This window comes from Schistocerca americana, chromosome 6 (genome assembly GCF_021461395.2).
Source record: "Schistocerca americana isolate TAMUIC-IGC-003095 chromosome 6, iqSchAmer2.1, whole genome shotgun sequence".
Lineage (NCBI taxonomy): Eukaryota > Metazoa > Arthropoda > Insecta > Orthoptera > Acrididae > Schistocerca > Schistocerca americana.
The window spans coordinates 410,498,765-410,642,943 of NC_060124.1; the positions used below are offsets into that span (position 1 = coordinate 410,498,765).

Genomic DNA, 144,179 nt, shown 5'->3' on the forward strand with positions numbered 1-144,179 from the left:
AATGTGTATCAACAGTTTGCAGGAAGTAACAATGAATGATCTCACAAATAATTTGATAACTTGTGAATTAAACTGTGGTTTATTAATCAATCACAGGCATGCATTTGTGCTGTCTTTTGTTCCCGATGACAAAAATAGTCAATAGACCTTAGTTCCTCATGATGAACATTTAGAGTGCCACTACCCTCTCATTCATACAGGTTGTTACAGTCTCTTTCTGCTGAAATTTATAAATGATAAATCAACAACTAGTAATGATGTGCACAGAGGCCACAGATCATTATTAAACGTCTTATTTCAACTGTAAGGATTGAATAAGTCAAGAAAAAAATGTAATGCTGGATGCAGATACATAGTCACCATATTACTCTCTGAACTTTGTATACTGAAAATCAAAATTTTAAGATTCTCCGAATGAGGTTCTCTCTCTCTTGAGATCATCTATTACATACTGAAGTTCTAAGGCACCTTCTCAGTACTTAAATAATTGACTTGTACCTCACTGAACACATGTCAAGGTTTGAAAAAAGAAACAATAATAATACTATAGGAATTTTTGAAATGTCTCGGCTGTCTGGACAGAAGTACTTTATCTCGGTCATAGTGAAGACAAGTTTAGATGAAATCTCAACATAAAAGTGGAGTAAGAAGAAACAGTTTCAGATTTACAAGATATGAAGGAAAGAGTAAATGAAGAGGTGAAATAAGTTTTTTTTTAAAAAATTCATTCTTACCTTTAACTTACTAATAGACCCTATAGCCTGAATGTATTGAAGTGAAATTTAGTTATCTCACATTACATTGCTAATTTATTTATACTAATGTATGTAGAGCCTAAGAAACGAGTGCAAATGTGTATTAGAAGCATGAATCACAGATTCCACGCTGCTCATCTGCAGTTTGCATAAATTGCTTTGACGCCTACCCAGTGAAGAGTAAAGCCTACCCTCTGTCCGTTGAGAGGAAAAATAAATCAGGAGTTGAATGTCTGCAAAATGAATACCTTTATGATGAAGTAAGAAATGTATTTACAGCCAAGTGCCTCCACTCTCCCCTAGTGTTAACTACATTGTTTGTCTGTAAGAGGAGGAAAGGGGGGGGGGGGGGGGGGGGGGAGAGGTAGGATGAGGATGGGTCAGGGTCAGAAAGGTACATAATGCAACACTGACACAAGGTTGCAAAAAATAGTATTTGCAGTTCCAAAGTATTACCTAAAGGTTAAGAGTGTTGATATTTTTAAAAATATCAGGAACCCAATATCTAAAAAAATATCATTCTTGGCTCTTGATATAACAAGAAGAAATATCGATATATCAATAAAACAAATATTGACATACGTGCCTATAGAAGTATTGACTGTACATTGTATAAATATACTGCTAGTTTTAGAGCTTCATATTGAAGTATCGATTTATTATTAGATATTCTGCACATCAACAAGCTACCAGCCTGCACATCCCCTTCATAGTAAAAATTGAAAGAAGAGAAATGCACATTCACACTTGGTGACAACCACTTTCCTAACAGTGGTAATTGCATGTAAGTGGTGCAATAAAAGGTATCTGATATGACAATTCGGTTTCACTGTCAGATTTGAGTGGAGCACTTCGACTTCACTCCCCCCCCCAACTCCATTGTGAAGCTAAACAACGCAGTTTCACTTGGTAGCTCCAATAATGTCAGCTTTTCCAGTCACACGTCTCCCCCCACTGTAATTTCCAATCCTAATCAATTTTTGTGAATTGTCATTTAGATTTTTGTTTCGTAATGCAACTGGTATGCTATTTCTTCACATTGGAAATCATCTTATTCCATTCACACTGCCACTGAGTGCAATCGGACTTCTTTTGTGCCACATATACTTGCCTCACACAGAGAGAGAGAGATTGGATGTAATGAAAACTGAAAAGTAGTAAGACTCCCTTCACACAGTGAAAGTAAAATTAAGTTCTACTACAATTTCAAAAGTACAACTTCTAATATTTACCAAAAACTGCAAAAAAAAAAAAAAAAAAAAAAAAAAAAAGTAAATAAATAAATTACAATACGAAGTAAAAATATCAGCACTTGATATTGCCATTTTGATATCAACATATCGGGAAATATCACCGATACATATCAATATTTTTTGGAAAAAATATCGATGTATGGATATTTTATCAACAGGCCCATATGATAAATATAAAAGACTACTGCCATTGAACCAAAGACAAACAAAAGACAATTTGGTTAAGAGCCCATCCCTCCTCCTCCCAGAAAAGAAATGAGTATAAGCAAAGTGAAGCCAGCATTTTAAAAATTTAAAAAAAAAGTTCAAAAATATGAGAGGAGAAAACGTCTAGATTAGACTGGCGCATGGTTTTGATGTGTAGCTTTATATGTACGAAGGCTTACAAAACAAAAAACAAGACTGTACACATTACACAACTCACCAATTTTGCCATCACAAAGGTAACTTGGAGAGGGACTAGTTAAGGCTTCAGTTCTTGCAAGAAGGAATTTTTCAGTTGTTCTCCATGGGGTATTAAAACTTGTTTAATGAAACAATTAGAATTTGTGTAATGAAACACAGCCATGACCAGACTCCCTCCTTGATATTTTTAATAAAATCTTGTCTGTAGCAAAAGGTTGTTATGATCCCTCCTCTAAAGCCAGGAAAGATTTTTGCACCTCCAAATAGTTATCACACCATTCATTTGACAAGCTAGTCTGGGAAAACCCTAACATGAAAGGATGATCTCAAAACTAAGAGACTCGGCAGCTGTTTTCACTGTAGGTTCACAATCTGCAATTTCTAGTAACTTAATGCTATTGAATGTTCACAGCTGGGATTTTCATTGCTGGTTGCCAGAATTTTTAAAATTATTCCGTTTCTCAGAGCAATAGACAGCATAATAACTATAATGAAGATCATGGTACATTTCTCATTGTTTGTGAATGACTTCACAGTTTTTTTCCACTCAGTGTAACCTGACAACTACCAATGGCAACCCCTATTGACTCCTCAGACAAGAAAAACATGGGAGAAGCATTGATCTTAACCATTTGTCTCTACAAAATGTGTAAGTTTTCATTCTTCACATCTAGCTTTAACTGTCACAGCTGATAAGAGATAACTACACTTTTGCTGTGTTACTCACTGTAAGTGTGTGGCATACGGTACTATTTTCTTCAAGTTGCATTCACAGATGGTGTGTGGGAAGAAAGAATGTCTTCACACCTTCATGTGAGCTGTTATGTGCCTACTTTTACCCACACAGTCTTCATAGTATAGATACGCATAGGGCTGGAGAACTTGATACTTTCTGCTCCAATAGATTATTCTTGGAAGTTTTCAAAAGACGTGCAGTGGCTTCCTTAGTATAGACCAAAAAATTTGCCAGAAATGGCGGTCCATGACAGGTACACTCACTTGAAGATGAAAACAAACACACTAGAAAAATGGGAATGTTCTACCTATGCTAGAGTTTTGGCTCCACCCTCAAAGAGGGCAGTGACCTGGAGCACCATCTCCTAATAACTACACTACCCTTCATATCAGCAAAGGCAAATCTTCCACCAGGGGAAGCAATGTCACCCACAGAAAGTACAGATAAGTCTTGCTTGTGAGGCGTTGTGAAATGACGACTTGTCTCATGTGGCAGTTGCCTATGATCCCTGTAAGCATGATAAGGCTGAACCAATAATGAAGGTTCGCTGCCTCCATACTATGGTGATTCTCCATAGCCCAAAGGTGGATGTTAAGGTTGATGATACCACCCCTCATGAAGATAGCCTCATCTGTGAGTGCTGTAGGATGGATGATAGAAATCCTAGCACTGGTGGCCTATATGACAAACCAGCAACAAAACTGTTTGCAGAGGCAAGTGCATAGATAATAAAGCCTGCACGTGTCGTAAGTGACACGTGTAGTGGCAATTGTCATGGAGCAAGTTACACATGGCTGCTTTGCCTACCCTAGCTGGCAGGCCACCCGCCTGATGCTGATACCAGCATCACTGGGACCACCTTTATCTCCATCTCCAAGTGGGTGTACCTCCCTTGTAAGATTTTTTTGCCAATGCCCTTTTCTGCCCCTTATCATCCTCTCCTCGTGGGATCTGTAGTGAATCATGTACAAAAATAGGGCTAATTCCCTTGCAAATTCTATAGAGAACATTAAAGGGGGTCCTTTACCCCAGGGGTTTATTCAGATTTAGCAATTTAAGATACTATTCACCACTGTTGGTACACACTACTATGTCACTCAGCTCCAGAATGGCTACTGAATGATTTCAAGGTTTCTCAACTTTCCTTTATGAAGAACTGTTTCAAGGCATACCTAAAATTTGATTTTGAATTTTTTTTATCCAGGTTTCTGTCTAGTTTACAATTGTCTGGATGCTGATTTTTGTGCAACAGATAGCCTGAACATTTCATGGGGTTTTAAAACAAGTTCTGTGATTACTTAATGTTTCACACATTCCTTTCCAAACATGTTTCTATCTGCCAGTGTATGCTTCATTCCATTTGTATTGTGCTGCAGATGTTGTTTCTTAAAAAAACTGCCTAATATTACATGTATGCCAATCTCTAATTATTCTGCTCGGTGCTCCTAGAGATTGGTTGATCACTCATTTGAGCTTGAACCATTTTCTCTGTGTGTTTACTACCTGAATCAAGTGATCATTAACTCCTGTATGAGAACATGTAAAATTTCCATTTTACTTTTACAGCCCTTTGGAAGTTTTTGCTCATTGTTGCTATGTCATGGTCTCTGTTCCTAATGTCCTTGTTGATGATGCACCAATTTGTTGCTCAGATTTAATACAGTTCCATCATTCATAACTTGTGCAGGAGTGATTAAAATCATTTTTTCAAGTTATTACAGGATGACTGGGATACATATGCATCAGGGGACGGAGGTTTCCTCTGCAGTTATCTTTTACTACTGCAGCAAAGTCATTAAACAGAGAGAAGTTTCCAACTAGGATTCATCCCACTTATGAACCATAAGCATGCAGCCTCAATTTGTACCGCAGTCGATTAAGATTTTTGTCTACGGATACAAATACACCATTGCCATCCCATGGAACCTGCATTTTTGTTAAATTTAGATTTGTTCCGAAAACCTCAGTATTACCAATTTCTGGCTTTAACTAACTCTCGAGGCCATCCTGAAAAGTTCATTTATAGGACCTATATTTGGAGTTACAAATCACGGTGGTACAGTTTAGGCTTGTCCTGAGCACCTACGCCACGCATTCTCTAATGGCCAATGAGTGTTCAGTAGTGTTCTGTGCACCACTCTGCTGTGAATTTCATGCTCAATGCAACCATTAAATGTAATCTTAGCAAGTTGTTTAATGAATTTTTATTCAATTTGTTAAGAGAATCATTGCTGATGGTGGTGGTAAGTGACAAATACTGAATAAGCAAGCAAGTCATAATTTGTAGGGCACATACTTTCTTCAAGTGCAAAGCACGTATATGCGTCTACAGTAACTGTCGGTTGGAACTGGCAACAATGTGTACCCTTTACAAATCGCCACCATTCATGAATCTGACTATAGAATACAATTTAGTCATGCTTACTGCATTTTTGTGAAGCTGCTTTTTTTTTTTTCTCCCCCAGCTAGACTATTGCTGTTAGGTTTCTGGACACTGTGCAAATGAAAAGATGCCTGTTTTCATTAGAAGGCAGCTAGCTATTCACAATACAACATTTGTATAGTATGCTGTCAACACCATTGTACTGTATATTTGACTGCCTTGTGAGATGATGTTCATGGATCAAAAATTGTAAGCAAAGAAGTAACTTTGGCAGATTTGAATACTTTATCATGTGATTAGGATAAGTTAAGTTCGAACAGGATTATACATTCAGTAATTGTGTTTCTGGTGCTGTCTACATTTCTCTTAAGGGAACTGTAGGAATCAAGGTGCATTTGTGAATGTTTTACAGTTATTGTGCAAATGTATGTGGCACAGAAAATTATCTAAGATTCACAGCTTCTAGGAAAGTTGGGTACCAGGGCAGGTGGCACTACAGGAGAACAATGATACAGGCATATGAGTCAGTCATTGTAGCTAAATATTTCGTAATCCCCGCATGTGCAATAACCTTAGTTTTCTGAATGAATGTTGTGTGGCAATGAGAAACAGCAGCTTGGGATACAAAACAAGTAATGGGTCATAAGTATTACTGTTCAGCAATGAAGAACATTGTCAACCATTCATCTAATGTTCTACTTTTTGTAATTAGAGTAATCAGTTCTATGCTGTAAAAGGGGCAGTACAAAAAATTTGAAGGAAACATTCCAGCAGTATCAGATGAGGGTGAGGCAAATGTGGATCATATTTCAAAGTTCTGTATGGTGTCTTTAATCTGATAGGGAAAATATTTGTGTGCACTGCAATGAGACCATATCTTGTCATTTCTAATCAGTCTGTTGCAAGAGACTTTAAGAACTGCTGAGTGCCCAAAAGCAGTAGCCCAACTAATGGGGATAAAGTTAGCCCTGTACTTTGGCCACAAAATACTTTCTTACAACCTTTGTTTTGTCCAATGATTTATAGATGCATTTCTACTTAATATGGTACGATGGTTATAATTGTGTGAAACACTTGTCGCTTCTCCTGATAATTATGTGAGCAAGTCCTCTTTAACACACATACAACAGCCATGGTTGCAAAAAAAAAAAAAAAAGTTATAACCTGAAAGGTTCTGTAGTCTGCTAAGATGTCTTATGGTCCACTATCTTTGTTAGCTTAACAAAGAGGGTTATCTGATGGCCCTTCAAAAATTTTATTCCTATATAATCAGCAGAGCAGGATCTGTTTAGCCTGTACTTCTATACTACAATACTTGTACTGGAGTCTAAAGTACAAGATTTTTTATTTTTTTTTTATATGTGAAAGTAGTGTGCAGTTATTTTAAAATCACACTGATATTTTTCATTCTCAGTTTCATCATTTTCCACTATGCAAGGGATGAGCACTGTGACTAATAAAACAGCAAAGTAAGATTTTATTATGTGTGTGTGACTATTTTAAGTAGGCTATAAAGTTGGTTTGGAAATAAGAATGCATCATACTATCTTATATTTTTTTTAAAAAAAAGGTTTAATAAGTAGAATGTTGTACAGACATAAAAATGTTTTAAAAATATATACATAACATATCAAAATTGTAATAAATAATTTCCATGTATAATACACAAGTTGTAAAAAAAAAAAGGAAAAGAAAAAAAATATATACACACACATTAAATAATTTTGTGCAGTGATGTTGATAAATACCACACCAGGAACACAGTTTTACACAGAAGAAAATTATGCAACAGAAAAATTACAACACAGCCATATGTTAAAATTAAGTACACGTTTACTAAAGCCAGTCTCGAGGACTGCTTTACTTTAAACCAACCAGTTGTGAATTTATAAACAGTACCCATAGGTTTGGTAGTATGCATTTAAATCGGATTTCATTGAAGCATTTCTCTATGTTTACACAAATCTTGTTTTTATAAGATCGTCAACCATAAATTCCCTCCTTCCCTTTTCCCTCTCACCACATACTCATACTCAGTAGAAACATGAAAACCTGAGCACTTTAAGCAAATAGTAAAAACTCTACTACGAAATATTTAAAGAACGAACAGTGTGCCACTAAAAAGCACACTACTATATGCTAAGATGCAATCACAAGGGAAAGGAAGTTTTGTCACACTATTTATCCGTTAAGAAAGTGAGACAATTAAAGGAAACTGTTTATAAATGGCATAACACAGCATGTTAAGAGAGCACAAGCCTATTTCGATAATTTCCCTGCTTTGCATTCACTGTATTGAAAGTTGAATGTTAATCACCGCACTCTTTGCTTGTGTTCAGACTGAAAGACAACTGTAAGAATCATTACTATAAATGGCAAATAAATAAAAACAGTTTACTGTCACATCACGTAATAGCCCCCCATATTTCTTATTTTGACTTTATTACATACTTCATTCTGAAGTATTGTAAAATGTATATCATAAATACCCATGACAGCACATAAAATGCTGTGCAATACACTTTACTTTCGAAATCTGGCTGTGGATGTGAGACAACAGCAAAGAAGAGATAACTTCCAAGAATTATTCTCATAGCAAAAAACGTCAGCATGAAGGTAATTTCTGTTAAGTAAAACACAACAGTACCTTTGTAACCAGAAGAACGAAGAAACCATCTTGCCTGAAGCAAAGGATTAGTAATTTCCAATCCACCAACCCCCGCCACAGCTTCAGTGCCAGACACACCTTTCATTAGTACTCGGCTAATTGCAATGATGCTTACTGCATGATGAATAAGCATGGTAGCACCTTCTGTCTGATGATAAAGGCACCATATGAAGTCAAATATAAAATAGCCAAGACTTGTAACAAGCACAACGCATTGTAAAGTTGTGTTGGGACCACCTGAAAATAAAGATGCCTGCGTATCATGACGTTCTTCATATTTAAATGCCTAACGAATCTACAACATCAGTCCTCACCAGGGTCCGTGAAGGGCCACGGTCCAAGGAAGCATGCCAGAACGGCAAGCACTGTCACAAGCGTAGCATGGAACGCTGTTAGTAACCTACATGACCATTCAGGGTCCAATTTAAACTGATATCTTATTCCGTGATATAGAGCTGTCCACACTGTTGCCGTAGCTAAGACTGTCCAGGAAGACAACATGTTTATTTACTCCAAAATGTAACTGGAAGAAAGACAACACTCGTAAATATTACGCGCTTGTGCAATTTCAAAACAAACTTGGAACTGCACTTACTTGCTAAGCTTTGTCAGATTACTGGTATAAAATTCATTGGTACTTGCCTTATTCTTAAGAATTATTTCAGTAAATACATTGATTTTTTCACGACTGATACGGTTTTGCTGAACAATTTGTAATTCTAGTAATTCCATTTCTCGTTTTGGCGACAACCATTTTTCGCGATAACCAAAGATTTCTACTGCAACATCGAGTCGCAACAAATCTTAAATGCCGTGTCTTGGTGCACGTGATATCAGAGATGTCAGTGATCAATAGTATGCAGTAATAAATAGAAATAGATTGGTCTGCGTTATTTCATATGCGTGTGGTAAGAGATACATTCGAATTATGGTAGAGAAAAAAATGGGGATTAAATTTAAAATTGCATCTTTCTTCTGCTTGTCTTTGACTCTAATATCATAAAAATCGCCATTTTACTGTCCTCGGCGCGAAAACGGTGAACTCCATGTAGCGGCCATGAGAGGTGGAGAAGCTATGCGGTTTGAAAGTGGAGTTACCGCTGTAATAGCTTCCAGACGTCGAAGTTTGCTTTAGAGGAGAAGTCGCTGTTGTGTACAATGTCCTTCGGTAAGACCTATAACACTAGTATTGTTAGTGAAACTGAAAATGAATAATGCCCGTAGGTATTTGCTAGATCTACTGCAATGTCCTAGAAATCGCGGCAGTCATTGTCTTGACAACCACGTGTTGGATTTGACAGTTGTACGTAGTTTAACTTGGTTTGACCGTAATGTTGTCACGATAGCCAAATTGATTTCTTTGTTATTATTCAGGGAAGTCCTGCAATTTCCGAAATTAACGAATTTTGTCTCTGTCGAAGAATACCTTTACAAGCTATCTTATTAGCTGCGTTGCTTAATATTTAATGTGAATTGGAAAATAATTGCCTATTTTACATGCATTTTAATAGTTACTGAAAATACACGATTATTGTAGTGGTATATAGTAATCTTCTGACTGCAGGTATTCGTCCTTAGCGGTCAGTATAAATAATGGTAACTGTTGTACCTGCCATAATTTTGCACGATGGTATCAGAATTTGTGGATGGATGGAGTATCGCCCAAACATTAGGAGAAGGTGCCTATGGCGAGTAAGTAATGAAATATTAGTATCTTAATGCTTGAAGTTATGACACTCTTCTGAAAACCCTTGCAATTAGTGGGCTAAGAAGTTTTAGTGAACTAATTTTTGTAAATCAGTGTTGTAAATTAGTTCGAAATGTTTATATATTACTTCACTAATTAGTTTTTTTATTCCATGCTCCACATACTACAGATTTATGATGTAGTTATGTAGTGTCAATCGAAAGCTTTTAATGTTCGATTGATGGAAATTAAGGAAACGAAAATTTAAATTAACCTTGCTAAATAAGATTTTCTTAGTATTAAGCTCTTCACCAGATATTGAACTTCTATGAAAACCATAATTAAGAGAAGAGGTCAGATTTAAAACAGTGTAGTTCAATGTGAAACAAAAGTTTCATATGTATGTTCCGTATTTTAACCTTAGGTCTTTGTGTAAATCACGCCAAACTCCAGAAAACATTTTAATAAACAAAGAGTTCTTGTTGTAGAAGGCTACCTAATGGTATTGTAAACGTTTGGATTATTTTGATAACACAGTACTGCTTTACCAAGTGCCATCATTTCTGTGCATCTCAATTCATGTGACAGAAACCACATCAGTAATTAGTTTTCATCCATTATTCAGTAAATGTTAATGTAATTTGCTTTCACAGTTAGTAAAATATTCTGGGCTATTATGCCATGGTCTAAGGGATTTCACTTCAAAACCCGACATCTCCCTTATACCATGGTATAATAGCCCACGATATTGTATTAATTGTGACAATTCCTGCTGTGAAAGTTTACATTTTAAAAGTAATTTGCTTTGTAAATTGTTATTGTTGATGGAAACATTGTCGCTGTTTTCTGATAACTGGCCATAAAGTAGAGCACAGATTTAATACAAATTGTGATATTTTTTTATTTTTTTTTTTATTTTTTTATTTTTTTTTTTTTTTTTCCCTCTCGGCTTTGTGTCAGCAGGCAGTGTACTGTCTTACAAGTTAAATAATTGATCATGGTGATACTTCATTGAAATAGCCCTTAATTTCCCAATCCATTTATCCTTGCAAAGGGTGAAGCTTCTGGTGAACCAAAGCACAGGCGAGGCAGTTGCTATGAAAGTAGTGGATGTTGATAAGCACCCAGATGCAAGATCAAACATAAAAAAAGAAATTTGCATACATCGAATGATGTCTGATCCACACATCATTAGATTTTTTGGACAGCGTCGAGAGGGAAATCTGGAATACCTGTTCCTTGAGTATGCTGCTGGAGGGGAGCTCTTTGACAGGATTGGTAAGTAAGAACATCTTAAACTGTATTCATTTGCTTTGCATATTTTTTTGTTTGGGGGATTAGAAATTGTGCAATTAAGTGTGTACTGTGAAATCTGTAATTATGCCTCTGCCTATACGTATGTCAGAGTAACAAAGTGAGTGGCACTTGTACACAGTATAAAATGATGGGAATGTTAATTGATACAGCTATGTGTTCGTTCTGAACATGTTGAACGGAAATCAGATTGCTGGACCATAATAGTGTTATCACTTCTCTGAACACTGTGGCTGCTGATTTCCAACACTTTCATAAAATAAATGTCATAGAGAAATATAACAGACCATCTTGAATGTTGACCATTACATTACGGCCTAAATGTTTAATTAGCAATTTATTCTGATAACTGTGACATCAAGTAGTATATCGGTGAGACAGTTGTTAAGAGAATAGGTGCTAGTGAGTGTTGTGGGGGTTGTTAAGTTAGGTGTCCTGTAAATAGGTACCTTGAGTTATTTTGATCAGGGTATAATGCTCTGCCCAAGTTTTACATGCCATATGGAATACGGTTTAATTTTTTTGCTCTGTTGCATTATTAATTTTATTGAGGGCTTTATAAAACTCTTTATTTAAAGACATGCCTTACGAAAGGTATAAAATAAATAAATATATATATATATATATATATATATATATATATATATATATATATATATATATATATATATATATATATGGGAACACAGAACAAACACTGTCCTGATTGGCTAATGCATCAATTGTTGAAGGCATTTTAGGTAGTCACAATAATGAATGTATATCAGTGGAAGCAAGTATGTCCAGTGGTTGTGATAGTGCTTGCAAGTGACTGCTTAGCTTAAACTGCAGCTCTGCAATCCTAAAATGTTTGCCATTGATCTACATTCCACTCGTGATCGACATTTTGCTCTCTTTGTATTACATAACGTCTTTTACTTGATGTCATTTATGCAACACCACATATTAAAAGTGCTGCTACAAGACATAAATAGTAGAGACTAGCTCTGTGTCACTCCAGACTGCCAGAGAGGAGTAGAGCAACTGTGCTGCGCCATGAGGAGAAACACGCAGTTTTTCCGGAGACTTTGTCATAGCTTCGAAAGTCCAGGGCTTAACAGTGAATGTATAGCACATGCAGTGTGTTAATTCGAACAAGGACTTTTACTACCGCCTTACCATATTATGATAAGAAAATGAAATACCTATAGTTACCCTTAAGATGCGATTTATTGTGTAGCTACCAGTTTCGGCTTTTCATGCACCATCTTCAGGCGTTAGTTGATGCTGAAGGGGTTATCACAATCCATATATACAATGTACCAGTGACCAATGTAACCGGTTTATGCAGACTACCTGTAACTGATGTAAACTCTCCAACAGTCAACTGTCAGCTGACTGGGGAAACACCTGTTACATTTGCCACTGATTCTGGAGAGCAAAAACAGATACCTCCCACCACCATCTTTCAGCTGAGATGTTCCTGTCTGATATCAGACGTGAGAAACTCATCATTTTTCTGTTAAAATGATAGTGCCCAAATGTTTCATTGGTGTAATTTTCTTAATGTTAGTGTACTGACTGTTCATATATTCTTCATACAGATTTTTAAAGTATTTGATTCATGCATCAGTTATCTTTATTTTGGGGAAACTGTATTTGACAGCATGTGAATGTACCCCAAAGCATTTATTATATTGCATAATCTGCTAAACTCTGTGGGAGTTTTCAAACTTCATATAATATTGTTGGATGCAACTGTCATTGTTGAACAAAGTAAAACTTTCTTAGTGGACTGCCTTGCATTTTTTGAAGTTTATGTAAGGTATTTTTACACACTGTGCAGAAAAATACTTGTCGGAGGCTTGTCCATTATACAGTTTCTGAATTTAGCGTGCTGTTTTAGTTTTTATGGTGAAAAGTGTGTTGAACGTGGTAAACTAGATTTAAATATGACGCAAATGTAAACAAGCATTAGACTACGCTAACGATCACACTATTTCACTGCACTGAATTAGAGTAATTGAAATTAAAGTAGGTTAGCAATATGATTGAATAGGCTTCTGTGGCAAATATCACTAGACACAATTGTCCTGCAACATCAACTACTGTATAATAGACTGGTACTTAAGCTGGGGTGATAAGGTATACTGTTAATAGATAATGTACCAGATAATGGCTTCCTGTTAGTTAAAGATACAAAACATATACGTTAAGAAGTAACTTAAGGCTTAGAGGAGCAGAAAAATAACTGTTGAAATATGTCTAGTGAAAGAAAAAATACCTTTCTAGGAACAGATAAAAAATAATTTTATTTATTTATATATTTTTTTGTGGTGTCGGTTTACTTGCAACAGTTATTAAACCAGTGTTATTGGCCAATTTTGAGTGAGAGGTTACATTGTAAGGTGCACATGTATACCTGCTTTTACATATAAAATCGTCCATAATGCCTTACTAAACAGCCAGTCGGATAATACTCGAATATAAACATCCCGTGTGCTAAATTGCCATTTGTGTTTCTCAAATATCTTGACTCATTCAGTTTCCAACTTCAGTGACTGCTTTGTGGTTTTGCATGAAGAGGCTTTAATTAGTCCCAAGTAATTAGGATTGGTGTCTGAATACTGCGTTCACTTTGAACTCACATGTCTCGTGTGCCTTTGTCATTGGTGCCCATGTCTTAAGATAGCGGCTTCCTGCCCACTGCTCAATGTTTGCAGCTGAGCTCTTCATCCTGTATTAGGCCGTGGAGTGCATCTGGTGACATAGACTTTTAAATTGTGTCCTCTGCCCCAGACACTCAGTGCCCTTCATAGTTAGTGCGCTATACCCTCACTGCCCATCCCTTAGTGCAACAGGTCCATGAAAACTGTCACTTGTGTACTCTTGCTGGAGCCTCTGTATTGTTTATTGTGGGTTCCTGGTCGTGTAAGTCTGCCAGGAAATGAGGCTGCTGCCAAGGTTGCAGTCCTTGTACCTCGGCTCACTAGTTCCTATATTCCCTCCAGTGACTTCTGTGTTGCCATCTGTCAGGTGGTGCTGACCCTTTGACATCGCCACTGATCCTCCCTTCATGGGAATAAGCTCCAGATTATTAAGCTTCTCCCAGCGGTTTGGATGACCTCTTGCCCCCTCCTGCTGGGAGGAAGTAATTTAAACTAGGTTGCGTATTGGGCACTGTCTTCTTGGGCACAGTGGCGCTCCCCCACCACTTTCTACACATTGCACCCAAGTTTTAACTGTCCGCCACTTCTGACGGAATGCCATTTTTTAACCTTTTACATTCCTGCTAGGGTTTGCCACCTGAGTTGTCAGCCGTTTTAGCAAATGACATGTGAGCTGCCGACCACATTTTACTTTTTATTCGTCACAGCAATATGGCAAAGGCCTTTTAATTTTGGACCTCCATTTCTGTATGGCGTCTTTGTCGCCCTTTCTGCATGTCTCTGTTTTTAGCTGTCTTCTCTTACTTCAATTGGGATTGATGTATAGTCATTTTTTTAATTCCTCTCTGTCTTCGTGATCTGTAGTTTTTGCACCACAAAACATAAAACAAAAACTTTACACTCATCAGCTGGAAAATAGTGCTCCAACAAAGCAGTTTCAATACATAAAGGTACGTTCTGAACAGGCCTTCTACTTCCTTGTAGAAGGTCTGCTCCAAAAATAATGTTGTGAAAATATTTAAGAACGTAGCTGTAGTGGAACCTGAAACGTCAACAGTACAGCCAGGAAGTCTAGTTACGTTCATAAGTGTAAATAGGAAAACAGTTGAGCAGCTGTGTGATTTGCCTGACATTATAGTGGATTGAGACCTGGTCAAAAGTCAGTCTCATAATTTCATTTGTAATTGCTAACTGACAAGATAGAAAGAAAAGGTTTGTTAGAGTAACAATCGCAGCCATTCATGACTATGTGGATATGTTCTGTCACCACATTCTCCCAATTTAAAGCTATTAGTGCAGGCCAGTGGATGGTCATGACTAGCCTGGACTGATCATTGGAAATTCTTCTGACAATTTCAGAGAGTTTAATAACCTTGCTCCTAAGAGATAAGTGTGCACATGCCCATAGCTTGTGGCTTATATTTTTCCAGCCCCCCCCCCCCCCCCCCCCCCCCCCCCCACACACACACACACACACACATACATTTCAAAGCTACAGTTCAGAGCCATTTTGAAATGTGGATCACGTTCATGAACTTGGTTGGTAGGAAATGTACTTCAAAAGTTTGTAGCCACTATAACTCCATTTATGAATCAGTTTTTCATTTTGGTGTTAATGGAAAGATGAAAGTATTAACTGCGATAGAATTTTATTGTTGTTAGATCTGAAACTTTGCTTCTGTCATTTTGCAATAAATGGTAGTAGCAGCAGCAGCAAGTGATGGTGCAGGTGGTAGGTAAGTTAGTACAGTAAACTCAGGAATTTGTGAACTTAACCCCATGAAAATATTAGTAAATTTGTGATTACATCATAATGTTCTTCCTGATTAAACATGTCAACTTAAGAGCCTAATTCTCGTCATTTGTGGGAAGTTTTAATTTTCTGATTTAACGTGAAGAAATTGGTGGCTGAGGTTCATAAAATACTAAGAAAGATATACATTGAGGCAGCTGTTAGTGGAAGAACTTTCAAAGAATGGTTTCAACAATTGAAGAACAAATTTTGGCGTCGAAGGCCAGCATGGTGGTGGAAGGGAGAAGGTTTTTGAAGCTACTGAAACATTCATACGATATTTTTATCGAAAGCAAATGATGCATTTGAGTCAAGCACTTGAAAGACAAATGAGCACAGTACAGTGACAGACGGTGATTTTCGTAGGATAACACTACTTGATCGCATGTTGCAAAACACACCAAAATGTATTTGTAAACATTGAAATGGGAAATCCTACCTCACCTGCCATATTCTCCATACGTTCATTTGACTAAAACCTTTTTCAATTAGTGGCATAGGGTGTGGCTGAATAGAACTTTGCCATAAAAAAAATGGCAAAATTTGGTAACTTGTCGGTCTCCCCAAAGGTGCCCATTTCTTCTGCTATGAGATTCATATGCTGTCTGAAAGATGTGAGGATGTAGTGGCCAGAGAGGTACAACGCTTTGTTGTAAAGTTTATATACTTTTTCACAATAAAGCCTAAAATATCAAGAGAAAACAGCTGAAGGAAAGTTTTAGACCTAATCATATGCTGAAATTATGCATACAAATATTCACAAATCCGTAATTAGTTGGTTTCTGATCCCTCCCTCTGAACTGCAGTGAACAACCTCCATCCCCACCATTGTAGCATTTGTTTCACATAATGCCTGTTCCCATATTTTTTCATATAAAAAAATCCTAAGAGTAGTGCTCTGTTTAGTGATTCAAAACTGCAAAAATAATGTAATAGCTAGTATATTTCTTTTATTTTGCGAGTCTTAGCTTCTGTAAAACGAAATATCTTAAACTGACATAAAATACATTCATGACAATCTAAAATGTTGATTCTTCCAAAAAATAGTTATAAATGGAGAATATTGTCTGATCTGAAAATGTATGTACGGTCAGTGTTTGCACTAGAAGTTAGTCATGAAAATATTTTAATAAAGGACACACTTTGGCATGAAATGGCCACAAATAAATTGAGGAAGAACCACTTCTCATAAATTTGACCCTTGAGCACACCTCCCACACCCCCCCCCCCCCCCCCCCCCCCCTTTCCTCTGTTCTCCAGAATTTTTCTAAGCCACCATTGTTGTAGATAGCTGTTATGAATATTGATAAGAGGCTGTGTTTTAAGCCAAAGATCAACTTTTATGTATTTAGTAAATGGTGAAAGATGATTTATCAGCAGCTTGCTTTCATTCGGCGATTTGAAAAACTTAGTCTTATCCCAAGGAATGGTAAAAACAATTTAAAGTTTTTTATATAATGTCTGTGAATTTTGTTGTTTCATCTTCCATAGTGTTAAATGTTGTATTCCTGGAACGTAAGTCCTGGCAAACAAGAGCAGATGTTTTGCACTTCAAATATTTGTCATATGGATGCTAAAAAATTGGTTTTGTTGCTAAATGTTCAGTAGTGCTACCAACTACGTCAGTCATTTTTGCAGTGACTAGTGATACATGAATCCCATTCTGTAGTAACTCAATCCTGCTTGTGTTTATAAACAGTTTTTATATTGTGCAGAACTGCCATCATTGAAATGATGACACATTGGATGTGTGACTTGTTTCTATCTTGCTGCAGTGAATCACTTTTACAACACAATAATAAAGCATTATCATAGGAACAAAGTTTTAAATTGTAAGACCAGGGTGTATACGATCCGGGAAAATCCCGGGAATTTTTTCATCTGGGAGAAAACCGGGAAAAACCCGGGATATTTTTAGAATTCCGGGAATTTTTCATTGTTTTAGTTTTCAGTTAAATTTTTGTAATTTTGGCTGGTAAGAACTGATACCCTAACAAAGGATATTACTGTATCCCGCCACTACAGAATAATACTTCAACAATAAAACATAAACGAGAGGAAAAAAATGAAAATAACTTAAACTGCAAAGGAAATGCATCATATACGACGACACACAGTGCTCATGCAGGCGTCTCCCAATTGAAAATGTGTCAAAGGCTTTAGGAAGACTAGGGATTGCTTCATAACAACAATTTGCTTCCAATGGGCGTGAAGTCGCAACGGTTTACATTTGATTTGTTTTAGCAGATACGTGCGGGCTCATGCACGTGCTCAGTTGAGTCATGTTTGAGTAGTACATTCTCCCGCTTCTGGCCACAGGAATGTGGCTGTTGGCTGTGCAAGCAATCGCAGAAAACAGCTAGATGGTACCGGGGAAAGGGGGCGCCAAATTCATGTTCTTGAGGAGAAAAGCTTGTTTCACAAAGTGCCTAGCATCCAGCGCACGTTTGTCCATCGATTATTCATATGATTTTGAAGCGCTTCCCTGTTCGTTTTTGAACTTTTTTGAACACATTTCGATTTCTGAAGGAATCATAAGTTGACTTTTGAATGATTGCTTGCATAATGTACGTGATGCCTCTGTCAGGAGAATCCTCGTCGCATTTAGAAATAAACTTTCCGCAGACTAAAGGAGACGGGGCTTGAGAGAGTAAAGCCGAACGGATGAATGCCAATCGCTGTCTGATTATTTGGTTGATTGGGTTTGCGAATGTCAGCATTGTTATAATTACTAGCGAAATCCGTAGATTCAGACTACCAGAATGGAAATAAACGACTGACAGGAATAACAGGTGAGAAAGATTACGTATTATCTTCTCGGTGTATCCAAGAAAATGAAATTTTGACAGAAAATTTCTGGCCAGATCGCTACACTAGTAAGGACCAGTAGTACAATCCCCGGCTAGCAGCCGCGTAAGTTCTATTCTGGAAGTAACGCTGAAAACGTGTCGTTGGAACACGTAATAACGCATAACCGGAAAAAAAATCGCGGGATAACTAAACCTGTGATTCTGGCAGGGTTAGTGAAGTTAATCGGCGAACAAATTTTGACAGTGGCAGCAATAGCTACAAAATTGGTGATAAGATTGTTAGAACGGGGAAGGAGAAGAAACGGGGACATCACACAGATTATGGAAGAATAAGACTATTCCAAATTTATATAAAAATTTCGTAATACTACTTTTCGATCTCTTGCTTGAGAAGCTGGTGCGTGGATTATATTCTGTCGTGTTATAAAAATGGCCATTTGTGCCAAAACAGTCTTGTTTATTTGGTGCGTTACAAAACTGCTGCCATATTAGAAAGGCCTATTTTGTTTTATCCAGCAGACAGTGATAAAAAAGACGTTATCAGATCGAGAAATCACACCAGTCTTGGGTATTATTTGTATTAACTGCTTTTTCAGTATTAGATAGGGACATTTCAATTTTTCATGTAGCATAATGTTTGACGAGCTTTGATGAGGTAATAGATTCTTTTGCAGAAAGGAAAGCACGCCATGTAAAACTGTAGCAAGATTAGAGTGTAAAAAATGCTAGGAGCTAAGGTTTGAAGAAATTTGTAATTTCATGCTTACCTCTTGTCAGTATTGGTTTTATATATCCTGTATTTAATTTTATGTCATGCAAAACAGAAGTTATTAACTAATAGGCAATAAAGAGTTAAGATTTTCTGAAGAATTCTTGTTCTCTTGATTACAAATAATCCCATCCGTTATTAATTGAGAGATTTTTTTTTAAGAGGGGCAGGCTGTCAAACTGGCCGACTGGGAGCAGGAGAAGCACCATAGGACATTTCAATTTCCACTCTCCTGAATATAGTTTGGACGTGCGGTAGAAAAATGCTTTATGAAGAGGCGTGGCACTGCACTTTGGCATACTTAAGACCAAATAATGTCCTACGTTTCCTCGCATACATATGTTTTATGTTTCAGACTTTTATGAAAGATGTGTGCTACAAGATGAACATATTTTGAAAATTCGATGTATTTTTTTTTATTTTAAGTATTGACCCGGTTCACAAATGTCGTAGATCCGAGGCTGATGCGCAGAGCAGTCTGAGTTATAGTGGGTAGTCTCCACGTGACCAGTGTTTACATTTAGTGATTTTGCTCTTTCCCCTTCGTTTACTCTCACATCAAATGAAAACAAAACAGATATCTGTGGCCAGGAGGTATCAAATGAATTAAAGCACATTCACATAATTACGGAAGGCTGAAATATGTCATTAGTTTCATATTTTATTTTATTTCCACCTTTCTGACAGTCAGGCATTAATCGCCTTGCGGAACAATGAAGTGCTTTTTGTCTGTTTGCTAAAGAAATTTAACTTTTGTTAACCTTTTCCGCAGAGGCAGCCAATGTATTTGAAACGAAATGTTTAATTCCACAATACTTGCTAGTTTCAACTGTTCGCTGCATTTCAAGTGCACGTATCCATTTTATAGCACGTATGGCATTATGCCACAATAAAGAACCAAACGTGATATAATACAGTACTGGTGCTCCAAGAAAATTTACATATCGAAAACCACATTGAAAAGCTTAATATCAGGTCGAGGTCTACTTCATTGGGAATCTGGACTTACGAATGAGCTCTTTAAAGTATGCACCTTAAATGTGCACATTTAATTACATGGTTCACGAAATTCCGATGCTCTTGCAGTATCCTCTGATGTCTTATTTCTTTTATGACATAATGTATGATCTTTCAATGTTTTCCCGTACGTACATACGGGCTTCCTACGTCATGATAGCTACCAAAGCGCGGTGTCGCCTGTTATCTGCGTTCTCTGGCAACTGCCGAAATGAACCTCTTTCTAACAGGTCGCGGGAAAATACTGCGAATAGTGGTTTGAAAAGCGTTACTTTCAAAGCAAGTATCCTTCTACGTAAGTTGAACTATGTACAAGAATGTAGCATGAATGTATTAAATCACAGAGCATTTGACTCTAGTTTAAAAATCAACTCTGTGATGATGAGCCATTTAGAATAATTTCGAACCTTGAAGATCAGACATTTATGTCATTATTAAAAATTTTACTGGCACATTAGTGTGATACATCTTAAAGTGTAACACGCGCAAAAAAAGACCAAGGTATATGCGAAAGCTTAGATTCTCTTGAAGCTTGAGACCAATATTTTATGTGAAAGCTTTTCTTTTCTTGTTGCAACACTATGTATATTAATTTAAACTATTAACTTTCCCTGTTTGTGTGTTCGTGCTACTTAAGTGATGTTGCTGTTGGCTGACTACATCACGTGCCCTATGCTTTGAATACCCGCTGTCATCAGCTGGCGAGATCACGTGACATGAGCTACGAATGGCTTACAAAGGCCCATTGAAATCTCGATTTCAATGCTTCGTAAAGTAACATGCGGTGTTTGATGGAATTCCAAAGTATACTTTCGTAATATGAAAATATGCAGCGTACATGTTGCTGCACATCAAAGATATTACCAAAACGTGTCTTTTTCCCTGCGTTTCGTTTTCTAAAGTGTCGGGAAATAGTACGCCCATGTATAAAACGCTAACCATTCAAAGGATTGATAAGAGAAAATATACTGTCACTCGGAAGAAAGTGTATTTTTAACTGCGAAAAATCCGGGGACTTTTTTTCCCTTGTCGACGTATACACCCTGAAAACATTTCCAGGGGCAGATGTGGACTCTGGCCACCATCTATTGTTTATGAACTGTAGATTAAAACTGAAGAAACTGCAGAAAGGTGGTATTTTAAGGAGATGGGACCTGGATAAACTGACTAAACCAGAGGTTGTACAGAGTTTCAGGGAGAGCATAAGGGAACAATAGATAGGAATGGGGAAATAAGTGCAGTAGAAGTAGAGTTGGTAGCTTTGAGGGATGAAGTAGTGAAGGCAGCAGAGGATAAAGTAGGTAAAGAGATGAGGGCTAGAAGAATTCAATTGATGAAAGGAGAAAATTTAGAAATGCAGTAAATGAAGCAGGCAAAAAGGAATACAAACGTCTCAAAAATGAGATCGACAGGAAATGCAAAATAGCTAAGCAGGGATGGCTAGAGGACAAATGTAAGGATGTGGAGGCTTATCTCACTAGGGGTAAGATAGATACTGCCTACAGGAAAATTAGAGAGACCTTTGGAGAAAAGAGAACCACTTGTATGAATATCAAGAGCTCAGATGGAAACCCAGTTGTAAGCAAAGAAGGGAAAGCAGAAAGGTGGAAGGAGTATATAGAGGGTCTATACAAGGGCGATGTAGGACACTATTATGGAAATAGAAGAGGATGTAGATGAAAGTGAAATCGGAGATATGATACTGCGTGAAGAGCACTGAAAGACCTAAGACGAAACAAGGTGCCGGGAGTAGACAACGTTCCATTAGAACTACTGACAGCCTTGGGAGAGCCAGTCCTAACAAAACTCTACCATCTGGTGAGCAAGATGTATGAGACAGGCGAAATCCCTCTGACTTCAAGAATAATTTAATATGCTACTGACCATTAAAATTGCTACACCACGAAGATAACATGCCACAGACACAAAATTTAACCGACAGGAAGAAGATGCTATGATATGCAAATGATTAGCTTTTCAGAGCATTCACACAAGATTGGCGCCGTTGGCGACACCTACGTGCTGACACGAGGAAAGTTTCCAACCGATTTCTCATACACAAACAGCAGTTGACCGGCGTTGCCTGGTGAAACATTGTTGTGATGCCTCGTGTAAGGAGGAGAAATGCGTACCATCATGTTTCCGACTTTGATAAAGGTCGGATTGTAGCCTATTGCGATTACGATTTATTGTATCGTGACATTGCTGCTCGCGTTGGTCGAGATCCAATGAATGTTAGCAGAATATGGAATCGGTGGGTTCAGGACGGTAATACAGAACGCCGTGCTGGATCCCAACGGCCTCGTATCACTATCAGTCGAGATCACAGGCATCTTATCCGCATGGCTGTAACGAATCTTGCAGCCACGTCTCGATCCCTAAGTCAACAGATGGGGACGTCTGTAAGACAACAACCATCTGCACGAACAGTTCGACTACGTTTGCAGCAGCATGGACTATCAGCTCGGAGACCATGGCTGCGGTTACCCTTGACGCTGCATCACAGACAGGAGCGCCTGCGATGGTGTACTCAACGACGAACCTGGGTGCACGAATGACAAAACTTCATTTTTTCAGATGAATCCAGATTCTGTTTACAGCATCAGGATGGTCACATCCGTGTTTGGCGAGATCGCAATGAACGCACATAGGAAGCGTGTATTCGTCATCGCCATACTGGCGTATCACCCGGCGTGATGTTATGGGGTCCCATTGGTTACACATCTGTCACCTCTTGTTCGCACTGACGGCACTTTGAACAGTGGACGTTACATTTCAGATGTGTTACGACCCGTGGCTCTACCCTTCATTCGATCCCTGCGAAACCGTACATTTCAGCAGGATAATGCATGACCACATGTTGCAGGTCCTGTACAGGCCTTTTTGGATACAGAAAATGTTCAACTGCTGCCCTGGCCAGCACATTCTCCAGATCTCACCAACTGAAAACGTCGGTCAATGGTGGCCGAGCAACTGGCTCTTCACAATACGCCAGTCACTACTCTTGATGAACTGTGGTATCGTGTTGAAGCTTGATGGGCATCTGTACCTGTACACGCCATCCAAGCTCTGTTTGACTCAGTACCCAGGCGTATCAAGGCCGTTATTATGGCCAGAGGCGGTTGTTCTGGGTACTGATTTCTCAGGATCTATGCACCCAAATTGCCTGAAAATGTAATCACATGTCAGTTCTAGTTTAATATACTTGTCCAATGAATACCCGTTTATCATCTGCATTTCTTCTTGGTGTAGCAATTTTAATGGCCAGTAGTGTAATTCCAGTTCCAAAGAAAGGAGGTGTTGACAGATGTGAATATTACTGAACTATCAGTTTAATAAGTCATGGCTGCAAAATACTAACACGAGTTCTTTACGGACGAATGGAAAACTGGTAGAAACCGACCTCAGGGGAGATCACTTTGGATTCCGTAGAAATATTGGAACACGTGAGGCAATACTGACTCCATGACTTATCTTAGAAGATAGATTAAGGAAAGGCAAACCTACGTTTCTAGCATTTGTAGACTTAGAGAAAGCTTTTGACAATGTTGACTGGAATACTCTCTTTCAAATTCTAAAGGTGGCTGGGGTAAAATACAAGGAGCAAAAGGCTATTTACAATTTGTACAGAAACCAGATGGCAGTTACAAGAGTCGAAGGACACGAAAGGGAAGCAGGGGTTGGGAAGGGAGTGAGACAGGGTTGTAGCTTCTCCACGATGTTATTCAATCTGTATATTGAGCAAACAGTAAAGGAAACAAAAGAAAAATTCTGACTAGGAATTAAAATCCATGTAGAAGAAATTGAAACTTTGAGGTTTCCTGTTGACACTGTAATTCTGTCAGAGACAGCGAAGGACTTCGAAGAGCAGTTGATGGGAATGGACAGTGTCTTGAAAGGAAGATATAAGATGAACATCAACAAAAGCAAAACTAAGATAATGGAATGTAGTCAAATTAAATCGGGTGATGCTGCGGGAATTAGTTAGGAGATGAGACACTTAAAGTGGTAAAGGAGTTTTGCTATTTGGGGAGCAAAATAACTGATGATGTTCGAAGTAGAGAGGATATAAAATGTAGACTGGCAATCGCAAGGAAAGCGTTTATGAAGAAGAGAAATTTGTTAATATGGAGTATAGATTTAAGTGTCAGGAAGTCATTTCTGAAAGTATTCGTATGGAGTGTAGCCATGTATGGAAGTGAAACATGGACGATAAATAGTTTGGACAAGAAGAGAATAGAAGCTTTCAAAATGTGGAGCTGCAGAAGAATGCTGAAGATTAGGTAGGTAGATCACTTAACTAATGAGAAGGTATTGAATAGAACTGGGGAGGAGAGGAGTTTGTGGCACAACTTGACTAGAAGAAGGGATCGCTTGGTAGGGCATCTTCTGAGCCATCAAGGTATCACCAATTTAGTACTGGAGGGCAGTGTGGAGGGTCAATATCATAGAGGGAGACCAAGAGATGAATACACTAAGCAGATTCAGAACGATGTAGGCTGCAGTAGGTACTGGGAGATGAAGAAGCTTGCACAGGATAGAGTAGCATGGAGAGCTGCATCAAACCAGTCTCAGGACTGATGACCACAACAACACTACGTTTCAAGTGCACATTTTCATCTTCTCGCACATACGGCATTATGCCATAATAAAGAACCATGTGAGAGATCATATAGTACTGGTACTCCAAGAAAATTTTTATCTTGAAAACCTCACTGAAAAGCATAATACCAGGTTGGGGCATATTTCATTGTGAACCTGGATATACGAATGTGCACTTAAAGCTGAATTATCCTTTTTAGTATGGTTTACAGTATTCTTATGCTCTGAGTATCCTCTGATGTCCTGTTTCTTTTATGACATACTGTAAGATCTTTTAACATTTGTCGTCATGGTCACCATAGCTGCACAAGCCCAGTAACACCTATTTTCTGGTGCCCTCTGGCAACTGCTGGAACAAATCTATTTGTAACAGGTTTGCCGGTAAATATTGTGAGTGGATATTTGAAAAGTGTTACTTTCAAAGTAAATTTCCTTGTACACAAAATGAATTACATTATGTGTGAGAATGTGCGATGAATTTTTTAAATTGCGGAGCATTTGACTCTCATTTAAAACGTAACACATTCAGGACCATGCATTTGTCATAAATTACAATTTTACTGGCATATTTGTGTGATGTATCTTAAAGTATAATACCCATAAAAGACCAATATTATGTGGGAAAGCTTAGCTTTTCTTATAGCTACACTATGGATATTAATTTAAACTATTAACTCTTCCTGTTTGTGTGTTCACGCTACATAAATCTGCTGTCATTGGCAGGTAAGATCGCATGACATGAGCTATGTTTGGTTTATAATGGTGCATTGCAATCTCAATTTCAATGCTTCGGAAACTAACATGCTGTGTTTGGTGGAATTTGAATTTATACTTTCGTTATGTGAAAATGTGCAGGATACATATTGCTGAACATCAAAGATCTTCCCAAAACGCATTCCCTACCACTTACCCCCACCTCTAAAGTAGTGGGAAATTCTAAGCCAGTGTATAAAACCTTAACCCATCAAATGATCGTCAGCTGCTGGTTCTTTGCAACCAATGAGAGAGCAGCAGACACACAGTGTTTGGCAGCAAGAGACAATGTAAAAAAAATTCTCAAATCATTACAGAAACGGAAACTGATATGTATTTAGAAAGAAAAAAAAAAAAGCTGTGGTGTCAGATCCCACTGTAACCACAACCCCAGAAATTGCAACATATTCAGAAGAAAAAGCCAAATATTTGTAACACCAGAGATAAAATTTTCACAGCTGTGCTATGGATGATTATTAATATGACGATATTATGATGATTGAAAATAGTGATACTACAGATGACTGGGTTAGTAAGCAAAAATGGTAGAAAAGAAAATGATCTACAAATTATTGTAAACCAGTTCTTTGTGTAAACGAAGTACCTTTAAATGTTCCCAAATAGAGCCTTAGATGAAAAGAACAAACACTGTCAGTATTTTCTTAGCTTCAGTCATGCAATGTCAGTTTGATTCAGACTTGACATGCCTAGTAAATCAATTTTTTGCTAGGATTACTTCCCTTACAACGTATCAATGCTGACACAAAACCTTTAGAACATTTTTTCTGTGATGATTTCTAAATCAACTGTATGTGTTGCATAAAAGAACTGAATGATTTAAACAATTTGACACTAATCAGTCAAATATGTATTATGAATAATTTGTAAGGTGCACAAGGAAGAGTTACTCAATACTTTGGGTGATCTCTGACACTTGGGAGCAAGTAAGTGTTACGTTGGCAGAGCAGGTATATCTTTCTAGCATGCTCAGAGTAAGAACAACTACAAAACTGTGGCCACTGCACCAGTCATATTTCTGTTACCAGCTAAAATTAGTATATTAATTTCAAATAGCTTACCAGACAGAAGAGGTGCTAAGAGGAACAGATGAGCATGTAAAATGCACCATGTCAAAACTCAAAATAGTCTTTCAGAGAACACAAAACTAACACAGGTCAAGTTGCAGACAAGCATGATTAAGACATTTTAATTGTGCCCGTCTGCTATTTGACATAGATTTGTAAATATTTGTATGTATAATTACAGAATTTTAATAATTTTGTATGATAATTCATTTATTTTTTCCAGTGACATCAAATTGGATTAAAATGATTCATTAAATAAAGAAGTTAGTGGTTACAAACTTAAAAGCCACCTCATCGCAACACCATCTGGTGAAAATTACCCACTGTTAAAAATAGTTTTAATGAAAATGGAAAAATCATTTTAACCCTGTTTCATTATGTATATTCTTATATAAAAATTTCAAATTTGCAATTAACGGGGAATGGCTGCTGGGTGGTTTCACAAGAAGTAGACATTTTTGCTTTCACTTTTGTAGCTTTCTCATTGAAGAAAACAATTTCTAGGTTCCTGCTAACCTTTTAAAAGGGTGGTATGTCTCAACCTTGTGAAAATTTATTAAATCCTAGTAAATTTATGGGAAAAACTTTATAACTACAATTTGTAAGGTAGGGATTTGAAATTCTACACATCCAAGGGAAAAAGAGCTGTATTTTAATGGAAAAATATAATAAGGCACCCAGGATTCATATTTCGCCACACTATAAATTTTTGAAAAATTGTCTTTCTAAAAGCCGTAATTGATGTTTTAGTCATACAGTCAGTCTGATAATTTTATTGTAGGGTCCAAAGAGGGGTGTATGATCACTGAACTGCTGTCATTAATTTGCATTAAAAATTTTGTTGCTTACAGAATTTTGAAGTTTGTATGACCAAATTTTTTTGCCAGCGTAAAATACTATAAATTATAATTTAGCTGCCGAGGTTATATTTCAATAGTTCCAATAGTGCAACAACATGTTTTGGACAGCTGAAAATTACGTATCATTAGCTCATATATTCTTTTCAGAAAAGGCTTCTAAAATGCGAAAAGCAGTTTCAAGATTCAGTTCCCTTATTTCAACATGTATTAGGCTTGCCTGTATTTTAAATGCTTGCGAATTGATCTCATCATCCACATTCCTCATCTCTCCCCTTCTAATCTGTTTGATCTGCCAGTAGTATCCTGCTTGTGCGAGGAGAACAGGACCAGGACAAACTAGGGCTATCGAAATTTTTGTGGGAAAAAGAAATAAACTGAAAGAATACTAACATCAAAATATCAGTTTTATTAAAGCAGTGTTTACATACCTGTTCACATTGGCAGAATTAAGATTGTTAACTTAAGACTGCTAATGATTTACTTCATGAAAGTACGGTGGAGGGTCTCGTTTGGTGAAGCTGCAACATTTAACTCAGCAGTATCGTGCTGTCTGAAGAGCATGGTATAGGTTGGTGTCATCTCGGGCTGATTGTTGGTCCACATAGCGCATGGCAGCCTCAAGTGCAGCGTAGGTGTTGGAGTGACTCCTCATCACTACAGCCTCATCCTCATCACTCTCTGTGGTGGAATGTTAAATATGTCAGTTATAGAAGAGTATACAACTTCCAACTGTTTGTATGATTTTAACCAAACAGGAATTTCCATATTTTCTGCATCTTCACAGCCTGGCAACATTAAATCTCACAATGGATGATCATTTTCATCATCAAAATCTTCAGTCGCTGTATTAGACCTTCTTTCTTGTAAAATTTTTCTCCATGACTTGGAAATTATAGCTGACTTTCAGCTCAAAGACTACATGTTCTTTAACTACTATCTTTAAAGCTTTCATTGTCTTCAGAATTTAAGATAGGCTATGCCAATCACCAACAATTCTCTTTCTTCGGGCATTCCAGAATGCCCTTATCCATTGGTTCAGTCAAATCTTTAACATTTAGTGGGAGAAACAAGTCATGGATTCTGTTGCACTGCACTTCATTTACACTTGGATATGAAGATGCATTATCCATTGTCAAAATGGCTTTACTTAGCTATCCCTTCCCTTTCAAAAACTTTTTGCACTCTGATACAAATTAGTTCAAAACAAATTTTTAGAGATTTACTTGTTCATCCAGAGATTATTTTGATGCGTGTAGATAATTCGAAGAGCTGACATAGTTAAATTTTTGAATGCTCTTGGCTTGGCGGACTTCCCAATCATAATCAGTTTTATAATTACTATTAAAAACAGTCCTGATCACGATTTATTTAACAAGGTGACCGGTTATTCTCCAACAGAAAGGGGTTCCTACTCAATGGTCTGAAGATGACCACAGTAGTGGTCGAAACCGGTCACCTTGTTAAATAAATCGTGATCAAGACTGTTTTTAATAGTAATTATTTACAAGACATTGATCACTGCTGTTCCCGTAATGCATTCAAAAGTAATAATCAGTTTTAGTTTGTGATTTCCAGTTGCATTTGAAGCTGCCATACCTCTGAACTGCTCTTTAATTTTTCATGACTGGGAGCAATGTTTTGAAGTGGTTTCTTCACAATTGTAAAATTCTTCATTAGATAAATTTTCTTTAGTTATAATTTTCAAACTTTATTATAAATTCCAAAACAGCTTCAGTCGTGAGAGATTTTTTTTCTCAGTGTAAATCTAGTTAATACACTCCTCCATACCTCTTCTTCCACTTGTCAAGCCAGACAACAGTAGTGACAAAACTGTCCTCTCTCCCTCTGACTTTTTAAAATATTCTCCTGCAAGTTGGGCCAGGAATTGGAGCCCCTTTGTCCACATGAACAGCAGCTCACTTTTTCCTTCTCCAAACTCTGTCTTCCATAAAATTTCTAGTTTAAGAGATTCTTCAGAGCATTTCTTTGATGAAGAAACGCTTAATGTAGAACAGTTTTCTTCTGTCTCCAACAGTTAATTTTGCCAATACTATATTCAAGAGCCAAGTTGTTGTTGCTGTTATTATTATTGGTTCTCCTTCATTTCAATGGTTCTTGCTTTAACTTTTCGAAAGCACAAATTTTCTTCATTTGTTGCCACTCTCATTTTTGTTAGTGTTCAAACAAAAGCAATCAACAAAGAAAACACAACACTGTACTGTACTGCTTTACTGCACTACTATTGTACTTGGCCTCCCATGGCCGTTACCGGAAACACTCGATGAGGACACAGCAAGGAAATAAAATGGTGACCAAAAAAATGCGTAACATTATTAATGTTTGCAAGACAGTTGTTCATATACTATCAAGTGGCTCAGTGTGTGCTCATGAAATATAAACAATAAAAACTCACAATAAGCCAATCAAAGCAGTGTCACTCACAGAGGCTATAATAGTGTTGTCAACAAACGGCTTACTTTCAGCAAAAGTATTGCTTGTCCTCTCCCCGCCCCTCGAGGACGAAGTGGTTTGACAGGCGGTATGCTCAATCAGACATCAGGCAAAGATATGCGTTGCTCCTTGTTTGGTGGATAGCTTGTGAAAGTAAATTGTCCATACAGCTTGTCTCATTGCCTCTATTTTGTTCATACTTTTCCTAATAGCTCTCCCTTATTACACTTCCAGCAAGCCTGCTTTTCCCTTCTAGTTGCTTTCCACCCTCAAGTGCTTCAGATTTCTTCTCATATAGTTAACGATGAAGGTACAACCGAGCTTCTTTTGGATGTGGCCAATGCATTTCAGCTTTCCTACTGGAGTACTGTACGGTTTTGAAAGGAAAGGCATCACCATTTCCAAATGTTTAAAGAGCTGCTAGTGGCAACAAGTGCAGAATTTAACATTTTAAAGGTTTCAAGGCATGTCTAATGCTGATGCCAAGATTGAAGTTATATGCAACATACTCCACAGATGAAAAAAAATAGTTTTTGCAAAATTACTTTTTAATGCAAATCTGTAGCATCCCCCCCCCCCCCTTAAGGAATTTTTCTGAGGAAATCCTGTGGGTATGGAAAGCAGAAAATCTCATTTTCCTGTGTTAACTACACTTTCAAATGAATAACTTTCCCTCTTCTGTACCAGCGTCGAATTGTTAGATCAGGCAGTTATGGGCCGTATAGTATAGTATGGTATGGTGTAGTAACACTTAGTACATACATACCTCATGCTCATATGACCTCCAACTCCTCCATCATGGGCCAAATGTTTCTGGCCCAAGAAGCTAGTGTTGGCAATCATGTGTTCATAAGGCGGGCTTGGTTTGTGTGTGTGTGTGTGTGTGTGTTTTTTTGCTGATGAAGGCTGTGGCCGAAAGCTTTATGTAAATGCCTTTAGATTGTGCATGTCTGCAACTGAATGTGTCATCTGTACAGTAAGTAGCAATCTTGTCTTTTTTTCCTACACTGTTGACATTGTTACCTGGAGTTTCCATTGCTTGAAGAATGACAGGGTGTTAGTCAGGAAATTGATAAGTGATAGTTTCATCAAGAAGTGCCAGCCACAAATGGATAGTACTCATGATCGTGGAGCTCTACACGTGCAGTAGACAGTTTGAAAACAGTCATGTTTGGTCACATGTTCACATGAACAAACTTAAAATTCCCCATCCAGTTGTGCTGCGTTTTTGTTTCTTCCAGTTGGACTGATAAATTTGTACACAAGTATAATGGCCTTGTAACTCAATTTCATCTTGGAGGAGGGTGAGGTTGACAAGTGCTCAACATATCTTGTTCACCATTATGGAAGTAGTAATTATCTTTTCCTTGTAAGTCATGGCATTAGTTGTCAGATTAGTAACTTTATTATTGAACTTATTAGGTATCCTGTCCTTTGCCTTTTCTGAGATTTCTCTCTTTTTAAGCCGTTGAAATGAAATACTAAATTTGTCATCCACCATCTGCTTCTGTGCTGTAATAAACTTTCCTTCTAAAATATTATGAAAAGGAAAGCTGTTACTCACCATGTAGCAGAGATTCTGAGTTACAGACAGGCAGAACAAAAAGACTGTCACAAGTAAAGCTTTTGGCCATTAAGGCCTTTGACACACACACACACACACACACACACACACACACACACACACACACACCACTGCGTGTGTGTGTGTGTGTGGGGGGGGGGGGGGGGATCTGTTGTTGATGATTGCCGAAAGCTTTGTGACGGTCTTTTTGTTCTGCTTATCTGTGACTCAGCGTCTCTGCTATATGGTGAGTAGCTACATTCCTTTCCATAATATTGTTACATCCATCCTGGATTTTTCATTGTTTGATTTCTTCTCCTACATATATTCGGCATCTAGTATTAAGTGTTTTGCATGTGCACACTAATAACCTCCTGAGTTTACCCAGCTACTGTCAATTCCACTGGCACATGAGATGTTACCAAATGCTTAGTAGAATGTTGGTAATGGTCTTCCTTGTGGCTGGAATTTTCCTTATACTTCTTTCTTTGCCTAACATTTGTGATAGCTCCACATCTATTATGGTCCTCAGAACAGAGCTGCAAAAAGTGGTTTTAGGCTATTGCAGTGACAAACATGGGTGGTTAATCTAATCACTTGTAGCTGTCACTATTTTCCATCTTAATAAATGCATAGCATGAATGTCAGTGTGCTGACTTTTTTTTCCTCTGAATGGAACTGTGCGCACACACACAACTTCTTTCAAATGACTTAATAACTCCCCTGTTTGTATGGTGCTGTGTGTGTCATTGAAAGAATCTTTAATATAGTGCACATTTATAGTAGAGACATGACGATTTCTAAATCAAACCCATAAGATAATGGTTGGTTATGTAAAATCACTGTGTGTGTGTGTGTGTGTGTGTGGGGGGGGGGGGGGGTGTCCTCTCCCCCCTCCCCCCCCAAAGTTCTCTTCTTCCTACACACAACAGTGATATGCTGATGATCCATGATCCATCTTCCATCTCATTTCATGATGTGAGTTTTGTTCAGTACTTGAAATGACTCCATTATGGAAAGACAACTCAATTCCTGCAGAGAAATAGGTTTGTCAGCTAACGTCAATAATGCTAAACAAATTTTCTTTCCCCGTTACAAATGTTACTAATGCCCATGGCCTTGCCACAGTGGATACACTATTTCTCGCACGGTCATCTAAGTTGAGAAACATTGGTTCAGGTTACACATAAATCGCCGAACTTACGTCCAATTGATACTTGGGTTGAGCCTGACATTTCTATTATTATTAACAAAATTATCTCAATGACTTGGTAAAAATTTTGCATGTACCTTAACTGTAAATTATACTGTAATACGGTGACTGATACTCTTTGCGTGGTACCTTAATGAACTGTTATATTACTTACGAAACTTAAAAAGAGTGAATTATATACACTAAAGACCACTACTTTGGACAACTGTTGCTAGTGCAAAGGAAGTTTCTACCTTTGGTGGATGAAAGCGCTAAACCATTTGTTAGGGACAATACTTGGGCTCAAAACACTTCTCCTGCTCATGTCCATTACCACATACATCTAAAAAATATATTTTGTTGGGTGTTAACTTCGTGTTATGGTCTACATAAGTGGGAAACGTTGTTGTGGTGGTGGTGGTGGTGGTGGTGGTGGTGGTGGTGGTCTTCACTCCTGAGACTAGTTTGATGCAGCTCTCCATGCAACTCTATCCTGTGCAAGCTTCTTCATCTCCCAGTACTTACTGCAACCTACATCCTTCTGAATCTGCTTAATGTATTCATCTCTTGGTCTCCCTCTACGATTCTTACCCTCCACACTGCCCTCCAATACTAAATTGGTGATCCCTTGATGCCTCAGAACATGTCCTACCAACCCATCCCGTCTTCTGGTCAAGTTGTGCCACAAACTTCTCTTCTCCCCAATGCTATTCAATACTTCCTCATTAGTTATGTGATCTACCCATCTAATCTTCAGCATTCTTCTGTAGCAACACATTTCGAAAGCTTCTATTCTCTTCTTGTCCAAACTATTTATCGTCCATGTTTCACTTCCATACATGGCTACACTCCATACAAATACTTTCAGAAATGACTTCCTGACAATTAAATCTATACTCGATGTTAACACATTTCTCTTCTTCAGAAACGCTTTCCTTGCCATTGCCAGTCTACATTTTATATCCTCTCTACTTCGACCATCATCAGTTATTTTGCTCCCCAAATAGCAAATCTCCTTTACTACTTTAAGTGTGTCATTTTCTAATCTAATTCCCTCAGAATCACCCGACTTACCGTATTTACTCGAATCGAAGCTGCACTTTTTTCCGGTTTTTGTAATGCAAAAACCACCTGCGGCTTAGAATCGAGTGCAAAGTAAGCGGAAGTTCTGAAAAATGTTGGTAGGTGCCGCCACAAATAACTTCTGCCGTCGAATATATGTAGCGCTACACAGGCATGCTTTGCAGGCGCAAAGATAAATACTTGCGCCAAAACCTCTGCGTCAGTAAATAAATAAAAAAAAAGTGGAAGACTAGCTTTTCTTCCTCCGCCCCGAGTTTCGACCACTGCATTTTCATACATTATCCATCGAAGTAAATACAAATTCCGTATTGTTCATCTTTGAATGTTGCAGCGTTTCAATGTACTATGAAAATCCGACTGGCAAGACTGTTACGGATGTTTGTCAATATGGCCAACTCTACGTTCTGAATTTTTTCCTACCTGTGAGAAGAGATGGTTGCTAATAGGAACTTTTATGAATTGTGAATCACATGCAGTATTCTCTTCACCATAAGAATAATACAAATATAAACATTTTCCACGTATTCTTTCGTGTTTGCTGCTATCTCATTTAAATTCCGTCTGCCTAATAAACTACAAAACTAGAGTGATTCAACAGCAAACGCAGAAGAATATACATATCATGTCATGTTTATATTCGTATTATTCTTACGCGTAATAGTGATGGTCAGAAATGAAGCACTGCAATTGACTAGATTTTTAAATCTAAGATGACTCTTAATTTCTGTGCAGAATGTAATGTACTAAAGAGGCGTCTGCAAAGACTTTCAAACGGAGAAAATTTTTCGCTAAACTCTCGTTCAGAACATCTTCTATCATACGCAGTCTATTATTTGGTTCTTGTTGATCATTATCAAAGAAAACAGCAGTGTATTATCAAAGAAAACAGCAGTGTAAGTAACAACAAATAGCAGTCTCTTGCCATTGTTTCGCTAATGACACGATTCCTCTCTCTCTCTCTCTGTTTTTTTTTTTTTTTTTTTTTTTTTTTTTTTCTTTTAAAAAAAAAAAAAAAAAGCTGCGGTAGCACGCACAAAAGCAAGCCGTGCCGCGAGCAGCGGCAGACCGTAAACACTCATTATCAGAATGCGACAAACAATGCATGACACAGTACAGTAATACATCTTCATCTTAGAGTGACGTAAACACCTATAACGAATAGAGCGGCACTTATCAGATCAGAGAAAAATAAGCAATCAATTCAAACCAGACGAAGTACATGAAAAAGGAAGGGTACCCATTTAAATACGGACGGAGTGCCTGACACAAAGCAATGGCTACCTGGTAAAGCTTAACTGCTAAGCCTACGTCTCGAACCAAACTACTGTAGCTGTATCGTCATTCATTCGACCTAAATTGTGTCTCATATTACAATGGACCAACTTTGTTTAGATTTGGAGGTGCGGCCTAAAACCTTTCTCTCCCCTCGAATTGAGAGTCTCATTTCTCAGGTGCGGCTTAGATTAGAGTAAATACGGTAATTCGACTACATTCCATTATCCTCGTTTTGCTTTTGTTGATGTTCATCTTATATCCTCCTTTCAAGACACTATCCATTCCGTTCAACTGCTCTTCCAAGTCCTTTGCTGTCTCTGACAGAATTACAGTGTCATCGGCGAACCTCAAAGTTTTTATTTCTTCTCCATGGATTTTAATACCTACTCCAAATTTTTCTTTTGTTTCCTTTACTGCTTGCTCAATATACAGATTGAACAACATCGGGGAGAGGCTACAACCCTGTCTTACTCCCTTCCCAACCACTGCTTCCCTTTCATGTCCCTCGACTCTTATAACTGCCATCTGGTTTCTGTACAAATTGTAAATAGCCTTTCGCTCCCTGTATTTTACCCCAGCCACCTTTAGAATTTGAAAGAGACTATTCCAGTCAACATTGTCAAAAGCTTTCTCTAAGTCTACAAATACTAGAAATGTAGGTTTGCCTTTCCTAATCTTTCTTCTAAGATAAGTCGTGAGGTCAGTATTGCCTCACGTGTTCCAGTATTTCTACGGAATCCAAACTAATCTTCTCCAAGGTTGGCTTCTACTAGTTTTTCCATTCGTCTGTAAGGAATTCGCGTTAGTATTTTGCAGCTGTGGCTTATTAAACTGATTGTTCAGTAACTTTCATATCTGTCAACACCTGCTTTCTTTGGGATTGGAATTATTATATTCTTCTTGAAGTCTGAGGGTATTTCGCCTGTCATGTACTTCTTGCTCACCAGGTGGTAGTTTTTTGTCAGGACTGGTTCTCCCAAGGCTGTCAGCAGTTCTAAAAGAATGTTGTCTACTCCCGGGGCCTTGTTTTGACTTAGGTCTTTCAGTGCTCTGTCAAACTCTTCACGCAGTATCGTATCTCCCATTTCATCTTCATCTACATTCTCTTCCATTTCCAGAGTATTGTCCTCAAGTACGTCGCCCTTGTATAGACCCTTTGTATACTCCTTCTACCTATCTGCTTTCCCTTCTTTGCTCAGAACTGGGTTTCCATCTGAGCTCTTGATATTCATACAAGTGGTTCACTCTTCTCCAAAGGTCTCTTTAATTTTCCTGTAGGCAGTATCTATCTTACCCCTAGTGAGATAAGCCTCTACATCCTTAAATTTGTCCTCTAGCCATCCCTGCTTAGCCATTTTGCACTTCCTGTCGATCTCATTACACTATTCAAAAGTTTTTGTTTGGGTTTTTTAGAAACTCGTATTATGGCAAATTAGTACTGAAGGCAGACATTTGTGGAATCAGTGTGCATGACTCAGTAATTTACAATATTTGTTTATTTAGCAAGTTAAATATAGAAACAATTTAATTATAAAATATCAGTAAGTAAATGTTTCATAAGCATATTATTTTAGCATACATGGGCTATCGTTTAGTAATGACAAATTGAATAAATTTATCAATAGAGCTCCGACCTGCTTTCTTCATTCTAAATCTGACTGGTGATGGCTCTCACTTAAAACTCCAAAAGACCGGATTGTTCCTGAAGAAGTAACTCAACTGATGTGAACTAAGAGACCATGTAAGTTATACACACGGCAAATAGTGTAGTTGGCAGTGTCATATTTACCGGCACCGTCCAGTGTTAAAGTAATCAAAGCCTTCCAATATAGTGTCACTTTTCCCTTCGTACTTGATGAAGTCAAGTTTTAATCCAACTGGAACTGCACAAACAGAACGTCTTTCTGAGGCCGCAATAATTGGGGTTTCTGCATAATTGTGTTGCCCCAGAAAGGAACTACCTATTCATCACCTGTTTGGTAGGATTTAGTATGCAGCCTATTCGGACAGTATTTAGTAGACAATGAATCTCGCAATATTTATTTTTCAATATCTTATCAATGTCTACAACTAGTTTAAACGTACTGGTACTTCTGTTTGCAAAAGGCTGCACCCTTGACATTTTTCTCTGCTACTTCTGTCACTCCTGTTCCCAAAGCCTGACTGATTACTAGAGGAGGACAGAGACTAAAATAAGAGAATATTTTCTTAAATCTGTTCCTTATGACAGTCTTTTTTCACTGGCAAAGTGTTTCTTCAAATGCTGTTGGCAGTGTTAATACATCAAATGCATCTGTATGGTGGTAAATGGGAACACGTAACAGATGTTTTAGTCACAGTATCTGAAACAGTAATACGTGAATCACCACCACTTTAAACTCCTGGTGCTAAAACAATATCTTCATTGTATTCACTGCTGGATTTGTCTTTTGGTGCTGATATTTCTCCTTGAAACTCTCTAAAGGTCTCGCCAACTCTTCAAAGGATCTGTGCATCTGACGCTCAGGGAAAAATACTTTATTAATTTAAACAGAATAGGAATCTCTAATAATTATTACATAAAGATAAATATCACTTCTATTCCGTAATAATGATTAACTATCACTGAATAGTTTTTGGAACACAATTACTTGTGTGCATAGTAATAAAGTGTCAGTTGTCATTGTATCAGACACTAATGTACAGATTCTTTTGTAGTCAAGTGAGAAATATTAATTTGTGGTATTAAATTTGTCACATTCAGCAGAAGTATTCTTCACAAATATTTCATTGATTATAATAATATACATGGTAAATACATTCACACAAATAGGTACTTCTAATATCGTGACATTGGTTTGTCTGCTTTATGTTGCACGCACTCAGGAAACGGAGCTTAGAATCACCAGTTTGTGCTCCAGACAGTTGAAACTTGCATTAATCCTTATAGTCCTCTGGCATTACAACGAAGCTGCGTCTATACAAAGTTTACTAGTTTCATGTGTGTGTATACAACACGTGGAATTTGAGGTGGTATAGATATCTAATCTCTGCATACTCTTCAACAATGAAGCATGCCTAAGAGAATGTGTGTATGGAACAGTCACATGCCCATCTATGTGGAACAAGAAATAAGGAATTGTTGGACATTACTTGTACTAAAAGAGTGTCTTTTTACAAAAGCCATTAAGTCATACATTGTGAAATGTAATTATATATTACTAACCCTTTTGGTGCTGTCGATTTGTGTACACGCGCTGCTTGGATTTTCCTGCATGTGTGTCCTGAGCTGCTGACCTCACTGCTGCGAACGATTTACGTAAATATCTCACTTAATAAAAAAGTTCAGTATTTATCATACAACATATGTAATGTACTGCATGCTATTATTTGCAGAAAGTCTCATACATTAGCTGAGTGATGAGTGCATTAGGCTGCCATGCAGTGGGCCTGGGTTTGATTAGCAGTTGGGTCAGAAATTTTCTCTACTATCGGACTGGGTATTGTGTTGTCCCCATTTCACCATAGATATGCAGGTCGTCCAATGTGACGTTAGCTGGAAAGACTTGCAAATTGGCAGCCAAACTTAGCCAAGTCGAGTCTCCCCGCCATCAATGCAATACAATATTTCCTTTTTTTTTCCATCTTTCAGTGCTTTAGAAGCTACTGTGCTCTGATAGGTGGAATTGGTATTTATACTTTCTTAATACAAAAATGTATGGTGTACATGGTGCTGCACATCAGATCTTATCAAATAAAGAGCTGGGATGTTCTATGCCACTGTATAAAACCTTTACCATTCAAAGGATTTATATTTTACAATGCCGAAGTACAGTATATGGTCACTTGACTCTCACAAAATGCACTTTACCCATGAAAAAGTGTTCTTTTGTATGGGAATTCTGGGAATTATTTTTTATTGGCTGTGTGTAGAAACTGTGTTTAATTTGATGCAGTGCAGTTTGTATGACGGGTAATGAAATTCAGTTCTTTATTTAGTGAAAATATGACTGTAAGATATCAAAAGAAATTCACCAAATTGTTTTTGAAAAATTGGATGACAAGTAATAAAGCCGTAACTAAAGTCACCCTTACCACGGGATGTAGAGAGCACATTTGTAGCAGTGGGAGAGTTAATGACTGGGCAAACCATTTGTAACACGCTATTGTAAGTTGTGTAACATTTTATTATAAAATTAACAAATTATAAGTGTAAGGTTTTGTAAATGTTTACTTGTCAATATTTGAATTTGTCAAATAACCTTCCATTAGGAAAGTTTAATCCGGTCGATGACTGAGATAAGAATCTCAAAATGGTAGAGCAACAGTCAGTCGTTCCATTTCTAGCTTTGTTAAAGTAGATACCTAAATTTTGGCTAGTAGCTAATTAAAATTCTGAATCTGCTTTAATAAAGCTAGAATGGAAATGATGACTGATTGCTTCTATAATTTCGAAATTTCGATCTGTATTGGTAAAAGATGTTCCACATAAAACTGGTACACCTCACACCCAAGATCAAAGATTAAAGTAATTACACACACACACAGTAATTCTGCAGACATGTTGTTAATTTCTATAGTAATGTTCCAATTACAATCATCTATTGTGCGAAGATTGTCGGCGCATAATTTGCTTTTTAGTCTACCCCATAAGTAAAACTCACATAATTGGGCCGTGGGGCCAGAGGCCTCTGCTGACAAGTTTTGACTACAGGGAACATGTTGTGGGCAGTACTGTGGTTGGTATGTGTGAGCAGTTACTACATCTTCATGGAATACTGCAAAAAGCTACTCTGCATTTGTTAATTGCACATTGATTCAAAGATATCTAGATATCAGGCATTGTTAAGGGGTAATTGGAAAAATATGGGGCCAATAGTATGCATGCCACACAGTGCACATCAAACATGTGTCTTCTCTGAGAGGAGAGATTCTTCATACAGAATATTAGGGTTGCACTGCGACCAGTACCTGCAATTCTTGGGACATGAAATAAAGCTAACATGCTCTCTGTCTCGCTCATGCACACCCCCACCCCACCCCACCTGCACCACCCTCACATGCCTACTCTTGCCTGACATTTGCACAATATACTTATAATTTCATATCTTTTATTACGCAATGTAAGAGGTACACCAACCTGCCTGATAACCTTATCACCAACTTCTGGGCACTTCTCGAAACGTCCACAGGAATTCTGTCTGCAGTTTTAGGAGTCCTCACTGTTGGTCCCATATTCCTCTGCACAGTCTGAACAATCCCGACAGCCGTACATTTCTTGTACAGATCTTGAATAGTGCTGGTTGTGGGGTGTTTCCTACCAGGTTACTTTGCTTGAAGCATTTCTTGACATGTCTTCATGGGGCCTGTCTTTATGTAACCCTCAACAATATCAGATTGCTGTTCTACTACAAATGGCCCCATTTCAGCAACAACTTGATAACATGAACCTCTCACACTTAAGCACAAACACATACTCATTCAACATTCAGACAAAATGCAGTGTACCCAACTCTAGAGACAGTGTTGCCACTTCACACGCAATTTAACTAGAGATGATTAACTGGTAAAAGAGGTGTACTGGTTTCATGTGGGATACCATCTGTTACCTGAATTTGAATGTATAGAATATGCTCAAGTGCTTAATTCTAATAATGTTTATCTTTCCTGTAGAACCAGACCACGGAATGAATGCTTGGGAAGCACAGAAATATTTCAAGCAGCTAATAGCAGGTGTGGTAAGTTCTTTTTGCATTTATGAGTTTAGTGACTGACTATGAACAGGCACTTAGTGTCAGGGGTCCAAATGTGGTAGGAAGGGGAGAAAAAGATGAAAAAGCTACTGCATTACTCAGTCTAGACATGGGCTCATTTAAAAATCGCCCAAAATAATTGTGTTGCCCTCATGTCACAGAAGTTTCTGAAAAATTAATGGAAGAAAGTAAATAATGAAAAGGGATTAAAATATTTTTGCTTGTTAGCTTGTAATTTTGGAAATTGGTTCATTTCACAAATTGATGTCGGTAGGAAAGGTGGGCAAAAAGTAAAGGACTGTTAAATCTTTTTATTTGTTAATTAGTTTTATTCAACTTGGGGTCAGTGGAAAGCTAAACAAATCAACTATAATATAAAATTATTAAAATTTTGGAATTATGCATACAAATATTTACAAATCCATAATAGTCATTTCTCAAGATTGTTGCCATCGTTTGTTATACATACAGAAAAGAAAAGTTGGTAAAAATAGTCTCCATCACACTGTCATTTATTAAAGAAATGAGTGGTTTTCACCTGTAGTTGTAGGCCATCTTCAGGTGGTACTCGATCTGGGTGGTGGTGGTGGTGGTAGTGATTCGAACAGCTGTGCTGACTCCAGTTGCAAAATCAACTGGGTCAGCACAACTGTTAAAGCGTCGTTACTGTCAGCCAGATGGTGCTGTACCGGATGATGGCCAATTATTAGAGGCTAAAATTGCTCACATTTGTAATAAATGATAGTGTGGTAGACTTTTTTCACTAATTTTATCTTAATGAAAGATCACTCTTTCCAATAATGTTATCTGAAATTATGGACACAGATAACTCAGTGTCTGGGAAGAGTACAAAGGTCTGTAGAAAGTGGGTGCCGAATGGAGACACTATCTGATAATGATAGAACAAGAAATGGGAGTCAGTATGAAAATTATAAGAGATCCAGTATTAGCCTAGAAGTCATCAGAGCTTTGAAAGTTGTGTGATCAAACATGAAGGTATAGACCAATTTCTTTCAGAATTTGGCAATGGGGAAGTGACTACTCAAGTTTGTGTGTAGAAAATGATACTGACGAAGTACCACCAGGTTTTTGGATAAATATTGTCCACACAATCCCAAAGATAGCGAGGGCAAATAGTGCAAAAACTAGCATACACTCTGATGAACAGCTCATGCATCAAATTTGTTATCAAGGATAGTGTACAGAAGAAGGGCCTTTTTTTAAAAAAAAGTTGAAGTTCGATTGGATGAGAAGTTCGGCTTCGGGAATGGTAAAGGCACCAGAGGAAGTTCTGACATTGTCCTTAATAGTAGAAGCAATGTTTTTTGAAAGATAAAAGATTTGTCGCCATAGATAATGCCCCGTATTGTGCAGAATGGTGCAAACAAGTCTTAGAAAAATCTAATTGATGTGATGGAGGAGGACTGGTAAAACATAAAAATTGAGACCATGAATTACACAAAGGAAAGGAATTGTACAGTCTTCGAAGCAAAATAACACATAATGGACATAAAAAAGGCAACGTGAAAAGCAGATCACCGGAGGAAAAAAGTTGGCATTCCTGGTGAAAAGAAGTCTCTTATTATCAAACATTGACCTTAATTTTAGGAAGACATTTCTGAGAAAGTGTGTTTGGAGCACAGCATTGTCGGAAAATTGAAAAGGTCGGACAAGACACAATATAGAACTGTATCTAGAAATTTTTTTTTTTTTTTTTTTCATACAGTTTGTTTTTACAGTGTGTACCAGTTTCTTTCAGTTTTGTTCAATCTGTATATTGAGCAAGCACTAAAGGAAACAAAAGAAAAATTCGGAGTAGGTATTAAAATCCATGGAGAAGAAATAAAAACTTTGAGGTTCGCCGATGACATTGTAATTCTGTCAGGGACAGCAAAGGACTTGGAAGAGCAGTTGAATGGAATGGACAGTGTCTTGAAAGGAGGGAATAAGATGAACATCAACAAAAGCAAAACGAGGATAATGGAATGTAGTCTAATTAAGTCGGGTGATGCTGAGGGAATTAGATTAGGAAATGAGGCACTTAAAGTAGTAAAGGAGTTTCGCTATTTGGGGAGCAAAATAACTGATGATGTTCGAAGTAGAGAGGATATAAAATGTAGACTGGCAATCGCAAGGAAAGCGTTTATGAAGAAGAGAAATTTGTTAATATGGAGTATAGATTTAAGTGTCAGGAAGTCATTTCTGAAAGTATTTGTATGGAGTGTAGCCATGTATGGAAGTGAAACATGGACGATAAATAGTTTGGACAAGAAGAGAATAGAAGCTTTTGAAATGTGTTGCTACAGAAGAATGCTGAAGATTAGATGGGTAGATCTCATAACTAATGAGGAAGTATTGAATAGGATTGGGGAGAAGAGGCGTTTGTGGCACAACTTGAGTAGAAGAAGGGATCGATTGGTAGGACATGTTCTGAGGCATCAAGGGATCACCAATTTAGTATTGGAGGGCAGCGTGGAGGGTAAAAATCGTAGAGGGAGACCAAGAGATGAATACACTAAGCAGATTCAGAAGGATGTAGGTTGCAGTAGGTACTGGGAGATGAGAAAGCTTGCACAGGATAGAGTAGCATGGAGAGCTGCATCAAACCAGTCTTGGGACTGAGGACCACAACAACACCACCAGTTTCTTTCATTATTATACAAACTTTAGTTCTTACAATATGGTACACTTTGTGTTTTGGTTGGCCCCTTTTTTAGTATTGTATAGTGTAGTAGGAGTTACTGGGATGATTCCTCTGAAGGCCCATGGCTGATTGCCTTTGCCATCCTTGTACATTACAAGCTTGTGTTATGTAAATGACCTTCTTAATAGTTCTGAAGACCCTAATATTTCATCCTTTCTTCTACAATAAATTTCCTGAATGACCCACAAGATTTTTCAGTGTGGACACAGTTTCAGTCAATATAACTATGAAGAGTTATCATATATGATAATAAATTCACCATATTGTTAAATTACCCTAAAAACAAAATTGCTGAACCCAAAGTGTAAGGTAATAGTGTTCTCCATTATTATTGTACATTGGTTCTCACACCAGATTAGTCTGACTCCCCCCCCAAAAAAGAAGTTAAAAATAAAAACGCATGTTGCTGATCAGGATTTCTACCTATCACAGTCCTTATTGCCATTACCTTCACTGAATTTCATTTGCGCATCTCATGTTGTTACTTATTGTATTTCATAATGTTTGTTTACCTGTGAAAATAAAATTTCTTTTAGATTCTTGTTAGATCTCCTCCCCCTCCCCACCTTACAAAAAACCTGTATTGCATATTTCACCATTGTTTGTAGTTGGTGCCTATGATTTTATACAGGGACATTACTTGAACTGCAGGAATATCTCCACAGCCGTGGAGTGACACATCGAGACCTAAAGCCAGAGAATCTGCTGCTGGATGAACATGATAATTTAAAAATATCTGATTTTGGAATGGCTACAGTGTACAGGATGCAGGGCAAGGTACGTCCATCTGAAAGTCATAAACAGTGTGTCATCACAGTGTATGTAACTCTTACCTCAACCTCGCACCAGTTTCCCTTATCTTCTGCACTCTATTTCTTTCAGTGTATCAAAGGTAGGTCGCCAACCAAGTGTGCCAAATAAATTTTGAAAATATTAATTCACTCTGACAGTATAGTGTAATTGGATACATAAAAACAATCTACTCACCAAGCGATTATAGGACACTTGCCAACAATCTGTCTTTCCTGCTCATCCCGTTTGGGAAGTCTCCCCTGACTGGGTGATGTTTGCAAACACTACTCCTTCCCCTGAACCTCTCCAGTCCTCTTTGTCACCCCTCTTCATTCCTCTTCAACCCTTCTCCCAGGAGGAGGAGGAGCTGCTGGCTCCAAAAGCTTGCTTATAAAAACCCGTGTGTGCGTGCGTGCGTGCGTGCGTGCGTGCTCTCTCCTGCCGCTGCTTGGTGAGTAGATTTTTATCCATCCAACTATATTAATTCACTCCCTGAAGTATGTATAAAAACTATACAGTTAATGTTATGTTTAAGACATTAAGTATTAAGTGCAGTTTTCATGTTGCTCATCAACTATTGAAAACTTATAACCTTATCAAAAGGATGTTTTTATGAGAAATGCTTTTGTTTGTAAGTTGTAGAACCAGAGCTCTGCTTTAATATTTCAGTATCTTTCACATAACTACTTCATATCTATTTTTCATTAAAGACAGTGTTTGTAATAATGCGTTACTATTGCTTAGTACACTTCTTCCACAATGTAGGTGTTGTTCCTACTGAGTCGATAATAAATGCAATATGCTACGTGATGATGATGATGATGATGATACTTTTGATATGGTGCAGAAGAAACCAGCATCGGTGGATTACATAGAAACATAGTGGAAGCAACTTGGTTCGCAGTGGGATGACAATGATAAGACTATTTTTCGCTTAAAAAAATTGAAATAAACCTGTTCTGGGATGTGCGCATTTCCTTGGCTATGCAGTCATCCTCATTCACTTTTGAGGAAACTATTCGGTAAAAAATTTGATTTTTACTCATCTCAAAATAAGATACCACGGCTTGATAATGAACTGGCTCTTTTAATTATTGTGATAACTTTAAAGTAAGACACTGTTCATATTTTGGAAAGTTTGCTGTGAAAAATTAAGTTGCTGCCTGGTTTAAATTTGGTGTATTTTATGGCTGAATAGCTGTGTACGAAATACAGCTAACACATCTAAATTGTTTCAGGCACTGGAAGGGGCCCATTTCTCTTTTCACTCTCAAAAAGGTATTTTGGGAGGTTGGCACCTAGGCGACATGGATGATTCTATTTCTTCCCGTTGTGCGATGTGTGATAGTACCTTGTTTTTCTTTTTCTCATATGGTGCTGTTAAAAGCCGAAACTACAAACAGAAAACGTATAGATAAAAAGGCACTACCAGTCATCTACTGATGATGCTGACTGTATGTTTTTTCAATCTATTTTCCCATATTTCAGGAAACATTGTGAATGGCATAAAAGAGATCTGAAAGCTAAATTCCTTTTCGTTTTGAATGGGCACCTGATCGAAGCCAAGGAGGAAACGTCATAATTTTCTTAATCATGGGCTTCTTCCATTTCTTGAAAAGACTTTAGGGGCCATCATAACGGACACTCCTAACATTGCCGCAGAGGGCTCGCTGCTCTCTGGTGGGTTCGTGCTTCGTTACCACAGGGCCCCAGCCTTCTCCCATGTTGCTTTTTCCTTTCTACGTTCATCTTCTCCTAACCTTCCTCAGCTTTTGCATTTGAGATTTCTCTTTTTCTTCCTCCTCCCTGTGTGCTCCTGAAGGCCAGCCCACGCATCTGACGTGTTAACAAGTGACTGGGTAACACACAATTCCCAGCTCCGGATCGACAGGTAGGGTTCACATGTACCCCTGGTAAAGGCTAGGCCCAGGAAGGGTGATAGCCTGAGCTGTTATTTTCCCGAATTGCAGATTGGTCCCTCTGTCAAGTGTTCGGACGGTGTCACCTGAGGTTTGAACAATCGCCTAAGCCGGGTGCACCCTCTTCTAAAGGGGGCCCCCAGTTGGAAGGAGTGTGCCATCAGAGACATGGACAATCCTGACGATTTTCTCACAATGAACCAACGATTTTCGGTCAGTGGCTACGAAACGTAAACTGAATGAGGCTGACAATTCAAAGACCCTTCCAACTGCACCAAGGTTCCTCGTGGTTTCATGTATTGCAGACAGCCAGTACTTTGCAGTGGTAAATTCGTTTATTATTCAGAAAGGTGTTGATGCAATTGCTGGCCCTGTGAAATCGTGCTCTCATTGACTCAATGACACTTTGCTTCTGGAGACTACTTGTGATTCTCAGGTGCAACAACTGCTTGTAGCTTCATTCCTCTGTGGCTATCCTGTTCATGTCCAGGTCCATCAAAAGCCAAATTCTTCCCATGGTGTTATCTACACTAGGGTGCTTGATAATCTGACAGAGGCAAAATTGAAACATACCTCGCTGATCAGGGTGACATCGTCGTCCATCGGGTGATGAGAGAGGTAGATGGCTTCTTAGTGCTCACATGCACTCCCTTTCTCACTTTTGGTAGAGTGGTGCTTCCGTGTAAGATCAAAGCAGGCCATTAAGTTATCACAGTCCAACCGCACATTCTGAACACGATATGCTTCTACCAGTGTCATTGTTTCAACCACACTTGACTGTCCTGTTGACACCTGGTCAAATGTGTAACCTGTGGTAGGGACACTCAAGAGGGCAATTGTCCACCTCCTTCTCGCCGCTGTATCAGCTGCAATGGCAACTATGCCGCCGCCTCCCACGAGTGTCCCTTGTATCTCAATGAGCAGGCTGTGCTCAAGATCTGGGTGAAGGAAAAAGTACCTTACCCAGTCGCTTGCAAGTTGTTGGATGGTCGGAAACCCTGCAGTCTACCATCTGGCATCCACAATACTGTTCTTGCTAAATCTCATTCCATGGAGGAAATGGCCATGCAACCTCAGATTTAGCACTGCAGTTGTGAAATCGGCCAGCGTCATGGTAGTGTTCACATCTTGTCCTCTAGCTGTGCAATATGCCACAACACTCTCGGCTCGCGGGACAAAGCCATCAGCTACACAACCGGCAGGCCAGAAAGGACAGAAGAAATACTGCCGTGAAGAGTTCCTATGTCCCTCCAGCCAACCAACATCTGAGTCTTCCTCTGCTAACTGGAAAGTTTTGAAGAAGTTAAAGGCAAACAGTTTTCCTTTCCCCATCTTGAACTCTTTGACGGTGTCACCATATGATAGCCTCATCTGGCCGACCTCTGCGTCGCCGATGCGCACCGCCAACCGATTTTCTGCCCTTGACTCCTTAGGCTGACAGCAGAAGAATGCTGATGCTTCTATAGACCTCATGGAGCAGGATCCTCCTGTCTCTGTGCCCTGTAACAGTGTCTTCGAAGGCTGGCATACGCCTTCATTGCCTCCTCATCACGACTCCAATGGAATGTTCGTGGCCCTCATCCAATAAAGAGGATTTATGGCTGCTCTTACAATCACAGCGGCCACTTGTTCTCTGCCTTTAGGAAACAAAATTGCACCCTCACGACCGCTCTGAGCTCTCACATTTCTTCCCGGTCTGTTTTGACCTTCCTCACCCCCCCCCCCCCCCTCTTGTCCTCAAAGTACCCTCTTGTCTGACTTTCTCAATCAACTTAACCTCCTCTGCCTTATCACAGGAGCACCCACATTCCTTTCAGACTCCATGCACACCTGTTCCCATTTGCACCTATCCTTCTGCACTGCTCATCATCTCAAGTGGTCTGTTCTCTCTGACACACTCGATCGACCATTTCCCGTGTGCTATCTGTTTGTGATTCCTACCCCACCACCCTGCACACCCAAATGGCAGCCTACTAAGGCCAACCAGAGGCTTTACTCCTCCCTGGCAAACGTTGATGATCATTTCCCCAAATGTGATGACCAGGTGGAATACCTTACAAACGTTGGCGTTATCACTCAGGAACATTCCGTTCCTTGCACTTCCTCAACAACACATGTCCCGGTTCCTTAGTGTACAGAGGCATGCTGTGATGCAAGTCGCACACAGATATGTAGTCTCTGTGTTTTCAACTGTTATCCTACAATGGCAAACTCCAATCGTAAACAGCCATGTGCACAGTGTCTTCGCGTTCTTTGGGATAGCAAAAAAGCTAGGTGTATTTCACTAGTTCTTTTAACAGTTCCCCTCACTCTGCCTTCGTATGGGCCAACCTCCAACAGTTCTCTGGGACCAGGATCCATTCCCCAATTTCTGGCCTCACAGTAGCAGGTGATATCATGGACCCTATTGCTTTTTCTAATACCTTGTGCTGCCATTTTTCAGAGATTTCGAGCTTCTCTCATTATCATGCTGCCTTACTCAATCGGAAACGAGCGGAGCCGCCCCAGGCGATACCCTTCTCCTCTCAGAATCATGAGTGCTACAATGCCGCCTTTACTGCGAGGGACCTAGATTATGTTCTCACTTCATCCTGATCCTCTGCCCCAGGGGCAAATGCTGTTCACATTCATACCTTTCTTTTCCGGGCAAGCACTTTTTGCTTAATATGTACAACCGCATCAGGGCAGAGGGCACATTTCTCAGGCACTGGCATGAAGCCACTGTTGTACCCATACCTAAGCCCAGCAAGGACACCTTTCTTCTAGCTGCTGCCCCATTTCTCTCACCAGCTGTGTTTGCAAGGTGAAGGAATGTATTTTTCATGCCCAGCTGATATGGTGGCTTGAGTCTCACAATTTACCAACCACTGCACTGTGTGGATTTCAAGCACGACATTCTGCAGTTGACAATCTCCTCACTTTGTCCACTCATGCCATGAAGGGTTTTCTGCAGAAATCCCAGACTCTGGCCATGTGTTTGATTTGAGAAAGCCTAGTGCACCGTTGGAACACTTGTATCCTCCGTACACTCTACACATGGGTCTCCCGTGGCTGCCTGCCCTGTTTCATTCAGGAATTTTTAAAAAGCCCAGTTTTTAAGGTACGTGTGGGTTGTGCCTTGTCAGACAGCTTTACTGAGGTGTGTGTCTAAGGGTTCTATCTTCAGTGTCATCATCTTTGCTATCACATTTAACGCTATAATGGCCCGTCTTTGTCTGGGCATCTCGACTCCCTTCACGATTTTGCCACCTGTTGCAGTTCTCCACGGACCTATCTGAGCGGCACCTTCAGCAATGTCTCGATCATCTTTACTCGTAGAGCTTCAACAGTAGCTTTCGTTTTTCCACTGACAAGACCGTTTGTGTGAATTTCCGGCGGCACAATTGGTTTCTCCCACCATCTTTACACCTTGGGCCTGTTGCTTGTTGAAACCAGGAGATTTCTGGGGTTCATGCTCAGTAGGAAACTTTCTTGATCATCCACTGTATGAGGTCCCTCAATGTCCTAAGTGTCCTCAATGGTACTTCAATGAGTGCAGACCTAACCACCCCCCTCCATTTGTACCAGTCCCTTGTCCGTTCGAACGCATCCACATGTCCGTCCCTCCTACGCTGTCTCAGTACTATCCACCATCATGGCATCTGTTTGGCCACTGGTGCCTGTTGAGTGTCTGCATGCAGAAGCTCACAAACTACCGCTATCCAACTGCTGTGACATTTTCCTCAGCAGATATGTATGCCATTTGTCTGCCACACGTGGGCACCCATCCTATGCCTTCTTTCCTGACTCACTTGATCGCCGGTACGGGGTGCATCCCTCTTCTGTTACCTCCTGGAGTTTGCTTGCGGCTCTTTCTCTGGCTGCTTAACTTCACACTACCTGCAGCTTTCACAGTGGCTGTGAACCCTTCACCACCTTGGCTTCGTCTTCATTAGCTTGCCAAGGACACTACTCCAGTCTCCTATGTCGCCTTCTGTTACATGACCTTCGCATGGAACTTCCTGATAGCACGTTTGTGTACACTGATGGCTCTCTTACAGACCTTGAGTCGGGTGCGCCTTCATCATTGGCACCTGCCAGCACATTTAGACGTGCGTACCCGGTATGTGGTGTTTTTGCATATGCTAATTGGATAAGTGTGTGACGGTACTGTGTGCGTTTGGACAGGTTCTTGTCAGTAACTTAGTACACAACACGATCATGGTGGATTCTTTTTGTTGGAAAAAGGACTTTTTGATGGAATTTATGAATATACACAAAGAGCAACACTGCTTGTGGAAAGTGAGATCCAAAGACTATATAAATAAGAATTTAAAGACCAACGATTATGAGCAAACTGTGACTTTATTGCAGAAAGGAATTGTAGCAAGCGTCTGATAGTAAGTGTAGTGGCAGGCGTCTTCACAAAGTTTATTAACAAACTTTGTGATGCTAAAACTTGATTTCATTTGCTTTGGATCAAATAGTGCCAAGGTGCAGAAAGCTTTGACTACGGTCTGTGTTGTGCGACAGTAATAGTAATTGGTCTATTACCAGCACCACCTTATGCTTAAACATCCTTTCCTCCTTAGTCTTCTTCATCTGCAAGGTCTCTCAGTTCTATTCCAGTTCAAGACACTATTTCCATTTGCATATTTTATGGTCTGTATGATAATTATGACAACAGGGCAGTAACGGTGGGAAATCTTTAAAAAAAAAAATTGACTTGGATGTCTGCGTGCCTTTCTTCCTTGTAATTTTCAGCAATTTCTTAAATAAAACAGGGTGTATATGCTCAGACACAACTGGGAAAAACCAGAGTATTTTTTTAGAATTCAAGGAATTTTTCATTGTTTGTCCTCAGTTAAATCTTTGTAGCTTTGGCTGGTAAGAACTCTAACAAAGAATTTTACTTCAGTCCATTATTGCAGAATAATGTTGCAGCATTAAAAGATAAGTGCGATAACACACAAATTAAACTTTAGTTGCAAAGAAAATGTGCTATTTATAACAGTAAAATAAGGCGCACACTCAAGTGTGTGCTGATAGCAAAATGTCAAAGGCCTCAGGACGAAGGCTGTGCAATACTTCGTAACAAAAAACCACTTCCAATGAACGTGACAGAACTGTTCACACTTCTAATAAGTCGGAGGAATATATTGCGAATGGTGGTTTGAGAAATGTTACTTTCAAAGTAAATTTCCTTTTACACAAAATGAGTAATATTACATGTGAGAATATGTGATGAATTTTTTAAAGCACCAGTGGTTCATCTCTCATTCAGATCTCGATACTTTTAGGACCAGCCATTCAGAAAAATGTCTGGTCTAGAAGACCCGCCATTTATGCTATTTTTTGAGACTTATTGGCACATGTGTGTTCGGTTTATTTTAAAGGGTAGCACACACTAAAAAAGACAAACTTCCAAGGTTAGTTTCATATTTTAGTTCTTTCATAGGTAAGAAATTGTGCAGTAATGAGGCAAAAAGTATAATTATCTTTGAAAACAAGAGTAAGGTGAATTCTTGAGCAATTTCACACATACCGTTGACTTTTCCTTTCTATGGAAAAGTTGAATTACTGGACAGAAGATTTATTCAGCCAGATAACCTGTGAAGTGTTTGGTGCAAGCAATACTGTCCTTTACACTCCTTAAACAATTCTCTGTTGCTGTAGAGGATACCTTGCATTAGGATTAGGTGTGAAATTTCTTGCTTAAGAAAAGCATTAACTCCATTGTCCTCGCTGACAGATAACAGAAGCAAATTCAGTTCAATGACAGCTTGTGTAGCTTTCACACCATCAACTATTGTTTTTACATCATCTGAGTCTGACAGTTCCAAAAATGTTCAAACTATATACACTCTGTTTTCTGAAAAATAAGTTAAAAATTCCTAACTGTTTCATTGTTGTAATGTCAGTGCTATCGTCCACAAATATGCTTACAAACTGTCACCATCATTATTTTTCAGTAAAACTTCGGAGTGTAGGTATATTATATTTATCACTTGTCTGCATTTTGTACAATGTATTTTTAGATCAGGCTGAAAATTCAAACTAGACTGCCCAGTACAAGAAAATGGTGTAGCTGCTTTCAGATGCTTGTCGGATTTAGAATGTTCTCTCAGTCCCAACAATTGTGGCTGAGATGGTATTGACAAAAATTACATTGCACCATTGTTTTATCTGTCAGCCCCTTTTGAATCTAATTCTTCATCTTTTAACCATTCTTCTCTAAATTGTTGTGTATATGGAGATTTCTTCGTACAATTTTAACTAAATGTACATGTCTAAGAAAACTTATTCAAAGTGAAATGACTTAAATCAACACACTGAAAAGATTAGAGAATGCTGCCAGCATATTTTTGTTGGCGATAATGGCTATAATAGTACAGCAGATTAAAGATTTTTCCAAAAATACATTCCTTCGTGCTGGGATTCATTTCTTTGACTGCCGGGAAGTTCTGCACTGGTGTACGAAACCTTCAACGTTGAAATATTTGTAAGTTTTATAGCTCTAACGGAAAGTATACTGTTATATATAAAAACAAAGATGAGGTGACTTACCGAACAAAAGCGCTGGCAGGTCAATAGACACACAAACAAACACAAACATACACACAAAATTCAAGTTTTCGCAACAAACTGTTGCCTCATCAGGAAAGAGGGAAGGAGAGGGGAAGACGAAAGGAAGTGGGTTTTAAGGGAGAGGGTAAGGAGTCATTCCAATCCCGGGAGCGGAAAGACTTACCTTAGGGGGAAAAAAGGACAGTTATACACTCGCACACACGCACATATCCATCCACACATACAGACACAAGCAGACATATGTCTCCTTCCCTCTTTCCTGATGAGGCAACAGTTTGTTGCGAAAGCTTGAATTTTGTGTGTTTGTTTGTGTGTCTATCGACCTGCCAGCGCTTTTTTTCGGTAAGTCACCTCATCTTTGTTTTTATATATAATTTTTCCCACGTGGAATGTTTCCTTCCATTATATTGACATCATTAATTGGAAAGTATACTGTCATTTACCAAGGGAAAAATGTGTGTCCACCTGGGGAAAAAGTGTTTTTTAACTGGCAAAAATCCAGAATTTTTTCCTTGTCTGCGTCCAAACCTTGTAAAAGAAACTCGTACTTCAAACTGTTTGCCTTCATGACTTCTAGCTGTTGTTTGTTGTGGTCTTCAGTCCTGAGACTGGTTTGATGCAGCTCTCCATGCTACTGTGTCCTGTGCAAGCTTCTTTATCTCCCAGTACCTACTGCAATCTACATCCTTCTGAATCTGCTTAGTGTATTCATCTCTTGGTCTCCCTCTACGATTTTTACCCTCCACGCTGCCCTCCAATACTAAATTGGTGATCCCTTGATGCCTCACAGCATGTCCTACCAACCGATCCCGTCTTCTGGTCAAGTTGTGCCACAAACTTCTCTTCTCCCCAATGCTATTCAATACTTCCTCATTAGTTATGTGATCTACCCATCTAATCTTCAGCATTCTTCTGTAGCAACACATTTCAAAAGCTTCTCTTCTCTTCTTGTCCAAACTATTTATCGTCCATGTTTCACTTCCATACATGGCTACACTCCATACAAATACTTTCAGAAATGACTTCCTGACACTTAAATCTATACTCCATGTTAACAAATTTCTCTTCTTCAGAAACGCTTTCCTTGCCATTGCCAGTCTACATTTTATATCCTCTCTACTTCGACCATCATCAGTTATTTTGCTCCCCAAATAGCGAAACTCCTTTACTACTTTAAGTGCCTCATTTCCTAATCTAATTCCCTCAGCATCACCCGACTTAATTCAACTACATTCCATTATCCTCGTTTTGCTTTTGTTGATGTTCATCTTATTCCCTCCTTTCAAGACACTGTCCATTCCATTCAACTGCTCTTCCAAGTCCTTTGCTGTCCCTGACAGAATTACAATGTCATCGGCGAACCTCAAAGTTTTTATTTCTTCTCCATGGATTTTAATACCTACTCCGAATTTTTCTTTTGTTTCCTTTACTGCTTGCTCAATATACAGATTGAATAACATCGGGGAGAGGCTACAACCCTGTCTTACTCCCTTCCCAACCACTGCTTCCCTTTCATGTCCCTCGACTCTTGTAACTGCCATCTGGTTTCTGTACAAATTGTAAATAGCCTTTCGCTCCCTGTATTTTACCCCTGCCACCTTTAGAATTTGAAAGAGACTATTCCAGTCAACATTGTCAAAAGCTTTCTCTAAGTCTACAAATACTAGAAATGTAGGTTTGCCTTTCCTAATCTTTCTTCTAAGATAAGTCGTGAGGTCAGTATTGCCTCACGTGTTCCAGTATTTCTACGGAATCCAAACTGATCTTCCCCAAGGTTGGCTTCTACTAGTTTTTCCATTCGTCTCTAAAGAATTCGTGTTAGTATTTTGCAGCTGTGACTTATTAAACTGATAGTTTGGTAATTTTCACATCTGTCAACACCTGGTTTCTTTGGGATTGAAATTATTATGTTCTTCTTGAAGTCTGAGGGTATTTCGCCTGTTTCATACATCTTGCTCACCAGATGGTAGATTTTTGTCAGGACTGGCTCTCCCAAGGCCGTCAGTAGTTCCAATGGAATGTTGTCTACTCCGGGGGCCTTGTTTCGACTCAGGTCTTTCAGTGCTCTGTCAAACTCTTCACGCAGTATCGTATCTCCCATTTCATCTTCATCTACATCCTCTTCCATTTCCATAATATTGTCCTCGAGCACATTACCGTTGTATAGACCCTCTATATACTCCTTCCACCTTTCTGCTTTCCCTTCTTTGCTTACAACTGGGTTTCCATCTGAGCTCTTGATATTCATACAAGTAGTTCTCTTTTCTCCAAAGGTCTCTTTAATTTTCCTGTAGGCAGTATCTATCTTACCCCTAGTGAGACAAGCCTCTACATCCTTACATTTGTCCTCTAGCCATCCCTGCTTAGCCATTTTGCACTTCCTGTCGATCTCATTTTTGAGACGTTTGTATTCCTTTTTGCCTGCTTCATTTACTGCGTTTTTATATTTTCTCCTTTCATCAATTAAATTCAATATTTCTTCTGTTACCCAAGGATTTCTACTAGCCCTCGTCTTTTAACTACTTGATCCTCTGCTGCCTTCACTACTTCATCCCTCAAAGCTACCCATTCTTCTTCTACTGTATTTCTTTCCCCCATTCCTGTCAATTCCTCGCTTATGCTCTCCCTGAATCTCTGTACAACCTCTGGTTCTTTTAGTTTATCCAGGTCCCATCTCCTTAAATTCCCACCTTTTTGCAGTTTCTTCAGTTTTAATCTACAGGTCATAACCAATAGATTGTGGTCAGATTCCACATCTGCCCCTGGAAATGTCTTACAATTTAAAACCTGGTTCCTAAATCTCTGTCTTGCCATTATATAATCTATCTGATACCTTTTAGTATCTCCAGGATTCTTCCAGGTGTACAACCTTCTTTTATGGTTCTTGAACCAAGTGTTAGCTATGATTAAGTTGTGCTCTGTGCAAAATTCTACCAGGCGGCTTCCTCTTTCATTTCTTAGCCCCAATCCATATTCACCTACTACGTTTCCTTCTCTCCCTTTTCCTACACTCGAATTCCAGTCACCCATGACTATTAAATTTTCGTCTCCCTTCACAATCTGAATAATTTCTTTTATTTCATCATACATTTCTTCAATTTCTTCGGCATCTGCAGAGCTAGTTGGCATATAAACTTGTACTACTGTAGTAGGTGTGGGCTTCGTATCTATCTTGGCCACAATAATGCGTTCACTATGCTGTTTGTAGTAGCTTACCGGCATTCCTATTTTCCTATTCATTATTAAACCTACTCCTGCATTACCCCTATTTGATTTTGTGTTTATAACCCTGTAGTCACCTGACCAGAAGTCTCGTTGCTCCTGCCACCGAACTTCACTAATTCCCACTATTTCTGACTTCAACCTATCCATTTCCATTTTTAAATTTTCTAACCTACCTGCCCGATTAAGGGATCTGACATTCCACGCTCCGATCCGTAGAACGCCAGTTTTCTTTCTCCTGATAACGACATCCTCCTGAGTAGTCCCCGCCCGGAGATCCGAATGGTGGACTATTTTACCTCCGGAATATTTTACCCAAGAGGACGCCATCATCATTTAATCATACAGTAAAGCTGCATGCCCTTGGGAAAAATTACGGCTGTAGTTTCCCCTTGCTTTCAGCCGTTCGCAGTACTAGCACAGCAAGGCCGTTTTGGTTATTGTTACAAGGCCAGATCTGTGAATCATCCAGACTTTTGCCCTTGCAACTACTGAAAAGGCTGCTGCCCCTATTCAGGAACCACACGTTTGTCTGGCCTCTCAACAGATACCCCTCTGTTGTGGTTGCACCTACGGTACGGCTATCTGTATCGCTGAGGCACGCAAGCCTCCCCACCAACGGCAAGGTCCATGGTTCATTATAAAGTACTTTGCATGCCCCTGGACGATGTGAGAATTTTAAATCTTAAAGGAAGTAACCAGTTAGTAAAAATAAGAGAATAGTTGTAAGACGTTCCTCTGCAGAAATGCTATTCCTAATTACGGTGTTGTTCCAGCTGACTTTGCCCTAGACAACATGTCAGATGTTTCACTGTACATCCTTAAATAGTTTTGATAGTCGTCCAGTGAATTTTCTTGCAGCTCTTCAATCAGTGAAGTATGTTTGTGACAGTAACTTTATGTCTTAAAGTAAAACCACGTTTTCTTTGATTTATGTTAATGTTCACAGCTGCAACACCTTCTTCTGTAGCAGTAATAACAATACGTGTCGGACCGTTTTCACTCAGGACATGGCTGCAACTAATGTACTCCCTGGTCACATGCCATGCAAGTTTTTAGAACTGACGAAATGCTACACTTCGGCCTGGGTTTCACCATTTACATGCAGGTGCGCAATGTGCCCCACTCGGTCACGTGACTAAAACCTGTGTGTGAGGGCCCATATTGTTTAACCTGTATGCACTATGCAGTCAATCCCTTCAAATCTAGCAATGTTTGTTCATAATAATCCTCAAACTGATTTGTCTACTACTTTGTGAAAGTCAGCAGTTATAAAAATATTACCCTAACTTTACTAATTTGCAGCCATTACTTATGTTGTGTTGGCTAAAGAGCAAACACCGCGTTACGAGGGGAGGCCGAAATGCACACGTTAGCTCACGCAGGCTAGCGTGAGGAGGGAAGAACCATACTGACGTGAGGTCTGGAACATGACAATGAGAATTCAAAAAGCGGACGTAATTAGTTTCATACTTAACTTTAATCCATTAATGATGAACGTCGCTCTTGACGGTACATGATTCACAATATTATATGTTCAGAGGACATTGTAACTGAATGTGGCACCTTGCTAGGTCGTAGCAAATGACATAGCTGAAGGCTATGCTAAACTTTCGTCTCTGCAAATGAGAGCGTATGTAGTCAGTGAACCATCGCTAGCAAAATAGACTGTACAACTGGGACGAGTGCTAGGGAGTCTCTCTAGACTAGACCTGCCGTGTGGCGGCGCTCGGTCTGCAATCACTGATAGTGGTGACACGCGGGTCCGATGTATACTAACGGACCGCGACCGATTTAAAGGCTACCACCTAGCAAGTGTGGTGTCTGGCGGTGACACCACAATTTAAATATGTACCATATTGAAAGAAGTACCGTACTAAGTACTTCTAGCAGAAATAAAAATTTTGCTGTGACATTTTTTTACGTCACACACACGCTTGAACCAACTTCATCTTTCGTAATGAGTAGCTTCTCAGCAGGAGACATAGCTAGTTAACGATTTGTTTCCTCCTGTGTTGGAGTAGCTGATGATGTTATGGCTCCAGAAAATGGAAACTGTTGGACTCGTTCTGTAGAACTAGTCAATTTTGTGTTCATGTGAGGCCGTGTCCTACGTGAGTGACAGAAGCGAGCAACAGCGCCAGACAGCTTCAGGCAACAAACTACAGCCGCAGGTGTAGTTACGGAAGTGTCCTACGTGAGCGACATCAGTGTCGCTGCCTGTCTCCCGCTGCAACTGGCGACGTTTGAATTCAAACGTGTTTGAATCGTGTCGCTGCAGCATGCGCGACACAGAGCGACAGTCGCGTGTCGTCTTAGCAAAGCAGTGAAGCGGACGCGACGGTAGCTATGAATTATTTAACATCCGATTTCAAGAAAACTATTCGGCGAAAAAATTTGATTCTTCCTCAACCTATAGCTTGATATCCTTAAATGATAAAGGTCAGAATTTATTTTTGTTATTCATCATAGTTACTGTGCTACACGAAATTGAGTACGTGGCTGCACAAAATTTTTAAGAATTTGCAGAGATAAAATCACATTGTGTAGACTTTCCGTATTGTTCATTTTAGGCCATACATTATTGCGTATGAAATGTAACCAATATATCTAAATTGCATTTAAAGTTGAGACGGGAATGATCTCTTTTCATTCTTGAGGTATTGGTTCTTATATCCGTGGACTGGTCACTCGCGTTGCATCCAAACCTTTACTCCACTTCGGGAATCAAGTGGTCGTAAAAATGGTTGTATCTCATAAAAGGTTAAAGATATTGAAAACTACGATTTTTGGATATGACAGCACGTAGAAAGGACTATTTTATCATATGATTAACACTCAATATGTTTTTGTAAACGCATAAGCAGAGCGAAAACGAGACCCTCTATAACTTACACCATGAGGTTTTGTCCAAATTTTCATAGGCAAACATAGGGAGAGAAACAGGTAAACGGGGTATCAAAGTTACCAGCATGAGGTCTAGTTTGGCTTGAAAATATTTAACTGCTTGAAAGTAAACAGGGTAATGAACGAAAACTTAATTAATAAGCTGAGGAAAAATTGAAATATTTCACGAAAAGCTGCTTTAAATGAAGTGTCAAAAATGTCATCTGCTCAAGACGTAGCTATTTTGCACATAAAAAGATAAATTGGTGCGGTATTTAAATGTCTAAAATGGTTTCCTTCGAATCAAATGCGTCAGGAAGGCAAACGAGGAGTCAGTAAGATCATGCTTTCTGAATGAAACTTGAAATTAAAAATTGGAAATATCACTCAAATGTTTTATGAAATTATTTGTGTAAAAGAAACGAGTAGATCAGAAAAATATTGTAGGTGCCTTTGAATGATTCTCGAAATCATGACCAGAAAATGAGGTGCACCAAACGTTTCTTTAACATTTTTTATTTCATACTTTTAGTCACATCATTACACAAAATGTTTGACTTTCTTTTCAAAAAGTTTCTAAGCTTCACTTTTACAGACTATTTAGAGTAATTGAAACACTTGGCCTTAACACTGACTGCTGACGAACTACGTTCGCAACGTGCAATATCTGTAAAATTTCATGGTTCATTGTAATTTACTAGGAATTAAATGTGTGTGATATACAGGGATAGGTGTGAAGATTAAGTTCTTTGGCAAGACCTTAAAATATACTTAGTGATGCAGTGTAAACAGTATACATAAAACTTAGTATACAAAATCGTTATTGAGTCAGTAAAAATATAAGAATTACCAAGTATAAAACTTGGGACCTTGTCCTCACACGTCATTATGAACTGCATACGCTACCCCTACACCACAGCTACCTATAGTCCACACATCAAATTGTTTGTGCTTATATTTGTATTTAGCGTAGTTAGTCATGTAATAGTCATTCCTCCGCATTTATTGACTGTTAAAAGTTCTTGATCATGAAAAAAAATCGTATTTAATTTATTGATGAGATAGTCGAATGTCACGTGTATTTGAAGAACTTGTCTGGTGATCTTCGTAGATGACGATACTTATGAAATTCTCAATGGAGATTCCTCCATTTGTAAATTTTTCTGCAGAGCATTCCTTTTGCTTTGTTTTCTTAAGTAAACCTAATTCTGTAGCCTTACTCTCCAGCTCCAGTGTTCTACAGGCTAAGAACGCAGTTTTATAGAAACAGCTGGTTGGCTCTAAGCAGCCATCTTGTAGTGCGACATGTTCGCTCGCACGCAGGACAATTCAAGTTTGTCACCCGATGTTGCTGCTTGTTGCTGGAGTGTTGCGTATTCAGAAGTCGCTCACGTAGGACACGGCGTTAGGAGAGCTTACAAAAATAACAGTTGAGCTAAGTTCGATATTCATAGCACTGTGTGGGTTTGCTCAGTACTTCCTTCTTTTTCAGATTTCTGGGCTTCAAATAATATGCCACAATCATCCTCTTCAGGAGAACTCATGATTGAAACTGAAACTTGATTCATGCTGTCCTTGCGCTCGTCATATGGAGAGTCAAAAGACCTATTATATTGCTTGAGTGGAAACGCTTATCATGCCAACAAGCGTTGCATGAAACAACGTTTATTGCAGCATGTCGTATAACATATCGTATTAACTCGGTGAGAACTGTCCCTTACTGTCCCCATGCAACTCACCAGTTTGCTGAATGACCTTACTTCTTGCTAAACAAAATAATAAATGTATTAATTCCAGTATGGCTATCCATAATTTTCTCATTCGCCTCAGGTAATTTAACAGCAGGTGCTTCATGAAAAAGTTCTGTTTCTGAATCCTCTTCACAGTTTAGCCCCCTGAAATGTTCTCATCTCAAGCAGTCACTTAAAATATTAGAGAAGCTAATTGCTTGAAGGTTTAAAGTTAAATACTCTCTGCCCTGCACCAATAGTTGCCGTTTAGTTTTTTGAAATTTACAACCTTCAAATTGTATTGAACCCAAAATTTTGTGTTAGGTTAGCTACTTTACATGGCTGTAGGCCAATCACAACGGTTTAATTTTAAGTGCATATAACCTTTAAGAAATGTTTGTGCACAATTAGAAATTTGCTGCAGTAAATGCCTGAGGTCTGAATTATTGCAGATATTAAAATAAATACTGTACTAAAAATGATTATTGTAGAATATTTTTTACTCTTTATACAACTTCTTGGGTAAATTATTTTCTTTTGCAAAAAATTCAACACTTTCATTCCAGGTTAAACTTGTTTGCTTCTTTTTGCACTCTTTTGTCACAGCAGATAATCTTCCGGTGAGAAGCAGTAAGATTTTATCAGCAGTGACTTAAGGTATTTGTCTGCATTATCTTAATTTTCCCCACACAGTTTGACATTTACAAAATCTGCAGAACACGAGTTTCAAAACTGTATCGTATAAGCCCTGATTCTCAGCATATTGCAAGCCATACTTAACAGCGCTACAGGTAGGACCAGAAAGGTAGCCAGAGTACAAACAGAACTAAAGTAGCCATTTGCACTTTGCTTGTAGACTGTGTGTGGTCACTACAGTGTGGGCACTACAACATAGCAGGCGGTCAAAAGTGTAAATAAAGGACAGGTGAACACTCCGGAGGCTACAGGAGTGATGCAGAGGAATAAACCCTTCTGCCCACTCCCAGGGCAGCTATCTGTCACTTTTTGTCTGTAGAAGCAGAACTGACACGTGGTTCATAGGGATCGTCAGTCCTTTCAGGTGACATGATAATCATACTTGAACCCCATGGTGGATCAGGATTACTCTCTTAACTCATTCCAAAATTAGTTAAGAAAATCGCAAGCTACAGATAACCCAAAGCAAATGAAGGGCATGGAGTATTTGGCAATTTGTATCTTGCTATTGCTTGTTGTAGTTCAAATACACTGCATGCCTGAAACGCCATTTAAAGAGTGTGCAGTTTTGCTTAATACCAACTTTGACAAGCAGACAAATGCAATGCATTTCATTTTCTGACATTAGGTCCCACAGCTCAGTTCTTTGTTGCCGTGTGTGGTGCGTATCTTTGAGACCATTCAACTGGCCAGTGTGAAGCACCCAGATAAGTCATGAAGTTATGCATAGATGCACTCTTTATTTTGGAAATGTATTCTTATGCATTATTCTCTTCCCAAATGGGGCTTTGTCAGATGTTGGACAATCCCGGTAACTGAAAACCTGGATACTTCCTTGATACTTATTTGCAGGAAATAAAAGCTATATCTGACTCTCTGATGTAGTAGCTAAACTGGATAAAATTTGCTATGAAGCTGTGTGTATTGTGTATTTTGAGGCAGAATGTGCATCTATATTCACATTCATCCCAAATGTAAATTTTTCATGTCTCAAAGTAAAACTTACTCTCCAAATTTTTAAACCTTGTTGAATTGTAGAAAGCATGAAATATCACTTATTTGTGAACCAGTTGGTGTGCTTTATGGCAAGTAATCATGCCTCGTTTTTCTATTCCGTAGTGTATTACTTTTCATTAAATAGTTAATAACTAACACAATACTGTAAATCTTCCTTTGCATTTGTGTTAATAGTGGATTGACAAAAGCACCTAGAAAAGTATATGAAGAAATTTCAGCTGTTCCATTTTGTTACATCAGAATGTGTTGTAGAGTTTGGGTGGCAAAATACGATGTTTATTTCTGTGCTACAGGAACGCTGTTTGGAGAAACGCTGTGGTACCTTACCCTATGTTGCTCCAGAGGTGATGGTGAGACCTTACCATGCTGAACCTGCTGATATCTGGTCCTGTGGCATCATTTTAGTTGCAATGCTTGCAGGAGGTAATCAGCAACATTGAACTGCTATTTGCATTTATAACACTGTAAAATTAGCATTATCAATAATAAAAGTGCATGTTAGGTTTTTTAAAAAAAAGTAGAAGTCGCATTATTTAAAGTGCGTAATGTACGTTTTACACTGTAGGCATGTTAATTTTGCCATGTTTGCAATTGCCCTATGTTCTTATAAAACTTATCACAGATGATATCATTTCAGGCACTCTGTATTCTTCATACTCACAAATAACTTAACATTTCTTGTCTACTTTACTTACTTTACTTTACTTTACACGTGGCTAAGGCCTTATCGACCATACACCTGCTCTACGAGCCTCTTCCAATTATTTCTATCCAGGGAAATTGTTGTCCAATCAGAGTTGATGCCCATCCTAGCTGCATCTTCCCGGATATTCTCCATCCACCTAATTCGAGGTCTTCCTCTTCTTCTCTTTCCTTCTAATTTCTTAGTGGATGCTATTTTGGGTAGTCTGCTCTCCGGCATCCTTGCTACATGACCAGCCCAGTTCAGTCTTCTCTTCTTTAACATTTCCACAATGGTACTATGTTTGTACAGCTCCCGTAGTTCTTCATTTTTCCTTATCCTCCACTCCATGACATTTTCATCGAAGATTGGTCCAAATATTTTTCTTAGTATTTTTCTTTCAAATATCAACAGTTTTTCTTCATCTTTTTTCCTGAATGTAATAGCTTCACATCCATATAATGCTACTGGTACAATAGTTGACTGATAAAAACGGATTTTGAATTCAGTACTAAGTGATCTCATCCTTAAAATTTTGATACAGCTGTAAAAAGTTCTATTAGCTGCTGCTAGACGGGCGTCTATTTCTATTTCTGCTCTATTGTCTCTGCTAAAAAGACTCCCTAAGTACTTGAAGTGGTCAACTGCCTTGAAAGTGAGACCATTTACGGTCAGTGGTGTATTCTTTTGGAGGTACCGGAGTCAGTGATGTCATAGCCATCCTTCCTGGTTGACTGGCCTGGTTATGAGTGTGGCACTGTCTCCCAAGTACTAGAGTTCATTATTAAATCCGTGAGAAAATAGGTGGACAGTACTTAGGTGAGTTGAAAATCCAATGCTGCAAATGGACTCATTAAAAATACAGCTTTGAGAAATATTAGGTTACAGTTGAATAGAAAGGAGAGAAAAGTTATTCAGATCTCAGGATGAGAGGCACCTGCCAGTTATAATGTGGGGAAAGCAGTAGAAGCACTACATAAAGGAAAGAAATCTGAAAATAAAAAGAGAAGAGGTTGAAATGAGATTGGGGTTGCGATACTGTGAGAATAATTTGAGAGCTGTGAAAATCCTAAATCAAAACTGAGCATCTAGAGTAAAGACATTCCCTCGATGTGAGATCCTTGGGAGAGCCAGCTGTGATATAATAGCCCATCTGACATGCAATATGAGACAGGCAGAACACCACCTGTCTTCAAGAAGAATGTAATAATCAAATTTCAAAAAAGTAATGAAGTAATACATGAGAATATCACTGAACTGTCAGTTCCCAGTTAGGTCCGATATAAATGCAGCCTTGGAAATAGAAATTTGGAAGAAACGGCCAAATATTTCTGACAAACAAGATTATAATTTTTGGCAATGCTGTTATGTCTCAACATAAAAATTATACCACACTGTGGTAGATAGTAAGCAGAAAGGAAAGTGAATATAAAAATTGGTGTAAACCATTTCTTTTGTTCATATTTTATTTATCGGGGTATTATCTAAATGCAGACAATGAAGAAATTGCTTAAATTGAGAATAGGTTTAATGTTAACTTCTTTAGGCAGATACTGTATATCAAAACACAGTTAGTAAATATGATTAGTTATATATTGTAAAAATTGAATTTTCTCCAGAGGAAGCCCTTTTTTAAAAGGGAGTTACCTTGTACACAGGGTTGTCTTATACTCAGTTAAAAACCGTATATGATAGTTAAAAACGGTATATGATATTGGTCCAGTTGGTATCACGAAGTGAGCAGGTACTTCGTCTGAAATGCTGTGATGCACTCTGTTTTGAACAGAACTCTGCTGGTCCAAAACATGATTATTAGTCCCAAAGGCCTAACAGAAAGATTGTTGGTCTCAGTGGTGATTAATGCTGAGTCACATTCTCAAATTCCCCCCAGGGGGTCCACAACTCTTTCGTGGATACGTGCGTGGCGAGCACGGGGCCCCGAGCCGTTGCAGCCGTCTTTCTCTCCCGGGCTGCATTTCCTTTCCCTTCCCCTCCTTTCCCCTCCATACCCCTTTCCCCTCGCCCTCTCCTCTCCCTCTATTGGTGTCCTTGCTTATGTTGGCCCCCGCTATCCTCCTGGTTCTGTTGGTTTTACACTCTGGCTTTGTTGCGTAATCATCTCCTCCTTTTGGCATTCCTTGGTCCCCCTCTGGGGTTTGACCTCCATTCCAAAATTTCTCTTTCCGTAGTGTGAGCCATTTGGGGAAGAGCACCTTACCTAGTGTCTCCGACGTGTGCCCTCCTAGTATATTCCACCTTTCTTCTACGTCGTTGTCTGATGCTAGGGTGCATAGCCAGCACGGTAGCCAGCCCGTGTGGTGGGGTCGCTATGTACCCTTTTGGTTGAGCCCCCTGAACACACAGGGATCACACTTCTGATACCTGAGCTGTGACCTCCTCATGCATGCCTTGGAGTGGTTGCTCGTCATCCTGGAGCATCGGAACTCCCGGCAATGGCCGCCGTGCCAGACGGCCCTTGCTGTGGCTGGGTGGCGCCTGTGAGGAGAGCCCCTGATCGGAGTGGGTGGTATCAGGGCGGACGCTATGCAGATGAAACGCATAAGGGTCCAAACCTCTGGCCGCTCTTCTGCGGCCGTCTCTCTGCGTGGTACTGATTCCTCAAGTGCTGCTTCTCTTGCCCCTTCGGCCTTCCCTTCCGTGGCTACCCCCTGGGAGGAGGGTCAGGCCCGTCGTCTAGGGGCAAAACCTTTCCCCCGTTATCTAGTTTGCACCAGGACTGATGGAGATACTTTCACCAGTGTCAAACCTTTATTCTTTGTGGAACACATTGAAGACAAGTTCGGCGAAGTGGACTCCCTGAGCAAGATGCGGTCGGGTTCATTACTGATAAAAACTGCTTCGGCTGCCCAATCTGCGGCCCTTCGTGCCTGTACCCATCTTGGCACAATTCCCGTGTCCATTACCCCTCACCAGTCTCTAAATATGGTACAAGGTGTGATTTTTCACAGAGACCTCATCCTTCAAACTGATGAGGAACTTCGGGACAATCTCGGACGGCGGGGTGTTCACTTTGTTCGGCGTGTTCAGAAGGGTCCTAAAGATAATCGTATTGATACTGGTGCCTTTATCCTGGCCTTTGAAGGGGATACCCTTCCTGAGAAAGTTAAGATTATGGTCTATCGCTGTGATGTGAAGCCGTACATCCCACCTCCTATGCGGTGTTTTAAGTGCTTGCGTTTTGGCCACATGTCTTCTCGCTGTACCCAGGACCCTCTCTGTGGTGACTGTGGACGTCCACTCCATGAGGGGAGTCCCTGTGTTCCCCCTCCTGTATGTGTAAATTGTCATGGTAGTCATTCTCCACGTTCAGCAGATTGCCCAGTCTATAAGAAAGAAAAAAAGATACAGGAGTATAAGTCTCTTGATCGTTTAAGCTACACAGAGGCCCGTAAGAAATATGCACGATTGCACCCTGTGTCCATGACATCTAGTTACGCCTTGGTTACATCTTCATCCCTTCCTCCCCCTTCCTTACCCCCGTCCCGGACCCCTCTCCTTCCCCCCTCCCCTGCGGCTCCCACACCTTCTCCTCTGGGCGCCGCTCCCCCTCCCCAGCCGGAGAAGTGTCCCACTCCTTCGGCGTCTGCCGGTCAAGGGCGCCTCTCCCGGGATGCCCCTTCCCGGCACCTTCCAGGTCAAGGGTCTGCTGCAGCGCGGCGACCGCGAGAGCCGCGGTCTATCGGCCCCCAGGTCGCCCGGTCTCTTTCTGTTCCTGATCTTGCTGCAGCTGGCTCCATTATGCCACACAGCCCTCCTCGAACTCAGCCTGAAAAGAAGAAGAAACATAAGTCCCGGGACAAAGAGCCTCTGGTGTCACCGGAGGTCCCTTCCCCGGCTTCACAACCGGATTCTGACCTGTCGTTTATGGATGTCGCCCCCTCCTTGTCGGTGACGGGTGGGGACCCGGCGGTATGACTGGATTTAGCGTGTTCAGCCCTCATTTAAACCATCGTTCTGTGGTTCTCCAATGGAATTGTAATGGCTACTATCGTCACCTTCCGGAATTGAAATCCCTTCTTTCGTCCTACTCAGCAGCTTGTGTGGTTCTCCAGGAATCTCATTTTACTGATGCTCACTCACCGACCCTCCGTGGGTTCCGTGTTTTCTGTCGAAATCGGGTCGGACCCTTGCGGGCTTCTGGTGGCGTTTGTACGTTGGTCCGTACAGACATTGCTAGCATGTGGATTCCTCTCCAAACTACATTGGAAGCAGTTGCTGTTAGGGTCCACTTAGACTCTGCAGTCACAGTATGCAATCTTTATCTCCCTCCTGACAGGACTCTTACACCTGCTGCCTTAACCACCCTTCTTCAGCAACTTCCTCCTCCCTTCCTCCTCCTTGGGGATTTTAATGCTCATCATCCTTTGTGGGGCAGTGCCTTTCCATCTAGACGACGTCTTCTTATCGACCAATTTATTGCAGACCACGACCTGTGCCTTCTTAATGATGGCTCCCCTACTCATTTCAGTGCTGGTCATGGTACCTTTTCTGCCATTGATCTTTCTCTTTCTTCTCCCTCTCTCCTCCCTTCATTACACTGGTCGCCACACGACGACCTTTGTGATAGTGACCATTTCCCGTTGATTATCACGCTCCCTTCCCGCTCCCCGATGGAGAGGTTACCTCGTTGGTCTTTCCACCGCGCCGATTGGCCTCTCTATACTGCACAGGTCGAGTTTTCTCCCTCTTTGTCGGGTTGTATTGATGACGTCCTACGTGACGTGTCTGACGCGATTGTTAGCGCTGCTAACCTTGCTGTCCCGCGCTCATCTGGACAATTTCGTCGTCGGCAAGTCCCGTGGTGGAGTACGGCCATTGCCATTGCCATCCGTGATTGCCGTCGAGCTTTGCAACAGTTTAAGAGGCACCCATCTGTAGCCAGCCTTTCTACCTTTAAGCGCCTTCGCGCTAAAGCCCGTTATTTAATCAAACAGAGCAAGCGGATATGTTGGGAACGATTCGTTTCTTCCCTTGGTTCCACTGTCCCTCTGTCACGGGTATGGGCTACACTTCACTCTCTCCAAGGTTGCCATCGGCAGTCCACCCTCCCAGGCCTTCACCTCCCAGATGGCATTTGTACGGACCCATTAGTTCTCGCAGAACATCTTGCGACCCATTTTGCAGTGGCATCAGCGTCGGCCTCCTATCCAGCTGCTTTCCTTCATCACAAACAGCAGGCTGAAGCTGTCACCTTATGTTTCACCACTTGTGAGTCAGAATCTTACAACGAACCTTTCACTGAATGGGAATTTCTTTCTGCTCTATCTGCTTCTCATGATACGGCTCCTGGCCCAGATTCCATTCATAACCAGCTGCTTCAACATCTCAGTGCTCCACAACGGCACCATCTTCTTCGGGTGTTTAACCGTATCTGGCTCCAGGGTGACTTCCCTTCTCAGTGGAGGGATAGCATTGTGGTTCCTGTCCTTAAGCCTGGTCAGAACCCCCTATCTGTTGACAGCTATCGGCCAATTAGTTTGACCAATGTTGGTTGTAAGTTACTTGAACGGCTGGTAGCCCGTCGGCTCACTTGGGTCCTCGAATCTCGGGATCTATTGTCCCCTTACCAGTGTGGCTTTCGAGAGGGACGATCTCCAATCGATCATTTGCTTCGCTTGGAATCCGCAGTTCGGCAGGCTTTTTCCCAGCGCCGCCATTTGGTTGCAGTGTTTTTTGACCTTCGCAAGGCCTATGACACGGCCTGGCGCCATCACATCTTACTAACCCTTCATCAGTGGGGTCTTCGGGGCCCACTCCCGATTTTTATCCGCCAGTTCCTGATCCATCGGTCATTCAGAGTTCGAGTTGGTACTGCTTTTAGTTCTCCACGGACCCAGGAGACGGGCATCCCACAGGGTTCTGTCTTGAGTGTCCTTCTTTTCCTCATTGCTATCGATGGACTTGTGGCCTCTGTCGGTCCCTTGGTCGCCCCTGCCCTGTATGTGGATGATTTCTGCATTTGGGTTAGTTCCTCCTCGATGGCATCTGCAGAACGGCAGCTTCAGGTGGCTATACGGCGTGCCTCTGCATGGACCCTCTCCCACGGGTTTCAATTCTCTCCTTCAAAATCGCGGGTGGTCCACTTCTGTCGCCGTACTACGGTCCACCCTGATCCAGAGCTCTATCTCGCTGCACAAAGATTGCCTGTGGTTCCACAGTTTCGTTTCCTAGGTCTTCTTTTCGACAACAAGCTCACTTGGCTGCCCCATATCAGACTCCTGAAGGTAGGATGTTTCCGTAAACTCAATGTCCTTCGCTTCCTTGCCCACTCCTCCTGGGGTGCGGACCGTTCCCTCCTCCTCCGTCTTTATCGTGCTCTAGTTCTGTCACGTTTGGACTATGGTTGTCAAGTTTATGGTTCAGCTGCTCCTTCCACGCTGCACGTGCTGGATCCAGTCCACCATCGTGGTATCCGTTTGGCCACCGGTGCCTTCCCTACTAGCCCTGTTGATAGTCTCCTGGTTGAAGCTGGGATCCCCCCCCTTTCTGTTCGGCGGTCCCAGCTTCTGGTGTCTTATGCCCTTACTATCCGTTCTTCTCCCGCTCATCCTTCCTATTCTATCCTATTCCCAGACCATGGACGTCGCCCGCCTGACTCCCGCCCTCGGGCGGGTTTACCGGTTGGGCTGCGCCTTGCGTCTCTTACCCGTGATTTTCGGCTTCCTTCTTTGTCCTGTCTTCCTCGCTCCCTCCCCTCCACCCCTCCTTGGTTAGTTCCTCGGCCTCGAATTCGGATGGATCTCCGCCGCGGTCCGAAAGATTCCATCCCCCCGGTGGTGTTCCGTTCCTTTTTCCGCCAAATTTTATGGGAGTTTCGGGATGCTGTTGTTTTTTACACTGATGGCTCTAAATCTGCTGATCATGTTGGGTATGCCTTCACGTCCTTTGTTGGAACGGAAAATCATCTACTGCCACCCTCATGTGGGGTGTTTACTGCGGAATTGATGGCAATTTCCCGGGCCCTTACCTTTATTAAACAATCCCAACACAACCGCGTTTTGTTATGTACGGACTCGATGAGTGGCCTTCTTGCTATTGACCGGTGTTTTTCGCGCCATCCCTTGGTCTCTGCCATCCATGACCATCTCGCTGATCTTCACCGTGCTGCATGTTCCATTGACTTCCTATGGGTCCCGGGCCATGTGGGTATCCCGGGTAATGAGCTCGCTGATCGTTTGGCTGGGGGAGCAGTTACTTACCCCCGTTTTCTGTAACCCCTCCTGCAGCGGATTTACGGCTTCACATCAAATCCCACTTTGCACAGTCATGGGCCAATTCTTGGGAGGCTACTCCACTGTCTAATAAACTTCGTGCCATTAAGGTGAATACAGGCCCATGGCGTTCTTCCTTTAGCCTCTCCCGCAAGGACTCGACCACACTGTGTCGTCTCCGCATTGGCCATACCAGGCTGACCCATGGTTTCCTTTTGCGTGATGAGCCACCCCCGCTATGTGGTTGTGGAGCCTTCCAGTCAGTGGCCCACATTTTGGTTGAATGCCCCCTTCTTTTGGCTCTGCGTGCTAAGTACAGACTACCCCACACTTTACCTTTGATGTTGGCTGACGATTCCCGGATGGTCTCTCTGGTTCTAGGTTTCCTCCGGGAGAGTGGTTTTTATTCTCAGTTTTAAAGTTTTTAATCTCCCTCTGGTGTTGGGGCAGGGCGGTGAATGTTTGGGTGTCTCCCACTGTAGGCAGTGTTCAGAGATTCCCGATTCACCTCCCTGACCGGAATCCTCTTTTCTTTCCCTTTTACTCTGTTTTTACCCCTTCTTTTTAAGGCTTGGTTAGTTTTTCTATTCCCATACGTACTTTCTGCATTATAGCAGTTGTACCTTTTAAGTTACAGGTGGTCTTGCCTATGCTGTTTCAGCATAGTGTTGGGTTCGTTCTCTTGCCAACTTCCCTCATTTGTTTTTACTAATGACAACGTGACTGCCCTTTTACGTTTCCCCTTTATCCGTTTTATTTTTCTGACTATACTGAGATGTCCCGTTAGCAGAATGGAGTCTATTTGAAACAAGGGACTGATGACCTTGCTGTTTGGTCCCTTTAACTTCAAACAACCAACCAACCAACATTCTCAAATTGTTTCACTAAGTGACATAGTTGAGTGGTAAGACATTGGGTTTGCATCATTCAGGATGATGATTGTTAAAATCCTTGTCCAGCTATACAGATCTCTGTCCTGTATTTGCCACCAAATCCCAGGTTGATTCATTTGAAATTTACACACCCATTTCTTTTTATGTAACCATTTTCTTTATCTGTCTGAAAACATTCCATTCTAGGCACTGTAGTGAAAATAACTTCACTCGGGTCAGCATCGAGGTTTTTTGTGGCATCGTTATTAAGGTATGAACTACACCACCGCCATACTAAGTCAACTTGCTACAGAGGAAGTTGAGTTAACATCTTTCCATCTGACAGGTATTGACATATTGAACAAGAAGAATTTCGTATCCAGTTATAACATTGCAAAAGCATTCATTGTATAATTGTGCTGTAGACTTTTCAGATTATCTGGTTTCTCAATGTTAAGGAGGTGAAAATTGAGCTAGTTCAGTGGCTTTGATATGCTCCGTGCTGACACTGTTAGGTTACTTACACAATATGATTCCTGTACTAATCACACTGAAGTTTGTGTGTTCATAGGGTTCTACAGCCCAACATGGAATCATAAACTGTGTTAGCAACCCAAAAATGTACCGTCAGTATACTTGGGCCTTTGTTCCTGCCCCCTCTTCTTTTATTGAGTTTTTTAAGCTGTTTACACACTACTGGTAATACCAAAATGGTTCTGTAAACCTGCCGATAAGATTACTTTAACATTGTTGTCCAGTCAGGCTTGTATTTCATATAATTTGTTCGTAATTTTCTCTTGAATTTAGTTGGTCTTTGTATGCAGGGCAGTCACAACAAAACTGGCTGTATTATCATTTGTTAGAACAAAAAACAGCAGAGAGATCATTTAGTACCTGTGAGACGGCAGTTAGGTCAATTTCACTTGGTCAGTTGTGCAGTGTCAAAATAGAATACTGCGAGAGTAGTAATTTTCTAACTAAAAATCAAATTTTTTGTTTGCTCACATTGCTCTTTCTCTCCTCCTTGCTCTTTCTCTGCTCCTCATAGATCAGTGGTGTGTTGCATATATGTATGCAGTTGTCGAAGTTCTGCAGCCTATAATTGGTTTTAGCATATAATTTAATTTGATCACTCGGGAACTAAAAAAATATGCACATCAAACAAACAATGGAAAATGCAATTTTAAACTAAGACAGCATTATGGGGAGGATAGATTGCTTCTCACCATATAGAAGAGATGTTGTGTTGTAGACACACGCAGCAAAGAGCTTTCTTCCAAAAAGGCTGCAGTGGCCAGTGATTGTGTTTTTGGTGTGTGTGTGTGTGTGTGTGTGTGTGTGTGTTTTGACAAATTAATGAATTGTTTTTGTAACATCTCAGCCCCAAAAGTTATTGTTGTACAGATACAAATGGCTAAGTCTTCTTCCCCCCCTACCCCCATTTTTTTTTATTTTTACAAAAAGCTTCTTGCATTTGGCTTTTACTGTCTAGTCAGTTGGTTGCTATACTTTCTGTGGAACATTTCTTTGTTTTAATTTCTGTTCATCATAAATACAAATCACGTATTAGGACAAGGTTTACAAATAAATTCTCAGCTAAATAACTAACCTTGCAGCATTTTATGGATGTGCTGTGAAATAAGGTGTACAATGCAAGGTGGTGCAGTGCTTAAGATGCTGGACTTGCATTCAGAATGGCAGTTAAAATCCCTATACAGCCATTCAAGTGTGTGTCTTCCATTGTTCCCTGAATTACCAGGATGAGTCTTTTCAAAAAGACTAACTTGTATTTTGTCACTAATGACATCATCGACATGACATGAAACCCTAGGCTGCCTTGTTCTTTAATAATGTGAATGTAAATATTGCACAAAATTACCAATATAATGTTCGCAGAATGAACACATCCAGTGTAAAACAACTATGCTAATTATATTCACAAAAAGCAGTTAATGAGTTATGAAACTAGTTTCTCCATATGTACAAAATGTCATTGCCAACAGGATTTGTCATATTTTGCGAAAATATGTGAAATGCATTTCTTGGACACATTCTTAATTTAACATTAGGATTCCTTAAGGATGATCTTGGGGTGTGAAAATATTGTATTTCTTGCAGTTAGTCTTAACATTGGTCAGCCCCTAAGACAGAAGAGCACTGGTGTATTGATCATAAGCACTGTGCACACTTAAAGCAGTTGAGCAAACCTTCTATTGTAGAACATTGCTTTAGGACCTGTTATCTTATGGAATAAAACACCAAGGAGATTCCGGTATGCACTAGAAAGCAATTTTGCTCGAATTCTGTATGGAATTAGTGTGCGTGCATGTGCACACCTGCGGGTGCGTGCTCTTTCCAGATATGTTCTGCAAATTTTCTTGCACTTTTCTTCGTTGCTGTATTTGTGCCTTGAAAACGACTGGATGTGCACTTGTTAAAATATTGGCAGTTGTTAAAGATGAAACATGATTCCATTCCTGTCAGTTATTTGTTTCCAAACTTTGAGTGGTGAACCATACCTATACTTCATAAAGTAGCTTTTGTGTGTACAAAAAGTTTGATAATGCGTAATTTTATAATACAGCGATGTTCTTCACAAAGGTGAGGCATTAAACAATTCATGAAGTTCTGATGATTTGTCTTCCCTAGTGTTCGCATTTTCAGTCATAAGAAATAATAATTCCTCATTTTAAATGGGAGAAACAGTCTCAGGTGTTAAACTTGCTGTGAAGAGTTCTTACCCTGGCTAGCTGTGTCTAAATTACTTGAATTTATATCTAAAAACAAAGATGATGTGACTTACCAAATGAAAGTGCTGGCAGGTCGACAGACACACAAACAAACACAAACATACACACAAAATTCAAGCTTTCGCAACAAACTGTTGCCTCATCAGGAAAGAGGGAAGGAGAGGGGAAGACGAAAGGAAGTGGGTTTTAAAGGAGAGGGTAAGGAGTCATTCCAATCCCGGGAGCGGAAAGACTTACCTTAGGGGGAAAAAAGGACAGGTATACACTCGCACACACGCACATATCCATCCACACATACAGACACAAGCAGACATATTTAAAGACAAAGAGTTTGGGCAGAGATGTCAGTCGAGGCAGAAGTGTAGAGGCAAAGAAGTTGTTGAAAGACAGGTGAGGTATGAGTGGCGGCAACTTGAAATTAGCGGAGATTGAGGCCTGGCGGATGACGAGAAGAGAGGATATACTGAAGGGCAAGTTCCCATCTCCGGAGTTCGGATAGGTTGGTGTTGGTGGGAAGTATCCAGATAACCCGGACGGTGTAACACTGTGCCAAGATGTGCTGGCCGTGCACCAAGGCATGTTTAGCCACAGGGTGATCCTCATTACCAACAAACACTGTCTGCCTGTGTCCATTCATGCGAATGGACAGTTTGTTGCTGGTCATTCCCACATAGAATGCGTCACAGTGTAGGCAGGTCAGTTGGTAGATCACGTGGGTGCTTTCACACGTGGCTCTGCCTTTGATCGTGTACACCTTCCGGGTTACAGGACTGGAGTAGGTGGTGGTGGGAGGGTGCATGGGACAGGTTTTACACCGGGGGCGGTTACAAGGGTAGGAGCCAGAGGGTAGGGAAGGCGGTTTGGGGATTTCATAGGGATGAACTAAGAGGTTACGAAGGTTAGGTGGACGGCGGAAAGACACTCTTGGTGGAGTGGGGAGGATTTCATGAAGGATGGATCTCATTTCTGGGCAGGATTTTCCAAATCCCATGCCACTTTCCTTGATGTTGACCTCCACCTGTCCAATGGCCAGCTTCACACGTCCGTCCACATCAAACCCACCAACAAGCAACAGTACCTCCATTACGACAGCTGCCACCCATTCCACATCAAACGGTCCCTTCCCTACAGCCTAGGTCTTCGTGGCAAACGAATCTGCTCCAGTCCGGAATCCCTGAAGCATTACACCAACAACCTGACAACAGCTTTCGCATCCCGCAACTACCCTCCCGACCTGGTACAGAAGCAAATAACCAGAGCAACTTCCTCATCCTCTCAAACCCAGAACCTCCCACAGAAGAACCACAAAAGTGCCCCACTTGTGACAGGATACTTTCCGGGACTGGATCAGATTTTGAATGTGGCTCTCCAGCAGGGATACGACTTCCTAAAATCCTGCCCAGAAATGAGATCCATCCTTCATGAAATCCTCCCCACTCCACCAAGAGTGTCTTTCCGCCGTCCACCTAACCTTCGTAACCTCTTAGTTCATCCCTATGAAATCCCCAAACCGCCTTCCCTACCCTCTGGCTCCTACCCTTGTAACCGCCCCCGGTGTAAAACCTGTCCCATGCACCCTCCCACCACCACCTACTCCAGTCCTGTAACCCGGAAGGTGTACACGATCAAAGGCAGAGCCACGTGTGAAAGCACCCACGTGATCTACCAACTGACCTGCCTACACTGTGACGCATTCTATGTGGGAATGACCAGCAACAAACTGTCCATTCGCATGAATGGACACAGGCAGACAGTGTTTGTTGGTAATGAGGATCACCCTGTGGCTAAACATGCCTTGGTGCACGGCCAGCACATCTTGGCACAGTGTTACACCGTCCGGGTTATCTGGATACTTCCCACCAACACCAACCTATCCGAACTCCGGAGATGGGAACTTGCCCTTCAGTATATCCTCTCTTCTCGTCATCCGCCAGGCCTCAATCTCCGCTAATTTCAAGTTGCCGCCACTCATACCTCACCTGTCTTTCAACAACTTCTTTGCCTCTACACTTCTGCCTCGACTGACATCTCTGCCCAAACTCTTTGTCTTTAAATATGTCTGCTTGTGTCTGTATGTGTGGATGGATATGTGCGTGTGTGCGAGTGTATACCTGTCCTTTTTTCCCCCTAAGGTAAGTCTTTCCGCTCCCGGGATTGGAATGACTCCTTACCCTCTCCTTTAAAACCCACTTCCTTTCGTCTTCCCCTCTCCTTCCCTCTTTCCTGATGAGGCAACAGTTTGTTGCGAAAGCTTGAATTTTGTGTGTATGTTTGTGTTTGTTTGTGTGTCTGTCGACCTGCCAGCACTTTCATTTGGTAAGTCACATCATCTTTGTTTTTAGATATATATTTCCTACGTGGAATGTTTCCCTCTATTACTTGAATTTATGATATATCCAATGCAGGATTGAACTGACATGCTCTGAGGAACTTCTGAAATATCTACAGTGGTATTGTAATTGCATTTCCATCAGGTTTCATTTACAGGATACAACAGAATTAATAACAAAACTCGTCTGTTCACTGGTTAAATAACCTGGATAAAAGTGGCCGAAGAGAAGCAGCAGCTGAAGATTTGAATGCATGTGATCTTGTCTTTGGTATCCTAGCTGTAGGTGATTTATTCAGTGAACCCTAAAGCTAGCGTACCATAGTCAAGAGCATGTGACTATACTTCTGGGCAGAATTTCTGTTTGGTAAGAATGTGTAATGTCTTGGATTTGTTAATTTTCTTGACACAGAGGGCTACAAAAGAATGCAGATTTGTTTTGCACTAATAAAATTATATTGTAATTTTTCATTTGGGAATGTAGTTTGATAGTGTTTTCCTTTCTAAAATGTCTTCTTATTTTGTGTGTAATTGGAGTGCTCATAACCTTCGATCCCAATTTGATGCAGTCAAGTCTGTGATGGGGTGGTATGCCTTTGATTTAGGGTGAGCCAGGCCTTATCTTTAAGGTGAACCATACACACACACATCTTAATTAAAAATTAAAATCGTTGCAGAAATAAAAAAAAAGGTTAATACGGTATGGTGCTGGTACACCATTGTCGGAAAATGTATCTGTAGAAAACAGTTTATCAAATTCTGCTTTTTGTTATGGAATAGTGTTTACACTGTTTAATACTATACATAAATCACCACTTGTCCCATGACCAAGCAATTGGGGCACCCATACAATAATCTGGAGGCATTCTGTACTTTCAATATTTTCAAAGATAAATTGCAATTTGTAAGTACCCATAAAAAAGTTATAGCTCTGGCCCTGTTAAAAATCTGCATAATACTGGCTTTGAAATCATTTTCTTGAAATAAAAACACTGACACTATGTATATTTCTTTTCCTGGGAGTTGGAAGGGAGCGCATTGCCCTCCACCCCCGTGCTTGCCCAGAGTATTGGCGCCTTTGCAAACCACCTCACATCTTGCACGTGCTTTTGCTCTTGCTGCCATCCTCTGTGCAACCCCCGGGCAGTGCCCCTGCTCCTTCTTCATTTTCAGTTTACTTAAGAGGAAAGCCAAGTATGAAAATAATAAAAAAATAAAGCATACCTGAATAAGATTTGTTCTGCCTTTGAAATTTTATGATTTGCCTCTTAGTACAGATGATGAACTTAAACAACGGGAGGACTTAAGAGCAAGTTTGAAAATATACCTGAAAATAAAATAGGACAGTAGTAAAACCAAACTATGGGAAAGAAAAATTATAATTAACAGGGATGTCATAGAACCAGGTGTGTTAAGGATAGGTGAATACATCATCTAACTTGGCATAAAAATAAATAGAAGTGGGGAAAAAAAGAAAAAAGTTTGTGTTTTTGGTGAAGTTGTTGCCCAAAATAAGCTTTTGGTGTTGGAAAAGTGTGTGTGTGTGTGTGTGTGTGTGTGTGTGTGTGTGTGTGTGTGTCGTTTTACTAGCTTCGAAGCATGTCACTGGACTGTGTACTTTCAATGCAAATCCATTTAAAAACTGTGGGTTCCAAAGTAATCAGCGGAGAGAGGGATATCCAATGGTTCATGATAGACAGAAAAAAAAAATCTTTTGTTCAGAAAAATTAAGGAACATGCTCGATTTAACTTACATAGTTCTAATGCTTCCTCCATCAAATTGCAGAATAAACCGTCTAGTAGCATGATGCAGATGTAATTATAAGCCACTATTACTAATATGGCATAACTTTACTAAAAATGGAGATAAATTGCTATAATACATATTAAGACATCAAAGAACTGTCAATTGGGTGATGTAAATGTGTGGGTAAAAACTGTAGAGTGAAACAAAGACTTCAATACAGCAAGCAGAGCTCAAATGGATGCATGTTGCAATTGTTATGCACAGATGAAGCTAACTCAAGATGGACTAGTGTGCAGAACTGCAGAATCGTATATTAAATGTTCGGTGCTGTTGTTGAGTCTCAAAATGTGACTGGGACAGATCTGAGACTACAAATCCAGGTAGGGACTGTAATGCTCATTCAATCCTCAGTAATATGTCATTGATTTCTATATGTAGTAAATCCACAATTATATTACAGTATAGAGTCTACATTAAGCTGTAGGTACCCCTTACTACTGGCTAGTAAGTCAATTCAGAGGTCGGAAGGAGTCTAAGTAATATATGCTCTACCTAATACGGATCTACTGTATTTATTGCTAATAAATGATTGATGCAGTGAGCATAATTTCTTAAAAATGCTGGACAATATTACATAAATAGTTATAAGAAAAATAACATGCTCTGTTCATGAGCAGGGTTCCTAGTAGAATAACTGTGTGGAGAATTGGTGTTTTGTGACTGTGTATTTAGTAACAGCTGGTCTTGGAATTACCTCGATTTTTGTTTTCCAGAACTACCTTGGGATCAACCTACTGCAGATTGTGTGGAGTACATGGCATGGAAGGATGGCAAATGGGCACCTCTCACTCCCTGGGTGAAACTTGACAATATGGCCCTTTCACTGGTACGCCGTATTCTCGTACCGATGCCCTCAGGTCGCTATACGTTAAAGCAGATTGTGTCTCATCGTTGGTGCCAGAAGAACTTCATGAAGATGCCAGGTAATGTTAATGAATTTGTCTCTACTTTGTTTTCAGAGTAATCACATTCAGCAGGCAGCAGACCTCCAAGTGAAGGGACTTCCTTAAGCTGTGCTCTGTGGTCAGGTACTGAGTGACTCTGAGATGTTAACTCAGGGGTACTTGGTACCTAACCAGGAAGTGCAGCAATGCATCACAGTGTTACTGTATCCTTTTACTGCAGGAGGAGCACCAATTCCTGATTATTCTGGAACATTTGAAGTGTTCTTGGAAAAGTAAGCAAGAAAAAATTTTACATATTAATGGGAAAATGCTAGTTAATTTAGCTGTGGAACTATTGCATGTACAAAAATTTGGAGAATGGAGGTAACCGTTTTGTAAATTTAGAGGGATAGTTTATGGTGTGAAAAAGTAATGTATGTTTACTCTCATTACAGCCAGAGGCCTCAAAAACCTTGCTCTGGGCCTTGCTTTGGTGATGTAGCTGTATGATTGATTACTATTTCATAAAGCTAGATTACCAAAGCATGGCTATGGGCGTATGCTACAGGGGAGAACAGAAGCTTGTGAAATACTTGCAAGAAGTGTGTTTTCTTTTTTCCTTTCTTTCCACGTGCATAGATATATTACATAGTGTGATGTCCCGGGTAAAATCATATGGGTTCTTGTTAACAATAAGTTACAGGGGAAGAAAGAAGAACATGCTGTTGTCCTCTCTTTGGTGATCTAGCTGTATGAGCATAGGGATGGCATCATAAAGCTAGATTACCGAAGTCAGGAAAACAGTGCAGACTTCGAGTTCATCTTCCTGGAAAATTGCTACATTATTAGTTCGTTACTGTACTGTGAATGTTTGTACGTTGTTAAGAATCTGTCTTTAAAGTGTTCCAGTTTTATTACTGTTATCCATGTGCAGAACACATTAAAGTGTGACAATTGAACCTCACTGTATTGTTTGGAAAAGGTCCATAAAATTTTAATAGCAAATTTGTAGAAATCAAACTGCCAATAACAGGTTTCATGTGAAAAAAATTTAATTATTTACAATTAAGTCGATGGTTTTATATTGCCTCTTTCTGTCAGAGATGGAAGAGGAAAAAAAACCTTCAAACCAGTGATTGCTGTCATCACTTCCTTTTGTATGTTGTACAAAACAGATGCTTTGCCTTCATGTAGTACATCACGCACCCTCCCTCCCTTCTGTGTACTGACATAACTCCATCAGTATTAGAGTTCTGTACACTTACATGGATTTTTTGTGGGAACATGGACCATGTCAGCTATGAAACTGTAGCAATAATTTCCGTGTTAGTGCATGTACAGAAACAGCCATTTTTTTCTTCACAGCTAGCATATAAAGCAAATATCATAGATAGTATTTTAATGAGTGAGATTGACAGTACCCCATTTAAATTTTTGGTGTGTCAGAAACAGTACGGTCATTCATCTCCCTTCACATAATCCATAATGCTGCCATCTTTCTAACGACATGATATTCTTCTGTTTAAAACAGATCATTGTCCCAAAATAGTGCATGAAATGACTGTTGCAGTAGACTGAAAGACAGCCCCCTCATGTTTTGTAGTGACATACTGTCGACCTGTAAACGACTTCATTGCTGTGAAACTCCCTGGCAGATTAAAACTGTTCGCTAGACTGGGATTCAAATCTGGGACCTTCGCTTTTAGGGAGCAAGTGCTCTACCAAATGAGCTATCCAAGCCCAACTCGTGACCCACTCTCACAACAGTGAGTCAAGCTTGAATAGCTCAGTTGATAGAGCTTGTGTAGACTAAAGGCAGAGGTGCATACGCTGCTATAAAGTGAAAATTCATTTTGGAAAGTTCATTGTCCATTTCTGTTCAGTACAAATTACTTGTACAGCCTTTGAGGACATGTAGTGGTAACCATGACATATAGTGGTAACCATGACAATAAAGTTAAATGAAGGAACTAGTTAAGAAAAGCATAGTTTTCCGACTACACACAAAATGCAACAACACACATTGCTTCATGAATCCTGCTGCTTGTCGTATTGGTGTACTTAAAAGTAAGGCTCAATGTGATAACAAGTCATCAACACAGGTACGGTACCTCCGTATCATCTTCCATTACACGTGCACGCAAAACCTTGGTCCTCCAGCATCTGTCACAACCATAACTCATGCCAGTAGGTCTTACCTGGATGCCTTAGGGGTCTTGTAAAAGTAGGATTTCATGTAGTCTTTAGTAAAGTTGCAGAATTTATAGATCAAGCAGTTGGGTGTATCCATTATTGCCCAAATCTTATTCCAGATGATCTTGGGCCACAAGTGAAAAATTTCATCATGCTGGAGCCACTTATTTTGATGCGCACAGTAGCAAATCTTCAAAGATCACATGCAGTACTCTGTCAAGGAATCGAAAGTACACAGCACCTCTGAGAAATGGTGCAGTCCAATCACATGTTCATCCGGGAACACTGCCGAAATGTTCAGACCACATCATTCCTGAAACCCATGGGGGCACACAGCTTGTGGATTTTCATCAGCTTACACATGGCTGTTGTGGGAATCAAGAACACCTTCCCTGGTGAACTCGACTTCATCTGCAAAAAGAATATGCTGTGGGAAGTTCACACAATTGTGTATAAACCACTTACAGAAGTGGGTTTGTGGTGCAATATATTGTGGCTGCATTGTGCGTCCCTTCTCAGAGTGGTAAAAGTGTAGTTGCTGCTCATGCAGAACACACTAGACAGTTTCTTCGTAGACATTGTCTACCTGCTATGGTTCTGGTACTCGTCACGTCTCCTTCCAGTGCATTGAGTACAGCCTCTGGCACCACCATGGAGCACCACTGATACTGAATGTACAGTATAACCCCACTTTTATGTTCCCGGAATTAATGTTTTCCCACTATTTATGACATTTTTTATTCTCGTCAAATTTCTTATGTCAACAATGTTAATTTGCACCCGATTTTGCATCAACATATTTACAATTTTCCCTCAATTTACACATTACAAAAAAATGATCGTGGGGAAAAAATGATGCTGGCATGACTTTGGCCGTCCAGTAGTGTTTACAAATATTACGTGGTTAAGTTTCTTAACACCAGGGTACTACACTCCGCTGATTTGAACCAATAAATATGTAGAAGTGGGAACAATTTGTGCCTTATCTCCCACCACTACCAAGCTCTACTTGCCAGTATGGCCGATGTGAATAACTAGATTCATTCGAGTAAAGATATGACCAGCCACACTCATTTCCAAACTGTCTCTACTGCACAAATGCAGTTTTGTGATAGTTCTGATCATTGTGACACCTTCGTCGAACCATACTTAGCGTGTTTCAGCATTTGGCTACACACAGTGCTAGTTGACACTCTCATTCACTTTGCCTTGCTCGAAACTTCAAATGTTTTTAGTTTAAACACAGCACCATTTATTTATTATTTTTCATGCTGAGCAAAACGTTTTGAGGATTTATTCTTGTTAAGTGCAATGTCTACATATGTATTTTTTGTTACGTTACAAAACAAAAAATGTGAGTGATAATTTGCATGTGTGGGGTTTTCTGTATTACTGAGGAGGCACAAAGTAGCACCTACTCAAACACCACACACAATACTAATGTAGATATTTACACTTCACAATGAGAAATACTTGAAACACATTGTGATAAGCATGAAAAAGTACGTAATCATCTCGTTTTTTGGATCTGTGTAACAAAAACTGAATCTAATCTGCTACTTCAGTATTTCATTATTTAAATAATGAGTGACAGCTGCCGGCCTTGAAAAGCATCAGTTACGACCCGTGAAATTTAGTCAAACGTTCATACTTCCCAGACAATTATCTGGAACTGAATTGCATCTAAACAAACTTGTAGTGTATGTGTGACATAAGGTGATCTGTGAATGTCATATGTAGTACCCTAGTCAATGGCACCAAAAATTTGGGAAGTTTGAACACATGTTGTGGTATTTTGTGCGTAGCAGGCAAACAGTAAGTTTCTGTATATGAGTTCTTGTAAACTTAACTGTCTTGGTCCCCATCAAGTGTTAAATGTCTGTAAACGGAATTTAGTTACACCCTTTATGGTAAGCCAAGGAACTGCCATAACAAATTGTGTGTAGTTTGGTGTAAGGGTAAGAAACTGTCAATAAATACAATGCTGTCAACATTACTGATGCTTCAAAAGTGTGGAATTAGTAAATCATTAGTCATATCCCTGTTGAAAGTTAAAAGCTGTTAGTAGTTCCTAATCACACTGAAGCACTTTTATTTTGCTTGTTGCATCCTTTGGTATAAGGGTACCAAAGGTTGCCACCATTTCAGAAATATTATAATGTTATTGTTATCTATGTAATAAATTTCTCCAGATTTTTTAAGTGTCTTAATAGAGCTGAATGATCAACTAGAAGAAGTGAATTGCATTAGTGGTGTGTGTAGTATAAGAAGGCATTATAGTGACAGTACAGAAATGTTCAAAGATGGGGAATGATACAGGCAGGTGAAAAACTTCAATTGTTAATGGCATAAGCCCCAAGCTAAACCAGAGAAATACCCAACAGTGCATAGAGGTTCTGCTGTGTCTAATATGGAATACAGCTGTTATAATAGATTAAAAAAAACTTGCAAATTAGAGATTTAATTTTGTGATCTTGTCTGCAAATGTGCTATGTGCCTCTGTTCAACTTTCCCTGTGGCTTAATCGCATTTCTTGTCATATAATCATAAGAAAATTTCAGTTTCTTAACATTGGCAGGTGTTACATGAATTTATATATATAGTTCATGGAATGTGAGAAATCTTTCATGAATGATTACCATGAAGAATATGGGCTGACTTTTGTGTTGCGTTAATAATGTTGCTGTAAATACCATGTCTGTTTTGCTGCCAGTCAGGAACAGCTAGAACAGTGATGAGACGCAAAGTAAGAATATGATTCAACACCATTTTCAATTCAAACAGTTCGTTATTAAGGAGATACAAACTTGGTAAGTATTGATAACTCACACACATCAGAGGTGCCAAGCTTATCCAAACTGAGCTATTGGAGAAGGTTATAAAAAAAAGTTGGAATTAGATCTCAATCAAAAGACAATAATTGGCAGCCATGTTTGGGATGGGATGATATTGTTTAAAGTTAGTTTGCACACCGAAAATGATTGTGGCATCATCAGCTGGTTGTTTCTGTTCTTGTATAAATTCTCTTTTTTTTCTGTGAATGCACAGTATTGAGCTTCCTTTGTGTAATGGTAAGTTATATTATTTTTCTGCACATTTTTTGCAACTACTAAATGGTATTCTGTTGTGTAAAATACACAATGCATTAAGAAATAATGAAAATGAATGCAATCTGCCTCGAGCATTGTCTGCAACTGTCAACTCACACCTGATGTAGCAGAGTTGACTGGTGAACAGAACAGAAGGTGTGACATGCTAAGTACAGCGGAACCTTGCTTAATGAGCACATCCCATAATGCAAATTTTAGCGCTCTTTCTGCTATCATCTTATTCCAACTTGTGGTCACACATTTTTCTCAACTTGCTAACAGTGTTTTTTGTATGCAAATTTTAATAACATTTGGAGAAATGTCCTTGAAGATCAAGCCACAAGATGACTACCATAAGAGAAAGAAAATTGTCTTAGAAATGAAATGTAAAATGATTGTAAAATGCGAACGTAGTGTGAACATTGCTGATTTAGCATCACGTACAATCGGTCTAAATCACTATTTGCACTATCCTGAAGAACAGGGACACGATTAAGGAGATTGACGCTTCGAAGGAAGTGACAAGAGTATCTCAACAAAGGTTTCTTATTCTGGACAATGTCAAAAGTTTGCTACTTATATGGATAGATGAAAAACAGTTGCAAGGTGACTTCACCGATGCAGCCAGCTGCTACACCAAGGCTGCAGAGAACTTCATCAGCAACTTAAAGATGCTTGCAGATTCTGATGGTTATCTGCCACAACAGGTTTTTAATTGTGACGAGACAGATCTAATCTGGAAAAGATGCCGAAATGTACCCTAAAACAGCAGAATGCATTGCCCAATCACAAGCCAATGAAAGACTCTCACACTGATATTTTGTGCCAATGCAGGTGGCTATTTGAAAATTAAACCATGCTTGTTTACCATTCTATTACCCTTTAAGAAGTGTAAAGTTGAGAAGAGCAGGTTAAATGTGATGTGGAGGTCCAGCAACAAGGCTTGTGTGGCACATGATCATTTTTGTAATAGGATCAGTGGAGCATTTGGTCCTTCAGTGAAAAAAATATTTGCTTGAGATGAATATGCCACTCTGTCGTACTTCTTGCGGACAATGCTCCTGCCCATTCTCCGGGCCTACAAGGCCACCTCCTTGAAGAATTTCAATTCATCAAGATCCAATTTCTACCTCCCAACACCACTCTGTTGCTCCAGCCTGTGGACCAGCAGATTATATCTAACTTCAAGAAGCTCTACACTAAAGCTGTCTTAGAGAATTGCTTTGAGTTGAAAGAAGCTACCAATCTCACTGTCAGAAAGTTTTGGAATATCACTTAAACATCATTTCCTGCATCAGTATGATCAAAAGGTCATGCTAAGAGGTTACCAGAACTCATTTCTGTTTCTAACAAGGGAACCTCCCCATCGCACCCCCCTCAGATTTAGTTATAAATTGACACAGTGGATAGGCCTTGAAAAACTGAACACAGATAAATCGAGAAAACAGGAAGAAGTTGTGTGGAACTATGAAAAAATAAGCAAAATATACAAACTGAGTAGTGCATGTGCAAGATAGGCAACATCAAGGACATTGTTAGTTCATGAGTGCCGTGGTCTCGTGGTTAGAGTGACCAACTGCGGAACAAAAGGTCCTTGGTTCGAATCCTCCCTCGAGTGTAAATTTTACTTTTTTCATTTTCGCAAAGTTACGATCTGTCCGTTCATTCATTGACGTCTCTGTTCACTGTAATAAGTTTAGTGTCTGTGTTTTGCGACCGCACCGCAAAACAGTGCGATTAGTAGACGAAAGGACGTGCCTCTCCAATAGGAACCGAAAACATTTGATCGCAAGGTCATAGGTCAACCGATTCCTCCACAGGAAAACACGTCTGATATATTCTTTACGTTACTGGTGACGGCATGTGCGTCACATGACAGGAATATGTTGTCGACCCACATAACTTGCACACTTGGCGAATGGGTAAAAAGATTATTCTACCTTGCCCGATTTAGGTTTTCTTGTGGATGTGATAATCACTCCAAAAAAAGTGATGAAAACATAAGAGTTTGTCACATAAACTGCATCAAATGAATGCAACAGTTTCAAAGTCGCACAGTTTTCCCTGTGCTCTGTCAAAACATATGTTTTTTACGTTTTCAAATGTTTCCGTGCGTAGACCGTCAAATTCTGTATATGTCCAAGCAAATCTGAACATATCCTGGAATTTTGGAGAGCGAAGTTGATTATGTGTGAGTGCCTGAACTTTGATAATTATCTGAAAATAAAAAATTAAAATTTTCATCCGAGAGATGATTTGAACCAATGACCTGCCATTCCACAGCTGCTCACGCTAACCACAAGACCACGGCGCTCATCAGCCAACACTCTCCTTTATGTTGCCTATCTTGCACATGGACTACTCAGTTTGTATATTTTGCTTATTTTTTTCATAGTTCCACACAACTTCTTCCTGTTTCCTCGATTGATCTGTGTTCAGTTTTTCAAGGCCTATCCCTGTGCCAACTTATAACTAAATCTGAGGGGGGTGCGATGGGAAGGTTCCCTTGTAAGAAGCTTTGGCCAGTGTGTGAATCTGAGACCTGTGAGTGCCTGTAGTCAATGAGATGGCGTCTGGCCAAGAGCATGGGACTAGAAGTGGACAATGATGATACTGATGAGCTTGTGGAAGATCACAGCCAAGAAATGACCACTGAAGAGCTTATGAAGTTGCAGTGTGTTTCACTGAAGGAAGTTGTGGAGACTAGTTTGGAGGAGGCAGTGGTAACAGCAATCTTACTGACGCAATAAGAGAGAAGTGCTAAAACCATGGGAATCAATTGCGTTGTACATCGAAAATTTTCACCCCCAGTGAAACAGTGGCTACACGCGCTACAAATTCGTTTGATGATAATGCTGTGACTCATTTTTGACAAATGTTGAAGCGTCGGCAGAAACAAAGGATGTAAAAAAAATAATTAGTTGTGTATCATGAATAATAAGTTACATAATACTGTGTGTATAAGTCCCTTCGAATAAATAATGTATATAAGAATAACAAGAGAAAACCTATAGTACTTTTCTTGCATGGAACACACTACCATATTTTACATTAATTTATGGGATAAATTGTTTTGCTTAACGAGTGTTTTGCACTAAGAGTAAGATTCTGGAACGAATTACGCTTGTTGTGTGAGGCTCCACTGTAGCTGCAATCGCTTTGTTATTCTGGACCAGGTATAGCGCATCTTGGATCTTTCGTGAAACAGTGTTTTTGATTGCTTCCTTTCTCCCAGGACTTAACTATTTGAAACTTGTAAACGGCGAAAAACTTATTGTGCTTTGACTTGGCTCTTTGCACAGAACTATTGTTGCACCCAATCATATTATTGCAATGTTCCTAAAAACAATTTTCAAAAAGTAGTGTTGTTTTTTCCCATTTAGCTAAGTGCAATGAAGTAATTATTAGTTTCTATTGGTGTACCTATTTTCTCACTTCACTGAAGCATGAGGAAAAGAAGGAATTGAACCATGAGCAAGAGTGAACATTAATAGTCAAATTCTTGGGACCATTTTTCCCTATGTTTGTGGTGGTAATTATTCTTTTTGACAGTTTTACATAATTAAAGTAACCCCAAAGTAACAGGACAGTTAGAACCCTGGAAAATTTCTCTAAGATTTAGTTTCAATTTAGTTGCACAATTTAGGGTATTGCCTCCATCATGCATATATGAAAATGCTTCTTTTTCAGCAGACAAAAACGGATAAGCTGTTTCTGTTATGGCCTAAATTTACTCATTTAGAACATTTTTAATTCTATCTTATTTTCAACAGTTGTTCTTTTCCTAGTAGTGAAGAAGTTACTACATTATCTTATATGTGGGTTTAATTTTGATTCATGGTGGTGATTTCGTATTTAAATTGTCATTTTTATCAAGATGTAATGACATTTGTAGCTGTTGTTGACAAATTTCCATGTTTGTTAGTCGCAAGATAGATGTATTATAAGTTTTACATTGTATTTGCATTGAAGTTTTAGTAAAAACTACATCTGTATATGTAGATTTTTTGCAAATTGTAAATATCTCAATTTTTTAGAATCGTACCATTCAAATGAGGCAACCCCAAATGCGACCAGCAAGAGGATTTGCTCAGGTGGAGATTTGTCACCACTGAATGGAACCTGTGATATATCTGGAGCAGCACGCTTGTGCCACTCACAGCCAGAGCCAAGACTTGAGCGAGAATGCCCTGATCAAGGACCACTTGTGCAACATGATATTCCATTTTCCTTTTCACAGCCAGCACATTTGGAAGATCTGTTGCTTAGTTCACAACTGAATCCTACCCAATCATCTGGCACACAGGTATGCAAAACACATTTATTCATTTTTCCCTCCTTGTGTTGGTAGTGTTTTCATGTGTAGCAGATTATCAGTATATACAAAGAAAGAAATGTACTTCTACAGTTTCTTGTTGATAAGTACAATAATTTCTGGTAATTGCATATTTTACATTAATATGAGGTTTGAATACATTTCTATGATTTTTGTTGGAACTGTATGTATTGAATAAGGAGACTCGGTAATAAAGATACTAAACTCGCATTAAAAACATGGTGAGATTCCAAATTGCCACTGTGTCATCTGGCCTTAGGTTTTCTGTGGTTTCCTCAAATTGCTTCTAGTTATGGATAATTGTCCATAGCCTGTTGCTTCCCCCTTCTTCATTTGGCTAAAATGTAGTACGAGGGACAAGGATAGTAATTCTTGTAAAGTGGAAGTGCTTTCTTTTTGTTCCTATTAAGTCTTCATTTCCTGCAGCTTATGTTGTATTTTGTGTAATTATGTTCAGCAATCTGTTACCATTCGGTCATTTGTATGATTTTGCGACATTTTACAAATGTACACTCATATTTAAGTTTGCACACTGAGAAAATTGAGTCCATAGCTGGTGTATACGCTGTGGAAAGTTATTTCCTGTTGTATCATTTTCTCTCTCTCTCTCTCTCTCTCTCTCTCTCTCTCTCTCTCTCTCTCTCTCTCCCCCTCCCCCTCTCTCTCTCCCTCTCTCTCTCTCCCTCTCTCTCTCTCCCTCTCTCTCTCTCCCTCTCTCTCTCTCTCTCTCTCTCTCTCCCCCCCTCTCTCTCTCCCCCCTCTCTCTCTCCCCCCTCTCTCTCCCCCCCTCTCTCTCCCCCCCTCTCTCTCTCCCCCCTCTCTCTCTCCCCCCCTCTCTCTCTCCCCCCTCTCTCTCTCCCCCCTCTCTCTCTCCCCCCTCTCTCTCTCCCCCCCTCTCTCTCTCCCCCCCTCTCTCTCTCCCCCCTCTCTCTCCCCCCCCTCTCTCTCCCCCCCTCTCTCTCTCTCCCCCCTCTCTCTCTCCCCCCCCCCCCCTCTCTCTCCCTCCCCCCCCTCTCTCTCCCTCCCCCCCCTCTCCCTCTCTCTCTGCTCTGTGTTACACTTCAAGAACAGCTTGAATGTGGTGGGGAACTGCAGATATTTTCTCCTGTGGGTGTGTGAAAAACGGTGAAAGATTACTTTACACAGGTTATCAAAGCTTACTATTACTTGCACTGCTCATTTTCATCAGTTTTTTAAAGTCTAATTTTTTATTGTACTGTGTGACACAGGCACAGCAAAGTTTGTGTGAAAACTTCATACAACAAAATTTTAAAAATTTGAAGCAAACCAAATGCAATTAAAGAAGTGGGCTTCTGAAAGTGAACAGTGGAAGTGATACAACATTTCTTTTTTCAATACTTGCTAGTTAAAGAAAGAATCAGTCATCATATGTGAAAAAGGCAATAAACTCAATTAATTAGCACTGATGATTAACAAATAAAGCGGAGTGCATCAGACTGAAAACATTGTTTAGTACGCAATAAGTTTGGCGAGGAAAAGTAAAATAATCATGTGATATTAATGCTAGCGCCTTTATTTTTGACAGAAACAAATTGAGTTGTGCTTTTAAACTAATAATGAAAATACGAACTTTTCTGTTTTATGCTTGCATTGTCCAGAAGCTTTGGATGTGGATTTGTCTGGTGGCTCATACACGTATGTAAATTTCATAGAATTGTAGGTTATTCCTAGTGGAAGTACGGAGTTCTCATGCATTTTTATGTTAATGCAAAAACAAAGATTTACATCTGCTAAAAATAATCACGCTGATTGGGAGAATACAGATGGATTTCCCCATATGAAATTGCTGATCTTAACTCCAAAATGCTTTAATCATTTCCCGCCAATTTCCGAATCAAAATATAGTTGGAGCTGTTTAGAGTTGTTGTATTAAGACCAGTTAAAACTAATAGTTAAATGATGGTACTAAGCAGCTTGAGGAACATTCACTTGCAGATGTGCACCTCGCTGCCCACTGCTTTTGTGCATCAGCACCATTGTAGCATATAGCAAAGTTTCAGTATAAAATTTCACTGTATGCCACATCCACTCAAACCACCTCAGTAAATTTGCAATTATGGGGAGGGGACTAAAAAATAAAACTTCATAATATGTTCCTTTCATGTAATACACTAATATATTCAAACATAAAATTGTGGACCACTCGCAGTCCTCATTCAACAGGTGTGGAGAAAGCTAAACTGTAACTCTCCATAATATTTCCATAAAATGTGTTAGCGAAAGCTGTGATGTTAAACATAGCCTATGACAATGTTCAAAAGGTTTCCAAACTTAATATGCAAACTGGCAGTGGCCTTATAATGTAAAAGTGGCAGCCAAATGAAAACAAGAGGGGGAAAAAGTAAGTAAATTATTTATTATTTCAAAAGTAATTGCCATAACTGTTAATACATTTATCCTGTTGTGAGACCAGATAGTTAAAGCTTATATGAAAAATGTTTGCGGCACCTACATAACTGTGATTGTACCAAGGCATGCACCTGTTTGCCCAAATCAAATAGAGGGCCATTAAGGTCTTTCTCCAGGGCACTGAAAATATGGGGAGAGATCGGGACTGCATGGAAGGTGTACAAAAGCTTTCCAGTAAAACTTCTGCAGTCTAGTCTAAACAACCTTGGAAACGTGGGTTGGGTCCATTTGCTTCCATGGGAACTGGAAACGTTTTTCCTTGGTGGTGGTGGTGGTGGTGGTGGTGGTGACCATCTTGTCTCACGGTGGAGTAAATGTATTAACAGATGACAATTACTTTTGAAATAATTAAGTTTATTTACTTTTCCTATCTGTATCGTTGCTATTTGACAGCCGTTTATACTAATTTCAGGCATATTGTAATAATTAGTGGGCTCTGATGTTTCTGTTTGGTGACTACTGTTTCACCAAGTGTTATTTTTTTGCTATTACAGACATCTTGATTGGCTTAAAAGTAGCCACCGTAATGCAAGTGCTCATTTTTATGACTTCACATATCTATCCTCAAGCCTGTGACTGTAATTTTATTCCTTACAATAATACAGCTTTTGGTACATGTGCTCAGAGTGCAATCTAAGTGTAAGTTCACTTTGTACATAATTAATTACTCAGATGTGAATTACAGGCCCGGGAAATCCAGAAAATACCCAGGATTTTCTTCATCCGGGAGAAAACCAGGAAAAATCCAGGAATTTTTCATTGTTTTAGTTTGTAGTTAAATTTTTGTAATTTTGGCCGGTAAGAACAGATACTTGAATTTTACTGTAGCCTACTACTGCAGAATAATCTGCAGCCATAAAACATAAATGAGAGAGACACACACCAATGTAAAACTCAAGTTGCAAAGAAAATGCACCATTTACAACAACAAAACACAGTGTGTGCACAAGCGCCTTCCGAAAGCGACATGTGTCAAAGGCTTTAAGGCAAATACTATGCAATACTTACCAGAAGACTGCTTTCATTGAGCATGGTGTCACAGTTGCTTAGATTAGATTAGTTTCCAGCAGGCTCGTCCACATGCACTTGCTATGTGAAGTATGACTGTTAGATGCATAAGCTGTCAGATACATGGGGAGTAGTCTCCATGTGACACGCTTAATGTTTTGTGATTTTTGCTGTTGTCTCTTTGTTTACAGCTCTCACGTCAAATGAATATGAATTGCATTTCTGTGACTAGAAGCTATCAGATGAATTAAAATACATTCATTTTGTTAATGGATGATGGAAATATGTTATTAGTTTGTTTCCTGCTCTTACTTTTCTTCCACATTATTCACAATCGAGCATTAATCGCATTGCAGAACAACGAAGTTATTTCTGTTGATTTCCGGACGAAATTTGACTTCAATTAATCTTCTCAGCAGAGGTAATCAGTTTATTTGAAAGGAAGTGTTTCATTCCACACTTTTGACTACTTTAAACTGTTCACTGAATTTCTAGTGTTTGTCTTAATCTTCTGGCACACGTGGCATTATGCCATAATAAAGAACCAAACATAATTCAGTGATATTTCTCCAAAAAAAAATTTGACTAGCCGAAAACTACACTGAAAAGATGTAGCAGAATTTTACATATCTGGCTTCTTTGAAACACTTTGTTTTTTGATCACAAGACCTGTTTCAACACTTCTGTGAGGCCTCTAGGCTTGAAGTTATTTCTTAATTTGTGTTGCTTTTGTCTTTTGGCAGACAGCTATTCTTCAGTGAATTATAGATGGGCAGAGCACAGGGTTTTGTCTAGCAAAATATTAAGGGCTTCAAGTTGTAAAGTCAAATTTTGAAACGAATATTGTGCCAAGGACTGCTTGAATTTTGAGTTCCTTGTCTGGATAGGATATGATAAAATAATTGCTCTAAGTACAGTAGCTCTGTATTCCTCAGAACAATATGCCACAGTACTGCACATGGTTATGTAATTCCCCTCTACACAAGAAATTCCAAACAGAAAGACAACGAAAGGTATAAGAGCAGACGAAATGCCGAGGACAGACTTCTTATGTCACTGTAGCTGTGCATGTGCTGTAACTTACGGCACTCTGTGACAACTGCTCTTGCAAACCTTTTTCCAACAGGCACAGAAAAATATTGTGAATGGTGGTTTGAGAAGGGGTACCTTCAAAGCAAATTTCCTTTTACACATGATGAATTAAGTAACATGTGAGAATGGACGATGAATGTTAAATCAGAGCATTTGACTCTCATTCGAAACTTAACACTTGGAAGGCCGGCTCCTTAGAAAATTTTCAGGCCCAGAAGATTAGACATTTGTCATAATTTGAAATTTTAATGGCATATTTGTGTTTCATGTATCTTAATGGGTAAAAAAAGCCCAATATTATACTTGAAAGCTTAGCTTTTCGTGTAGCTACATGATATGTATATTGTTTTAAACCATGAACTTCCATGGTGTATATGATCCGGGAAAAACCCAGGAATTTTTTCGTCCGGAAGAAAAGCGGGAAAAACCCAGGAATTTTTTAGAATTTCGGGAACTTTTGCTTGTTTTAATTGCCAGTTAAATTTTTGTGATTTTGATTGGTAAGAACCAATACTCTAACCAAGAATATTAGTGTATCCCGCTTCTGCAGAATAATGCTGCAGCAAAAAACATGTACGAGAGAGAAAAAACGAAAATAAAACTTAAGTCGCAAAGGAAACGCGCCATATACAACAACAAAACACAGTGCTCATAAAAGTGTCTGCCAACACAAAGTATGTCAAAGGCTTCAGAAAGAATATGCAGTTCTCCCTAACAACAAATTGCTTCCGATGAGTGTGACATGAGAGCTGTTTACATTTGATTCATTTGAGCAGTTGCCTATGAGTAGCATCTTCTTTCTCTTCTGGCTACAGATGTGTGGGTGGGTGCCACTAACTAAATTGCTCCAGTTCAGAAATATCGTAGATCCAGGGCTGATGCACAGAGCAGCCTTGAGTCGTAGTTGGGAGGTGGGTAGTCTCCACGTGACCTGTGTTTACGTTAAGTGATTTTGCTGTTTCCTCTTTGTTTATTGCTCTCACATTAAATGGAAACAAAACGGATTTCTGTGGCCGGGAGCTACCAAATGAATTAAAAAACATTCGCATAATTACGGAATGGTAAAATATGTTGTAATATGTTGTTAGTTTCAGGTTTGATTTCCACCTTTCTGACAGCCAAGCATTAATCACCTTGCAGAGCAATGAAGTTATTTTTGTCAATTTGCTAGAGAGATTTGGCTTTTATTAATATTTTGTGCTGAGGCAATCAATTTATTTGAAACAAAGTGTTTAATTTCACACTGTTGGCCTGTTTTAACTGTTCGCTGCATTTCAAGTGCAAGTTTTCCATCTTCTAGCTCGTATGGCATTGTGCCATAATAAAGAACCAAACATGAGATAATACAGTACTGGTACTCAAGAAAATTTACATCTAAGTCCGGACGTAAGATTGTGCACTTTAAGCCGAATTATGCATTTTAGTATAGTTCACGAAATTCCGATACTCCTGAAGTATCCTTTGGTGTCTTGTTTCTTTTATGACATAATGCAAGATCTTTTAATATTTTACACGTACGAACATGCAGGCTTCCTGCGTCATCTTAGCTGCGCAGGCGCAGTGACGCCTGTTATCTGGCGCTCTCTGGCAACTGCTGAAACGAACAAATTTTTAACAGTTCACAGGAAAATATCGCGAATGGTGGTTTGAAAAGTGTTACTTTCAAAGTAAAGTTCCTTTTATGCAAGATGAACTATGTGCAAGAATGTACGATGAATTTCTTTAATCACAGAGTGTTTGACTCTCATTTAAAAATAAACTCTTTGAGGATGACCATCTAGAAGAATTTAGAGCCCAGAAGATCAGCCATTTAGGTCGTTATTAAAAATTTTACTGGCACACTTGTGTGATGCATCTTACAAAGTGTAACATTCGCAAAATGTTCAGCATTATATGTGGAAGCTTAGCTTCTCATGCAGCTTATTAATCTTGGAGACCTATATTATTTGTGAAAGCATTGTTTGTCTTCTAGCAAAACTATGTATATTAATTTAAACCATTAACTTTTCTTTTTGTGTGTTCGCGCTACTTAAGAGTGATCTTGCTATTGGTTGACTACACTACGTGTCCTCTGCTGTCATCAGCTGCCGAGATCATGTGACGTGAGCTATGACTGGCTTACAAAAGCGCATCGCAATCTCAATTTAATTGCTTCAGAAAGTAACTTGCAGTGTTTAGTGGAATTCGAATTTATACCTCCGTAAAACGAAGAAATGCAGCGTACATGTTGCCGCACATCAAAGATATTTCCAAAATGTGTTTCCCTCTCCCCTGGGTTTCATTTTCTAAAGCGCCGGCAAATTCTACGTCTGTGTAGAAAACCCTAAACATTCTAAGGACTGATAAGTTTTACAGTGCAGAGGAAAAGTATACTGTCTTTTAACACGGAAAAAGTGTATTTTCAACTGGGAAAAACCTGGGAATTTTTTTTCTTGTCCACGTATACACCCTGAATAAAGGATATTACTGTAGCCCACTTCTGCAGAATAATACTGCAGCAACAAAACATGAACGAGAGAATAAAATTTAAATTGCAAAGGAAATGCACCATATAAAAGAACAATGCTCATACAAGCGTCTGCCAGCAGCAAAGTGTGTCAAAGGTCTTAGGAAGATTATGTAATGCTTAGTAACAACAAATTACCTCCGATGAGCGTGACATCAGAACTGTTTACATTAGATTCACTTAAGCAGTTACGAGCGGGATCATGCGCAGTTTAGTCGCATATGACTAGTACCTTCTCCCACTTCTGGCTACAGAAATGTCGCTGTTGGCTGTGTAAGCAGCAAACCGGGGTATCTGAACCGGACAGCAATTTCAGTAATGAGGGAGACAAATTCGTATTCTTGAGGGAAAAAAAACGTTTCACAAAGCACCTAGCACACGTCGGTCAATCAGTTATTCAAATAAATGATATCAATATAATGGAAGGAAACATTCCACGTGGGAAAAATTATATATAAAAACAAAGATGAGGTGACTTACCGAACAAAAGCGCTGGCAGGTCGATAGACACACAAACAAACACAAACATACACACAAAATTCAAGCTTTCGCAACAAACTGTTGCCTCATCAGGAAAGATTTCCTGATGAGGCAACAGTTTGTTGCGAAAGCTTGAATTTTGTGTGTTTGTTTGTGTGTCTATCGACCTGCCAGCGCTTTTGTTCGGTAAGTCACCTCATCTTTGTTTTTATATATAGTTATTCAAATAAGTTTGAGACGCATCCCAGTTAGTTTTTGAACACATTCCAAGTTCATTTCTGAATGAATCATAAGTTAATTTTTGAATTTGTGTGTAGTGTACGTGATGTCTCTGCTAGGGGAATCCTCATCGCATCTAGAAATAAACTTTCCACAGACAAAAGGGGACAGGGCTATAAGAGCTGAGAGGAATGAAGCAGAACTGATGAATGCAGTTTGTTTGTGATTTATTCGGTATGCAGATGATTAGCGTTGTCATAATTACTAGCGAAGTCCATAGATTCAGACTACCCTAGTGGAAATAAACGACTAACAGGTAAGAAAGATTATGTATTATCTTCTTGGTGTATCCAAGAAAATGAAATTTTGACAGAAAATTTTTGGCCAGATCGCAACGCTACAAAGGGAAAGTTGTGCAGCAGCTGCTTAAGTTCTATTCTGAGAGTAGTGCAGAAAATGCATTGTACGAACACGTAATTACGCCTAACCGGAGAATAATCGCAGGATAACTAACCCAGTGCTTTTGGCAGGGTTAGTAGAGTTAACTGGAGAATGAGCTTTGACAATGGTAGGAATAATTACAGAATTAGTGATTAGAAGATTGTTAGAACGAGAAAGAAGAAGAACTGGGGACATCACACAAATTGTGGAAGAATATTCCAAATTTATACAAAAATTTCGTACTACTACTTTTTGATATCATGCTTGAGAAGATGGAGCGTATGAATGAAATGTGAAACTATTTCCTAACATAAAGCCTTTTGCTTGTAGTAGGCCAAATAGGCATTTCACATTGGTACTTCACAATTATATTGTCGTATTAAAAAAAATTACCGTTGTTACCAAAACAGTTTCACTTGCTGGTGTGTGTTACAATTGCTGCAATATTGGAAAGGTCTGTTTTCTTTTATCGAGTAGACAGTGACAAAATAGACGTAATCAGATCGAGAAGCCACATCACTCTTGGTTATTATTTGTATTAGCAGCTTTTTCAGTATTAGACGACGACATTTCAATTTTTCATGTAGCAAAACATTTGACGAATTTTGATGAGGTAATAGATTCTTTCGCAGAAAGGAAAGCACACCGTGCAGAGCTGTAGCGAGATTAGAGAGGAAAAAACGCTTGGACCTAATGATTGAAGAAATGTGTACCGTCTTGCTTGTCTCTTGTCAAAGCTGGTTTTAAGTGTCCTATATTTCATTTGATGTCACACAGAACAGCAAGTTATTAGGTAATATGCAATGGAGAGCCCAAATTTTCTGAAGAGCTCTTGTTCTTCTGGTCACAAATGATCCCATATAGTATTAATTGCGAGGTTTTTGTTTTAGAAGGGTGGGAGGGGGGGCAGGATGTCAAACCCCGCCCTACTGGGAGCAGGAGAGACACCACAGGACATTTTAATTTCCAATATAGTATGATGGCATCCATTACAAAATATACGCATATGAGTTCCACAGTGCGAAGTACAGTGACATTCGGTAGAAGAATGCTGTGTGGAGAGGCGTGTCACTGCACATTGGCACCAAGTAACACGTCTTACATTTCTTCGAAGTTATAAGTTTTGTGTGTCAGACTTTTCAGAAAGATGTGCGCTACAAATTGAACATATTTTGGAAAGGTTTCTTTGACGTTCTGTCTCAAACGCTCTAGGAGGGGGGTGCCACCATCTAGAATTGTCTCGGTTCAAAATATTGTAGACCTGTGGCTGATGCGCAGAGCAATCTGAGTTATGGGGGGGGGGGGGGGGCGACTGTCTTCCACGTGATCTGTGTTTACATTTTGTGATTTTGCTGTTTCCTCTTCGTTTACTGCTCTCACGTCAAATGGAAAAAAGTGAATTAAAATACATTCACATGGTTATGGAAGGCCAAAATATATTATTAGTTTCAGATTTGATTATATTTTCCAGCTTTCTGACAGTCAAGCATTAATCGCCTTACAGGACAATGAAGTTATTTTTGTCGCTTTGCTAAAGAAATTCGGCTTATATTTATCTTTTCCTCTGAGGCAGCCAGTTTGTTTGAAACGAAGTGTTTAATTCCGCACTATGGCTAATTTCAACTGTTCGCTGCATTTCAAGTGCACATTTTCATCTTCTAGCACATATGGCATTATGCCATAATAAAGAACCAAGCGTCAGACAATCCGGTACTGGCACTCCAAAATGATTTTCATCCCGAAAACCACACTGAAAAGCTTAATATCAGATCTTGGCCTACTTCGTTGGGAATCTGGACATACGATTGTGCACCTTAAGGCAAATTATTCATTTCAGTATGGTTCAAGAAATTCCGACACTCTAGGTGTATGCTCTGATGTCGTGTTTCTTATGACATAATGTAAGATATTTTAATGTTTTACACATACGAACATACGGGCTTCCTATGTCATCGTAGCTGTGCAAGCAGTGATGCCTCTCTGGCAACTGCTGTAACAAATCTATTTCACTTATGTAGTACGAAAATACGGTGTCTACATGTTGCTCCATCAAAAATCTTTCCAAAATGCATTGTGTGGACCTCCCCCCACCTCCTTCTCCATTCCACCTGAGTTTAATTTCCTAAAGTGCCTGGAAGTTTTACACCACTGCAGAAAACTTTTACCATTCTAAGAATATACAAATTTTATAGTTCCAAGAGAAAGTATATTGTCACATAATACAGAGAAAGTGTATTTTTAAATGGGAAATCTGGGAAATTTCCAGGATTTTTTTTCCTTGTACATGTATACAACCTTAAATGCCAATTGGGCAATACTTTTTCTTTTAACCATGTGTACATTAATTGCAGACACTAGTGTGGTCATGCCTAGAAATATTTTAAATTGTTTGGAAGGTAGTCTCTTATTCTTCATGGAAGAAAATTTGTCTGTGTGACAAAGAAGTTGAGTATTTATGCACAAGTTTTTTCAAATATGATGAAATTTTAAAAATATTTTATTTTTCCACAGAACCCCTTCCAGAAGTTGGTGAGGCGTATGACACGCTTTTTTGTTACAACAAACTGTGAAGATAGTCTGCGTCGATTATGTGATTTGTTGGATAAAATTGGTTTTTCATGGAAGATTGCAACAACAAGAGTGGTAATTATCATTTAACACTATTTTTCATTTAAATTTATGATATGTAGATAAAAATGATCAATTTAAAATAACAAAAATTTAACTTCAGTGGTGAAAGGTTTTGTTGGGCCTGTAAAATCTAGAGTATGTGCTATTGGTGAGGGACAAATACACAGAAATTAAATTAATGAAGTATGGAGTAAGATGATTGGGCAGTGAAGGAGGGAAGCGCTGCAATTATGCGGTTACATAATTACTATCAGTGACCCGCTAGGGGGCTTGCCAGTCTTTAGTGCGTACATGCTTGGCTACCACGAAGCTCCAGCCTCTGCACCATTGCTTAGTCTTTCTTCTGCAAACCTCATTCGGGCTTCTCTGCCTCAGTTTTACTTTCTGTTGGATGATCCTTTTGATGCCTTTTTTGCTGGGACTTTGCTCACAATTTTGGTCTTGATTTCTAGTTTCACTCCCGGCACTATCTTCACCTTCCATTATTGATTATATGGTCCCCATTGTTGGGTTTGACCTGCCATAAACTTTACAGAAGTGCTCACTGTGGTGTATGTTCTGGCTCTGTGCTCTTCCACTCTGACACCCTTCGTTCCTGTTGTTGCATTACATTTAAAACCCAGCATGGTAGCCATCCTGTTGGGGGAGAGAGGGGGGGGGGATTTTCAGGCACAGAGTACACTTAAGCTCATTAATGCTGAGGAGATTCTGTGTGTGTAAGCAACTACTACTTTCAAAATACTAAAAGACTTGATTGTTAGCTCTTAATCTCATATTGTGTATGGTTTTAAAAGATCTGAATTTGAAAGCAATGTTTGGATGACCATAGAATGCTACTAAGATTGAGTTATATTTTGGGACTATTTTTCATAATAAAGGGCTACTATAAATGAGTCATTTGTTTTCAGAGTTGTTTAATTCCCAAAATATTGTGTGTTTGCATTTGTCTGATGCAGGAATAGAACAGTAAACCCACAGAGTTTGCATTGTGTCCACTAGCTGGGTTTAAAGACTGTGGTGCCTTGATAAAAATGGCATTTAAGCAAGGAATGAACTTTGTATTGGAATATGTGAGATGCATACAAAAGAATCACAGGGGGGGGGGGGGGAAAAACTCGTGCATTGGAATCAACAATTTAGGGACATTGGTTGTCTCAGTAAACTGAAAAGTACTTGTCAATAAGTACTTGTCAATAAGTGCTCCAGATGCAACTGTGGAGAGGTTGAGGGTAAGCTTAGTACATGGTTAAAAAAAAAGGTACTGTCTGTGCAAACCACAAACTTGGAATGCCATAGGAAACTGAAGGGAAGATTTTGCAGTGGCTGTAAGATTTCAAACAGTACATACTGCACCTCATGTAACAACTAAAATTGGTTGATTATGGCTGGTGACACATTTAGTTTTGCATTAGGATGATCATTTTGCATCCAAGCTGATATCCAGTGACGAATCATCCTTCCATTTATCTGGAAAAGTTACCACCATGATTTGTAAGTGTTGGTATCTGAAAATGGATACGAAATTGTACCACATAAACCGTATTAACAGAATGTTGGTCTTCCCTATGCAATGTCACAGGCGAAGCTGTATGGGCCTTTTTTTCTGTGAGACGATTTTTGATGGGTACCTCTTATCTTGCAATGTTGCTGTGGTGGTTTCCACAACTGACTGTTCCGAGAATTTCGTCTTTCAACAAGATGAGGCACCCCCCACCCCTCTCATTGTAGTGTCAATGTTTGTTGCCACCTAAATGAGGAACTTCTGCAGCACTGAATTGGGCAAAGTGGTGAAGATAATGGGGCACTGTTCCTAACCCTTTCCACCACAGCAGCAAGAGGTTTTCAGCATTGAAGGTTTCATTATCTTCTCCAATGCCAAGCCTCATTTGGCACAATTTTTCGTAGATCTTGCGTGTTCCATTCTCAGATATTACTGTACTAGGCATCAGTGCTGCATAGTACTGCTGTCCTAGGGAAGCCTGTATTAACTGAAGTGTCGAACTGTAGCGGTTATGTTCAGAGAATGAATACATTAAAGTTTCTAGCCACGAAATGCCTACAATTGAACCAAGCATACATGTAACTCTGTTCAGCGTAATTCTTTTTCATGTGTTAAGTTTTGTCAGTAAAAATTTTAAAGTAATATTTTTACCATTTTTATTATTGGATTGCAAAGCTAAATTTTTAAAAAATTCTTTGTTTATAAAACCGAACTGACTTTCAAAATTGTGAAAAATCATCTGAGCTTCTTCTTCTTCTTCTTCTTCTTCCTCCTCCTCCTCCTCCTCCTCCTCCTCCTCCGTCATTGTTGTTCTCTTCATATATAAGGTGGTCTTCACTTCTGTTGAGACTGTTACTTACACTGCACTTCTCTCTGTCTAGGCCATTACTGTTCTATCTACTGACACACTTGTTTAATTCTATGTAGTTTTAAAGCTCACTTCGGCATGAATTCATGTTTAGTTTCATCCATCTTTCAATTGTTCCAGTCCTCTCTCATATACACTTTAAATGGTTGTCGAGACATCAAGAGGTTGCAGTTGTGAAGTCAGTTCTCCAGAATAACAGGATGCTCTGTATTTCCATCTCAATTTCTCTTTCAGATTTTTTTTTCAAATGCCTACTAAACTGATCTAGCACAAGAAGAGAACTCTTCTTCAGTAAAGAACCTTTCCTTCTCTCCCACACCCTGTTAATCCATAATTTCATACCAGCCTCATCCGTCCAACTCTTGTCATGCATGTGGCCACCACCTAGCAGTATTTTTAAATGTTTTGGCATTACCTTGTGCTTGAAAATTATCATTCAGGGTGACATTTATTGAACTATATGAAAAAAAGTAAATTGGTTACTAAATATGGTGTGTACACATTTTATTCAGCACGCAAACATCGCTGCAGATGTTCAGATTTAGGTTATGACATGTTCGATATTTTTGCCATCATTGGCGATGATGCGGCGCAGACGAATAGCAGAAATTGTGGATGACACACTAAAGTGACAGAACATCAATGCTCTTGGTGACCTCCTGACTGGCTGTTTTCAACTCGACAATGGTTTTGGGGTTATTGCTGTACACTTTGTCTTTAATATAGCCCCACACAAGGGAGCCGTATGTTTTCAGATCTGGAGAATAAGGCAGCCAATCAAGGCCCATGCCAGTGGCCTGTTGGTACTCCAGAGCTAGAATGTGGTCCCCAAAGTCCTCCTGCAGGACATCATTCTCCTGCTTCAATGGGGCCAGACTTCATCTTGCACGAACCACATCTTGTCGAAATCAGGATCATTTCGGATAATGGGGATGAAATCATATTCCAAAACATTCACGTACTGTTTGGTAGTCACCATGCTATCAAGGAATATTGCACCAGTTTTCTTCGTGACTGGACATTGCACACTACACACACACACACACCTTTTGAGGGTGAAGAGACTTCTCAGTTGCAAAATGTGAATGTTCTGTTCCCCAAATGCGCCAATTTTGCTAAGTGCTGTTGTTGTCTGCAGCTGTTCCATTGGTGTAAAGAGTTGTGGTGAAAAAGCACTGTACCATATTTACTCGAATCTAAGCCGCACTTCTTTTCCGGTTTTTGTAATCCAAAAAACCGCCTGCGGCTTAGAATCGAATGCAAAGCAAGCGGAAGTTCTGAAAAATGTTGGTGGGTGTCGCCATAACTTATTTCTGCCGTCGAATATAGGTAGCGCTACACAGGCATGCTTTGTAGGCACAAAGATAAATACTGGCGCTAAAACCTCTGCGTCAGTAAATTTAAAAAAAAAAAGTGGAAGGCGAGCTTTTTTCTCCGCCCCGAGTTTCGACCACTGCATTTTCATACATTATACAACGAAGTAAATACAAATTCCGTATTGTTCATCTTCAAATGTAGCAGCATTTCAGTGTACTACGAAAACCCGACTGGAAAGACTGTTTGGGATCTTTGTCAATATGGCCAACTCTACATTCTGGATTTTTTTCCTATCTGTGAGACGAGATGGTTGCTAATAGGAACTTTTATAAATTGTGAATCACATGCAGTATTCTCGTCCACATAAGAATAATACGAATATAAGCATTTTGCCATGTATTGTTTCGTGTTTGCTGCTATCTCATTTAAATCCTGTCTGCCTAATAAACTACGAAACTAGAGTGGGACAACAGCAAACGCGGAAGAATATACATATCATGTCATGTTTATATTCGTATTATTCTTATGCTTAACAGTGATACAGTCAAAAATGAAGCACGGCAATTGACTAGATTTTTAAATCTAAGATGACTCTAATTTCTGTGAAGAATGTAATGTACTAAAGAGGCGCCTGCAAAGATTTCCAAACGGATGAATTTTTTCGCTAAATTTTTGTTCAGATCATCATCTATCATACGCAATCTATTATTTGGTTCTTGTTGGATCATTATCAAAGAAAGCAGCAGTGTAAGTAACAACAAATAGCAGTCTCCTGCCATTGTTTCGCTAATGAGACAATTCCTCTCTCTTTTTTTTAATTGTAAGCTGCGGTAGCACGCACAAAAGCAAGCCATGCCACGAGCGGCGACAGGCCATAAACACGCACTATCAGAATGCGACAAACAATGCATGACACAGTACAGTAATGCATTTTCAGCTTAGAGTGACGTAAACACCTATAACAAAGAAAACTGCGCTTATCAGATCAAAGAAAAATAATCAATCAATTCAAACCAGACGAAGCACGTGAAAAAGGAAGGGTACCCGTATAAATACGGACGGAGCGCCTGACGCATAGCAATGGCTACCTGGTAAAGCTTTACTGCTAAGCTTACGACTCGAACCAAACTACTGTAGGTGTATCGTCATTCATTCGACCTAATTTGTCTCTCATATTGCAATGGACCAACTTTGTTTCGATTTGGAGATGCGGCCTAAAACTTTACTCTCCCCTTGAATTTAGAGTCTCAAATTTCATGGGTGGCTTGTGGCTTAGATTTGGGTCCCCCCCTCCCCCCCCTCCCCGTGATTTAGAGTCTCATTTTTCAGGTGCGGCTTAGATTCGAGTAAATACGGTATTTGGTAATAAGTTAGCAAAATGAGATGTGTGCACTTAATGCACAGAAAGTGGAAAGAGCCAAATTATCTGATTTCTTTGAAGCAGGATCAAGTTACAGATACCGTAATCGTATTTTTTCTTTAATGCGGTATCTTTGTTGTTTGTACATTGCAAAGTGCCAAATTGCAATAAAGTATCTACTTTCTTTAAAGTAGGATCAAATAATATTGTTTTTTCTTTTAATAGTGTACTGTCTCCACTGTTCGCAGAGTTTAAATGTGTGAAAAATATGACCGGTATTACTGTATCTATATCTGACTTCTAAGTAATTCTGAGTTAAAAGTAGTGTTCCCCCCCTCCCCACCCTCACCCCCCTTGATACACACACAAATTAGATTCAACTGTAGTTCTTCATGCATAGTTCTTCGTGAAGAGGAAATTTTAGAGCTTTTAAAGTAATGTGTTAAGTTAAAATGAGTGACTGTGATGTTGATGATGCCACTGATTCATTGATACACCAAGAGTGAAATGACAGAAACAGTCCACCGTGAAGAGTTTCAAAACGTATCGCACAGTGTCAAGTTGTGTATTGTAATGCTTACACATTATGTTTGACTGAAAGTGCACATTTGGTTTTACTGCTTTAACGTGTTGCATGTTACCAAAGAGGCACTCTTAGAACACTTGCACAGTGCAAAATGCAAACTTTGATGGATTTTATGGTTCTAATCTGGCATCAATCATATTTGTGTATGTAATGACTTGGAAAATAGAGCTTTGTAAACAAGATTCGTTTATAGCAGCTCTGTATAGTCCACCTCTTAAGGATTCAGTTAATTTTATAGATTTTCATGTCAGTGTACTGCCTTCTGTTTGAATGAAAGCACAAATGTTAAGCAGGCAGTTGTTGGGCTTAAACATTTGTTAATTTCTATTTCCTCTTGTACAATTTTTTCTTGCATCTGTCTTTTTGTTGTCAGGTGACCATAACAACTGTTGACAAGAGAAAGATGCAGCTTGTTTTCAAAGCAAATGTGATGGTGATGGACGGTAATACACTTTTGGATTTCAGGCTTTCAAAAGGTTGTGGCCTAGAGTTCAAGAAAACTTTCATTAAGTTGAAAGAATGCCTTGAGGATATAATTATTAAGGGGCCCGTTATGTGGCCAATTGCAATTGCTACAAACACAGTTCCTTAAAGTGTGATGTGTGTATGTAAACTGTTCCCCCTCTTGTATCCAAGTGGGAAAAGTAAGTTATTTGTAAATGTCAGCCATCTGCAGGTTTTTAGAAACTGTGATAATTTTTGCAAATTGTATAACTGCACAGTGCATGTGATTTCTGAATTTTATAAAATATATAATTTTTTGTACAGTATTGTCAGAATATTTTAAGCTTTGCTTACTGCAATTTTGTTAACCAGTGACATTTTCTGTAAAAACTTTGTAGAATTAAAGACTGAATGTTATTTTTGTAATCACAATTTTGTAATAAAGTTTTAATACAGTTTTTATCTTTTGGATTGTTAAATTGTCACACCTTAAACATATGTGGTTTTAATCTAGCATATGTTAAACAATTCTTAGTTTCATTAATTTCAGTAATTCATCCGATCTCATCAGATGTGCATTGTTGTAATGTTCACTTAGAAGCTTCCTCTGAAAGTGTTCACAAAATATGTACCACTGTACTTATTAGTTGTAGGAGACTCAAATGTTTGACAAGTAGCCTATCAAATGGATCATGTCATATACTTAATATTGAGATACTAGATAATTTAAGAATTTGAGTAAATCTGGTTTTATTGCTGTATTTAGAAGCCCAAATGAACGATTCAGGTGTGGGTTGACACTTAAGGGGAGACGGTGGCAGAAATAATGAAAAATTTACAAATTATTTTTATTTGCTTATTTGATAGTAAATATAATTGAGATTATTATCCCAGAATTTTTCCTTGAAATTCGAACTACAAATGGCATAAAAAAATTAAAACCCTAAGCAGTGTAATGCGCCAAGCCCACTTTTCTATGTGCCAAAGGGAGGAAAAATTTTATTGCAGAATTTGGCCTGTGAACCTAGAAAATATAGCTTTAGAAGGCTGTGATTTTTTTTTTTTTTTTTTTTTTTTTTTTTTTGTATACATAACAGCAGTGTTGTAAAGAAGGCTGTGGAGCCATTTTCTGGTTCAATCAGTGTGGTATAGAAGGCTGTGGAGCATTGTAAACAAGTTTGTGCTGTTCAGTGGAATTCGAGTGATGCTTGATTTATTGTGTAAAATTGAATCTGTTGATCCTTTTTACAATGCCTAGGCCTGGTAAAGTATTTAAAATATAAAGTAAGTCCCATATTTCCAACATAAAGTGAAAAACTGGCATTGAGGTCAGGGTCGGACCTGCAGATGTAAACATTAGCTTGTCTCCAAGCGCATCTAAAATAAAACTTGGGACAGGGATTGTGTCAAAAGAAACAAATCCTGACAGAAATACAGGTTTCAGAATTGTGGATCTGTAAATGGTGGCAGAAGCACTTAGAAAAGCCTGCAAGTGCACTGTTTGTGGAGGAAATGTGGATTTGGTTGATGATGGAAAGAGAGGTGGTTTGATTTGCACATTGCACATTTTGTGTCAAAACTGTGATGCTGACACACCATAAAAGACATCAAAGGTCAGTAATAGGATCTATGAAGCCAATGAGATGTGCTTATGGACTAAGATGTATAGGGATTGGAAGAGATTGTGGAAACCTTTTATGTGGTATTATGAACATGCTTGGTCCTCCCCTAAAATTTTCTGCAATGAATACTGCTCTCCTCAATGCAATTGCAGAAGTAAGTGAAGAGAGCATGAAAATGGCAGTCCTGGGGGCAATTCAAGAAAATTGTGAAGCAACTAATAGCAACAATATAGCAGTTTCCTGTGACAGTTCCTGGATGAAGAGGAGGCATACTTCACTGCATGGAGTTTCAACAATCATTAGTGTCGACACTGGAAAAGTATTAGACTTGGAGGTGATGTCTAAATATTGTTCTGCGTGTTCCTTGCACGAGAAATATATTGATGCAGGTAAAGAAACAGAATGGCAAGAAGCCCATAAAGCTGTTTGTAGCAGAAATTATGCAGGCTCCGGTAGTGGGATGGAAGCTGCAGGTATGAAATCCATTTTCCATAGATCTTTGCAAATGTATGGAGTAAGATACGTACAGTATTTAGGAAATGGAGACTAGTGCTTTCAAGAATGTAGTTGAAAGGCAGCCCTATGGAAAAGATTGAACTATTGAGAAACTGGAGTGCACTATTGAGAAACTGGAGTGCTTAGGCCATATTCAGAAGAGGATGGGTGGACGACTCCGAAGACTTGTTGCAAACAATAAAGGCAAGCTACTAGAGGATGGGAAGCCACTGGGAGGTAAAAACAGACTAACAAAGAAGAGAATTGACAGCCTACAAGTCTATTATGGTGCTGCAATTAGAAGTAACCTCACAAGCTTGGGACAGTATGAGGAAAGCAGTATGGGCCATTTGGTTTCATTACTTGTCGACAGACACTACACGTCAACATGCCCTCTCTTCTAATGAATGAATGGTGCAAATTTTTGAAAAGTAAGGAAAGTGGGGAAGCTTATAGCCATAAAAATAACCTTCCTTATGAGGTTTCAATGGCCATTAAACCAACTTTTAGAGCACTGGCTTCACCAGAACTACTAGAAAAATGTCTGCGTGGGAAAACACAGAACCCAAATAAGTTTCAATGCTCTTATATGGAAAAGATGTCCAAAGACTGTTTGTTTCCAATTTGGTGGTGAAGATTACCGCTTTGAAAGCTGCAACCGTGTTTAATGATGGGAATGTGGCAAGACTTCACATCCTCAGCAAGTTGGGCTTTACACCTGGAGTCTTCACTGAGCAGATACTGCACATCATCAATAAGCAAAGAATCGCGAAGGTGGAGACTCCAGTTTAGAACATACAAAAAATTGCTAGGCAAAGAAGCAGAGAAGCTAAAAGAGCTGTAGAGGATGATGATGATGATGATGAAGAAATGGATATGGGCAGTTTTAGCTAAGGTATGATACATATTTTTTTTTTTTTTTTTTTTCCACCCAAACTTTAAAATGATTTTTCTGCAACTTAAGGTTTTATGCTTTCAGGAACATATATATATCAGAAACTACTGGAAGGATTTCAATGAAATTTGGCACGCCTATTCTTTTACTTTGAAGCAATATTTAAGTGGAACAAAATTTTAATCGAAATATTATACACAGTTTTGTGGTTGATAATATATTGAAAAGTTTGCTTGTAAAAAATGTTCGAATCCAAAATATCACAGAAAATAGTAGCATTAATTTACCAAAAAGTTACTGCACTTAATTGTACACCTATTAGTGTAGATTATTTTACCATTAAAAAATTTGCCTTGAAATTATGAAAAAGTGTACCTTAAAATAATAATGCAATAAAAAAATTCAAAATTATCTCACTGCATTAGATTATTAAAATTCTGAATTTTTTAAAAAAAATATTTGATCTCTCTACATAAGTGTGCAAAATTTCAATGAGATTGAACAAAAAATGGCAAAGATATGGATTTACAAAAATATCAGTGCAAGACTGCCACCGTCTTCCCTTAACAAGAAAGGAAACTTGCGTACTGACTCATTGGAAATTGTGCTGTAGTCTGTAAATTGCACGTTACTGTACACAGCTACCGACAGTATTTATATGAAATAATGCAATAAAATGATTTGTAACTTCAGAATGTGCAAATATTGTTGTATTTTTGTTTGCTATATTGGCTTGTGAAGTGTAAAGACACATCAGTATGATGGCCTTGATACTTGAACCCTTGAAGTGTATCTCCAACAAGGGGACAGATAAAGGAAGTACCTTAAATTTTCAAAACAAGAATTTGATTAATGTGCATACACAAATGTTACATTGCACATGGTCTCCAAAATTTGGGAATCTTTTGTGTTTATGATTTTAAGTCTTTCAGCTCATACAGCATATTGATCTTCATATGTACTGTCCTTGGATGAGGTTCATTAATTTGTGCGTGAAATTGATCAGCATACATTTGTTCACATTATATATCAAAACTGTTCTTATTCTACTTCTGCATGTCTGAAAGAACAGGCATTGCGAATTCATTTGATGTCAGCTTTACTAGGTATAGATATACAATCTATTAGTGATAAAATGATGATAACATTGGTCTCTCACTGTTGTGGGAATCTCACAATTTGCAAGCATTAGGGGATGTGGACAGAGTGGCATATTGAGGTTTGGATCAGCCTGGGGTGCTAGTAAGAGAAAATGTTCTCACTGTGGTAGCAGAAACAGAATCTGTTAAGTCCTTTATCGTTGCCTTTCCTCATCCTCTCAACATATTTGTCCATCTCAGTTTAGTGTGAGTGACCATCCCCTATTTTCCAACTTTGCCGAATCGGTTCTTCTTTGCTCGCTGAAGAAGGAACAGAAAAGTGCTGGAAAGTAGGATTAGTATTTTCTTCTTTAAGTGTTTCTATTGATGACTGTACTGTGATTGACATAAATTTATGATTCACATATTGCAGTGTTGGCAGTGGGCAGCCATGCTTCTTACACAATGCTCTGCATTAACCTACTAAACAGGCAACACAGCAAGCACATGGCACTCTATTAAAACAGTCCTGCAACTGTTTCACAGTGTACCATCTATGTTGTAATGAGAGATTGATTTTTAGTACACAGTATCAAGTCAATAAAAACTGACCTAGTTTTACCATGTTAGAAAATAATGGTCATGTGTTAAATGAAATCACTTTGTGTAAAAGTTGTTGGTGGTTAAGCTAAATAAGCCAATATGAAATCAATAAACTAACGAAGAATCATATTTTGCATTAATAACTCTTCCAGTGTTTACTTGAAGACTAGTATGTTAGCATATGTCATGTATTTCCTCTCCTTGTTGCCCTTCTGACAACAGCATTGAAATCAATATTGTTAAATTAGGTAGTAAAAGTGAGCTAGAAGAATATGGTGTAAAGCAAATAACCCCAAGATCTCTTAAGAGGCTTTGGAACTCTTATGTTAACTGTCCAGTACATTTATTCCTTGATAGTATTTGAAAAGCAGTCTACGCAGTGTTGTAATTTATGGAATGCAAGACCAAAAAAGCTACACGTAGATGTACCACATCATCTAGAATTCAGTAGATGTCTTACTCTGAAGAGATGGTGAGAACACCCATAAATTCAAGAAAGAAGTAAATGTAAAGCTTACTGCCCATTCCTTCCATTAATTATCGAGATTCCACAACAGAAGGTTCCCGTTAGGTGACTGACAAATATCAATGCTCATTGTAATCGGGGTTTTATTCTTACAGGAAATGGACTGCAGTTAATCTTTGATAAATACTAATTTGGTCTTGTAGAAGTGGTGCGATTCAAATTACTTGTGACTTTGGTAATTTGGCCTGATGGAGGGATACATGACACCATTGTCCAAGTAAAACCAATGACAAGTCTCTATCCCCTACTGGACTACTAACTGGTCAGCATGTATAGGGCTCACTGTTGTTGGCCCGAGTAGCATGTTCTGCACCCATTGCTTCTGTGTAGTGGTTTTTTGTGTGTTAAAGTGTTCATCTTTATCGTGTGATGTTAGGTACAATCTTAGACATGAAACATGTCTGCTGCAGAGACAGTCAGTCATTCACTTGAGGTGGCCAGTAAATCTGGCCGCCCCATCTATGTTGGCCATATACGCAATGTGCCAACACTGTTAGGCGCAGAAATGTCTGTAGTAACTGTTGTTTCCTTTAGCTGTTACAGTGCTTTATGAGCTTTTCGTCAAGTGGTAAATGCCACAAAATAGACACGAAGTCGTGCTTTTGAGTGCATACAGTTATGTATTTCTTAAACCACATTTCAGCAGTCTGCTAAAGTTATCTGTCTGATGGAACCTCAAAAATAATTCACTTTAGTTTCTAGCCCACCAGTAATAGCGACAAGTTCTGGAAACAATTCTGCAAAACATCTCATGGCTGCAAGGTCAGAATGGTATATTCTAGAGTTCCCTTGCCGTACCATAGTGGTCAGCAACTGGGGCACACACAAACTGTCGCCTCATGTAGTAGTGTTCAAGCAGGTGACTGTGGCACAACACTACGAGTGTATTTATCAGCTGTCATTTTCTTGTTTGAAGTTCTAGTGTTTATCTTTCAGTGACATTGGATTTTGCATACTTCAAACTTACAATGTTGTGTAAATGTTGTAGAGTCGCAAGTGTGTGTGTGTGTGTGTGTGTGTGTGTGTGTGTGTGTGTGTTTGAAGTTATTTTGGGCAAAACATGTTAGAAAATGATTTGCTTGTTTCAAAGAAGTTTGTTCTGGCGGAATGACAACACTGTCATGTGACACATTTGCATTCAATAGGCAAGGTACAGAATTTGGGTTTAGGTGTACTGCATGCTCAAATTCAAAGCAACAGAAACTAAACAAGTGAATATTATCATACATTTGCTTGGATGCTGTCAGTTCACTCATTCAGCTTTCCTGTGCACTATTGTTACTGGTGTCTTTGTTAACTTCTTAAGAACAAATTAAGAGCTCATCCCTAACAAAAGCCATATTTTAGCAAAGGACAGTGTCAATATGTTTCATTTGGTTGCTCAAAAACTATGTGCTGTATGAACTCCTTCACAGGGATGTGTGCATCACGTCTGGTATTAGTTGCAACAACTGAGACACCATTCAGTCATACTGTAAGAAAAACAACACAAACTACATCGCATTACATAACAAACTCTGGTGCCTCAAATATTTACGTTTCCCACTCCTTTTCAAACAACCATCTTGAAAATTCCTTTCCAGGTGAAAATGCAGATTCTGGCACGACAGGCACCGTCATTCAAACCAAAACAATAAAGTAAAACTCAGTTCTAAGATGCATACCTCAAGAACTATGAACACTCATCTTTGATAGTGTGAAACAAATCTCTTCAACTGCAATATGTTTGCTTTCCATATTTTGGGATGTGGTAGTATTGACCAAAACAGGAAAAGTCCAGTACACATGGGCTTTACAGTGGATACCTTAAGAGCTATGAGAATGTTTTCAGCAGCACAAAGCAAAGGTGAACAAGTGGTCATAGCTCTTAAGGTGTGCCCTGTAGAGTTCATATGTACTGGACATTTTTTTTCTTGTTTTAGTCCATACTATTGCCTCCCAAAATATGGAAAGCAAAGAGCTTGCAGTAGAAAAGATTTGTGTCCTAGTATCGGATGATATAGTAGTGCTCACAGCTCTTAAAATATGCACCTTGAAGTCCATGATAACTTGACTTGATTGCTTTGAATGATTGCTCGTCATATCCCTGAATAGTGACCATATCTCGTGGGATAGCTTGTCTGGTTGATAATTAATTTCTCTCTGGTGTTTGCTGTCATGTTCAGTAAGCTAGAGGAAAATGCTATTAAAATACGCACTGTAGTAATATACATGAAATAGGTAACACTATGCCGAAAGACAATTTTAAAAAAGCAAATCATTTGTAACATGAGTGTGCCTATAGAATAAAAATATGGTATTTCATAAATAAAATTGTGTTCACAATACACAGTTACCAAAAACTATGTTGTCAAAAGCAGAAAGTGGCATTACCATTGTGCAATATCGTAAGTTCCTCTTTGTTCCATGGAGAAGTGGAAGTGGTGAAATGACATTAGATGGAGAAGATTTCTTTAATTTCCTTATTGACTTTCAAGTGGGCTGCTTGTGCCTTTGTCACAGAAAGGCTGAAAATCTAGCCTTCAGCAAGAATGGAACCGCAAGCCAAAGCAGCCTTCACTTGACAGGTGACCTGTTATCTCAGAGTTGGTACAGAGCTGCAGTATTCATTTATCTTTTACTGTCCCAATGGTGACAAGGACAGATGGACAACAATGAAACATGAGATTAATTGCGATTTGCAAGTGGAATGACTTTACTGATCTAAAAAACCTCCGTGTCAAACACCTGGTAGTCTATGAAGGACACATGATATCCCATACTTTCTTTTCTCTGTCTGTGTGTCTCCTGCTCTGATATGGTCAACAGTACTGAATCCTTTTCTGAACCCCCTCTGTTCAACTTGCTGGTAAAACTCATATTTCTGCCTCGGGTGGTGTGTAATGATTTTTGGTTGTAGGATGTAGATAAGACTAACAGGCCTGTAAATCTCAACGTCCTTATTGTCACCAATTGTAAGCATCTCGTATGTGATCTGTTCTTCTCCTGGTGTCTTACAATTCTTGAGCTATTTTAATTTCATTTGTTAAGATAGGTTCCAGCTCTTCTGATCCCACATTCATAGCAAATCTTTGTGATTGTCATGCAGGATTTGGCTTGACAGTGATTGACTGTAAAGCTTCCTACAAAATTCTAAAATTTTCTCTCTTTCAATAACAATTTCTCTTTAGCTATTCCAAATGTTATGGATTATAAGCTTTACTTTCCATTGACTGGAACAAAGGATTCTCATGTTCACAATGGTTTTGATGTTCTAATCAATCGGTCTTGGGTTTTGCCTTTCTCGTGTCTTATGATTGCCTGCTTTACATTTTTGTTGAGGTCTGTTTATTTGTGTGTGTCCCTATGTGTTTAGCCTTTCATATTTGAGATGTTCTGTTTTGAGCCTGACACTCAGACTTTTCTGTTTTTGGAGTGCACTGACTTTCTGTACTGATGTTCGAATTCTGTTTGTTCATTTCCATTCCTCTTAATTTTTTGTTGGAATTTTTTGTCTGTGCTTAAGTCACTTCCCTTTCAACTCATTTATTGTCATTCGGATATTCCTTTCCGTCATGATTCATGAGATGAATGTTAATATGGCTCCTGGCTGGAAATAGCCTTTGATTGCTACGTGTGTAGCAGTGCTTTACGACTAGCACGATAGCAAATTTGATTGCTAAAATGTGGTGATGCAATCTACTTTGGTTGAGGTGGAAGTAGGGTACTTAGGTGCAACTGATTTGACTGCTAATCTTCCATCACCTCAAAGATCACTCTGTCTGAAATGGATGTGGTCTTGGCGATTGTTGCCCCCCCCCCCCCCCCCCCCCCCAAATTGTGAATTAGTAGAGCTGCACTGCCAATATTTAAATTTACATCTGAGTTATTCTGAAGCAGCAGGTGCCCAGACTTGATGACAGTATTCGTTTTGGTTTTGAACCTCATGTCTAACCCCAAGCATGTCACATTACACAAAGTTGAAAAGCTCTTAAATAGAGATGCTTTTCACTTCTATGCACTAAGCATCAAATGTGGTAATATTGCATTATGATCATTACGAGGTCATTCTTGTTGTACTTTCTGCATCTTGACTGAATTACAGTTTTGCTTACGGATGATTTATTCTAGACAGTGACGTCAGTGTTCTGTGTACCTTGGTCCACATTCTTTATGCACAGTAAACTTTCTTGATGTGTAATGTGACATAACGTTATCAATTTATGGCTTTGAGTATAGGAAAGTCATCTGATGTGCCAACTGCAACTAAACACTTCTTTTACATTGAGTTATCTGTCTTACTGACCACTGGGACATAAGGGAGAAAAGAATACTGCAGCTCTGAGGTAATGTGGTTGCCTATAAAGTGATGGCTGCTTTGGCTCGCAGTTCTGGTCTCGCTGAAGCTACATTTTTAGCCTTTCTGTGACAAAGCTGCAAGCAACCAGATCGAAAGTTAATAAGGAAACCAAAAGAAATCTTCTCCATAAAGTCATTTCACTACTTCCAGTACACCATAGTGTAATGGGAGAAAACTTACGATACTGTACAATTGCCTCTTTCCACTTCTACCAACATAATTTTTGGTAACTGTGAATATGCAATGTTATTTATGAAATGCCACATTTTATTTCAGCTTTAGTATGACACAGCAGCAAGTAAGCATAGGTTGTTTCGAAGTCCAAAGTTGTTGTTGTTGTTGTTGTTGTTGTTGTTGTTGTTGTGGTCTTCAGTCCTGAGACTGGTTTGATGCAGCTCTCCATGCTACTCTATCCTGTGCAAGCTTCTTCATCTCCCAGTACTTACTGCAACCTACATCCTTCTGAATCTGCTTAATGTATTCATCTCTTGGTCTCCCTCTATGATTCTTACCCTCCACACTGCCCTCCAATGCTAAATTTGTGATCCCTTGATGCTTCAGAACATGTCCTACCGATCGGTCCCTTCTTCTTGTCAAGTTGTGCCACAAACTCCTCTTCTCCCCATTTCTATTCAATACCTCCACATTAGTTATGTGATCAGCATTCTTCTGTAGCACCACATTTCGAAATCTTCTATTCTCTTCTTGTCCAAACTATTCATCGTCCATGTTTCACTTCCATACATGGCTACATTTCATACAAATACGTTCAGAAACGACTTCCTGACACTTAAATCTATACTCAATGTTAACAAATTTCTCTTCTTCAGAAACGTTTTCCTTGCCATTGCCAGTCGACATTTTATATCCTCTCTACTTCGACCATCATCAGTTATTTTGCTCCCCAAATAGCAAAACTCCTTTACTACTTTAAGAGTCTCATTTCCTAATCTAATTCCCTCAGCATCACCCGACTTAATTCAACTACATGCCATTATCCTCGTTTTGCTTTTGTTGATGTTCATCTTATATCCTCCTTTCAAGACACTATCCATTCCGTTCAACTGCTCTTCCAAGTCATTTGCTGTCTCTGACAGAATTACAATGTCATCGGCAAACCTCAAAGTTTTTGTTTCTTCTCCATGGATTTTAATACCTACTCCAAAATTTTCTTTTGTTTCCTTTACTGCTTGCTCAATATACAGATTGAATAACATCGGGGAGAGGCTACAACCCTGTCTCACTCCCTTCCCAACCGCTGCTTCCCTTTCATGTCCCTCGACTCTTGTAACTGCCATCTGGTTTCTGTACAAATTGTAAATAGCCTTTCACTCCCTGTATTTTACCCCTGCCACCTTTAGAATTTGAAAAAGAGTATTCCAGTCAACATTGTCAAAAGCTTTCTCTAAGTCTACAAATGCTAGAAACATAGGTTTGCCTTTCCTTAATCTTTCTTCAAAGATAAGTTGTAGGGTCAGTATTGCCTCACGTGTTCCAATATTTCTATGGAATCCAAACTGATCTTACCCAAGGTTGGGTTCTATTAGTTTTTCCATTCGTCTGTAAAGAATTCGCTTTAGTATTTTGCAGCTGTGGCTTATTAAACTGATTGTTCGGTAATTTTCACATCTGTCGACACCTGCTTTCTTTGGAATTGGAATTATTATATTCTTCTTGAAGTCTGAGGTATTTCGCCTGTCTCATACATTTTGCTCACCAGATGGTAGAGTTTTGTCAGGACTGGTTCTCCCAAGGCTGTCAGTAGTTCTAAAGGAATATTGTCTATTCCCAGGGCCTTGTTTCGACTCAGGTCTTTCAGTGCTCTGTCAAACTCTTCACGCAGTATCGTCTCTCCCATTTCATCTTCATCTACATCCTCTTCCATTTCCATAATATTGTCCTCAAGTACATCGCCCTTATATAGACCCTCTATATACTCCTTCCACCTTTCTGCTTTCCCTTCTTTGCTGAGAACTGGGTTTCCATCTGAGCTCTTGATATTCATACAAGTCGTTCTCTTATCTCCAAAGGTCTCTTTAATTTTCCTGTAGGCAGTACCTATCTTACCCCTAGTGAGATAAGCATCTACATCCTTACATTTGTCCTCTAGCCATCCCTGCTTAGCCATTTTGCACTTCCTGTCGATCTCATTTTTGAGACGTTTGTATTCCTTTTTGCCTGCTTCATTTACAGCATTTTTATATTTTCTCCTGTCATCAATTACATTTTATATTTCTTCTGTTACCCAAGGATTTCTATTAGCCATCATCTTTTTACCTACTTGATCCTCTGCTGCCTTCACTGCTTCATCCCTCAGAGCTACCCATTCTTCTTCTACTGTATTTTTCCCCCCATTTCTGTCAATTGTTCCCTTATGCTCTCCCTGAAACTCTGTACAACCTCTGGTTTTATCAGTTTTTCCAGGTCCCATCTCCTTAAATTCCCACCTTTTTGCAGTTTCTTCAGTTTTAATCTACAGCTCAATTGTGGTCAGAATCCACATCGGCCCCTGGAAATGTCTTACAATTTAAGTCCAAAGTTAGTAATATCTTGTAAAAATAAAAACCACACACTTTAGCATTGTGGATGAAGATCACTGCAACTGTGATAAATAAAGGTTTCTTTAAATTTCTGCAACCTGACACATTTTGTTTTGTTTTCCAAATTTTTACTATCCCATTAGTGGTTTCAAACCATCTCACAATTCATCATCAGATTATACATATTTATTGATTGCAGCAGTGTGGGAGTCACGTAGCAGTGGTAAGATGTACAAACGAAACATGTAAGCACTGAGCGTGGTGACAATAATTCACATTGAGAGAGAGATTTTGTTGTTACTAGTATCCGTATACAATTAACTGTATCACAACAACATCTATCTTATGTGAATAATTCTCACCACCCTTAGTGCTTACTTGTTTTGTTTATACATATTACCACAATCTGTCCTGCTTTCCAGAGTGGATAAGCCTCCAAACCCCATATTCTGTGAAGAGCCGTGGACATCCAACCATTTAGCACCTAGTGATAGTTTCACAGTTTTTCTACCTCATTCTGTGGGTGCTCAGGACAGTAACATGTGAACATTCAACCAGCTTTGGTGTTACTTCTTCTGTTTGTCAAACTTTCTTATCTCAATGGATTTCCCCATTTGCGGCCCATATCTTCACTAGGGTGGTCCCCCAACCATACCTGCTTCGCTTGCATACTTTTGTTACTGCATCACATGCCCACAGTGCCACAAAGTGGCATCCAATGTCACAATACACAATGGTCATAATGTTTCAGCTGATCACAGAATACATGGTGTTCCATTGATCGTGACTGGGCCAAATATCTCACAAAATAAGCATCAAATGAAAAACCTACAAAGAACAAAACTTGTCTAGCTTGAAGGGGGAAACCCGATGGCGCTATGGTTGGCCCGCTAGATGGTGCTGCTATAGGTCAAATGGATATCAACTGTGTTTTTTTAAATAGGAACCCCCATTTTTTATTACATATTCATGTAGTACATGAAGAAATACGAATGTTTTAGTTGGACCACTTTTTTCACTTTGTGATAGATGGTGCTGTAATAGTCACAAACATATGGCTCACAATTTTAGACAAACAGTTGCTAACAGGTAGGTTTTTTAAATTAAAATGCAGAACGTAGGTACGTTTGAGCATTTTATTTCGGTTGTTCCAGTGTGATACATGAACCTTTGTGAACTTATCATTTCTGAGAACGCATGCTGTTACAGCGTGATTACCTGTAAATACCACATTAATGCAATAAATGCTCAAAATGATGTCTGTCAAACTCAATGCATTTGGCAATACATGTAACAGCATTCCTCTCAACAGTGAGTAGTTTGCCTTCCGTAATTTCGCACATGCATTAATAATGTGCTGACGCATGTTATCAGGCATTGTCGGTGGATCATGATAGCAAATATCCTTCAACTTTCCCCATAGAGATAAATCCGGAGACGTCATATCCGGTGAACGTGTGAGCCATGGTATGGTGCTTCGATGACCAATCCACCTGTCATGAAATATGCTATTCAATACTGCTTCAACCGCACGCGAGCTATGTGCTGGACATCCATCATGTTGGAAGTACAACGCCTTTCTGTCATGCAGTGAAACATCTTGTAGTAACATCGGTAGAACATTATGTGGGAAATCAGCATATATTGCACCATCTAGATTGCCATCGATAAAATGGGGGACCAATTATCCTTCCTCCCATAATGCTGCACCATACATTAACCTGCCAAGGTCGCTGATGTTCCACTTGTCGCAGCCATCGTGGATTTTCCGTTGCCCAATAGTGCATATTATGCCGGTTTACGTTACCGCTGTTGGTGAATGACGCTTTGTCACTAAATAGAACGCATGCAAAAAAAATCTGTCATCGTCCCATAATTTCTCTTGTGCCCAGTGGGAGAACGCTCAAAGTAGTCGCCATGCAATTCCTGGTACATAGAAATATGGTACGGGTGCAATCGATGTTGTGTAGCATTCTCAGCACCGACGTTTTTGAGATTCCAGATTCCTGCGCAATTTGTCTGCTACTGATGTGCAGATTAGCCGCGACAGCAGCTAAAACACCTACTTGGTCATCATCATTTGTTGCAGGTCATGGTTGACGTTTCACATGTGGCTGAACACTTCCTGTTTCCTTAAATAACGTAACTATCTGGCAGACAGTCCGGACACTTGGATGATGTCATCCAGGATACCGAGCAGCATACATAGCACACGTCCGTTGGGTATTTTGATCAAAATAGCCATACATAGCTCAGAAGGATGTAGGTTGCAGTAGGTACTGGGAGATGAAGCAGCTTGCACAGGATAGAGTAGCATGGAGAGCTGCATTAAACCAGTCTCTGGACTGAAGACCACAACAACAGCCATACATCAACATGATATCGACCTTTTCCACAATTGGTAAACAGTCCATTTTAACATGGGTAATGTATCACGAAGCAAATACGATCCGCACTGGCGGGAAGTTACATGATACCACGTACTTATACATTTGTCACTATTACAGTGCCATCTATCACAAAGCGAAAAAAGTGGTCCGACTAAAACATTCATATTTCTTTACGTACTACACGAATATGTAATAAAAAATGGGGGTTCCTATTTTTTAAAAACGCAGTTGATATCCATTTGATCTATGGCAGTGCCACCTCGCGGGCCAATCATAGCGCCATCTGGTTTCCCCCTCCAAGCTAGACGAGTTTTGTTCTTTGTAGTTTTTTTTTTTTTTTTTTTTTTTTTGTTTGATGGTTATTTCGTGAGATATTTGGCCCGGTCACTATCAATGGACCACCCTGTATATCATTAAATTTATCGTTCATGTTTGCTTTTGGAAGTCGAAATAAATGAGTTTGACTCGTATCAGTGCGGGGTATAAGTAACATCTGCCAGTTTTATGCTGGATTTCTTCAGATAGTTGGAGTTAAGTTCACAAACAGATAGAACATGTATCTGGCTGGATATTGCCTTGTGTGTATATCAGATACATTTTCTAAGCATTTGGTCGTGGGCTTCTAAAAATTTTGTATGTGTTGAATGTGAGGAATTCTGGAATAATTTTACCTGTGTTGACTTGGAAAAATTCACGTCACAGAGTCTGGTTGGTTGGGACTTTTAAATAATTCACATTTGTCAATCACGACATTAAAACACTTTAGAGTGTGAGGACCCGGAATAATTTCAGATTGGGTGACTTAGTCTAAACTTCTTTGAGTGGTTCTGCAGTTTGCTTTGATTATGATTTGCATGTAATATTAGAATTGTGCTGAAGCACTTAAATAATTTTCATGGATGTTTGAAAGATTAAGCAAACGTGTGAAGCTGGTCACCATACTGAGCTTCTTGCACTGCAAAGTATTTTGCTGATAACAATATATTGTGAAAAATTTCAAAGGATATTTTGTTTGTTTTGTCTGCTATAAATTCAATTTGTGAAAAGATTAAATCAGTGTGAGAAGTGTACATGATTCTGCCCCAAATTCCTCCATGCATATTTGTTAAAATTGTGACTGATTTAATTCTGGGTTAATGCAAGGGATGCATTGGTTGGGTCCTGGACAGTGATGTACCCAATAGTCCGAAATCCAAACATTCATTATGAGGCCCTATGAACACTGTTTTCCTTGCTTTATTTAACTTTTATTCGTGTTGATGCATGTGGAGGCTCACAAGTCGACCTGTGGTGGAAGCAACAGTGATTAACTTCACCATTAGTCATTTATTTTTTCCTATAGCGAGGAGCAAGAAGAGCAGTGTGAACATTATCATTTTACATTTCCCAAAAATATTACCCTGCCAGCACGCATGTGGGGTCTCTTTCCAGGATACTTCCTCTGTGAACTGACTTGGCAGGCAGTGCAGGTTTGTGAGTGAAGCCAGTGCATTGATTTGCAAGAAATATGCTGTTGAGCAGTACAAGCACACAGCTGTGCGCCGAACAGTCAGCAGCTAGGAATCGTAATGTGTGACATTCATCAAGTCCAACCAGCCAGCCAGGAGCTACAGCTGTGATTGCCACCAAGCCGCATAACACACCACATTGCTCCATACATTGCTGACATAATTCACCGCAGCACATCAGCACCCAGCAGTTTCGCAGTGACAACAAAAGTGTTTGCAGCAGGTGAATTAATTATTATGATTTTCAGCTCGCTTGTTAGCTGCAGAGGTGGAGCAAGAAATTAAAATATCGCCCAGTGACTGTGAGTTTATGGATAGTAGGAGTGAGGCTGAGAGCTCACAGAAGCAGGAAAAAGTAACGGAACTGAGCATGATGTAAATGTTTCATGCATTAATGAACCAGATGAACAGCGTGGAATATTCTATAGGGAGTAAGTTACATAATTGTATAGGAGATTTAAAATATGAATTAAAAACTGTTTTCAAATTTGCTGTGAGGAGTATGGGCAGAAAATTGGGTATGCTGAGCATTACAGTGGAAATTTGTGGGAGCAAACTGGAGAGCAGTTTCAAGTAGAACAGCAGCTGCCATCAGGAAATGATACAGTTGGGACTGGGCTGAAGGGGGAAACAGATTCAAGTGGGTAAAAGTGTGTTGCTGGGAATATTAAGACAGAGAAGGTTCTGACTGAGTTGGATCAAAAGATCGTGGCAGGCAATGATTAATCAAAATCTGTATTGTTGAGTGGCAAACTCAGCTGGAAATTTATGGGAGCATGTTGAAAATGTTCAGATTAACTGTGAGCAGGCTGTGATTTGTGTATCAGATGTGAGTTGTGGTGCTAATGAATTAGAGTCAATGGATTCTACTTCTGTGGAAGCCAGTGAAAATTGTTTGTACGCAATAGAGTGTTTTTGTGGGTCTTAGGTATAAAAAGGCACATGCTCCAGTTCTATGGTTGAATTTAATTATGAGCGGGAAGTAATTCCTGTATCAGATGTATTCAGTAGTGGTATTAAATTATACAAATTCAATCTGTATCAGTGGGAGTCATGTTGATAATATGAAGCCAATAGCTCATGAAGCTAGTGGAGGATGTTCAGGGAAGTACATATTCCTTTGATACAGATTATGGTCAAGCAGTGTTTCCCACGTCAAATGTTTTTGGTAATGATGTTTGCAGTGCGTAGCACATAGCTGCAGAAAGTTTATTTGTGGGGAAAACTGAGTGTCATACCTTTAATTCTAATGAAGAAAAGTTCGTTGCAAACAATAGCAAAGTTATCTTGATGGGCAGGACACAGAATTTAAAATTGTGCAGCGTTTCTGCAAATGTGGGTTGGACTGTGATGCAGACGCCCAATGGTAAAAACTTCACAGGTGCAAACAAATGCCATATAGTAAGTCCTCAGGCTGCAACTAAGTATTGTTTTGCACACAGTACGAATGAGGAGACAAAAATTAAGTTTATGTAAAAATTGTTGGAGGGTTCTGATCAAGCCAGGGAAAATAAAAGTGCAGTTCAAATTTTGTCTTCTGTAATATATTGGAAAATGTTTGTGTATAGGGTGAAGACAGCCTAAAGAAATCAGGTTTCAAAATGAAGCTCTGTAGAGACCATTGTATGGGGGAGAACGGTATACAATGAGGGGATTTTGGTATGAAGAATTACGAAAAATTGCTCATCTGAGAAGGCTATGTAATTTTAAAATGAATAAGAGGGAACAGCTGGAACTATTTTGAAAGTTGAATTTTTGTTGCATCTTGGTGTGTTAACTTTGACATTGAATCAGAAAGGAAATGGAGATGGAATAATTATAGGCAGAGTAATGAGGGGAAGTTAAGTAAGGGATTCTTTTGTACAAAGGCAAATAGGTATGGTCATTATTTTAATACTGGGGTTTATTTGAAGATGATGAGAGTAGGATTGTAAGCGTGTGAATGTTTAAGAGACAATGTGTATTTGGATTAATAATATACAATAAGGAAGTCAGAATCAGAATTCAACTGTGGTACCTGATAGGATAAGTGTGTGCGGTGATGAGATGTATGTATGTGTGAATAGCAGCATTAATGAATTGATTTAGATTAAATGAAATCCAACCCAATGGAGGCTGATGTTATTTGTGTGCTGACAGTAAGGTCAGTGTCTGAAGTTATTTGCTGGACGGTGATAAAATGGATATGTACGTTATAGTTATGAGGTTAAGGTTATTTGTGTGAAACAATACGGCATGGTGTTGATGCTTATTTATATATGTAGTTATACATAGAATTACATGCTCCAGTTACTGAGGTTATTTTTAAGCAGGGAAGGAGACTGTGATGAATGGTTTGGTGGTTGGAGATATACATAAAGGTATCAGGTCCAGTTATTGAGGTTATTGTATGAAGGCAGGTGGTTAATGTGGCTGAAGATATTTATAAGCAGGCAATGATTCTTATGTCAGGTGTTTTGTATGTTGGTGTTTCTGTTGTGCAGATAATGCTACATAGATGGATACTGAGGACATTACATTGAGTACTAATGAAGTGAAATTATGTTGCAAATTGTATGAGTGAAGAGATTATTCAGGCACATTTATTTATTGATGGTATTCAGCAGTTGAATGGTAACAAATATTTGTTGTAGATAAAGATTTTAAATTTTTGTTGGGGAAAAGCAGATGTTTATAATGATAATGATTTTAATTGGATAGTAAAGAGATTAATCCAAATGAGATTGGTGATTTTAATAATATTGCAGATGGTAAGGATAATGAGACAAATTTTCATTACTGATTAATAGTGAGAAACAAATGAATGTAAGTAGCAGTAAATTAAGTATTAATTGAATGGTAGTGACAAGTTTTTTTAGAGAGTTATTTTTAAGCAGGGAAAAAGAAAAACCCTGCAAATAACAGTTGCTTGTAATAAATGTGGTCATGAAATGAGATGATGTATGTGACGAGGTTAAATTTCTGGTGGTTGGGTTAAAGATTTTTTCGAGGTGGGGGGGGGGGGGGTGTCTTATGCATGTATGTTTTGGGGGTTAATCTGTGATATATGTTCAAATGGTATCTTTAGCATAAGGATATTGGAGGGGGTGTATATTTGGGTACAGGTAGTGCAGCTAGGTGCAACCTGGAGGTTAGACAGAGTAGCAGAGTAGAGTGCAAGGAGGGAGAGGGGTGGGGGGAGGAGTGGAAAAGGAGAGAAGTAGAAAGTCTGTGAGTGTGTTGGTGGAATAGAAGGCTGTGTAGTGCCAGAGTGGGAACAGGGAAGGGAATAGGTGAGTGGAGGACAGTGACTAATGAAGGTGGGGCCACGAGGATTACACGAATATAAGATATATTGCAGGGAGAATTCCCACCTGCACAATTCAGAAAAGCTGGTGCTGGTAGGAAGGATGCAGATGGCCCAGCCTGTGAATCAGACACTGAAATGAAGAATATTGTGTTGGGAAACATGCTCAGCAGCTGGGTGGTCCAGCTGTTTCTTGGCCACAGTTTGTTGGTGGTTATTCATGTGGGCAGACAGCTTGTTTGTTGTCGTGCCCACATAGAATGGAGCACAGTGGTTGCAGCTTAGCGTGTAGATCAATGACTGGTTTCATAGGTAGCCCTATCTTCGAAAGGACAGGTGATGTTTGTGACCGGACTGGAGTAGGTAGTTGTGGGAGGATGTATGGAACAGGTCTTGCATCTAGGTATGTTACAGGGATATGAGCTATGAGGCAAGGGCAAGGGGTTGGGAGCAGGGGTTGTGTGAACATGGAATTGTTAGATGTAAAAATTTGGGTGGGTTACTTACATGTATTTTTCTTTGAATGTGGGAGTTGAAATTATGAGATACAAATTAAGGAAGTAAAGCATTGTTCATTAAGCCCCAGCAGCTGTAATTGCTGCATAGTACTGGATGGGGATGATTAATGTGCAGCTACTCATAGACGTCCAGTGTGGGCTGTATTTATTGTATGGCAACAAAATTTGGTAGATAAACCAATGCATTAATGTGGAACTGATTTATGCTGGGAAAAGAGTTCCAATTTTGACTACCAGGTGGAAATCTGGCTCTGTGAATGCAAGACAGACATTTACATATGTCCATATGTAATGGATTAGGAATGGAATGTAGACAGATAATATCAAACAAGTGAGAAAGATATAATGCTGATTTCACTTGCATGAAAACAGAGGTTTCCACATAGCTGCACTCTTCCAAAGTGGGAATCACATGTTGGACAAGGTGGTCTTGATAACATGCAGATGCCACAGTGCACCTGACAGACCCTCTTCAAAGAATGGACTGCTAACAATAAAGTTACTTGTGAATCCACACCACACTGTCACAGTGAGTGCAGTGGCTCTTTGTACACAATACACAGTTTAACAATATTCCAAATTCTGCAGTTCTGTGTATTCACTGCAACCTCATCACTCTGTAGACTATTGCCCGACCACAAATCATCAAATTTGATCAATGCCAGAAACCGAAGAGCAAATTCAGAAAATTACTGTGGATCATGAGGTTCCAGTTGCCGCACCATCTGCATCTTGTAAGGTTATCATTGTAAAATAACCCACGAAATTCTGTGTGCTGGTGACCATGGGATGGATAATACTTATGACACTGCACAAGTCTTAGCACTGCGCTTGTTACATAGTCATTTACAGCAACAGCAACCTTGTCAATAACTTCCTCTTCCAGGTGCCACACCAAGCTTACCCATGTTTTCAAATTTCAGTAGCATCTTCTTTAAACCATTTAACTATATGAGGCCTCTGCTCAGATCTTTCAGTCATCAATGATCTCTCAATGGAACACTGCAATTGCTGCCTTTCACATAAAGCAGTTTCGCTAACAGCCCCATAGTTTCTCTTTTCGGTAGCTATACTGTTCACTCGCATTGTGGATTTTCAGGTGACAGTATGGATGTCATATTGTCATACAAGCAGAGCCAGATTTGCAGCTGGTGCCAAAATTGGAATTAATTTTTTCCAGTGTAACTTGGTTTCACAGTAATGCAATAGCATATGTACAAAGTTTTGCTGACATACAATAATTACAATATGCACTGGACCTTTGCAATTAGCAGCATTTTAATTATAACCACCTGATATTTAAATATGATAATTTCAGTATGCAAAGGGGATGTGCTGAAATGAGAATTATTGTATACCATTGTTGTATGAGTAATTCTAATTTGGTCCCACACCTAATGTATTTTGGTGCATGTGGATACAGCTGATAATTGAGAAAGGTCAGCTGGTGAGTATAAAACTGAAATAAAAGTAAGATAAAGTTGTTGCATGTCTCAGTTATTTGTTTCACATAAGAGATTAGTTTGGTTTGTGGGATTGTCTATTCCTTGAGGTTAATTAGTTTCAAATACAATTTGGTGTACAGTTTTGTTTAATAAGTTTTTAATTAATTGACATTAAGCTATTAAATAACAACAGCTAGTTTCTTGGATTGGCTAAAGGAGTAACTAGTTTGTTTGCTGATGCTTGTTCATGACACTAGTCATCTGTTTAACATTCTGAGTATTATTATTTACACCATATCATCATTTCATTTTGGGTGAAGAAACTTTGTCTCAGGGTAGTATAGTGGCAATAGCTTGGGCTATTCTGGCCTTAAATGGAATAAGTTGTTGCTACTTAATGAAAAGTCTGTATTTAACTGTCATTCCTTGCCAACACTACCATCTCATTGTTTCTGTTGGGTTTCACTCTAAGATTTAATTTTTATTTGAGTCAAGTCTAGATCGGAAAGAGGGTGGGTTGTGATCAGACTGATCTTTGGTATTCAGACTTATTCAAATAATAAGTGATTTTTGTTTCTTGGAGTGTCATGTTAACTGGGTGGCAGCTGGCAGAAGAGTTGGAAATAGTACCAATGTCCTGAGCTGCATCAATATAGCGAGCTGGGAGGCACATATCAAAACAGTGTTCTTTTCTTTTTCTTGTCCCCCAGCTTGTTTCATGCACAATTATTGGTGGAACTTTAAGTATGAGAAATCACATAGACTGAAAAGGTCGGCTATTCTGGCGAGTACGCTCCAACTGGTCAGCGACATGTTGTCACTGGTGCAGTCGTGCACTTGCTAATAGAAATCTCATACTGTAAATAATTTTTCACATCTCGTTTCAGTCCACTTTTTGCGTCTTATTGATGGGGTTTGAAGATTATTCAAAAGAATTAGTTTTTGAAATATTTGAAAGGCAATGGTAAGCGGAAATAGAGCTGATCACAACATTCATTAATATCCAGAGCAGGTGTGGCTTGTGGTTTCCATAGTAGGGAAGGCTGCGACATTTATTGATCGGAACTAATCTAGACCTCAGGCTACGCCTCATATTAGTCTGTCACCACAATGTTACACTCTTAACATTTATATACTGTATCTTCTTTATGTTTCACAATCAACTACTAAATAACATCAAATGCTAACTCCAAGGTAAAAACTACAGGTAGGCTAGTTTTATCCCACATCACAGTTCACTACAACAAATCGTACTAAAACACGTTTTGGAGGGATCTTTAATGTGGTTTACGTTACCTTCATTGCATGCTTATAGCTTTTGGTATTTTCATTTATAAACTTAAGACGTTTAATGTTTTGTTCATTCAAACCGCACTGTTTGAAGAGTAAATATCTCTGAAGTGAGCATTGCGTTCTGCGCATGTTGTCAACATTAAACCAGGATAGACGTGGGTTTTCGGGACTTTGGTTTGCATGTGTGCTTTCCGCAGAATTTGAAGTTTATTTATCGAGAGTTTTTGTCGTGTTTTCACCGTTTGTTGATAGTGTAATAGCGATGGTGAATTACTGTTGTTGCTACGGATGCAAAGAAAAATATATAAAAGGAAGGATAGTAACTTTTCACGGGTACTATGTTTAAAAATTTCGGGACGCATTATAATTAAGGCTTGATTCTGCAGACCTATTTTTGTACGATTTTATGACTATATAATAGATATTACGGCTCGTACAAAAGCTTACAAACAATCGCTTCCTCTCGTAAATTTGCTAGTGGAGCAGGAAAGGGAATGGTTAGTTGTTTCGGCAAATACTATCCTCCATGCATTTATCAGTGACTTGTCGTTTATATATTTATAGATTTGAAAGACGGGAGACAGATAAATTCAATAGAGTGGGAGTCTGTAATTGTCTTCATATAATGTGTGTCCAAACCTTTTTGTTTACTATAAAGTTACAGTAGGAGACCCTGTTGAGTGTGTCCAGGACATGGAGAATGATTATGTGTGATTTATATTTTAGTTTCCCTAAGGATGAACAACGAGAAAAGATGTGGCTCCAGAAAATGAGGAGGAGTAATTTTGTCCCCACAAAATATTCCAATGTATGTTCAAAACATTGAAGAGGAATGTTTAGACAGAGAAAAATTTGGACGTGTGTGGCTATACCAACTATTTTTAATTTTCCACAGGACCTACTACCAATTTCTGCGTTCACCTTAAATACATTTTCTACACAAATCAAATAAAAAACATAATAGTGTAGCTAATCAAAGTACACATTTATCTTCTTTGGTGTATTTTGCCTTCAATTTATTTTCTTCACCATTTGATTAAGAAGCGTAAAATATTAGTAAACATGTCCCCAAACTCTTTCATTTGTGTCACATTCCACTTCCCTTAATGGTGATATGGGTTGACTGTTACATGACCAACTGTATTTGCTTTACAGTACATTTATTCTCCGATCGCCTTTCCCCCCCCCCCCCCCCCCCCCCCTTCTTACTCAGTCTTCTATTTATTTAATGAACTGGGAGCAAGTACGTAAAATGCGTTAAATAAACACTTTAAAGTGTCACCAGTAAGAAAAATTGTGCTTTAGGTCGCAAAAATGAGAAAATAAATACGCAGAAATAGCAGAAAAAAGGACGAATTAGCAGGGATATAATCGCTAATGTGTGACAAATTCGGTGTTTTACAGACACTTGCAAAAGTACTAGCGTACTGTCAAGTCGTTTTGCAAGACTATCACTGCAAAAATGTACGTCAGGCTCTGTAATACTATAAAGTGTCGTATCATACCGAAAACTACAAAAACTTAACTGTGACACCTATCGCAAAGAAGCAGAATGCAATATCACTTGCCCTTAAAAGTTATGTAGCTGGCTTATTCCCGGTATCAAATGGATACTGTTAAAATGTCTGCGCAACATATATAAATAATCCACGACACGTACGAAAAGGTATGTAGTGACATTCGAAATATACAGGGCGCTATACGGACACAGGTTCGTATGAGCAGTTGCCAGCGGGCTCTTGCGCATGCGCAGAGCTGAATTCGCGTATGAGCAGTGCCTTCCTGCCGCTTCTGGCTACTTGAAGCGTGGCTGTTTGCTGTATGAGCAGTAGCAGCAAGTAGCCAGAAGCTACCCGGAAAAATTTTTCTGGCGCGCCCAAGCTGCCAGATACGCGCGCGGGCAGAGCAAGCTGAGTTATAGTGGGGGTCCTTCCTCACGTGACCCCTGTTCCGTGTATATGTTTCGTGTCTTCGTTTGCAGCTCTCACGTCAAATGAAAACAAAACAGATTTCTGTGGTCAGGAGCCATCAAGTGAATTAATATACATTCTCATAACCATGAAAGACCAAAATAAGTTTGTAGTTTCAATTTTCTGAATTTATATACAGGGTGTTACAAAAAGGGACGGCCAAACTTTCAAGAAACATCCCTAACACGCAAATAAAGAAAAGATGTTATGTGGACATGTGTCCGGAAACGCTTAATTTCCATGTAAGAGCTCATTTTAGTTTCGTCAGTATGTACTGTACTTCCTCGATTCACCGCCAGTTGGCCCAATTGAAGGAAGGTAATGTTGGCTTCGGTGCTTGTGTTGACATGCGACTCATTGCTCTACAATACTAGCATCAAGCACATCAGTACGTAGCATCAGCAGATTAGTGTTCATCACGAACGTGGTTTTGCAGTCAGTGCAATGTTTGCAAATGCGGAGTTGGCAGATGCCCATTTGATGTATGGATTAGCACGGGGCAATAGCCATGGCGCAGTACGTTTGTATCGAGACAGATTTCCAGAAAGAAGGTGTCCTGACAGGAAGAAGTTCGAAGCAATTGATCGGCGTCTTAGGGACATTCCAGCCTATGACTCGCGACTGGGGAAGATCTAGAACGACGAGGACACCTGCAATGGACGAGGCTATTGTACGTGCAGTTGGCGATAACCCTAATGTAGGCGTCAGAGAAGTTGCTGCTGTTCAAGGTAACGTTGACCACGTCACTGTATGGAGAGTGCTACGGGAGAACCAGTTGTTTCCGTACCATGTACAGCGTGTGCAGGCACTATCAGCAGCTCATTGGCCTCTACGGGTACACTTCTGCGAATGGTTCATCCAACAATGTGTCAATTCTCATTTCAGTGCAAATGTTCTATTTACGGATGAGGCTTCATTCCAACGTGATTAAATTATAAATTTTCACAATCAACATGTGTGGGCTGACGAGAATCACGTCATCAACTCAGATTTTCTGTGAACGTTTGGGCAGGCATTGTTGGTGATGTCTTGATTGGGCCCCATGTTCTTCCACCTACGCTCAATGGTGCACATTATCATGATTTCATACGGGATACTCTACCTGTGCTGCTAGAACATGTGCCTTTACAAGTACGACACAACATGTGGTTCATGCACGATGGAGCTCCTGCACATTTCAGTCGAAGTGTTCGTACGCTTCTCAACAACAGATTCGGTGACCGATGGATTGATAGAGGCGGACCAATTCCATGGCCTCCACGCTCTCCTGACCTCAACCCTCTTGACTTTCATTTATGGGGGCATTTGAAAGCTCTTGTCTACGCAACCCCGGTACCAAATGTAGAGACTCTTCGTGCTCGTATTGTGGACGGCTGTGATACAATACTCCATTCTCCAGGGCTGCATCAGGTATTCCATGCGACGGAGGGTGGATGCATGTATCCTCTCTAACGGAGGACATTTTGAACATTTCCTGTAACAAAGTGTTTGAAGTCACGCTGGTATGTTCTGTTGCTGTGTGTTTCCATTCAGTGATTAATGTGATTTGAAGAGAAGTAATAAAATTAGCTCTAACATGGAAAGAAAGCGTTTCCAGACCCATGTCCACATAACATATTTTCTTTCTTTGTGTGTGAGGAATGTTTCCTGAAAGTTTGGCCGTACCTTTTTGCAACACCCTGTATTATTACCACGTTATTAGCAATCAACCATTAATGTCTTAATGAAACTATTTCTGTCTGTTTTATAGAGAAATTTACTTCAGTTAATTTTTTTTCCGCCAAGGCAGTTAGTTTATTTGAAATGAAGTGTTTCATTCTGCACTATTGGCTACTTTCAACCTCGTTCAATTTAAAGTGCAAATTTTCATTTTCTGGGACGAATGACGTTATACCATAAAGAACCAAACATGAGAATACAGTACTGGACCTCCAAGAAAATTGGTATCACGAAAACCACATGAAAAGCTGAATATCAGGTACTTCAGAGTGCATCTGGACATTGAAATGTGCAATTAGAACGGAATGAAGCATCCTAGTATGGTTTATGAAATTCCGATGCTGCTGGAGTAGTCTCTGATGTCCTTTTATGACACTGTAAGATCTCTTAATGCTATATACATACGAACATACGTAAACATTGACTTGAAGCTGACTAGACAGGCAAATCTGGTCAGTAGTTTTGAACCAAATATTTTGTTTCAAATATAATGACAGCTGTAGCAGAATTTTACAAATATGCCTTCTGTGAAAGTGTTTTTCGTTCACAAGGTACTTGTCTAGTACTTCCTCTAGGCCTGAAGTTATTTCTTAATTTGTGTTTACGTCTTAAATTTATAGAATGCCATTCTATGCTAAATTTAGGCTGGCACCATACCGTGTTTTATGGTTTTAACTCCCCACGTGGCTTCATATTTATTCCTAGAGTAGAATATAAACTGTCAGTTGTACAGTTTCTTTGCCTCACAGACAACCATGTTAATTTTTTCACATTTTGAAATAGTCATGAAATTTATTATCCTTTATTCCGGTGTAAGCTACACAAGAAACTGTCTTTTTTTTATTTCAAGACATTTGTATTCCATCCTACTAGTTTTTTGCAGTGCTGTGTAGATGTAAACCTGTTGGAAATGCTACATAACAATACTGCAGAGTACGAATTCAAAAAAAATCTGTCAAAGTCACCCCTTAGCAAAATTTTATGGTACTTCGAGCTGTGGAGTCTAATTTTGAAATGATATTTTGCCAAGAACTGCTTCCGTATTTGCATCCTTTATCTGTATGGGATGTGATAAAACAATTGCTCTAAGTACAATTCAGTATGTCCTCTCAACAACATGCCGCACAGCTACACATGGTCACGTGATGCCCCACCAGAAATACAACGAAAAGCGTATGAGCACAGGCTGGTCGTCGTAGCTGCGCATGCGCAGTACAGCCTGTTGTCTGGCGCTTTCTGGTAACTGCTCAAACGAACCTGACACACGACGTCGCGAGAACAAGTGACCAGGCCAGCAATGTATGTTGACAACACAAAATTTGTTCTGCGCATGTGAATGCTCACTCCACAGATATGTGAATGCTCACTCCAGAGATATTTACTCTGTGTTTGAGTCTTCGACCATAGATTATATTTATGACATTAGCGACGTCGCTCACCTGTTGTTTAAAAATTACATGTAGATTGCCCACAGCTGTCATTTTGGAACATCAAATAAGTCCAGATTATTCAATGAAGCTTAACTTATGGGAATTAAATGCTAAAACCTGATTCGAATGCGAATAATCGTTAATGCGGTGACAGACTAACCCTGTTGCAGCTGTGGCAAATGCGGACCAAATATATGTAAAAGTTACATACATATTCCTTGCATTTTCTGCAGTTTATGTATGATATTGTTCATAATATGTATCAAAATATTCTTTGAATGCTTATTCATTAACTATATTTTCCGATTTTACCTTGTTCTTTTAGGTTGTATTGCGAGTAGTGGGATATTTACCTTCAAATATAACGCAAACGTAAATATTAGGCAATGTCATATGTCCGTTTGTCAACACAACAATTATCCCGCACTCAATCTTTACGAGTTCCACAACTAACGAAATTATCACCCTTCATCTAACCTAGGCCTCAGACAACATTATAGAGCAGTCCATAGAATAGATTTCCAGGGGGGTGTCCCAATATTGTGCTCCTGGCAAAGTATGCGTTATGCTTCAATTTTGGTCGTCGTCGTGTAAACAAGGAACTATATGTTACTGTTATGCTCGAACTGAGTCTTCCTACACCTTGTCTAGTTTTTCAGAATCTGGGTTATGTTCATATGACATTGTGATAAACAATGCTGCATGAGGAATTAGATTAATTTTCTTTCTGACATGCATGCTTCCATGCATTGCTTAATTATACTAATTAATTTGAAATTGTGTGAAAATATTGTGTTATATTCATATATACTGCCTCATGTGCAACATGTGGTCTGTTCTTGTATTAGAAAATGGCCAGCAACCTGTTAGACCTAAAGGAACAGTCATGGAGATCAGCATCATCCATCACGGATAAAATTCTGATTTTGCACCACAATCTAAATTTCTATTCTGAATCCCATGCAGAGAAACAGACTATGCAAGTATTATGGCATTTAATTTCACAAATAATCCTAAATTCACACTTCTTATGAACACTAAATAAAATTAGGGGGTTAATATATTGACATGAGAGTGTAAAACTCAAGGACAATGAGGAGGCTTCTGTAAGATGTCAAACTATCACTTTTACACAATAATCTTGCTCACAAGGATAAAAAGTTCTCTCATAAGATTCCACATTAAATCTGAATAGAATCCCATGCTTTTGATTACTGCCTCCATCACTATTGTCAGTGGCCAAGTCTGACTGTTATAAAATTAATGAGTTTCACACTTATGCCCAGTGGACACAATGCAGTTGGCTAAATTACATCATGGAGAAAGCATATGCCAAAGCAACACCCTCTGCATCCATAGGTCACATTTTTGCAAGCTGTCCAGCATAGCTTGCAGTGCCATCACTTGTAATAGGTGATGAACTATGTGAAGTTTTTCTCTGCAATTTTTCTTTCTGACGTGCATGCTTCCATGCATTGCTTAATTATACTAATTAATTTGAAATTGTGTGAAACTATTGTGTTATATTCATATATACTGCCTCGTGTGCAACATGTGGTCTGTTCTTGTATTAGAAGATAGCAAATAAACAAACTGATAATTACCTAGCCAGTGAGAGTATTGTTGTGATCATACAGTCTAATTTCAGCTACTTCCGTAATTATAGAGACCCAAAAGCTAGAAATATGGGCCAGATCCTCATCTGCTTAAAGGCTTTCTTGCATTTACTCACTAAACACTTCTCGGAAACTGCTGATTTTCATTTTTTCATGCTTGAGATGATGATCAACACAGCAATTAGCAGTAGCTTGTATAGGCTGTCCCACATAACTGATACCATACTCACAAGGAATATTATAAATCCCTGGTACACTGAGCCTGAGAGTATGTTTGTCAGGTCACAACCTTTCTTTAATTTTCCTTGGTGACAGAAAGACTCATCTGTTTCCTTGCCTGTTTACACTCTACCTTACCCATTGCACCACAGATTGGAAGCCATGCTGTGTCTTTGTCCTCATGACTTGGCTGATGATTTCTTCAACAGAATTGACCTAATTTCATATACAGAATGTTTGTTTGGAGGGAGGGGGGGATTGTGAAAGAGCAGTGGGAAGATGAGGAGGTATGGTCAAGGGTATAAGTAAAATAAATAGTGACTAAATGGTGGTGGCAGGGGGGTGGTTTTGAGTCATAATAAATACAAATCCAGAAGAGATTATGTCACAGCATTATGACAAGACTATGGACTACATGTCATAGGCACGATCCCAATTTATACAGTAGTGTTCTATCTGAATTAATAGCAAACTTACTTCCAACTGGGAATTTGCATAGATAGCCAATACATATATTACATGCCTAATACTGCAAAGAATTCAAACATTATAAACAATATCATGCTTTGCTGAATATACAAACCCACACAATTCAATAATAATCATGAGGATAAAAAACATTGTTTTATATATATATGTAATAGAGGGAAACATTCCACATGGGAAAAATATATCAAAAAACAAAGATGATGTGACTCACCAAACGAAAGCACTGGCAGGTCGAAAGACACACAAACACAAACATACACACAAAATTTAAGCTTTCACAACAAACTGATGAGGCAACAGTTTCTTGCGAAAGCTTGAATTTTGTGTGTATGTTTGTGTGTCTTTCGACCTGCCAGCGCTTTCGTTTGGTAAGTCACATCATCTTTGTTTTTTTGTTTCATATATATATATATATATATATGGCGGAAACAGACTATGCAAATCATGAAATCCTTCCCACTCCACCAAGAGTGTCTTTCCGCCGTTCACCTAACCTTCGTAACCTCTTAGTTCATCCCTATGAAATCCCCAAACCACCTTCCCTATCCTCTGGCTCCTACCCTTGTAACCGCCTCCAGTGTAAAACCTGTCCCATGCACCCTCCCACCACCACCTACTCCAGTCCTGTAACCCGGAAGGTGTACACGATCAAAGGCAGAGCCACGTGTGAAAGCACCCACGTGATTTACCAACTGACCTGCCTACACTGTGAAGCTTTCTATGTGGGAATGACCAGCAACAAACTGTCTGTTCGCATGAATGGACACAGGCAGACAGTGTTTGTTGGTAATGAGGATCACCCTGTGGCTAAACATGCCTTGGTGCACGGCCAGCACATCTTGGCACAGTGTTACACCATCCGGGTTATCTGGATACTTCCCACTAACACCAACCTGTCAGAACTCCGGAGATGGGAACTTGCCCTTCAGTATATCCTCTCTTCTCGTTATCTGCCAGGCCTCAATCACCACTAATTTCAATTTGCCGCCGCTCATACCTCACCTGTCATTCAACAACATCTTTGCCTATGTACTTCCGCCTCGACTGACATCTCTGCCCAAACTCTTTGCGTTTACAAATGTGTGTGTGTGTGTTTGTGTGTTTTGTATACGTACCTGTTCTTTTTTCCCCCTAAGGTAAGTCTTTCCGCTCCTGGGATTGGAATGACTCCTTACCCTCTCCCTTAAAACCCACATCCTTTCGTCTTTCCCTCTTTCCTGATGAAGCAATCGTTGGTTGCAAAAGCTAGAATTTTGTGTGTACGTTTGGGTTTGTTTGTGTGTCTATCGACCTGCCGGCACTTTCGTTCGGTAAGTCACATCATCTTTGTTTTTAGATATATTTTTCCCATGTGGAATGTTTCCCTATATATATATATATCAAAACAAGTGTAGAAGGAAAAATGCCTTCAGCTGATTCCAAAATCACACAACAGACTAGTATCACAAAGACCATCATACTACACCTAATGACTGCCAATATCAATCATTATAAGATGATATCCAAATTTACCTATTAGTGTTGACATTGATAGCCATCAAAACATAGAGGGTATTTTCTGGAGTGTAGTTCCACAATCAAAGATATTCCTCTCTTCTGCTCTTATTTTGTACACCTCCATCCCCCAACCCTCCTTCCACTGACCCTTTAATCTGTGTTCTGCTTACATCTTTCCTTCATCATGAATGCTCACTTTACCATGTGCAGTCCACTCCCCCCGTCCCAATGATCTATCTCAATGTTGATCCTTTGCCTCAAGTGATGCAAATGTATTACCGACTGGCACTCACCCTATGGTCAGGGCAGACCCACCACATCAGATACACTAGAAGGTGCCTCAACAGCAGAGCCTATGGTGAAACAAATGATACCTGAGCTGTTCCAAGCAATGCACCAGTTTCTCCGCCACCATTACACCTGAATACAGCAGACCATAGTTAAAAGCACCTTCAGCCAATCATGAACTGCAGCCAGCTACTATTGTGTCCAACACATACCCTATCCATCCTACCATTCCTAACTTAAGAATTACACTATGAAAACAAACAAAAAAAGCTAAATATGTGACTTACTACTGTTTGACAGAGGCAGATGGCTTCTCCCCACTCGAATAACATTATATTGAATATATTGTGTGTTCTTATCTAAGTGCTGGAATAATTTAATAACCTGTTTATGCACTTTAAAGAAATTTCACCTTCAACTTATTATGTGTATGCGCAATACCTAATAGACTTACAGTAAGCCTCTATTCCCTATTTTAAGTTTATTAATACCAGAGATTGCTGGTTCTCATTTACATAAGCTGAGATTAATTTGGAAGCCTCTCACCACATCCCCCTTGTCCCTTCCCTTCCCTCCGTCTCTTGCCCATACCACCTGTATTAATACTGTACTTTTGTTCCAATGCGATCTTTGCACTCTCAATTGTGATTATTAGTTTTCCTAAAGGAATAAAAAATCATTTAGCATGATGTACTGTTTTTATGGTTTTTCAGTTGATTTTTGTTAATTATCTGTCAAAATATGACAAATGAACTCAGCACTTCTACAACCAAGTCAATTAGTGGTATGTTATAGCAGCTAATTATGTGATGGCAGAATGCTGTGAGTTGAGAGCTCCGAAGTTATGATAGATAACACTTGGCATGATACTCTGAAGTAAAGTTTTTTTTCTCTGGTATGTTAACTTATTTTTCTATGAATCTAAGTACGCTTAATGTGTCATACATATTTTGTGATGTTTCTGGACAGATATTCTGATGATGGGCAATGTCTGAAATGCATTACCAATTAGTCATCAAAAGTGGATAAAACATATACTGTTGTTTGCTTAACATTTCCTGGTGATTCACTCGTAATTATTTAATCCTTGCACTCTATTTCCTTTTGCATTTATTTTAAAAATAAAAGTAACTTCCTTTACAGATATAATGGTACATTGTACATGGATATTCAATCTTTATCTTTTGCTTCATGGTTCTGCTAGTGTTTCAGCTTGTATTTATTTTTAATTGAATTATTAGATTTTTTTCTGTTTTCAGTGTGTTCACTTAAATTATGAATAATTTAAAAGTACATAAAACATTAAACCACATGACCTGCTGAAATACTAAGAAGCACTTCCAGAATTTCTGTAGAATGGGTTACCACCATTATTCCGATCACTTTACAGAAAACTATCGAAACAATCATTTTAACTCTTTCACTTTACAATTTATTACTGTATTTGGTGGGATGAATTTGTATAAGATACATTACTTCTTGAAAATCTGCTGGCAACCAAAACTTTTTTTTATTGAAAATGTATGTACAATATTATGCAAGTGTTTATTCAGGCAAATAGTAATATTTAAATAACCTGAAAGTTAGTTGTTTCTGTAAGCTGCAAGATTTTGAAATATTTTCCAATTAATTCACAAAATTTGATTCCTTTATGCAATTTTCAAGTGCATCTTTACTTCAATGATACTTACTCTTTCCTTTCACTTGCCTCTTTTTTTTCCATCACCTCAGTTAACTACCTTCATTTCTTTCTTTTACAAATGTCTGCCAAGTCATCTGGCATAGCCTATCTAACCGATAACCAGTGTGGTGGGTTAATACGGATGCCAGGGAATTTTGTTTATGTTTAGATTGAATGCTTGCAAAATTGTAGTGCTTTAGGTGTGCATACTTTGCACTCTGAACTGTAAAACCAAGTGGTTGTGTTCAGAGCAGGTAAGTTTGGGTCCAGACTGACCCCACCATACTGCTTGTGGGATTTCTCTAGCGAACTGTTTCCTGTTCCTATAGATTGAAACGATGTTATATTCTCATAAAGAAATGAAAATAAGTGATCAATTCGATGAATGGCTACAGTCTATCCTTGACTAAGTACAGCTACACACACTGATTAACCAGAACCTTTTGACCATCTACCTTATAGCCGGTATGTCTATCTTCAGCACAGATAACAGTTACGATGCGTTTTTGCACGGAATCAAAGAAGCCTTGATACGTTGCTGGAGGGAATTGGCACCACATCTGTGCAGACAAGTCCCCTAATTCTTGTAAATTTTGGGGAGTGAGCTCTGATGCCACGTTCAAGTTCAATCACATGCCAGTCTGTGTGATGGGCAAAATCAAGTGTGTCTGTATGATCACCCTGTGTGAACGAGTTCTTAAATGCAAAATTTAGGACTTCTGTCTTCCTTTTGCCCTCTTCTACAGAAAGTAACCAGCTACAACACTGAGTTGGGCCGTTATCCGGATTATATAGCAGACATGACAGTAATTCAGAGTTAGGTGAAGAAGAAGAAAATGAAAACAAGGTAGAAAATGAAGAGGTGTTGGAAGAGGTCATATTTTGATCTAGCACTTACCAGGCATTGGCCCTGCATAGGTCTCCAAAATTCTTGTTCTGAATGCAGCATCTGGTCATTCCATGTAATGGGTAATATTTTTGGAGAAATTCTTAGGGCAATGAATGATTTTTTTCTTCTTTTTGTGAATCCATCAGAGGTGGGATATAGGACTGCAGCTGGCTTCAAATTCTTGTGAAAAACCTGGTACCAAACAGCTGTTTTACTTTTTATAAATGCTTTACTATATGCAACTAGTTTCGGCATCCCATTAACCTTAAGGCTATACATAAACCACTAGATAAATATATCACATAGTTGGTCTGCATTATGCAGGTGCCACCAGGTTTTTTACTAGATTCCACGGACTTCTTCAGACTGACGTGGACACCTCAGTCATAAGACAAGTAGTTATATTTCTGCAATTATATGCATGGTATTCATTCTTTCAGAGAGCCGAAAGAACAGTCACGATGCATACAATTGTATCTATACATAGCCTAGCTTGGCATTGGGGAACTTTCTTCAGGTCAGATGCACTCATACACTCAGAGCCACTTGCAGAAATATCTCATGGATACGGCGAGTGAGATGGACTGCTGTAGTGAGGGTACTACTGCAGTAGTAGTGACATATGGAATTTTGGGTCAGATGGGAGACTTGCTGAGGTAATCCACATAGTCGTAATGGGCACTGTGTCTGGGTAGTGAAGTAGTCAGTGCAACTGCCTTGACAGCAGGAGTGATGGGTTCAAATCCTGATCCAGTAAAAATTTTCTTATGTCACCATTGATATAGGTCAACACAGCAAAAAAGCATTTAATAAAATTATCATAATACTTTTATATCAGAGGCATCCACATGGAACTGAAGGAGACATTCACAGAATCTAATAAAAAACTGCTGGGACCTGCACAATGGAGACCAACTATGTAGACATGTTTATCTGGTGGTTTGCATACAGCCTCAAGATGGCTGCCATTGAGTCACCAAAACTACATGTATGTAATAATGGATTAATAATAGAAAAACAGATGTTTGATACAAGGTTTTTCACAAGAACAAATGAAAAAATTCTGAAAAACCAGACTATTTCTCCAACAGAAAATACCTGATTGGTGATGTGTCATGCAATTTAAGGCATCTTGAGATTATTATCCGATTAAGCTTCCTTGAAATAAAAATGTATTTACGATGATGCCTACACAAGTTAATCTTGTTGTCCATCTTTTCTATAACCTTTGCAAGCTTTATAATAAAATTTGTATGAAACGTTTACTGTACATGTTTACTTATCCTGTAACTACAGCTAACTGATGCATAACATAGTGCTATTGTGATGGGTTTACTCATATGTTAATTCAACCAATGGGTTTGGTTCTTAAGGTTTCAAAAAAATATAACATTTCCATATATTATGCACATGTCAGAACCATTTCAATGTAAACATTTAAATTATGGTGAGGAGTATGTGATTTTCAACATGCTTCACAAGTTTGATTTTAATTGCTTTAACCAAAGAAAACTAGTTTGAACTTCTTGCACAGCCCACTTTTGTATATTATCCCTTAAATGTCACAAAGTTGCCAGCAGCCATGGCAGACAGCTCTGCTGTGGCTGGTGTTGGCCTCATAGCACTTACCACATTAAGTAATTACCAGACATTAACTGAATTACGGGGGAAAAACATTCCATTAAAGGAAAATTCCTCAGACAGACATTAGAGTTTTGGCTGCACTTTTTAAACAAGACTTCTAGATGCATATACTTCATGCTCAAGGTCCCGAAAAGCTGTTAAGACATCGACTGCAGTATTGTCACTAAAAGCCACACACCTGATGCCATATGCCTGGTGACAAAACACCCATCACCAAGCACGTCATAACCGACATGTTAAATATAGAAAATTAGACCAAGAAAGTCAGCAAAATAGATTCTCGGAAACTGTTTTAATATAAAAAATAATAACTGGAACTGAATAAACAATTTTCAGCTTGTCCAAGCAAATTTTTCTCTTTGACTTCATTCAGTTGTCAACTGGAAAACATTTGTACTGTAGGATTCTGGTGAATACTCATACTTTACCTTTGAAAAATAGCAAAACCATTTGAAATGACTATGTACATAGTCCAATTAATGTTACAGTTTAGTAGATATTTCAGTTACATTTTGTTAACTATATGCAATAGGATAAATGAGTCAAAAGAAACACACAAACAGAGACATTTTCTTTATGAAGTACACTCGGATTTCCACATCATCCTGAGGTACCGAGTATGATATGTTACTCATTTTTTTACATGGCGAGTTTCCCCAGTAGGCCTATAAACCATGATACCCAAACATGCACACACAACTGTAGGACAGATAAATTTAATTCTTAGAGTATGTGTGATCAAAGCCAACATGTACACTCAACACCTCACTGTCAGGTTGCACCAAAGCACTAGCAACATTCGACTTTTCAGCCAGGGTTGGTTTACCAAAGACACTTTTTGGACTGAAGTTCTATTTGTTAGATGTTCGTTGAACTGGCATCTTCTCATTGCTGGCACAGTGTTGACCTTCTTTCTTGGAGCGAGAGTTAACAAGTGACAGCAATTTCTTCCCACAGCTTTAGATTTTGCTCACTATCTCCTGGTATTTCTAAATTGTTCCTTTTGCTAAGAGAAATCTGTTACTCATGAAACTGGATTCCAATCTGGGTTCCATGCGTTGAGCAGTCCCTACTCCGGGGAGCCCGAGGGTCGAGGCTAAATGACGTATGACGATAATGTGGGAAGCCTTATTTGGCAGAGCAGTTACGTTTAGCTTTCAGCTGAACAATGTTGATACCAAATACAGACTTACTTAGTGCAACTGCATTAACATCCCTGCTTTAGGAGCAGTAGAGGGGACCTCACTAAAACCGTGATTGGAAGGCGCCTGCCAGAGACCTGCGGGATTGGCTGGGTGGTTTTAAGTGAGAAAAACAGTGCCCCCAAGCGACTCTTTAAAAACCCATAGATTCCACATTTTGGAAGAGTTCTCAGTAGACGATCTGGGCGCCGAATCCGCGTCCGTCTACTCCAGCCTCGGTCCAGCTCTGTGTATGTCTGCTCTCTCACTTTGAGTGCCTCAATGAACAGTGTCACATTCAGTATGTTTTGTTTTGCAACTAAGTTGTTGCCTTAAGATGCTGCTAGTGTTTGCTACTGTGGTTAGCATCCACTCCTGGCACTTCTGCACTGGCTTCTGTTGTAACAGTGTTATTCATGCTTTTTCTAACCCTAGCCTCCAGTGGATTAGTTAGTCCTGCCTGGAATAAACAACTATTTCAAAATCCTATTTGTCCAAGAGTCTCCACAATGAGTTCCCTACCAAGTCTCACCACCTACATTTCTAGTAAATGCCTGTGCCAGTGTTGGCTCAGATAGAAGAAAACAGTCAAATGCCTTCACTGTGAATTGTCCCTATGCCTTCTGCACTGTACTGTTCGGGAGCGCAGAGTGACCAGTAACCCCTTTTCTCCCTCTCCCACTTGTGTCAGGACACGACATTATATCACGCGTATATTGCATAAAATCACTTCTCTTATATCAACTGTATATTGTATAAAATCACCATACGATTAAATAAAATACGTCTTAAAAACGTGACTACTGTGAATATTTTACGAGCTACTTTAGTTCAAACATATTTAGACAACTTTATGATAGAGATATCTAAAGTTACCTGATGTTGACGCGGTAAATTTAATTCAAAGTTGAAGACGACGCCGTTCAGAAAAGATTCCTTTTCCTCACGAGTTTTCGTTCTTATGTACAAATCAATGAATTTCTTTTCGACTGCGGAAAGTCTTGATTGTATTAGTGCTGCTAATGATTCCATCACGGGTTTGCAACGTGAAATATTTGCTCCATGAAAAGACATTCATATTATTTCATAATCTGGTACTGTAGCAGACCACTAAAGTGATGGAGACGTAAACCCACATTTACACTTACCGAGTCTTGTTTAGTTGTTGGTTTTGCGTCTACGTGGTTTTTTGCTGTTGTAATTCCTAATGTACTCTCGATGTTTTTGCACTTGTATGCAATGTATCCTGCCAAGTATTTTAAGGCACAGTGAGTAACATCTTTACTGGAGCTCGTTAATCACTAAGATCACTATCTCGAAACAAATCGCTTTCACCTGATGTATCGTGACGTGATATGTCTGCCACTTTGTGGCACAATTCATTAGAAATAGAGGTCTCTAATTCGCTCACTGTTTCTTACGCAGAAGTTTGCTCTTTGTACTGTGCAGTGGTAGGCACTAAGGTATATTTGTTGCACAGCCAGTCAGCACTGGTAGGCGAGTTCTATTTTAAACCTCGGAGGGCGTCACATTATTATAAAGCCACGAATTATAGACAAGAAATTTTTGAGACTACCTTGAATTCGTCTGAGA

General features: G+C 39.3%; 2 protein-coding genes across 3 annotated transcripts; one reads left to right on the forward strand and one right to left on the reverse strand.

The window, feature by feature from the left end:
• Positions 1-7,212: 7,212 nt before the first annotated feature.
• On the reverse strand, positions 7,213-9,112 carry LOC124619231 (TLC domain-containing protein 5-like). Its single transcript, XM_047145472.1, has 3 exons — positions 8,843-9,112; positions 8,515-8,723; positions 7,213-8,437 (listed from the first exon to the last, which is right to left on the reverse strand). The coding sequence occupies exons 2-3, from the start codon at positions 8,699-8,701 to the stop codon at positions 7,962-7,964; spliced, it is 663 nt and encodes a 220-aa protein (XP_047001428.1). The 5' UTR covers positions 8,702-8,723; positions 8,843-9,112; the 3' UTR covers positions 7,213-7,961.
• On the forward strand, positions 9,069-105,837 carry LOC124619229 (serine/threonine-protein kinase grp). Of its 2 annotated transcripts, XM_047145470.1 has the most exons (11): positions 9,069-9,108; positions 9,253-9,368; positions 9,765-9,892; positions 10,942-11,165; positions 40,755-40,819; positions 44,190-44,315; positions 62,661-62,790; positions 78,753-78,962; positions 88,243-88,511; positions 99,229-99,360; positions 105,354-105,837. In XM_047145470.1, exons 3-11 carry the CDS (start codon positions 9,828-9,830, stop codon positions 105,570-105,572), a joined length of 1,440 nt encoding a protein of 479 aa, XP_047001426.1. In that variant the 5' UTR covers positions 9,069-9,108; positions 9,253-9,368; positions 9,765-9,827; the 3' UTR covers positions 105,573-105,837. The 2 variants fall into 2 exon arrangements, with proteins under 2 accessions (XP_047001426.1, XP_047001425.1); XM_047145469.1 differs by lacking the exon at positions 9,069-9,108 and having other exon boundaries at positions 9,159-9,368.
• The last annotated feature ends 38,342 nt before the right edge of the window (positions 105,838-144,179 follow it).

Coding starts and splice junctions, on each gene's coding strand:
- LOC124619231 (XM_047145472.1), bottom strand. CDS start 8,701: ATGTTGTCTTCCTGGACAGTCTTAGCTACGGCAACAGTGTGGACAGCT. Junction 8,438..8,514: donor GTGGCCCTTCACGGACCCTG/GTGAGGACTGAT, acceptor CTTTATTTTCAG/GTGGTCCCAACACAACTTTA.
- LOC124619229 (XM_047145470.1), top strand. CDS start 9,828: ATGGTATCAGAATTTGTGGATGGATGGAGTATCGCCCAAACATTAGGA. Junction 44,316..62,660: donor TGTACAGGATGCAGGGCAAG/GTACGTCCATCT, acceptor TCTGTGCTACAG/GAACGCTGTTTGGAGAAACG. Junction 88,512..99,228: donor CCCAATCATCTGGCACACAG/GTATGCAAAACA, acceptor ATTTTTCCACAG/AACCCCTTCCAGAAGTTGGT.